The sequence below is a fragment of the Thamnophis sirtalis genome, unplaced genomic scaffold (assembly GCF_051295495.1).
Source record: "Thamnophis sirtalis isolate CommonGarterSnake01/CBP01778 unplaced genomic scaffold, rThaSir2_p1.2 scaffold_3, whole genome shotgun sequence".
Taxonomy (NCBI): domain Eukaryota; kingdom Metazoa; phylum Chordata; class Lepidosauria; order Squamata; family Natricidae; genus Thamnophis; species Thamnophis sirtalis.
Window position 1 is genome coordinate 142,805,141 of NW_028261383.1, and position 144,179 is coordinate 142,949,319.

The 144,179-nt window shown below is 42.1% G+C and overlaps 1 protein-coding gene and 1 long non-coding RNA gene across 3 annotated transcripts; one reads left to right on the forward strand and one right to left on the reverse strand.

Moving 5' to 3' along the window:
- Nucleotides 1–17,645: 17,645 nt before the first annotated feature.
- Nucleotides 17,646–59,572, reverse strand: C1QL4 (complement C1q like 4). Of its 2 annotated transcripts, XR_001313377.2 has the most exons (3): nucleotides 58,721–59,418; nucleotides 20,093–20,327; nucleotides 17,646–19,061 (listed from the first exon to the last, which is right to left on the reverse strand). XR_001313377.2 is itself a non-coding variant. In XM_014063514.2 (2 exons), exons 1-2 carry the CDS (start codon nucleotides 59,282–59,284, stop codon nucleotides 20,148–20,150), a joined length of 744 nt encoding a protein of 247 aa, XP_013918989.1. In that variant the 5' UTR covers nucleotides 59,285–59,572; the 3' UTR covers nucleotides 17,646–20,147. The 2 variants fall into 2 exon arrangements, 1 of the variants encoding a protein (XP_013918989.1); XM_014063514.2 differs by having other exon boundaries at nucleotides 17,646–20,327; nucleotides 58,721–59,572.
- LOC106546606 (uncharacterized) lies at nucleotides 49,268–99,801 on the forward strand. The gene is made up of 4 exons (XR_001313378.2): nucleotides 49,268–49,356; nucleotides 61,355–61,508; nucleotides 75,558–75,661; nucleotides 99,764–99,801. It is a non-coding gene; the product is annotated as an uncharacterized LOC106546606 (long non-coding RNA).
- The last annotated feature ends 44,378 nt before the right edge of the window (nucleotides 99,802–144,179 follow it).

The window sequence follows — 144,179 nt, forward strand, 5'->3', positions numbered from 1 at the left end:
TAAAGGTCAGAAACTGTTAGGTTAGAATGCCCTAGATATAATCCAAGGTAAAGCTTCTAGCTGGTAACATCAATAATAATTTCATCCCTGCCAGAGAAGAAATAAAAATAGTTGACAATTTCAATTTGTTTGGATCAATAATCCGTAATGAAACTACAAGCAGCCCAGAAACCAAACAACTAACTGCCCGTATAAAAACGGCTACTCAGGAACCGAGATAAAACCAGAGTGTAAAGATGTTTCTCTGGGTATAAAGATCTAAGTCATTGAGCCGTGATGTTTTCAGAGAGTTGGACAATGAAGAAACAAGGTTCGTGCAAGAAAATAGGTGCTTTTGAATTATGGCCTCTGGCAAAGGATACTCCAGATACCGTGGTTTGTCCAATGAATAAATCAATCTATACTGGAAGAAATCAAGCCATAGTATTTCTTAGAAGCTCAGGTGACGAGGGCTTTCATATTTTGACACACCATAGGAAGAGAAAGAGAGAGATCTTTGAGGATCATACAACAACCTGTTGCAAGAACAATCAGCTCTGGTTCCAAGCCAAGAGAAAAACACTGGAAATAAAATGGAGACAGGAAGTCTCTCTTTATTTGGTAGCCGGAAACTAGTGACCACAGCAGATTTCTGGGGTGGCTGACAAAATGGGGTTCAGTGTAGATGGGCTTTTATACATTCTTTGGGGCTTTGTGATTGAGATTCCTGTTCCTGTGTAAGAATATGTCCTTTAATATTGTAATGGCTGTTGCCAGATTATGATGGGGTCATGTAGGAGTCATGGCCAGAGGTGGGTTCCTACCAGTTCAGACTGGTTCGGCCGAGTAGGTAGTAACTCGGCCGGCCACGCCCCCAACAGTTCTATCTTGTTTTTTGCTTCTATACATGCACAGAAGCATTTTTTACCTATTGCGCATGTGTGCCCCCCCCCCCCCCCCAAAAGCATGTCCCTGAGAGAACCGGCAGTAGAAGAAGCCAGAACCCATCCCTGGTCATGGCTGGCTCTACAGGCAAGAGAGGAAATAAAAATCCCACGTATTTTGTTTGAGCTAATCTTGTCAGCTTTGGTTCCTTGCCTATTGTGTTGCTTATTTGGAGTTTCTGGTTACTCTTTGCTTATGAACAGATTGGCCCAGTTTCTGAAAGGATTCAAAATCTTCATTCCTAAAGACCAGCCTCTTCAAGATTGGGGTTGCTTTCTGCCTTTGTTAAGATTTTCCCCCCTCTTCTCCTTTGGGAGAAATATTCTATCCTGCCTCTTTTAATATCTTGTAAAATATTTTTATTCTGGGGAGGGGGAGGCCTCCCACAAGCTAACCACAGGGTTGACATTAATTGATGTAGTTTTCTGTCTGATCACTAGATGGCAGTTAACGGTTAATATTTTCTGTATCTTGGTGATATCTAGAGGTTTTTTCTCCCAAGTTAGCAGCTCAAAACTGATAGCTCTATTTTCAGGGCATTCTACTGGTGCATCTGGTATGGAGGCAGAGTACAGATAACCCCCGACCTACGACCATAATTGAGCCCAGTGCTAAGTGGGAAATTTATTAAGTGAGTTGTAGCCCATTTTACATTTTTTCTTGCCACATTTGTTAAGTGAATCCTTGCAGTTGTTAAATTACTAACACGGTTGCTAAGTGAATCTGGCTTCCCCATTGACTTTTCTTGTCAGAAAGTTGCAAAAAATGGTCACATCGACCCTGGGACACTAACTGTCATAAATATGAACCAGTTGTTAAGCATTTGAATGTAAATCACGTGACCATGGGAATGCTGCAAGGGTCATAGTGTGAGAAATGATTATAAGTCACTTTTTTTAGTGCCGTGGTAACTTCAAACGGTCACTAAATGAACTGTTGCAAATTGAGGAATACCTGTAATTGGCACTGCTCTGGATTGGTCAGTCTTCAATATGAGTGATATACAGTTATTTGTATATTGTATAATGTACAACCTACAGCTATAACTAATACCTGTAACTGTAATACTTTGTGTATTGTGCATTTGGTGTTCAACTATTAGGGAAGGGAAGTTAAACGGAGGAAATATGATGCATTTGGATTTTTTTTTTGAGGTGGCATTGTTTTTTTGTAGATTTTTTTTCTTTTTTTGTTCAAATATTGACAGATTAGAAATCCCATTATCCTCAGCAAGATATCATACTCATTGAAACAACCAGCTATAGAGATTGGATTTACACATTACAGATATTTGGCTATGGTTTAGCAGAAGTGATGGCTAGCCTTTTTGTCATCGTGTGCCTATACCCATAATGCAATGCACACGCAATACACAAACTCCACTCCCTGCCCCCCCTTACATGTGCGCGCGACAACTCCTCCTCCCCGTGCCCTGTGTTGGGCCTAGCAGGCCTCCCTGAAACGTCCATGACGAAAAACGTGGAGCAGGGAGCGCTACACCCCCCACGTTTCCCCCAGCCCTTGTGCATTTACACACGACACCCTGCCCCTATGCATGCGCACACGTTTCCCTCAGGCACCCCATCCCCCCATGCATGTGCAGCAGAGACCAGAAAATCAGCTGGCCAGCAGGAGGCACATGCGCATGTGTGGTGGAACTGGCTGGGGCAGTGACGTGCAGTGAGGATTATAGTTGGTGAGGCAAGAGCGCGGCAGCGGCAAGAAGCAATGTCCCCGCCACTGTGTCCGACAGGCCAGGCATCTCGCGTTTATGGCGGACATAAATGTGAGACGCCTGTCGGACACAGTGGCGAGAATGTCCCTGCCGCTGCTGCGATCTGCAGCCTCGCCCCCCCTCACCTCCTCCGACCCCACCACTGTGTCCGACAGACCAGACATCTCACGTTTATGTCTGCCATAAACGTGAGATGCCTGTCGGACACAGCGGTGAGAACCTCCCTGACGCTGCCGCGCTACGCCGCCTCACCCCCCGCCTCCTCCGACCCCACCACTGTGTCTGACAGGCCAGGCGTCTTGCGTTTATGGCGGACATAAATGTGAGATGCCTGTCAGACACAGCGGCGAGAACGTCCCTGCCACTGCCGTGCTCCGCCGCCTCGCCCCCACCTCCTCCGACCCACCGCTGTGTCCGACAGGCCTGGTGTCTCGCATTTATGGCAGACATAAACGTGAGACGCCTGGTCTGTCGGACACAGCAGCGGGGACAGAGGAGGCAGGGGGAGGAGGCAGCAGCCGGCAAAGAAAGGGGAGAGGAGGAGGAGGAAAGGGAGAGGGGAGCAGGACGGGGCTCCCAGTGGGGGGGAGAGGGCTGCCCCTCTCTTCTCAAACAAACTCTCAAATTGAGAGAGAGTTTGTTTGAGTGAAGTGAAGAAAGAAACACACGCAAACGCGCGCGCGCACACACACACACATATTACTCACAATAAAAAATTACAAATTAAATTACAATAATTTTGAATCCCCCCCCTCCCTCCGTCTGATCCACATACTTTTTCCAGCTGTGGATTTCAACTCTCCTCTTGTCCACCCGCCATGATGAAAATGTAAAAAATGTAAAAATAAAAAGGCAACTTAGGCAAGATTTGCTGCTGCCAGATCAGGAGGCAGAGAACCACATGCCTCCTTTGCATAAGGAATTTTTCGCTTTTTAACCCTTGCTTAACTCTGAGCAAGGGTTAAAAGGCGAAAAATTCCTTATGCAAAGGAGGCACGTATTCTCTCATCCCCCCCCTGCAGTTAGCACTAAGCAGACTCAGAGTCATCCACTGTGACTCTGGAGTCTGGCAGCAACTACCTTAGCCTTTTTCCTTTTAATTTTTCTTTTCTTTTCCTCATGACACTGGTGAGGCCCCGCCTCCCCTGCCTTCTCTGACTGCACGTCTCTGGGCTGGGGTGACAGCTTGTGTGCCCGCAGACAGGGCTCCTCGTGCCAAAGGTGGCACGCGTGCCAAAGGTTTGCCATCATGGGGTTAGCCTGTTGGATGAGCTGAGCCATTGAACATTATAAACCACAGTGTATAACTTAACATTATGTTCAAAACTGGCCTGGCCCGTTGAATAAACTAGATGAAGTTAAAATGTAGCTGATAGTCTGTAAGAATGACAAGCAGTGGAATTTTCTCGGTCTAGAACAGTGTTTTTCAAAATTGGCAACTTTGAGAGGTTTTGCTGGCTGGGGAAGTCTGTGAGTCGAGGCCCACACCTCTTAAAGTTCTCAAATTGAAAAATACTGATCTAGAACTAATTGAAATGAAACTTTGTGGATCAGCTTTTAGCCCTGAATTTAAGAATCCCTCTTAGCAAAAGTCTAGGAACCAATGCTGCTTGTGCTTTTTTGCTATTTTAATCTCCTCCAAAGAATGATACAGGTAGTCCTCAACGTATGACCACAACAGAGTCCAAAATTTCCAATGTTCAGCGAGATAGTTGTTAAGTGAATTTTGCCCCATTGTACGACCTTTCCTGCCACATTTGTGAAGAGAATCATTGCAGTTGTTAAGCTAGTACATGGCTGTTAAGTGAATCAGGCTTCTGCATTGACTGTGCTTGTCAGACGGTCGCAAAAGAGGATCGTGTGACCCCGGGGACCCTGCAACCGTCATGAATAGGAGTTGGTTGCCAAGTCTCAGAATTTTGACCATGTGACCATAGGGATGCTGCAACCGTCGTAAGCGTGAAAACAGACATAACTATTTTTTTCAGTGCCATTGTAACTCCATTGTGAAATCACAGGGATCGGACTACTTGAGCTAGATAGTAAGCAACACCTCAAAAGAGTGTTGGGCCCTTTCAAACGTTGCCAGCTGGGAAGGGCAGGAAAGCTGGCAGGCTGGGGGTCTGTCGCTGATCCAGCACTCGGCAACATGAGTGCATTGATTAGCCTTCTATCTACTCCCAAATGCTTATGGTATAGGTCTGTGGTGGTGAACCCATGGCACAAGGGTTAGAGGTAGCACGCAGAGCTCTCTCTGTGGGCACATGCACCATCGCCAACTGCTCTTCTGGTTTCCGGCTGGTCTTTGTGGGTACTGGAGTGCCAGAAAATGCCCCCCAAAACACCCCAAGACAGACCTTTTTTTGGGCCGTTTTCAGTCCGTTTTCGGGCCGTTTCTTGGGCGAAATATGGCCTGAAAACAGCCCGAAAAGCAGCTGAAAAACAGGCATGCGCACACAACCAGCTTGTCTTTGGCTTTTCAGTGCTCCGGTGCATACACACGTGCATACGCTCGCACATGCATGTGTGTTCCAGTTTGGGCACTCGGTGCCGAAAAGGTTCCCCATCACTGGTCTAGGTAGACAATGCACAGCTATAATTCAGGCTAGAATATTAGTTGCAAGTAGTTGTGGTTGTGAGTCGAGTCGCTACATGACCAGATTTTATTTTTATAATAGTTGTTAAGCGAGTCATCCTGGTCATTAAGCAAATTGCATGGTCATAAATCTCAATCCAGTTTTTTATCCCCAATGGGTGATAAAAATACAGGATACAGGATGCTGCCACCAGTTGTAAATACAAGCCAGTTGTCAAGTGCTGGAAATGCAATCATGTGACCATAGACATAGTGCAGCAGTTATAAGTTTGAGATTCAATCATAAATAACTTTTTATTTTTGAGTTTGCTTTAACTCCGATCAGTTGTTAAGCGAGGACCACCTATACATCTTTGAGGCTGCTAGCCTTTCTCAGTAAATATAGTTTACTTCAAACTTTTTTTGTAAAGAAAAGGTTTCTGCTACTTTTTGACATTCCTGTGGTGTTTCTAAATTGCAAAGACAAGAGGAAAAGACACTTTTTTCACTTAATTAGGGGTGATTCTTATCACATGTTCCAGGGCGGAACTTGAGATAGGGTATTAAAAATATCTAATTCTGAGTCTTGGCTGAAATTAAGCTCTGGGTGCTTGATTCATTGCACTAGTCAGTGGTGGGATTCGAAATCTTTTCCTGCCAGTTCTATGAGAGTGCGCTTTGCGCGTGCAGCACTCAAACATCGCCCTCAGTGTCAGCGCTGGTGAGCTGAGCTCAGTTGAGGCGTGGCAATCTGCTCTGCCACACGAATCAGTTGAGCTAAAAAAACAAGGGAATATAGGACAGGGAATGGTGGGGATGGGAGGGCGGGGCCAGCCAGAGATGGTATTTATTGGTTCTCCGAACTACTCAAAATTTCCGCTACTTGTATGCCAAAACTGCTCCGAACTGGCTGAATACGACCTCTGCTTCCAGTGCTCACTGGCCAAGATCGTTGGATATTTTAAGATATGGAATCTGTTCAAGAATGCTTCAGTGGCAAGATGACTTACCACAAGTGAGTTTATCTCAAACTCAATGATTATAACTAAGACCTGGCATTTTTCTTTAGCTCTTTCACTAAATCTACTTGGGGACATTGAATTTTCTTCTTCTGTTGTATTGGTGAGGCCCTCACCATGAGCAATTAAATATATAATATTTATGCTGATTCCTCCAAATATATAAAATTGAACAAACACTGTACCTCCATCGGATGCCCGTGGAATGATTTGGATTACAATGCCTAGCAATCATTCTGATTGGCTGTTCTGAGAGTTGAACTATAATCCCAATGGATGTGGAAGTTTGGAAAAGTAGAACTTTTTGTAGACCAGTCCCACAACAGTCATAATTTCCTACACAATTGCCTAATAAATTTACCTGCATGGCCACTGTAGTGTAGTGTTATAATTAAAATAAAGCTAAAACAGTCCTAAATGTTAATTTCAGTCTGCAATTAAAATTAATGTTAATTTAAGTAATTACATGAAAGAATTAGCAATTGGTTGTGTGAGAGGTCCTTGACTGAAACAACCACTCTGGAGAATTACTCAGACAGTAATCCCTAACTCTGTTTACTTAGAAGTAAGAACTTTTTTTTACTTCAATGGAACTTATTCATATGTAAAAATTAATAGGATTGCAGCTGTAGATATAATTCACCATTGGCCAACCTGGTGCTCTTAAGATAAGTTGAATTTCAAGTTTTTTATTTGCTTTTAAATAGTGTGATGAAGGAGTTGGCTGCAAGCGGGACTTTAAACCTGAGAATTAATTCAAGTAATACAGATTATTTTATTTGATCTATTTATTAATGTATTTAAAAAAAATAGAATTGCTACCTTAACCAGAAGTGCTACACCTAAATGAGCTTATTTTGAATTAGCAAGAGTGCTGCTTTTAATATAACATCTATGTCTCTTGAAGACATTTTTTCATTTTCTTTTCTTTAAACAATCTGTTTATGTAACAATCTTATTTAAAAGTTTAAAACAAAAATGAAGCTATCCTGTATCTTGTTTGAGATTGAATGAAAGATGGAGCACAGCCTCTGGAACTACTCCAACTTTAAAAGTTTGTTTTAATTAATAGAATGTAAATTAGACCCTGAAAATTTGGCAAGAAGGCAAGGGTTGGTTGTACAGCGACAAAGCAAATGTGATGTTTGAAGATAATAATCTGTGTTGAATGGAGAAATACTTTGCAGACATACTTTAGGCTCCTTTATATTCTGATAGGAGACCAACGTGTGTGAAACAAGTGTTGAATATAGATTGGGAATTTGGTAATACAATTACTTTAACTTTCACAGAACAAGCAGGATCAGTGTTAATTAATGTAATTAACGCTAGCCTACAACTGAGTTGCATTTATTTCGATCCTTTTTCTCAGAGTGTTTTCTCACTCTGTGTGTAGACATGAAATGCCTCAAAACTGCTTTACTTGCTCTCTTCTAACTTTGATTCAGTGCCGCTGAATTGAATTAAACTTGATTGTGCAAATTGTTCTTTATAGACCCCATGTCTCAATCCAAGCAAAGAAAACCCTCTAGATCAGGGCTTTCAAACTCACTGTCTGTGGGCCGGATGCGTCGCATGTTGGCCATGCCTGGTTTGTTGTCGAAGTCATGTTTGACCCATTGCGACCCCATGGACAACGTTCCTCCAGGCCTTCCTGTCTTCTACCATCCTCTGGAGTCCATTTTAAGCTCACGCCTACTGCTTCAGTGACTCCATCAAGCTACCTCATTCTCCGTCGGCCCCTTCTTCTTTTGCCCTCAATTGTTCCCAGCCTTAGGCTCTTCTCCAGTGAATCCTTCCTTCTCATTAGGTGGCCAAAGTATTTGAGTTTCATCTTCAGGATCTGGCCTTCTAAAGAGCAGTCAGGGTTGATCTCCTCTAGGACTGATCGATTTGATCGCCTTGCCAATCTAAGGGCCTCGTAGGAGTCTTCTCCAGCACCATAGTTCAAAGGCCTCAATTCTTTCGCTAAACATCTGGTTTAGCAAAGGGGGGGAAAGTTGCAATACGTATTGCAATATGCAATACATGATGCCACTGTGACAATGCAAGTTTGACACCCCTGCTCTAGATAGTGCAGCCCTTAATGGGCAAAAGTTGTTCAATATACCTTAAATGGGTCTCTCCCTCTCCTTCAGGGTTGATCTCTCTAGGACTGACCGGTTTGATCACCTTGCAATCTAAGGGACTCGCAGGAGTCTTCTCCAGCACCATAGTTCATAGTTCTATGTTGCGTGCTTAAACAAATAGGAGTTTCAAAAATAGTGTGTTGCAGAAGACTCCTGTTTACCTCAAGAAGTTTTAAGACTATAATAAAGGTAAAGGTTTTCCCGCACATATGTGCTAGTCGTTTCTGGCTCTAGGAGGCGGTGCTCATCTTTGTTTCAAAGCTGAAGAGCCAGTACTGTCCAAAGACATCTCTGTGGTCATGTGGCTGGTATGACTTAATACTGAAGGTGCACTGAGCGCTGTTACCTTCCCACCAAAGTGGTCCCTATTTTTCTACATGCATTTCAAACTGCTAGGTTGGCAGAAGCTGGGACAAGTAACAGGAGCTCACTCCATTACACGGCACTAGGGATTGAACCGCTGAACTGCTGACCTTTTGATCGACAAGCTCAGCATCTTAGCCACTGAGCCACTGCGTTCCTGGTGTTCTAAGACTACTCACTCTTAAATAAAAAAAGAAGGAGTAGATTTAACATGAAATCTTATCCTTTGATCTGCAAGAGGGGAAGGTAAGTTGTTTTGTGGTGGAAGCAGCTCCAACCAGATGTACTATAATGGAGCTTTGTTATCTGAATCCTATGTCCCATATGCTGAATAGGATCTTATTGGTTCATCATAGCGTATGTAGCCTCAAACCATGCTTCTTGCTTAAAGTTACTATTTACTATACATATCTACCATCTAACTAATGATGAATTTGTGATGTTTCTTCATTGTTGAGCCTGAGTTGTTCATAGTTTACTTTAAATCTCTCTGGCACCAATCATTTTCTCCTTCCTGGAGATGGGATTTAGGTAGATTTCCAAGTGAGCTTTTAATCCTAAATGATACAACCAAAATCATTGGCTGATTTTTCTGGAGAACTCTTTCTCACCAAAACCCGTTTAATGGCAGCTTTTCTGCTGGCCCTGAGAAAGTAGGGCAGAAAATATAGTATTTTCCTGTCAAGTAGTTTTTTTTAAAGTGAACATTACTAGCAAACCTACATTGAGATAACACATCTTATACTGTATGATTTGAAAAGTAAGGCTGCATACGTCTTGATCTTATTTTATTAGCTTGACATAAATTGTTGTAGGCATAGTGTATAGTGTTAATGTTCTGGAAAGCCTTTTCAGCCAACCCAACCTGGTGCTCTCCATCTGTGTGAGCTATAGTTATCTTCATTCTTCATAGTATGAGAATTGTGAATGCAGTAGTTCAAAATAGAGTAAGGGCAGCTGCTTAGGCAAGGCAAATGAGTGAGGGCAGTCATGAATTACTTGTAGTAAAGTTGCTATTATTTTGTCCAAATGGTTGGGATTTAATCCTAGAGTTCTGTTTGGGGAGGGAATAGCATTTGTATACATGGTTTTGTGTGTATGTCTAGGTAAAAAAAGGAATCTAAGCTTGCAATGGAATCCCCATCTGTCTAAATGTGAGTTGTGTATACAACACGTAAAAAGGTAGGACATTGTACAGCCCCACAGTCACCATCTTGACTTTTTTGACTTAGCTGCAGAGGTCCCCCCCCCCCAGGTCTGAAGCAGATAAAACTGGGCTAAAGAGCCCAAAGTATAAATCACGTCCTCTGATAGCATCTTTTCTGAAGGTAGAAAAGTAGTTAGAAGGTAGAAGGTACAAAAATTAAGCATAGCTGAGTGTTGTGACCCAGCAGGATCCGGTTGAGCTGCTGATGGACTCGGATAGCGAGGAACCATATGAGTCTGCCATGGAAGATGTGGAGGACCCGGGGCAGGGTTCAGACTCAGAGCAGGGACTAGAGAGGCTGGTTGGCCACCAGGAGGCGCCTGAGGCATGGAGCAGTGGGGAGGAGCAAAGGCAGTTTGTCCCTGATGCTAGATTGAGATGGGCTGAGAAAGGGAAGCAGCAACTCCATAGGCAGACTCACAGAAGATGATTAAGCACGGGTGGTTGTTGTTTGTCTCCTCCCAAGAGAGATTATAGATGAGGCGTTGGGAGGGGACATTTGTAAGAAACAACCATTCGAATTAGTAGTTAATAAAATCTATCCGTGTATTGTAGCCGTGTCTGTTCGTTTGGACTTTCTGGGTTGCTTCGTTTGGATTATCTAGGTTGCTGCAGAGCTACTGTATTGAACGTGAGTTGCCTGGGCCCTCAGCTAAAGGATTTGTTATCTCAGTAATTGAGCAGTGGCAAAAAGCCAAGCCTGTGTTTTTAGTGTATTCACAGGCCAGGGGGGTGGGCTGTGTACCATGGCAGCTGTACCATGGCAGTGACCATGGCAGCTGTACCAGGGGTGGGTTCCAGCTTCTACTGCTGGTTCACTGTGCATGCACAGAAGCAAAAAATAAGATGGCACTGCCTATGGTACTGCCGATAGAACTGATTGGGGGGCGTGGCCAGCCGAGTTACTACCTACTCGGCCGAACCGATCCAAATGAGTAGGAGCCCACCTCTGGGATGTACTCATTTGTCTTTCAATGTTTGCAAATAGGTTTTTGCATGCTAGGAATACATTTGATGACATTTTCTGATATTTCCAAATAGGGGCATTTACGTTATGAAGGTTGCCTGTTCACAAGCACACTGTGCAGCAATCTTCTGTATCGAGATGTGCAACAGCTGGAAGTTTTGAGGGCCACAGCTGGTATCACTTCAAACTTTGGGGGCTGCAGCAATTCACACATGCATTTATGTGTGTCCCCCGCTCCCTTCTTTCACTCTGATTATCTTTTGGTCTTCTACCCTAGAGGAAACAGTTTGATTTCTTCTAGTAGGAAGAGATTTTTATCACGTGACCCTGGGTATGCTGCAAGAGTTGTGTGTGAAAAACAGTCATAAGTCACTATTTTAAGCACCGTCTTAAGTTTGAATAGATACTAAATGAATGATTGTAAGTTGATAACCACCTGTACTTTAACATAGCTCTCAACTGGAATTATTATTGCAAAGGTTACATATATCAATTTCATCTGAAATGCTACTTCCTGAAAATAAACCTGCCTGATGGAGCCTTCTCTACCAGGAGTAGGTCAAGAATTCAAACAGGTCTGAGAAGCCAAGACCTTTCTCTCCAGCTACCCTGGGACACCGATGAAAAGTCAAACATCATATGTGTTCTGACCTAGTCTTCATCAAATCACATGTTCCTCTCATTCACATCCATCAAAATCTCTGCAAACAGTCTTTCAAGGGTGAATTTACAACCACAGACCTTATCAGGCTTGGAATGCTGCCAGGCCAATATCTTCCAAATGCAATGCTGTACAATAAAATACTTGGCAAGGAGTTTCTGAGAGTCACGAACAAATCTTCACACTAATTAATCGAACTTATTGTCTCCTGCAAACTCCACTCCCCTTTTGCTCCTCTTTATTCCCTATGGGAGGGGCCACTCACCGTCCACTTGTGCCTTTACTCCCAAGTCAACTCTTGTTCTGTAGCTGTTCCCTTCTCCTGGCAGCTCTGCGCATGCGGACATCAGAAACAGGCTCCAACTGTTCTTCTCTCCCACTGATCTCTGACTCCGAAGGCAGGCTGATAACTGTCGAAGCACTCATCAGAACCTTCCCAGGCTCCAAGACTGGCCCATGTTCCCCCCCCCCCCGCCCAACCTCCTCACTGTCTGAGTCTGCCACCAACTCCGCTGGCCGCTAGTGGGCCACTATGCCTAAGGGTGACATTTCCCTAAGAGTGACTCCTTCAATGGAATGTGAGTGAATAAAACAGCGTGGATGATTTGGGAACAGGCTCAAAAAAGAGACAAGGATTTGGCAAGCATCCTTTTGCCTTTCCTAATTTGGCAATTCTAAACAGGTGCTCACAATTACGCATTGGCCGAAGTGATTGGCAATCTGCAAAATCTTCTGCATTTTTTTTCTTCCAGTTTTTTCCTCTTTCTACAATGTCACGCTTGTTTCACTTGCAGAAGATGAAGAGTACCTCCTTTCTGGAAACTTTCATGGCCAAAGGCTGAGCCACCAAAATGCCTCTCCATACACAGTATATAGTTCCATCTACTTACTTATTTTTCTTCCAACCTAGCAGTTCAAAAGCACATAAAAAATGCAAGTAGAAAAATAGGGACCACTTTGATGGGAAGGTAACAGCCGTCTGTGCACCTTCGGTGTTGAGTCATGCTGGCCACATGACCATGGAGATGTCTTCGGACAGCGCTAGCTCTTTGGCTTTGAAACAGGAATGAGCACCACTCCCTAGAGTCGGAAACGATTAGTACGCATGTGCTGGGGAACTTTTGCCTTTAATCTACTTATTTGCACCGCAGCCTTTGGTACACACCACAGCACTTTGCCTTAGAAGAGTCTGTTTTGGTATTTGCTTGCCTGCTCTTTATTGCGCTCATGTGTGGCTGCCTCAGAGGTATGCCCTCTTTTGCTTTCTCATCCTCCTATAACTTGTCCTATTTGCACTTCCAAGATTAGCTCCAGCAGGCACAAATGTTCTTTAAAGCCTTGCTCTCACCTCTGTGCACTCCCCCTTTACAAGCTGTCATCAGAGTAGTGAACTCCCAAGCTTCCATTTGACTTAATGAAGATTCTCGCCATGCCGTGGGAATAGAGGGGTGGGTGGGTGGGTCAGATTCGGAGAGAGCGCTTGACCCATTTCCTCCCAAGCGTTGATTTAATCATCTCAACAGTCCTCAGTCCCCCTTGGCTCTTTCTGAGAGCTGCTCTCTCAGCCTGAGATGTCAGGAAGTTTAAACTCCTGGTTTCCTACCTCAGCCAGGCTGGGGAGCTCATTAAGTACTGGAAAAGTATCTCTCATCCCCCCCCCCCTCTCCCAGCACCCTCACAGGGGCAGGGCACAGCACCAAATTCTACTGTGGTTGCCTCAGACATGAAATATAGCCATAGCTATTCGTTGTGCGTCTGCCTTTTTTATGTGGGAGATTCAGAACATCCTCTCCCTGCAGATGTTGACATGGGTGACATGACTTACTGAACTTATGTATAGCAATAGCGTTTAGACATTAGATTTATATACTGCTTCACAGTGCTTTTACAGCCCTCTCTAAGCAGTTTCTGGAGTCAGCTGATTGCCCCCAACAATTTGGATCCTCATTTTACCCACCTCAGAAGGATGGAAGGCTGAGTCAACCTTGAGCTTGGTGGGATTCGATCTGCCAAAGTCCTGGCAGCCAGCAGTCAGCAGAAGTAGCCTGCAGTACTGCGTTCTAAACACTGTGCCACTATTAGGTGATCAGCCCCCCCTCCCCTCCCTTCCTCCCTCCCTCCCTCTCTCTCTCTCTCTCTCTCTCTCCCACTGCCCAGCTTGCCTCACAAGGTTGTTGTGGGGAAAATGAGGAAAAGGAAGGAATGTTAGGTATGTTCACCAATTTGGCTTGTTCACAAAAATACAGGTAGTCCTCGACTTACGACTGTTAAAAGTTACAACATCACTGAAAAAAGTGATTTATGACCATTTTTCACACTTATGACTGTTGCAACATCTCCAGGGTGATATGATCAAAAGTCATATTTATGACCTTTGCGGTGTCCTGGGATTGTGGGATCCACCTTTTTGCGATTTGACAAGCAAAGTCAACAGGGAAGCCAGATTCATTTAACAACCAGGCTCCTAGCAGTGACTTGCTTAACAACCATGGTTGTAAAATGGGACAAAGCTCCCTTAACAAACATCTCACTTAGCAACATAAATGTTGGGCTCAACTGTGGCTCGTAAGTTGAGGACTACCTGTAATAAAGGCTGGATATAAATAAATGAAAAATGTGGGAGGGGGATGTTTCCCTCTGGGAAACTCAGCATCTATGGGGCGGGGGGGGGTACATTTTCTTCCACCTGCAGCAGTTCTTCAGCAGACGTCTCCTGCATCCTTAAGGTGTTGCCTATGTGAGCTTACGCACAAGGGTTAATATTTCTACAAGTGTATGCAAAACTCCTGCACGGCTGCACCCTCCTGAGGCTGCCCACGGGAGTCGATGTGCATTAGCGCAGGGGCTTGTTGGACAAGGCGCACGTTGGGAGTGCGACGTCTGAGGTGATGAGGCTCTCGTGATGAATTCAGGGTGACGTGTTTCCATCCTTGTGACTTTCTAGTCTGAGCGAATTGGATGGGGAGGCGTGACAGCCGTCCCGCAAAGCCATGGCTGTGAAGCCCTTTTACCAACACTGACAGCTCCGGAGCTGAGGAGAGGAGAGTAACTGTGAATGGCAGGAAAAGGAAGGAAATGTTCAGAGAAGATGCTGCCTGCCTCTCCGCCTGCCCTGTAGAGACAATTGTGGTATTGGATCCTAGCTGAGTTGGTTAAATGGAGGTGATGGGGGAAGGGCTAATATGAGCCAAAATAAAATTCAGATACGCTCTGCCTACAAACTATACACATCACAGCCCACTTCTGTATGGGTAGTCCACATTTTGCAAGTGCCTCGGACAGGGGCCACTGATGAAAAAATATGTTTAGGACCAATCCGTGCCTTTACAACCTTTGCCTGCCTGCAAAGCAAAGGAAAACTGAATTAAGATTATAAGCACAGATGCAGTTTCACTTAGCAACCACGTCGCTTAACAACCACATTGCCGATCCCAACTATGGTTGCTAAATGAAGACTGTATGTATATTCTCCTTGGGTATGGCTATTTATTGCAAACCACCCAGTCATTATGTGACATGGGTGGATAGATGGATGGATGGATAGATTAGATGAGAGAGAGAGAGAGAGGGGGGGGAGAGGGAGAGAGACAGATGATATAGAGATTGATGGATTGATGGATAGATGGATGGATGGATAAGATGGATATAGATAGATAGATGATAGATAGATGATAGATAGATAGATAGATAGATAGATAGATAGATGATAGATGATAGATAGATAGATATAGATATAGATATAGATATAGATAGATAGATAGATAGATAGATAGATAGAGATAGAGATAGAGATAGATATAGATAGATATAGATAGATAGATACATAGATAGATAGATACATAGATAGATATAGATAGATAGATAGATAGATAGATAGATAGATAGATATAGATAGATAGATAGAGACAGACAGACATACAGACAGACAAGCAAGCTTAGCTAGTCTCTCCCATGATGAATGTTGTCCTTGTAGAGCCGATACTGAGATCTGGTTGATTATAGCAACCCCCTGACTGCTCCTATCAACCCTGAGTTCCATTTTTTCTTTCTTCTTGTCACCTCAAACTACTCAACCAGGGTCTGCTTCTGCCAGGTTGTTGTTAGGATGGAATCATGCACAACACCCAGATTATAGGTCACTATAGGCTTATACTCGCCATTTAAAAACCAGTCTGTTTGGAGGCTAGTTCTATTGCAGCTTCTTTTTTCTTTAAAAATAGTATCCTCCACTTACAGTATTAATCCTGCCATTTTGTTTCCCCTGTGTGTGTGTGTGTGTTTGTGTGTGTACATTGAATGTATATTCTGTTGAGGAATATGAAAGGAAGTATAGGAACATATACAAAGACACATTTATACATAAATAAATACGCAATACTCTCTCCCTCCCTGTGTGTGTGTGTATTACTTGATATGGCTTTCTTAAAAAGAAAGCACATTTTTCAAAAAGAGACAGCAGAGATTATCAAGAAGTAAAATTCTTTTTCTGAGCTTAGTTTGGCCTACAAGGTAGAGGAAAGTGTTCCGATGGTGCTGAAAAGTGATCTGGAGATGTTTCTTTAAAATTATTATTCAGAGGGGAGTGGGACAAACAAATGTGTATCTTTCACATGTGTTTTCAAACGTTTGTGTTTTCAGGGGCCTAGTTTGTATAAGGTGCAGCCCTATAAAATAGGTATAAGTTTCTGGGATCATCCATCCCCATGCAAATGAACTTGCTAAAGACAAGACATGAGTCAAAAACCAGGTATCTTTATTAACTGATAAAACACAGATTCTGATAATTCAGTGACATAGAGCTTATTGGGCCCAAGAGGATTTACAGTATATTCTTGGCTGCAAAGCTGGGCTGATGCTGAGGTTATACTGTGCCCTGGAGACCCTCTGCCAAGTTCCTTCTTCCCAGGCAGTGTTTCTCATTCTTGGCCCCTTAAAGCTGTAGTGCCATCAACTCCCAGAATTCCCCAGCCATCGTGGGTGGTTGAGAAACACTATCCTAGAGCATGTACTGAGCTCCATCCAAATTCTCCCTAGCTAGGTCTGGAAAGAAAGAGCAGACATGCAGGGCAGGCCTTGCCCTATGACAGGGCGGCAATGAGAACAGGACTGTCTGCAGCCCTTGGAGGCAAAGAGCTCTTTCTCTCCCCACTCCTCAAAGAGGAGGAATGAGAAAGCTCAGAGACGGAAGCAGAAGGTAGCTGAGAGGAAATTGATATGGCGGTCTTTAATCTCCAAGACATGCCTATGCTGAATAATAATAATATGTGTGCTCACAGGTGTGTATTAGAATACGTGTGGATGGACGTGCCTTCTTTATGCAACAATGATATGGCCGTGCCTCTCACAATTGTGGACCTTTTGCCACCCACACCTTTGGATGTGCAGTCTGGGTGTGCAGATGCATGAATTCCCTTTCATGGATTCCTTCCTGGTCTTCCAACCTACTGTAGGCCATGTTTGTCTTCAAATAAACATCCATAAATACATGAAAGTGACGGAAGTCCTGTAGATACAGTGGAAAGATGCCCGCATTTGTAAGCACTACCACAAGTAGGCACAAGTACATATATTCATTGGGCTCTATACATCTCAAAGCAGCATGAGAACTCTTAAGATCTTTCCCCACTTTTGGTACTTGAAAATGTAACAGTGCTTCATGAGTCAGTTCGGCTAATTCTGATTTTTTTGGCTCTGAGGCTACTGAACTTCTCTCCCCCCCCCTTTCAAATTTTGCATAAATAGCCCTGTACATAAACATAAATATACAGTACATTTACAGTTTCGTTTGTATTGGCACATGCATGAACAGCTATGCTATTTATGGGGTCAAGCGTCTCATCTGAACAAGTTTTTTGACAACGTGGAGATGGCGAGATCTACAAACGTGTAAATATACAAGTGCAAGTGCACACGTTTTCATATTTCAGTGCAGATAATGACACCTAGAAAGTGTTGTTGGTCTTGCTGTCCACCATGTAGAGGCATGTGGAACAAAGAACGCTTTTTGTTTGTTGCGAGAAGAAGAGGAGGAGGAGGAGGAGGAGGAGGAGGAGGAGGAGGAGGAGGAGGAGGAGGAGGAGGAGGAGGAGGAGGAGGAGATGGAGCCTGGGGTAAAGCCAACTTACAACATTGACCATCTTGTCTCCTTGCTTTGATCAAAGTTCTAGACGCCAAAGCAATGTAAAGGCAACATGCACTTGGTTGCAGAAGCTCGGGAATTATTATAGTCATGCCACGGACTGGGGGAGAAATAGTCTGAAATGATTGCATGGTTTTGGCTTAATGTGAATGCTGTTTTAATTGATAAGCCCCTGTTGGACAGGTCAGGATAGCAATGTCAGGCTAAGAGATGTTCCGTCTGAAGAACAGCCAACAAGATGTGTCCTCCACCAGTTCAACACTTCATTCAGTTCTCTTGCTTTCTTCCATCTCAACCCCTCACGGTGCTACTTGAAGCCGGTTGCTTCATTGCTTCAATCTGTTCCCGTCCTTATTGAAGCGCATGGGTGCAGCATGACTTTGTTTGCATCCGGGAGTTCTTCTGATACATATGGACATGTGTTGGGGATGCAGCTGGAATAAGATTGCCGTAGCTCTGCAAATGAAGGAGTCACATGCTAGAATGAATGTGCAGATGCTGCTATGGATGTCTTGCTGGCAAATATACATACCTGAAGTATGAATATGAGTGATGCAGTCTTTGGTGGATAGGTCAAGGAGAAAGTGAGGTCAGAGTGAGACATCTCAAGCTTCTATTGATGCCTGTTGGGCTGGCTGTGCTGTTTTTGAGGAACATGACAAAGTCCATCCATCAGCCCTTTGGCTGATTCCAGGGTGGCAGCCAAAAAGAACATTTGCTGCTCTTCTTGTTCAGTAGTAGAGTCATCTTTTGATCTGAGGATCTGTGATTCAGGATAGTATAAGTCTCATTTCTGAGTTCAAAAGGACTATGTGGAAAGTGGAATAGACACCACTGGCTTGATGTCTAAAGTCTGTTTTCATATTATTTATATATCTTCATGCAGGTGAACAAAAGATTGTCCTCTGGAACAGCTGCACTCAGAATCTGTGAATAAGTGTACAAAGCTTGATAGGAATTGAGGTTGAACTGTCTAATGTCTGTTGAAAAGCAAGGTAGGAGGCATAAATAAAAAAGGAGATCTCCCCCATTGCTTTCAATAGAACAATCTCATATTGGAAAACTTCGGCCTCATATGCACAGTTTTATCTGAATGTTTTCTCATGCTGATATATTTCAGATTCTACGGAGGCCAACACAAATTTCTGTGGACAATAGGACTGCGGAAAGTAAAGCTTGTTTGAAGTACTCCATCCCACAAATAACTTCACATTGGCTATTCTGCTTGGAAAAACATAGTCTATTTTTGTTAGCCATCAGTTGAGATCTTTAATGAGGATTATGCATCTCTTCACCAGCAATTGAACAGGTAGGTTCGATGGGTGAAAAGGAGTGTGTGTGTCTGTGTGTGTGTGAGAGAGAGATAGAGGGGGGAGAGAGGGAGAGAGAGAGAGAGAGAGAGAGTGGTGGTCAGGCAAAAATTATTATTGGGATGTTGGATGAAGAGAGGTGGATGGTCCCACACATTTTCAGCTTTAGCCCCACCCATCATGTCTTCAGCCCTGCCCACCGTTGACATTCAATGCAACTCTGCAACAGATTGTTCTTGTAGAAATGTAACCCTTTCAGCAAAAAAAGGAGCTCACTCTATAATCAACACAGTTTCAAAGATGGCAGGAGGACTGAAAATATATGTAGCAACCAGAGCCAGCATAGCTCCATGAAATGATACTACTACTCTCAGTTAAGTCACCGAAATTAAATTCCCATTTAGCCATAAGGCTGATTGGGAGATCTTAAACTGGCCGTTCTGAAACAGAAATATCTCATAGGATACTTATAAGATAATAAGTTCTCCTGAGTTTCTTCGAGGAAAGAGGGGGGTATCAATGTAATAACTTCTATTTGGCGAAAGATGAAACAGAGTGCTTGCAACCGCCCCTTCTTTTATTTAGGGAAGGGAATATATATGTAAAGAAAATGAGTTTTGTAGAATTTTCCAGGGATTTGACTCCATTCTTAATTAGGGTTTCCCCGCCTCAAAGTACCCAAGTTCCAAAATTAGAGTGTCTCTCTTAGGGGCACTCCTTTTATTGACCAAGGAATAATAATAATAATAATAATAATAATAATAATAATAATAATAATAATAATAGGCTAAAAATGCCAAAGCCAAACATCTGGCTGACTGGGCCACCAACCATAATATAATAATAGTTTACCCTGTTTCTACCCCCTCCCAGATTTTCCACATGCAGAGAAAGTCTCACATCATCCGCCCCCCCTTCCATAGGAGGGACTGGATGGGGAGGGTAGAATTGCCGTACGTCTCTCAAGTTTTTCTGATTCATCCTCGATTGACCAGAGTTTACAAACGGAGCCTCTGGGAATCCACAGAGATGGTAAAGCCAAGAAGAATAAAAGCTGACTCACGGGGAAAGGATTTGGGGAGGCAAAACAGGGAAGGAAAAACTGGAGCCGGGAAAGCTCAGTCTGGGTAGATGATGAATCCAGAGAACGTGCTGTACTTGTTGGTGTTCCCACCATGAACCTTCCCGCCATCCAGCTTGATGAAGACTTCATCACCTACATCCAGGTGCAGGATCACGCTGTTGCTGGCATAGTCGTAGTTCTGGTCAGCATCTTGTGCAATTGCGCTGGCACGGACCTGGTTAAAGAAACAACAATGGAGGTTCTGTCTCGTCTGCTTTCAGAAACAATGAGAACCCAACAGTTAGGTAGAACCTCTAGTCTCACCTCCCCAGATGAGGTGGGTTGAATGACAAAAGGCAAAAGGGACAAAGTCCAGCCCACGACCCAGGACCACAACTGAGCTCAAAATTTCCGCTGCTAAACCAGATAGCTGTGAAGGGAGTTTTGCTCCATTTTACAACCTTTCTTACCACCGTTGTTAAGTGAATCACTGCAACGGTTAAGTTAGTTACACGGTGGTTAAGGGACTCTGACCTTCCTCATTGACTTTGCCAGTCAGAAGGTCACCCAAGGTGATCGGATGACACTGCAACCATCTTAAATATATGTCAGTTGCCAGGTGCCCAAATTTTGATCACATGACCATGGGAATGCTGCAAAGGTCGCAATTATGAAAAAGGGTCGCTGCTGCTTGGCCACCGCCATTTTGGATTTTAGTGATTGCGCATGTGTGGTTAACTGTAAATTGTTCTGCACATGCTCACAGAACAATTTACACTGAACAGTGCACATTGCACATGGGTTGCAAACCAGCAGTAACACCGGCAGCAACCCACCCTTGGTGGTAACCTCTGTCCCCCCTCCCCCCAAAACACCTCAATATAGCAAATCCTGTCTATGTTGCCACCAAATTGTAATTTAATATATATATCAGGGGTGGGTTCCTGCCAGTTCTAATCTCTTCTATAGAAGAGGTTCCACAAATCTACCATGCCGTTTAGAACCAGTTCCAACTCCCTCCCCCCGCCCATCCGCACCATGCTTGCCCTGCCCGCTGCTCACTGATTGGCTGGCTCACCAAACACCCCGCCCGCCTCTAAGAGTCCTATCTAAACCTTAAAGTCTTAAAGCTGTCAAGTTTGAACACCCCTGGGTTTTTTTTCTAAAGGGTTAGGGGTGCAAGGGTCTTGTAACTTGACAGCTTTAAGACTTGCGTGCTTCAAATGCCAGAGTTTCTGAGCCAACATTTTGGTTGCTAAGCAAGAGAGTTGTTAAGTGAGTTTCACCACATTTTACAAATTGGCCATGCCCACCCAGTCACATGACTGCCAAGCCACTCCCACAAAACAGAAGAGGTTCTAAAAAAATTTGAAACCCACCACTGATATATATATATATATATTCCAGTGCAGTCCGGAGGTCTTTGCCTAAGCTGCTTCTAAATGTTATCTAGTTTCTGCAGTTGGTGCAGCTTCACTTGAGCCTTCCCCCCAAAAGGATGGCTCTCAGCCCAAAACAAGTAGTCCACAGTATCCCATATGGACACTGTTCCAAACAGGTTGGAATCACAATTCCCAGAATTCCCTAGTGGCACAGCAGGGGTGAAATTCAGCAGGTTCTGACAGGTTCTGCAGAACAGTAGTGGAAATTTTGAGTAGTTCGGAGAAGCAGCAAATGCCACCTCTGGCTGGCCCCAGAGTAGGGTGGGGATGGAGATTTTGCAGTATCCTTCCCCTGCCATGCCCACCAAGCCACACCATGCCCATCAAGCCACGCCCACAGAACCGTTAGTAAAAAAAAAATGAATTTCACCACTGCAGCACAGCCAATATTTTTGACACTTCTGGCAGCTGAAATTCCCATCCCATCTGGAGACATCAACTTTGAGAAGACTGCTCTAAAGAAAGAGGGTCACCTATACAAAATATGGGATTCCGTTCTCTATAGGAGCTGTAAACTCAGGAAGATGTAAACTCAAGGACTACCTGGGTACAGCTGCAACTTATAACCATTTGTTTAGAGATCACTATTTGCAGTAACCTTCCCCTGGAGTGGACAGGGAATGGAGATTTTACAGTATCCTTCCCCTGCCATGCCCACCATGCTATACCATGCCCACAGAGCTGGTAGTAAAAATTTTTTTGAATCCCACCACTGATGACCAGCTTCAAAGTCAATGAGGAAACCCAGATTCACTTAACAGCCATGTGATTCACTTAACAATTGCAGTGATTCACTTAGCAATTGTGGCAAAAAAGGGGGGGAGGCACAACTCACTTCACAACTACCTCTCTTAACAAGGGAACATTTGGGCTCAATTGTGCTTGGAACTTGAGGACTACCTGTACTCTGAATCCTGAAAACTGAATTAATTATGAAAAGAGAGTAAACTTGCTATATTTCTTGTCACTTCAAAGAGAGCATCCAGAGACCCGAGAAAAATTTCATTCACTGTGCAGTCAGCCACTTTTTTTGCCTTCTGAGATGTCGTGAAAACCTATGCCCACGCTCTTGCAATGTATTTTCCTGGCATTAAGGGCTACGGTACTTCAGGGAACAAACAAGGCATTAACACTTGCATGCTCAGGAAGATTAAGTTCAAGTATCAAATTCTGTACATGTGCCATGTGATCATAGAGCCAGGTAACAAATGTGGTTCAGAGCATACCAAACAGTGATTAATCTTTGAGGAGCACTCAATAATGGTAGATCGACAATGGACGGCGGCTGCAGCTCACAAAGGACATCTGAGGCCCGAATGGCTCCTATACATACTAACTGGGCATTAACTCAGCACTTTTTCTCATCCAATCAAACTTTTAGGCGATGCAGTATAATTTTTGGAGCTTCCTTTGTGTGCTAAGGCATCTTTTTATTATTATTTATTTATATTCCACCTTTATTACTTTTATAAGCAACTCAAGCCAGTGAATATATCTAATGGTCCTTCTTTCTCTTATTTTCCTCACAACAACCACCCTGTGAGATGAGGTGAGCTGAGAGAGAAAGACTGGTCCAAGGTTACCCAGCTGGCTTTCATAGCTAAGGCGGGAAAAAGCCGAGGTGGCGCAGTGGTTAGGGTGCAGTACTGCAGGCCACTTCAGCTGACTGTTATCTGCAGTTCAGCTGTTCAAATCTCACCGGCTCAAAGGTTGACTCAGCCTTCCATCCTTCCGAGGTGGGTAAAATGAGGACCTGGATTGTTGGGGCGATATGCTGACTCTGTAAACCGCTTAGAGAGGGCTGAAAGCCCTATGAAGCGGTATATAAGTCTAACTGCTATTGTTAAAACTCAACAGCTCCCAGTTTTTAACCTGGTGCTTTAACTACTGGACCAAACTAGCTCTTTCATTCCAGACAGCTTCATTTTTGGAACATCTGCCTATTAACTGATTTGCACATGGACTAGTCTAATGCGAATAGATCCCTCAGCCTGTGCATTTAAAAATAAATTCAATTGATTTATGAGCATTATCTTGTCTGGCTGTTTAGATAATTCTTTTGGTCGTGATAAAAAAAACTTTATCCTGTTGCTAAGTGAAAATAGCTTTCTGGCATTTATTCTGATTGCACACAAGGCATATTTGATAAAGATGTTGAATACCTGAGGCTGGTTTACACTTTCTCCCTCTTTTCATGTAACATTTTATGATGTCTTGATTGTTATATCTTGTTTGGGCCAGAAAAACAAAAACAAATACACAGGTATTGTACAGGTAGTACCTGGGTCAATAGTATTATGAGAGAGATCTTGGAGTCCTAGTGCAGTGTTTCCCAACCTTGGCTACTTGAAGATGTTTGGACTTCAACTCCCAGAATTCCCCAGCCAGCATTCGCTGGCTGGGGAATTCTGGGAGTTGAAGTCCAAACATCTTCAAGTAGCCAAGGTTGGGAAACACTGTCCTAGTGGACAATCACTTAAATACGAGCCAACAGTGTGCTGCAGCTGCCAAAAAGCCAATGCAGTTCTAGGCTGCATTAATCAAGATCACATGACGTGCTGATACCACTTTATAACGTCTTGGGAAGACTACACTTGGAATACTGCATCCAGTTTTGGTCGCCACAATGTAAAAAAAGATTTGAGACTCTAGAAAGAGTGCAGAGAAGTGCAATAAAGATTATTAGGAACTGAAAATTAAAACATGAAGCATGATAGTAGGAATTGGGTATGGCTAGTGTAATGAAAAGAAGGACTAGGGGTGACATGATAGCAGTGTTCAAATATCTAAGGGGTTGCCACAAAGAAGAGGAGGTCAACCTATTCTCCAAAGCAGGCAGGACAAGAATGGATGGATCAAGGAGAGAAGCAATCTAGAAATAAGGAGAAACTGCCTGATGGAACAATTAATCAGTGGTACAACTTGCCTCCAGAAGTTGTGAATACTCCAACACTGGAAGTTTTTAAGAGATTGGACAACCATTTGTCTGAAATGGAACAGGGTTTCCTGCCTAAGCAGGGGATTGTACTAGAGTAGAAGATCTCCAAGCTCCCCTCCAACTCTGTTATTCCAGTGTTACAAGTCCATCCAAGTGAGAGCAACTAGTTCACTGTAGGTGCTCCTGAAAAGTACTGTATATACTCAAGTATAAGCCTAGTTTTTCAGCCCACTTTTGGGCTGAAAAAAGCCGCCTCGGCTTATACTCGAGTCAGTGAAAAATTTGCCCGAAATGGAGGAGAAAAGGGGGCAGGGCCATGCCGCTGGGTGACGCTCGTGAATGGCCCAGCGCCCCTGTGAGTTTCCCCTCCCTCTGTGTCAGTTTGCCGCGCAGCGTGCACCGCACCATCCCCCCTCCTCACGTTCTAATGTAATGCAGGGCTATCTTACGATTCCCCTTCCTCCCTCTCCTGCCGCTCTGCAACGATGTCCCACCTCCTCCTTGTTATGGCAAGCAGCCACATAGCGATGTCCCACCTCCTCTGGTACAGTGATCCAATGATAGGAATCACTGTGCCATGTGTCATAGGAGGCGGGAAATCATCATCACAGTGGGACATCAGCATCATGAGGTGAGTGAAGTATTTCATTGAATACACCGGTATTGTGTGATAATAATTTGTTATGCAGAGCAAATTTTTACAATGGCTACTGTATGTTTAATGGGCACAGGCAGGCTGTATATGTTATTCAATGGGCAATGGCATTATTGGTATCTATTTTTATTTTTGAAATTTATCGGTAGCTGCTGCATTTCCCACCCTAGGCTTATACTCGAGTCAATAACTTTCCAGTTTTTTGTGGTAAAATTAGGTGCCTCGGCTTATATTCGGGTCGGCCTATACTCGAGTATATACGGTAACTTCTGTTTTGTTGTTATCAAAACCATCTGGACATGGCTTTGTAGTCGCCAGGAACTGAGCCTAACCTGAAGGTGTCTCTACTTTTATTGAGTAGCTCCAAAGGTGGCTGCTGCCTCCCTAAATGCAGATTTCCTTCAGGAGAAGAGGTGTATGAGCCAAGTGGCTTCACTCTGTGAATCAGCTCGCTAAATTGTGAGAGTTATAGACAAAATACAGATTATAGATGCAGATGACCATGCCCAAAGAAAGAAAACATAAACCATAACATTTGCCACAGCAGGGAAGTTTTCCTTTGCATGAAAATTGGATTGTTTAGGGGTCCACAAAGTAAGAGAGACAAAAGGATTAGGCCACAACAATAATTCTGTCTTTTACTGAATTACCCACGAGAGATCAGATATCTGGCAGTTTTGTGAAATAGCTCCCGTCGAATCCCTGACTTCAAATGACAAGGCTGGTTTTACAGATTATGCTGTCACGATTTTGTTAAACTTGGTTTCTTGAATAAAGCGTGATTGATTGGGTTGGCACAACATGCAGAATTGAAACCGAAGAAACTGCATTATGGCTGAGCACGTACAGAATTGTGAACCCTCTCTAGGAGGTTTTTTTTAGTGTTGTGATGTTGTTCTCCATCACAGCCCTGGACTGGATTAAGAGGATATGAGTCAGTCGGTAAATAAGATGGTAGAGGGCTGCCAACTCAGATAATATTCTTCGGTCTTTTGCCTCAAGTAAGACTTTGGCATTTGTGCTCCTGCCTGGTGTGTGTGTGGGGTGGGGAATGGAAGTCTTATTTACGCACTTTAACAGAAGGGAGTTGGGGCAATGTGTGAATTTGTGTTTGTGGTTTGAATCTGGAAGATATTAATTGCCAGTTAATCCTATTGGATGCCTGGATGCTTCTGGATAAATAACCTCTAGTGTTATCATTCAAAAGACGATGACACATTACTGTTTTCCCAACCCCTGTTAGCACAAACTCCATGAAGGAAAAAAAAAAGGAAGAAATAGAGGAAAGCACAAAGGGGGTGTGCAATCTGACTTCTCCCTCCTTCCCTTTTATAAATCCCATGAATGAAGCATGTTACTATACAATATAAAAGCCTGTTTTGCAAGCAATTCTGGAATTGTCTCCAGGGAGCCCACAACACCTATTTCTGGATGTGCAGTTTAGTGGCAGGGAGTGGCGGCGTAGCTAAGAGAGCTGAATAATGAACAACCCAATAACTATTAAGATGTTTTCCTACCCCAGAATAGGCTGCACTTGAAAGGCACTGAGGTAGCCAGAGCTGATCATCACAGGAGTTTTCTAGGAATATGCCTATATTGTTGCAGTTGACTTGCTTTTTCTGAAGCCTCATTTCTAATATTGTGCTTGCCTTATAACCAAGTATATAAATAGATGGATCGCAAGGTTTGCTTGAGTGAAAAGAGCTCAGGTTAGGATAACATGTTTGGAAAACTGACAGAAATCTACAAATGCTGGGGTGGCCTCATCTTCAGATTTCTCTTTTGTTGCTCATAGATAAATATAGTTTCCTCTGTTTTATATGCAAGGAATTAGAGTCATCTGACTCTAGACATATCACTTTCAGCTTCTGCTAGGAAGAAATAGTTGCTTTGAGTGATGCTATCTAAGGAACCCTTCTGAACCGCTGTTTTAAATGCACAGGAGAAGCTTTGCAGGGGTAGGCGTCAAAGGTTCCAGCAACGGGTTTGCTACTCTGTTGCTGGGTGGGTGTGGCCTTGTAGCCCTCCTGCACCATGGCGGGGGGGGGGTCTTTTTCACCCTCCCCAGGCTCAGGAGGCTTTCCTCAAGCCTCTGGGAGGGTGAAAACTGCTTCCCCTGGGCTCCAGAGCCCCTCTGGAGGGCAGAAACAGGTCCGTTTCTGGACTTCTGGAACCTGCAGTAGGCCAATTTTTCACCCTCTGTGAGCCTCTGCACGGCCCCTGCACTTACCTGGCATGATAAGGGCTGCGTGGAGATTCCTGGGAGGGGCAGGTGGGCGGAGAGGGGAGGGGTGGGGTGAGCCAGCCAGGGGTGGCATCTGGGGGTTCACTGAACTAGACAGAATCCCAGCTAGAGGATTGACCGAACCTGTGCGAACCCCCACTACCCCGACAGCTTTTTATCAATCTGTGACTGACTGCACCACAAATGAATAGTACTCTTCAAAGTCAGGTTGTATACATGTTCAAATAATAACAGCAATAGCAATAGCAATAATAATAATAACAACAACAACAAAAATAACAAAAATAACAATAACAAAAACAATAATAATATAATTGCTGTGGACTCTCCCTCAGCACATCCTTCCTCCCAAAGTTGCTGCTCTGCGGGGAAAAATGGGAGTTCTTTGGAGTTCTTGAGTTACAACCATAATTGAGCCTGCAATTACAGTCATAAATTGTGACAATCATAAAGTGGGTCACCACATGACAGGACTGGATTTTATGATTTTTTTCCCTTTTTTTGGTGGTGGCAGTTTAAGCGAACCCATTGTTCACTCTGTTCCCAGAAATGGGAAGTAAAGATCAGTTTCCTGCAAATATATCGTAAATTGTGGTTACATGATTGTGGGGCACACACTGCAAATGGCTGCAAATGTGGGGCTGTTGCTGAGCACCCAAAATTCAATCACAGGACTGCAGAGTGGGAAGCAGCAAAAATTGGCGCTTAGAAACTGGGTTTTAAGTAGCTTTTTTGGGAGGGGGGGGGTCTGTCATAAGTTTGAATGGTCACGAAGTGACGAGGCCTAAGTTGAGGATAACTTGTATTTCACCTTGAGCTCTTGCAGGAAAAGTAGATTATAAATTTAATAAGTAAACTTTTTTTAATTACAAAACATCTCTTTAATGGAAAAGAAAAACAAAGAAGTCGCATTATTGTGAAATGAGCCGCAGATCAGCTCCTTCTAGTGAGGAATGCTTTTTTAAAAATTGGCATAATTGACAGTTGGATTCCCATTTTTTACATAATATCATCTTTTCAGTGGAGAGTTGGATTTTTACCATTTATATTGTTTTTCTTGTTTGTTTCTTTTAATCTGAATGACACAGATAACATTGGTCGCTGCTCAATCGGCTTCAATTGGAATGACTCATGTGCCTTGTCAAACAAATGGAGCAAAATGACATTTCCCTGTTGGCTCACTCAAAACAATAATAAGTGGATGGGGTGGTGTATGGGGAGGAATCAAAGCTGGGATCTGGAAGGCAGGAGGGTAGCTTCAGTGAAAGGCTGGCTCTGTGCTCCAGCATTTTTGCTGCAAAACTCTCCTCTTGTAGGGATTCTTCTGGTGTCACAATAGGGCAAGCTACAAGCTCCACTATCTATAGAATAGATGTGTCAAACTCAAGGCCTGTAGCTCATATGTGGCCCACGGGGTGCTTAGATCTGGCCCATTGGGCCGCCTTGGAAATAGCAAAGGATTGGCCTATGATGCCTCTGCCAGTGAAAACAGAGGGGCAACGGGTGGCAGGAGGCCAAAAACAGAGCTCCATTTTCGCTGGCAGAGGGTTGCAGGAGGCCGTTGCAGCAGAAAACAGAGCATGGGAGCTCATTTTCACTGGCAGCTCTTGACATGAGTGATGACAAACTGGCCATGCCCACCCTTGTTATGACCACCTCAGCCCCCCCTCCGCCGAGGTCAAACATAATCCTGATGAAATTGATCTTGATACCCCTCCTATAGAGCTGTGATGGCGAACCTATGGCACGCATACCACAAGTGGCACACAGAGCCATTTGCCAGGGCACGCAAGACGTTGCCCTGTCAGGTGGCCAGCGCACGTGTGTGCTGGCCAGCTGGCTTTGGCCTTATTTTGAGGCCATTTTTCACCCTCTGGGGGCTTCAGGAAGCCTCTGGAGCACAAAAAACCACCCCTACGGGCAAACTGGAAGTTTGGGAACAGACTTCCAGTTGTCTCGTAGGGCTGGTTTTAGTCCTCCGGAGCCTTCAGGAGGCTTTCCTGAAGGCTCCAGAGGGCTAAAATCGGCCTTAAGAGCAACCCAGAAGTCTGTTCTGAACTTCCAGTTTGCCTGTAGGGCCGGTTTTTCGCACTCCGGAGGCTTCAGGGAAGCTCCTGAAGCCTCTGGAGGGCCTCTGTGGGGGCTGTTTTCACCCTCCCCAGGCTCCTATAAAGCCTCTGGAGCCTGGGGAAAGTGGAAAAAGCACACCAAAAATGGGGGGAGCGTTGGTTGTGGCACACCTGCGCACGACCCCCCTGCACTCCCCGCGCTTTTGGCATGCGAGCCAAAAAAGGTTCGCCATCGCGATACTGAACCAATCCAGAAACAGCACATCTGTCACCTGCAGAAGGGTCCAAAATCTACCAAATCAAATCATTTAACCTTAAGCTGCCTACCGTGGACCTCACACCATTACTAAGAGGTCAGTAAAGGGAGCGTGCATAAGCACACCAGCATGTCTACCGTCCCTGTCCTACCATCCCCATTTATTTGTGCTCATTTCTCATGTATATACTTATATCTGCTTATACGTTTATATGTTATATTCATACTTATATGATGGGCTGGCTGCTACAGCAAAGTCATGGCACACACTTGAAAGTAAATCAGGAAGACTATAATTGTGGGGGTCTGTTTGGCAAGAACAAAGAATGCTTATCAACAGGAAATATGCATATGTAAAGCTTGTAGCAATTATGGGTAGTTAGACAACTTGCAGACCTCAGCTAAAAGTTAAGAATGGCCTACAGCAAATGAAATGTGCATTAGATAACTCCTGAGGCATTTATTAGCCAAGGCTTAGGAATAGGGACAGTTAGAGACCAATAGAACAAATTGTAGAATTATTACTACAATGTTTATTAGATGATATTTCTTGTTATCTCACCTTGTCCCGCCTTCTCCTTTAGTGAAAATGTATAAAGCTTTCTTAATCCTTTGTTCTTGGCCTTTTGACCAGGAACCCTTTTTTTTTTCTTGGAGTGCTCCAATAAAAAGGAATCAGAAAACTTGCACCTTGGGTCTGGCGTCTATCATTGACTTCGGCACCAGGCTCAGACCCGAATTAGGGACAACATATACTTGTTTTCTCATATGTGGTGACAAACAGAACCAAAAACGCTCCTTGAGCCATCAGGCTGCTGATATTGGGTGCTGATGGTGACTTAATGAATTGTCCATGTAGTTACCAGTGTCAACAGTGACTTGAATGAAGTCTGCAAATTCATATTTCTACTTCCATTCTCTGCATCTGTTGTGTTGTTATGTTAAAATAGTCAAGGCACCTGTGTGAAATTGTGGGCCTGGAGTGTGGAGAGCTGAAAATCAAAGCTGAGAAACAGACTGGAAGCTAATCAGATAAACTCTCCCCATATGTCTCAAGCCAGAGAGACATTGCCCAGGTAGGCTTCTCTCGAGCCCATCTTGAAAAGGGTTTTCCAGGGCACCGGTCTGAACTGATAACAGAAGATGGGCCATTTTAGTGAGCTAGTATGTAATCCTATCAATAAGTTTGTACTGGCAGTTTCTCATCCCATCCCAACTCCAAGTTGTTTTGCCGAAGGCTCCAAAGATTCTTAATGTACATCTATCCAAGTATGACACCAAGATTTCAAAATCTTCCCCTTTGATGCTGAGAATGTCACTTGATTCTCCAAGCGTAATGTTTCTATTAGTGTTTCGAGAATTGTATTATACAGGGTGCACATATCAGCTTCTGCAAAAAATATCATAGATGGGACAGATCTGACAGCAGAAAGGGCACTGTCTGGAAACCAATATATAAAAATTACCCCCTAGATATTCTTTCCAGATTTCCAATTGGCTACTCTTGAACAAAAGAATTTTCCAATAGAGGATAGGGTTGTCTTCATTTTCTTATATTACCTTGTCTCTTTCTACAGATAGTATGGAATTGGGAGAAAAAAAGTAGAGAGAAATCCTATGAAGACCTATGAAAGGTGTAAAATGAATAAATGATAAACAAACAACCTACATATACGACATTGGAGAAACCCAGTCTTCAGTAGCTGGGAAACTGCTACGCAGGCTGATCAGTCATCTTTCTCCCTTCCCCTTCTTTGTTATTACATTATATGAAATGTAATTAGTGCATGTTATGTTAATTCTGTTCAATTAAATTAATTTGCATTGTTAATTTCAGCACTAGAACATATGCTACTTTCAATTTTTCCACACCTCTTTTAGTAACACAACTGAAAGTGTCATCTAGAAGAGAATTGAATTGCTGTGCGAAGGGAAGAAGGCAGGTCTTGTTATCTTTTGTATCGGTGTCGGAATCCTTGCTGTTCTATAGAAATAAATAACCTATATAATTGTGTGTGTGTGTGCATGTGTGCCTGCGCCTTTGAGTCACTCTTGACTCACTAGACAAATACTTGAAGTTTTCTTGGCAAGATTTCTGAAGTGGTCTGCTATTGCCTTCTTCATGGGGCTGAGTGACTGCCTAAGGCCACCCAGCTGGCCTAACACAGGACTAGAACTCACAGCCTCCCGGTTTCTAGCCTACACCAAACCATCTCTTTATAATCAAGGATAGAATAGGTTAATTTTAATCAAACATTTTATTCCCCCCCCCCCAAAAAATAGGTCATTAAGACCCATTTAAATAAATGTTAGGGATGCAGTGGCTCAGTGGCTAAGACACTGAGCTTGTCGATCAGAAAAGTCAGCAGTTCAGCGGTTCAAATCCTTAGTGCCGGGTAATGGAATGAGCTCCCATTACTTGTACTAGCTTCTGCCAAAGTAGCAGTTCGAAAGCATGGAAAAAATGCAAATAGAAAAATAGGTGCCACCTTTGGTGTGAAGGTAACAGCGTTCTGTGCGCTTTCGGCATTTAGTCATGCTGGCCACATAACCACGGAGACGTCTTCGGATAGTGCTGGCTCTTCGGCTTTGAAACAAAGATGAGCACCGCCCCCTAGAGTCAGGAACGACTAGCACTTATGTGAGAGGGGATCCTTTACCTTTAAATAAATGTTATGTTTACATCATTCCACTTAATTATTTAATTTAATAATTGAACATTGGAGTAGTTTAAATTAAACCATGTAAAATAATCAGTAGTTCCCTATTTTGAACTTTTGAACAAAGATGAATCTTCCTTGGTAGCTGCTGCAATAAAAGTACATTGGATTGCAATTAAATAGAAAGGGAGTGTACCAATTCAAAACATTTAGGCAATAATTGAGTAACTCTTTGCATTCTGCTATTATCTGACTAGAAATACAGATGGTAATGAACTTTGCCTAGGTTTTCTAGGTAATTGTGCAAGGATATTAATGCAGGCTCTTTTCTCAGTATTTAAATATGCAATATCTTCCTGACTAAATAATTTAACTGGAACAAGAACTTAATTCAGCCCAGTTTGAAGGTTTTCTACTCCCACTGATTTTTATGGGAAATTAAATGTCAACCAAACACCCTAACGTTGAAGTTAACATCCTGGTTTACACATCATGCTTTAATTGTCTTGAGTTACTATCTTATCACCAATTGCTGGATTTCTATTATATACTGTACTTAGGAGTAACCAAACCAAATACGTTGTTAAATAGTGCAAACATAGGCAACATGTTTGTGTGCATGGGCCATAGTTTTAGAAATTTTTAGCTTACAATTAATGCCGGGCACATCTGAAATTGTGTGTGTGTGTGTGTGTGTGTGTGTGTGTGTGTGTGTGCATTTAGTTCTAGCCTTAAAAAAAAACTATTTTACCTGGCCCAGGATCAGATGGTTACCATCCAATTTAAGCCGCAGCTTAGTGCATTTGTGAAGCCAGTCAGTGAGAAATAGCATTGTTCAATTTACAAAATGATACAATGCAGATTTATTCAAGCATGCTATTTCTTAAACAAGAGTAGCTCTTTACACTTATGAATATATTCAGATTGACACTTAATTATGCCTTGACTGGTTGTCCAACTTAGTCAATGTTCACAAATGCTAATAATTGCCACAATAATTTTACAAGACTTTATCTCAAGAGACACTTTTTAAACATTCAAATAGATGCTTGTGTTTCATACCCATTAAGTATTTAGTTGTTCGTATAGATTTATATTTACATGCATACATATTCATTATGTTATTACCTTTGCGAGATTATGCAAAATGCAGAAAAGGACCTTCAACTTGTAATTCTAAGGCATACTGGTCATTTCAGAGGTGATATTCAGCAGGTTCTGACCAGTTCTGGAGAACCGGTAGCAGAAATTTTGAGTAGTTTGGAGAGCTGGTAAATACCACCTCTGACTGGCCCCGTCCCATCTATTCTCTGCCTCCTGAGTCCCAGCTGATGGGAGGAAATGGGGATTTTGCAGTAACCTTCCCCTGCCACACCTATCAAGTCTCAGTAAGCCATGCCACGCCCACCAAGCCATGCCTGCAGAACTGGTAGTAAAAAATTTTGAATCCCACCACTGGGTCATTCCATATCTTCCTCTCCTTCCAAACCAATGATGCTTCAACCATACTGAATGCACCACTTTGTACATTGACTTCTTTGCTTTAACTTCTCTCTTTTCTCATCAACTCCATACTTATTGACTCATCCACTCTATCTCTAGTCACTCATTTTTGTCCAGGTAGTCCTCGATTTACAACACTTCTTTTAGTGACTGTTCAGAGTTACAAAAGCACTAAAAATGTGACTTATGACTGTTTTATATAGTTAGGACCTTTTGCAATATCCCCATGATCATATGATCAAAATTCAGATGCTTGGCAATTAGTTCAGATTTATGATCATTGCTATTACCAATAGCAAAATTGACAAAAGTATGCAAATATACACAGGCATTTTGTTTATTTTGACAAATTTGATTGTTGTTTTGCAAATGACCTTATGTACCTTTCTATACATCTTATATTTATAACATCTTACATTTGATTCATCTCTTAATGTTTTATTAGACATTCTACTAAGCTATACAAAGCTGTTTACTTGCACTAACTTTTCATCATCTATGTATAGTGTGCAGTTTAAAATTTGGTTTTCTCTGTCAAATGCAACTGTTTTGCTTTTTGATAAGAAATTGTTGTTGCATCTACTGTATAGTATATCTAATATTCACTGCAAACCATTTTCATTCCACAACACAGAGCTGTCTCACACAAATACATGCACATATTCAACACACTTCTAGCCTCACCACAATCAACAACTTCTACCTCACCACAATCAACAACTTCTAGCCTCACCACAAACATTCTCTATGCAGTTACCTATAAATACACTAAACATGAAATTCATTTGCATATAGTTTTACCACTGATGTTTTAATTACTGCTTAGTTTTTATTGTGCTAATCATTGAAAATATTGGAAATTATGGCAATATATAAATATAATTAATAATTCAAGCCTCTTCATTTTATTACACACTTTCCCTAACTCTATAACGATCAAATACATTTTCCTTGTCACATACATAGATTTCTCAGTAACTGACTGAAGAATAAAAATATAGCCTGTATACTCACTGCCCAATATAAAGCTAGACTTCACTTCTATTGCTTAGCTGAACGAACACACACACACACATATACACGGTATCTGAGCATGTTCTAGTATTTTTTATCAATTGTTAGAAGTAACACGAATACGACATGCAAATTTGATGGTATTTGGGATGCATTTAAGACATAAATTGGTGGTTTTATTACTGAATATGCTTTACATAGAAGAAAAATGAGATTATTTGGAAAATAAAATTCAAGAGCTTCTGAATATAGATATTAGACAACCTCTGCTAGAATCATACAAAGCTTATTATCACCTTCTGTACTCTTTTAATGAGAATTCTGCCAAATAACTTTTAAGGCACAAGCTATTACTCCAAAGTTTTGGAATTCATTCTATCCTTCCCATTGGTAGAAAGCAGAGGTGGTATTCAGTAGGTTCTAGTGGAAATTTTGAGTAGTTCGGAGAAAACTGATAAATACCACTTCTGACTGGCCCCGCCCCATCTATTCTCTGCCTCCCAAGTCCCAGCTGATTGGGAGGGAATGGAGATTTTACAATATCTTTCTCCCGGAATAGGGTGGGAATGGGGATTTTGCAATATCCTTCCCCTGGAGTGAGGTGGGAATGGATATTTTACAGTATCCCTCCCCTGCCATGTGGCCCACTAAGCCACGCCCACCAAGCCATGCCCACAGAACCTGTAGTAAATTTTTTTGAATTTTTAGTAGAAAGAAATAAAGACCTTCTTCTGATTCAGTATTTTTAATATATGAACTCATATCAGATTTCATTTTTATTCATTGGTCTTTTTAGCCAAAAGACATTGTATAATTGATTGCTTAAAAACCGGTTTTAAAATAAACATGCAGTTTTACTTTTTAATAATTGATTTTCATCTGTTGCAGCAAGAAAAAAATGTTTTTGCTTCCTAGGGCAAAAGATACACCAGAGCTTCTTTAAATTAACTATCTCTGGGTCAACTCCCACCTATATAGGAACTTGAATTGCTTTGGACAACAAGATGGGAGGTGTGTATGTGTGTGTGTGTGTGTGTGTGTGTGTTTGTGTGTGTGTAGATAGATAGATGATAGATAGATAGATAGATAGATAGATAGATAGATAGATAGATAGATAGATAGATCTGTCTAGATAATGTTTTACCCCTGGGTTAGTCCATTACTGAACTCAATGTTATCAATGTAGGAACAGAGATATTGCTTCAATACAATGAAAGACAATCTATTTACAATACATCAACCAATCCAAACTGTTACCAAAGTGTCGAACAGGGACAATGGGCTCTTAATCTGTTTCCCTATGTGTGGCCCTTTAAGTCAGTGTCGACTCCTGCTGCTGTCTGGACTTCGTTGTTCAGTCACTAAGTTGTGTCTGACTCTTTGTGACCCCATGGACCACAGTACACCTGTCCCCCTCTGTTTCCTGCAATTTGTTCAAATTCATGTTCATTGGATCAATGGCACAATCTAACCATTTCCTCCTCCTCCTTCTCCTCCATCCCCTTCTCCTTTTGCCTTCAATCTTTCCCCAAATCATGGTCTTTTCCACCGAGTCCTCTTTTCTCATTTGGTTGTGAAAATATGTGAGCTTCAGCTTCAGTATCTATCTTTCCAAAGAAGATTCATGGTTGATTTCTTTTAAGATTGACTGATTTGATTTCCTTGCAGTCAAAGGGAATCTCAAGACTCTTCTCCAACACCCCAATTCAAAAGCATCAATTCTTCAATGCTCAGCCTTTCTTATGGTTCAACTCACAGCCCTACGTTATTACTGAGAAAACCACAGCTTTGACTGTATGGACTTTTGTCGGCAAGGTGATATCTCTACTTTTTAGTATGCTGTTTAACTATTTAGACTAGTCCCTGCAAATTTCTTGGCAAGATTTTCAGAAGGGATTTTTGCCTTTGCTTCTTCTTGAGGTTGAGAAAAAGAGACTGGCTCAAGGTTACCCATTTGGTTTTGTGTCCAGCACAGGACTAAAACTCACAGTCTGCTGGCTTCCAGTGCCTTAACCACCTCACAAACTGGCTCTCTTTCAACCCATTCTTTTTTGTATAATTCAGCCTCCATCCTTATTTGTTTATTTATTTATTTAGTTTGTCACTCATGTATAAGATAACAGGAAGAAGAATAAACACGAATAAGAACACAGAAAATGGGTACAAATAAATGAGGATAGTAGGACAGGGATGTTAGGCACGCTGGTGCGCCTATGCACGCCCCTACTGACCTCTTAGGAATGGGCTGAGGTCAACAGTAGACAGTTTAAAGTTAAAGTTATGGGGGTTTGGGGATGAAACCACTGAGTCAGTGCATTCCAGGTATTGAAAACTCTGTTGCCGAAGTCATATTTTCTGCAATCAAGTTTGGACAGGTTTACCTTGAGTTTGTATCTACCGTGTGCTTGTGTGTTATTGCAATTGAAGCTGAAGTAGTCTTGCGGTTGAAGCTGAAGTAGTGGAGCAGTAGTGAAGAAGTGAGGGGTTCCTCTGTATCTCAACTACTGGGTAAACCTGTTAAGTCCCCATCTTAGTTTTCCCCCATCCCTTTTTTCTCTTTAACTCACTGTATTGTATTTAAACTCCTATAATAGTGATGTGCATGAGATGAAGTGAAATGCCATTCACAAACGTCTTAATACAGTTGGTTATTCTCAAAAGTGCTTTCAGATTTGTGTCGCTCCTGTGTTGCTCTGTGCTTAATACTCACAACACCCAAGGTTATTTGGAAAAAAAAAATCAGAAAAAGATTCTTTTATCTTCAAGGGACCACTAAAGTGAATCAGAAGCAAAGTAGCTGTGGTCAGAGATCAGAAATTCTAGTTTTTCAGCTGAGACCCAAAGTGCAGAAAATAATTTGAAGTGGCTCTAAAAGGGCCTTTTTCTTGATGTAGGATTGCTTGCTTCCTGCTACCAACCAAACAATGTACACAATGCATGCCAAGCTGTCCTTGTTACCTTATCTATGTACTGCTCTCCACAAAGAATAATCTCAACATTTGGAGGGAATGTACGTAGTTCGAGATCACTCAGGGATCTCCGTTTTTACCTTCTCCAAATGTTGTTACATCCTCAAACCCCCAAAACTTCAACCTTAAACTGTCTACCGTGGACCTCACCCCAGTCCTAAGAGGTCCCTAAGGGGTGTGCATAAGCACACCAGCGTGCCTACCGTCCCTGTAATACTGTTCCCATTTATTTGTACTCATTTCTTATATATATATGTATACCTACTTATATGTTTATATGTTATATTCATACTTACACTTGTTTTTTCATACATGCTTGAAAAACCAAAATAAAAATACCATATTTTTCAGAGTATAAGACGCACATTTCCCCCCCCATAAAAGAGCATGGAAATGTTGGTGTCCCTTATACACCAAATACAGCCATTTTTGCCTCCTGAAGCCCCGCCCCTGCAAAACGGGTCATTTTTCACAAAAATGGAGGCTTTTTTGCCTTATCCCAGCCCTGCTGAAGCCTGCAGAGTGCTGCTGGAGGCTGAGGCAAGGCAAAAACTTTCTTTTCTTACTTACTTCTTCGAAATCTTGGTGCGTTTTATAGTCTGAAAAATACGGTAAATAAATAAATAAAATGTGGTAGAATTGGAAAATATATACTTTGGAGAGGCAATATTGGACTGTGTGGTGTGACCAGTGTTCCTGCATAATTTTTTGCCCATGAAGAGAATGTGTGCATGGTCCTGATTCTAAAACTCCCAAAGGCCAGTTATCCTAAACTAGCTGACTCACAGCAGGAACGCAAATGTTCATGCGCTAACTTCCCTAAAGTAACCCTTGGACTGCTTCTGAGCCCTGCAAATGTGTTGAAACGTGGCAAGACCGCATTTAAAGTTGGTTATATCCCTCTGCCTTTGGAGAAACAGGGTTTCACTTTTTTTTTTTTTTGCTCTACCACCGATGTCCAGATTCACCTTGGGCAATTTAATCCAACAGCGTGCTCAGTGCTCCAGAGAAACCAAGAGATGTACCCACGTACCCCAGCTTTGGTGCATAGGTCTAAGGACAGGTATATCAATGATGTGAAAAGCTCAGATGCTCTAGTGACAGTGTCCAGGTAATAAATCTCTTGGATAGACAGATCAAAAGAGGCCAGCATCAGGCTTTGCCAAACAAATCTCTGACAATACAGTGAGCTCTTACATGGATCAAGCTGTCACCAGGGGAGATGAAAGCCTGCCTGTATCAGCAAAGGAGGGATAAACTTGCCATATGGAGCTTATGTCTGAGCCATTGACATAGGGCAACTGCCATGGGGCCGGACACAGGATTTAATGGGGAATCGGCCATATCAGGGGTTGCTGGTTCAAACTAGGCTCAAGATATTTGCTTTCTCTCTGCTTTGTAAGCAAGTCCATGAAAAGGATGCCATCAAAGATGTATTTTGTTTATTTCTTCCTAATTCTAAAAATCACTGGTACGCTGTTCTCAGTAAAATAGGGCTTGATTTAAAAACAGTCAGAATAAGCCTGAAAGGTGTTAAAGCTGTTGTAAAACAGTTGACATTATTTATTGTAAGGTATAGCACATGCCTTAGAAATAATACGATACTTTTTGGAAAGGGATTTCTGCATTGAATCGTACAACTTATTTCTTCTGGATCAAATGCAGATGAGTGGAATTCAAACCCAATTCTGTTGTGGCTTGGAAATATATTGCACACAATGCCCACATTCTGGGAACAGCAACATGTTATTCCCGAAATATGCGTGAAAATGCATAGAATTAACTCAGGTAGGCAAAAGATCACGTGTGTTTAATTCATGAGACTGAACTCTCAGTTTCAAATAAGACCAAGCACAGTTAATTGAAACAGTAACAGTAACTATTAATTGTTGAATTAACTCCGGAAGATAGGCTTAAGTTACAGAAGGATCTTGACAGATTTGAACATTAGGTGCTATCTAATAAAATGAAATTCAATAGTGAAAAAAGTAAGGTTCTACATTTAGGCAAGAAAAACAAAATGCACAGATACAGTATATGTGGTACCTTGCTCAGTAGTGGTGATTGTGAGAGGGATCTTGGAGTCCTAGTGGACAACCATTTAAATATGAGCCAGCAGTGTGCAGCAGCTGCCAAGAAGGCAACACAGTTCTAGGCTGCATAAACAGGGGGATAGAATCAAGATCATGTGAAGTGTTAATACCATTTTATAATGCCTCAGTAAGGCCACACTTGGAATACTGCATCTAGTTTTGGTCACCAGGATGTAAAAAAGATGTGGAGACTCTAGAAAGAGTGCAGAGAAGAGCAACAAAGATGATTAGGGGACTAGAGGTTAAAATATATGAAGAACGGTTGCAGGAACTGGGTATGTTTAGTTTAATGAAAAGAAGAACTAGGGGAGACATGATAGCAGTGTTCCAATATCTCAGAGGCTGCCACAAAGAAGAGGGAGTCAAACTATTCTCCAAAGCACCTGAGGGCAGGACAAGAAGCAATGTGTGGAAACTAATCAAGGAGAGAAGCAACCTAGAACTAAGGAGAAATTTCCTGACAGAACAATTAATCAGTGAAACAACTTGCCTCCAGAAGTTGTAAATGCTCCAACACTGGAAGTTTTTAAGAAGAGATTAGATAACCATTTGTCTGAAGTGGTGTAGGATTTCCTGCTTTAGCAGGGGGTTGGATTAGAAGACCTCCAAGGTCCCTTCCAACTCTGTTATTCTACTCTATTCCAATAACTGATTAATTATCTTTGCTGTTTTCATTCATTTAACAGAATAACAGCATTCAGATATCCTCAACTTACAACAGTTTGTTTGGTGACCATTCGAGGTTACAACAGCACTGAAAAAAGTGACCTGACCCTTTTTTCACGCTTACAACTGTTGTAGCATCCCCATGGTCACGTAATCAAAATTCAGATGCTTGGCAACTAACTCATATTTCTGACAGTTGCAGTGTCCTGGGGATTATGTGATCTCATTTTAAGACCTTCTGACTTGCAAAGTCAATGGTGATACCTGATACACTTAACAATCCTGTTACTAACTTAACAACTACAGTGATTCAGTTAATAACTGTGGAAAGAAAGGTGGTAAAATGGGGCAAAATTACTTAACAAATATCTTACTTAGCAACAGAAATTTTGGGCTCAATTGTCATAAGTTGAGGACTACTTGTAACAGAGTTAGCAATAGCAATAGCAGTTAGACTTATATACCGCTTCATAGGGCTCTCAGCCCTTTCTAAGCGGTTTACAGAGTCAGCATATTGCCCCCAACAACAATCCGGGTCCTCATTTTACCCACCTCGGAAGGATGGAAGGCTGAGTCAACCCTGAGCCGGTGAGATTTGAACAGCCGAACTGCAGAACTGCAGTCAGCTGAAGTAGCCTGCAGTGCTGCATTTAACCACTGCGCCACCTCGGCTCTTGGAAGGAACTTTGGAGGTCTTCTAGTCCAATCCCTTGCACAAGCAGGAAACCCTATAACATTCTGGACAAATGGCTGTCTCTTCTTAAAAACTTAAAAACCCACAACATCTGAAGGCAAGAAATTCCAGAGGTGGGTTCTTACCGGTCTGCCCCGGTTCAACTGAGTAGGTAGTAACTCGGCCTGCCATGCTCCCGAACTGGCCATAGGCGCCACCATCTTCTGCATGCACAGAAGCAATTTTTTTAGTACTGCGCATGCACATGTAGTGCACATCAAGTGCGTGCATCCCTGAGCGAACTGGCAGTAGCAGCGGCCAGAACCCACCCCTGAGTCATTCCACTGGTTAACTGTTCTCACTGTCAGGAAATTTCTCCTTAATTCTAGGTTGCTTCTCTCTTTGATTAGTTTCCATCCATTCCTTCTTGTCCTACCTTCTGGTGTTTTGGAAAAAAAGTTGACCCCCTCTTCTTTATGGTAGCTCCTCAAATATTGGACATTGCTATTATGTCACCCCTGGTCCTTCTTTTCACTAGACTTGGTGTTTTATTGTTTCTAATTTTAGAATTATAAGATGATGTGTTTCACTTGATTGAGTTGGGAAGCAATAAGAATAAAATGAATGAATGAATGAAAAAATATTGTTCTCTTGCTTATTCTTTCTCCATTTCCCTTCCGTTCTACAGCTGTCTCTCTTGCTTTTCTCACCTTTTTTTTAAGTTAAGTACCATGCACATGGATGGTGCCAAATAAATAAATTGCTAATTGCAGTAATTCACCCTATGAGCTAATTCGTTAATTAACAACTGTGGTAAAATGTTACACAGAAGAGGTAGAGAGACAAAAGCTGCTCTAAGAAAACCATTCCAGACCACCGACTGCCTCCTAGGCAGTGTTTCAGCCAACCCAGAGGAAATTACAAAAGGTCTTAAACAGAATAATAAATGGATTTCTTGCTTAATTAGTCTTTCAGAGCCAATGGAGAAACTGAGTGAATGGACAGGAGGCAAATGAAAAATAGATATTTATCTATGTTTTCCTAAAGCAGGTTTGAGTCTCCTGTTGACTCAGCTACTTTTTTTTGCTGACATAATACTGTATTAGAGAACCAGCTTGGTGTAGTGGTGAAATCAATAGGCTAGAACAGTGGTCTCCAACCTTGGCAACTTTAAGACCTGTGGACTTCAACTCCCAGAGTTCCTCAGAGTTGAAGTCCACAAGCCTTAAAGTTGCCAAGGTTGGGGACCACTGGGCTAGAAGATGTGAGATTGTTAGTTCTACTGTGTTTCCCTGAAAATAAGACAGGGTCTTATTTTCTTTTGACCCCTGAAATAAGCACTTGGCCTTTTTTTCAGGGAGGTCTTATTATCTTTGAGATGCAGGTGGCCCCTTAAGCTTGGCCCACAGATCAGCTGATCCAGAGAGGACCGGTCTCTGTTTCTGGCACACTCTTGCGTCGCTGGGCCTGCCGCTCTTTTTGCAGCTCCCACTAAGAGAAGGGGCGCGGTAGCTAGGGTTTGTGGGAGCGGCCTCCGTGAGGCCATTCCGCGTGGATGGCAGGTGCATATGGGGCGCATGGGGCACGTTCCTCCCTTTCTGCCACCAGGAAATTGTGAGGACCGACTGCACATGCGTTTAAATACTTCCAGGGGAGGGCTTAATTTAGCGCATGCGCTCAAAAGCCTGATTATTATCCGGGGAGGTCTTATTTCCAGGGAAACAGGGTAGTTCTGCTTCCAGCACAAAACCAGCTGGTGGGTGAGCTTGGGTCAGTCATTTTCCTTCAGACCTAGGAAGAAGGCCAGGGCAAACCATTTCTGAAATATCTTGCCGATAAAACTGCAGGGACTTGTGTCCAAAGAGTCTTCAAGAATCAGACCTAATTGAATAGAAGAAAAAAAAAACCTGTATATTTTTTCCCTTGAAAAATACAACCTTGCTTTCCTCACAATTATCACTCTTTCAGCAGAAAAGGTGGCTTCCACTAAGAATGAAGAAGTCAAGTTTAACAAGGGATGCAAATCAAAGCTACAATCAAAGGTTGCACTCTATCCCTTACCTACAAATGAATTTCTTTTCCAAGTAATAACCACCACCAGCCAGTCAGCCAGGCATATCCCTTATCCTAGACAGCCATTCCATCCTCTGTCTTCCAGATATTAGATTTTTCTTTTCCCCAAATCCTCAACATTGTGTGGCACTGAGCGCACTCACTTTTAGAGAATGCCTTGGTTTTAGTTTCTCAGGGGCTCCGTTGTGGATTTCATTCCCATCAGCAGTCAGAACCCGTGTTGGATGTTAGAGGGAATGACTGCAGATGGCCATTATGATTGCCCTACAGCAGTGGTTCCCAAACATGGTAACTTTAAGACTTGTGGACTTCAACTCCCAGAATTCTCCAGCCAGCTCTGCTGGCTGGAGAATTCTGGGAGTTGAAGTCCACAAGTCTTAAAGTTGCCAAGTTTGGGAACCACTGCCCTACAGGGCTGCAAAAAGTGAGAGATTTCATAGAAGAGCCAGTTCAGTCTTGCCTGAACGCCTAGCTACAATTGTTGGAAGCCGTAGTGCACACATTGCTTTACTTTGCTATAAAGCAGTGCTTTTCCACCTTGGCAACTTTAAGATGAGTGGACTTCAATTCCCAGAATTCATGCTGGCTGGGGAATTCTAATAGCCGAAGTCCACACGCATCTTAAAGTTGCCAAAGTTGAAAAACACGGCTGTAGAGGGAGAGGTGGAAAAGCTCTGGGCTGGCATTGCACACGAATGAGCATCCAGGGACAACAGGAGAAGAGGGATCAGAGGAGGGAGAGGCAGAATGAGACTGAAAATGGTAGGTTTGAAGTGGCAGGAAGGTTGATAGGAGGGCCCGCTTTGAGGCCTGTTAAAAGGTGGTGGTGGGGGTTATAAAGGAGGCAGGGGGGAATCCACATTCTCTGGCCTAGGAAACATGAGGATGGCAAATCTGTGCAGTGAATCGGTAAAATTAATGTGGCCTGGGAGGAAAGACTGTCATGTAATTGAAGGCTCCTGAATTAGAGCAAAAGAAGAAGAAAATAGCTTAAAGTCTCAATAAGGGTCAAAAGGAACTCCTATTCAACTCTATTCATTTATTTTTTATCCTGCCTTTATTACTTTATTAGTAATGTAAGGTGGAGAACCTTCTTATTACTCCGTGCTCCTCCTGTTTTCCTTACAACAACCCTATGAGGTCAGTTGGGATGACAGAGAACGATTGGCCCCAAATCACTCAGCTGACCTTTATCTGTATCTCAGGATTAGAACTCGCCCTCTCCTGGTTTCCAGGTCAGCGCCTTAACCACTATACCAAACTCTAGGTAGTCCTCAACATACAACCATTTGTTTAGTGAGCATTCGAAGTTACAACATCATTGAAAAAAGTGATTTATGACCATTTTTCACACTTAACAATCATTGCAATGTCCCCATGGTCATGTGATCAAAATTAGGGCACTTGGCAACTGGCTCATATTTATGACAGTTGCAGTGTCTGGGGTCATGTAATCACCTTTTGAGACCTTCTGACAAGCAAAGTCAAAGGGGAAGCCAGATTGAGTTAGCATCCGTGTGACTAACTTAACAACTGCAGTGATTCACTTAACAACTATGGTAAGAAAGGTCGTAAAAAGGGGCAAAACTCACTTAACAACCATCTTGTTTAGCAACAGAAATTGTGGGCTTAATTGTGGTTGTCACTCAAGGATATCTGAAATATTTTCCACAGGGGGTAGGAAACTGTACACCAAAAAATGGCTTTTTTAAGAAAAGCAAATCTGGATATGGAGAGATGTGAAGAAGTATTGATCTAAGCCCGTGATGGCGAACCTTTTTGTTGTTGCGTGCTGATGTTATAATCCTTAATGCAATTTGTGCGTGACACCCCCTGCCCCACCCCCTGCCCATGCGCGCTCCCCCTGCGCTCCTCCCACCTCTCTCATGCTCACCATTTTGGGCCTAGCAGGCCTCCCTGCAGCTTCCTGGGACCAAAAAAGGCAGTGCCCCCCCCACATGCGCATGCATCTCCCACATGTGCCCCACACATGCGCAGCAGAGATCTGAAAATCAGCTGACCAGCTGGAGGCGCATGTGCATGTGCGGTGGAGTTGAACTGGGTGACGGTTTGTGTGCCCGCAGAGAGGGCTCTCTGTGCCACCTGTGGAACGTGTGCCATAGGTTTGACATCACGGATCTAGGCTTTCATGGCTGGTATCAATGAAGCAGTGATGAGTCTTCGGGCTGAATGGCTGTGTTCTAGTTTTATTTGGTCTGAGGCCACAAAGCAGCTCACCCTATTTCTGGATATGCCAACCACCAGTTGCTGGTGAAATGTTAGGCTGGGATAAAACTAGACCAGGGCTATTCAGTCTGAAAGCTCATCACTGCTTCATGGAAAAGTACAAACTTCCCTGGCTCTCATATGAAGGGGAATGGGACAACTATGGCTAGCTCCCCATGGCCAACTCGCCGCAGCCAACCTATCATGGCCAACACATTGCGGGCCAACTTGTCCCGGCCAACTTGCCATGGGACAACTTGCTGTGGGACAGTGTAACAATTCGATTTAATTATTTAAAATAAATAAAACCTATTTTAATTTTTGCCATTCACAGTTTATTCTGTCCCTCCATTTGCATCCTTTCTTCAATAATTTTATTCCACCATTTCTTTGATATTAGTGTAACTCTTGTCCCGCAGCAAGTTGGCTGTGGCAAGATGGCTGTGGCGAATTGTCATAGATCCTACATGAAGCAGTATTGTTGGATCTCAGCCCTGGGCCCACTGCTAAGGAGAGCCTTCTGCCTCCGTGGCTGCTTTTCATGCAGAGAAATTCTCCAGTGAATGACTGGAGTGATCATGAGGAGCAGTTACCATTGCCAGTTCTTTCACATGCTACTTTCTGGGCTGCAGTGGTGACTGGACTTGGAGATGGAGGGATTTGGAAATGATTGGTGAGATGAAGAGGGACCTTCTTATGTAACTTGAGAAAGTAATTGAGCTATGTTGCTACATTTTACTTGATATGAGGGTGACCGAAAAGTCTGGGCTTTGATGAGCAGTCATTGCTGCCTGATCCAGCAACACCTGAACCTTCAAAACAGCCCTTATGATATGACACATTTATTGACTATGCCCCGTGTTGGATAGAGATGATAAATGGAGGCAATAGAAATTCTTCTGCTATATATTGGTGACCATAATGATCTCTGCCGTTGTCACCTTTGTTTGTTAGTTTATTTATTTTACAGTCCTTGTATTGTGCCCCAGTTTCAAGGGTCTCTGGGTTGCATACAACATCCCCCACCCCAAAAATGGAGAAAAAACCACTAGATTCATGACATGATGTGTTTTTCTCTGCACAGGCATGTGGCATATATGTTGTGTCTGTGTCTGTGTGTGTTTCTACTCCTCCCTTGCATATTTGTGTGCATGTGGTTTAGAAGCACGGGTTAAGGTAAAGATAAGGGTTCCCCTCGCACATATGTGCTAGTCGTTCCCGACTCTAGGGGGTAGTGCTCATCTCCATTTCAAAGCTGAAGAGCCAACCCTATCTGAAGACGTCTCTGGCCATGTGGCCGGAATGACTAAACGCCAAAGGAGCACGGAACGCTGTTACCTTCCCATCAAAGGTGGTCCCTATTTTTCTACTTGCATTTTTTACGTGCTTTTGAACTGCTAGGTTGGCAGAAGCTGGGACAAGTAACAGGAGCTCACTGTGTTACGCGGCACTAGGGATTCGAACGGTTTAACTGCCGACCTTTCTGATGGACAAGTTCAATGTCTTAGCCACTGAGCCACTGTGTCCCTCTTAGAAGCACAGGGGTCATGTGGCCACGAGGTACAAAAGCTTGCAGTGGAGAATGCGGCACTATTCCATGTCCTTCCTCAATTCCTGTCCCATAGAGATGCATTGGGAAAGATTTTTAATTTATTTTTCTCTGAACTCCTGTCCCGAATCTGCCCATTTTTCAATTCAATCTTTCATTTGTTAGCTTCTCTCACCCCACGGTAGACCTATTGTGTTCTGGTTTTGGAGAGCTGAAAGACAGCTAGAGAGAAAGTCAGAATCTTTCCACAATTTCCTTCTAATCTTCCAGTCACTGGAAAGACTAAAAAAAGACAAAGGAGAACTGAGCTACAGAACGTTGACTGGAAAAAGGAAGAAAACGGAGCAAGGGAGAGTACAATGGAATGGCCTCTGGTACTGCCCTCCTATGGGAAGATGCGAATATATCACATTTTGCTGCAGGTCTCACTTCTTGGGTATGCTTTTTGCACAAGGTGATTTACTATGCCAATGAGATTTTGTAGGAGTGCACAGTGTAGAGGTCAGTTGTAACAAATTAATGTTGTTTAAAAAAAAAGTGAAAATGGCCATGTCTGCTCACTTTTGAGAGTTGGGTATGTCGGGGGAAAAAGCAAAGGTAGTATATAGTAAAGTGGGTGTGGTGAAACAAGGAAGAGAGAGGTTGGAGAATGTCTACGTGCTGAAAGGATGTGGGCTGAATAACAAAATAGCCAATTCAAAAGAAAGGTGTTGAGGTCATAGGGAGAGCAAATATGGATTAAATTGCAAAACAAATCTAGGAAGGAAAAGTAGATGGATCAGGAGGAGGGGAAGGTTGGGTTTAGAGAGAGGCACGAGATCCTCAAAGAGAAAGAAGTTTAAAGAAGAAAAAACATTATCTGAAGAGAAGATTGGCAAGGAAAGAAAGACACGGTGGGATACGGTGAATGCTACTCCTGTAATTAGGTTTGCTTTATTTTCCTCTCGGCTCTTTCCTTTAATATCTTTTGCCAACTAATCTTCCTCTTTTCGTGTCTAGTGCTTAGAACTGCACTCTCAGAGAGAATAGTGGGTGGGTTATATGAATGGACATATCTCTGCCTATTTTAGTCGGCCTCCCAGGTAGTCCTCGACTTATGACCACAACTGAACCCCAAATTTCTGTTGCTAAGTGAAACATTTGTTAAGGGAATTATATCCCATTTAATGACTTTTCTTGCCTCAGCTGTTAAGCGGGTCACTGCAGTTACTAAATTAGTAACCCAGTTGTTAAGTGAATCTGGCTTCCCCATTGACTTTGCTTGTCAGCAGGTCGCAAAAGATGATCACATGACCTTGGGACACTGCAACCATTATAAATATGAGTCAGTTCCCAAGCATCTTGAATTCTGATTATGTGAACATGGGGATGCTGCAACGGTTCTAAGAATGAAAAACGGTCGTGTCACTTTTTAAAATCTGTGCTGTTGTAACTTTAAAATGGTCACTAAACCAACCATTATAAGCTGAAAACTACTTGTAGATGAAAGGCCAAGGGCTTGGGCCGTATCTCCAGTTCCAACATTCAAACTGAACCTAGTGGGGGATTAGGGGTGGGTTTCAAAAATTTTAGCAAGGGGCTCTCTGCCCAGTTGCTGGGTGGGCGTGGCCATGGTAGGTGTGGCCTAGTTGGCCTCCTGCACCATGGTGGGGTGGGTGGGGGGAGGGCTTTTTGCCCCCCAAGGTTCTGGAGGCTTCCTTGAGCTGCCAGGAGGGCGAAAACAGCCTCCCCAGGCTCCGGAGCTTCTGGTAGGCCCATTTTTCACCCTCCTTGAGCCTCCGCATGGACCCTGCACTTAACTGCATCCAAAACGGGCAATGTGGGGACTCCTGGGAGGGGCGGGATGAGATGGGCGGGGCCAGCCAGGAGTCGGATTTTGGGGGTTGTCTTAGCTAGAGGTTCTCCTGAACCCCCAGCAGTCCACCCCTGTGGGGGATCCCTTGTACTGGATGGCTTCTCTGCCCACTGGAGCATCTGAATCTGTAATGTGAGAAACAATCTAATGTTTTTCAAACAGGGCAAAGATATTACAGCAGAAGACACTCTCTGTCTGCATAGGTATCATTCCTGCCCAGGGAGGTCAAAGAATTAGGCCTGACTTAGAGGAGAGTAATGCCATCTTTTGATCTGCTAGAGTTTTCCTGAGTGGCCACCTGTCCAAGAAGTGGAGCTGCTAAGCTGGGATAAACTGACAAGATCACAGACGGAGTTGGCAGGACTGCGTTCGATAAGGGTATTTATGACAATGTATCTGAGAATAATGCAGCCCTGGGAATGTATATGTGCTTTAAAAATGACTCTGGAGGGAAGTTGGAGGGAATCGCTGTCTGTCGATGAACTGACCATAATTCCTCCAGTGTTTCCTCAGGCAGGCTGAGTGAAGGCTGAAGGTATGAGTGTGCTCCTGAGGGCCAGTTTCAATTAGAATTTAGACATTTTGGGATGTGAAGGAGAAGGTAGAGAATAGAATAGGAAGAGGCTTGTCAACCTGCATTTGTTGATGGACAGCGGGGCTTAATGCTTGATTATGTATATGGCTGTGGATTCTACCCGATTCCAGCATTTGCATTAAAGGTCAATTCAGACTGAGGAGAGAAACTGGTGTGAATAAATCCAGTATTTTCCTTCTGGCTTGTAAATTAGAAGTCAGCAGTTAAAATCCCGGGAACCCCCCCCTCCCAATGATGAGAATTACATCATGTTGTTAAGCGAGACACTTGTTAAGTGAATTTTGCCCCATTTTACTACCTTTCTTGCCACAGGTGTTAAGTGAATCACTGCAACTTGCCTTCAGAAGTTCTAGATCAGTGGTTCTCAACCTTCCCAATACCTCGGTTCCTAAGACCATCGAAAATATGTGTTTTCCGATGGTCTTAGGCGACCCCTGTGAAAGGGTCGTTCGACCCCCAAAGGGGTCCCGACCCACAGGTTGAGAACCACTGTTCTAGATGCTCCAACACTAGAGTTTTTAAAGAAGAGATTGTACAGCTATTTGTCCAGAATGGCTAAACTTTTTGCTGTTGTGTGCCAACATTATACCCCTTAATGCAATGCCCCGTGCCCTGCCCCCTGTTCATGCACATTCTCCCTTGCACCCCCCCACGCAGGTACATGTGACCCCTGTCACTGTGCACCGTTTTGGGCCTAGTAGGCCTCCCTGCAGCCTCCTGTGTCCAAAAATAGGCAGTGCCCCCCATGCATGCATATACTCCCACACCCCCACGCATGCACATATCTCCCACATGTGCCCCATGCATGCGCGGCAGAGACCTGAAAATCAGCTGACTGGTGGGAGGCATCTGTGCATGCACAGTGGATCTGAGCTGGGCGACGGCTCGCATGCCCGCAGAGAGGGCTCTGTGTACCACCTGTGGCACGGTTTCCTGCTTGTGCAGGGTGTTGGACTACAAGGCCTCCAAGGCCCCTCCCAACTCTGTTACAGGTAGTCCTCAACTTACAACCACAACTGAGCCCCAAATTTCTGTTGCTAAGTAAGACATTCGTTAAGTAGGTTTTGCCCCGTTTTACTACCTTTCTTGCCACAATTATTAAGTGAATCACTGCAGTTAAGTTAGTAACACAGTTGTTAAGTGAATCTGGCTTTCACATTGACTTTGCTTGTCAGAAAGTCTCAAAAGGCGATCACATGATCCCGGGGACACTGCAACTGTCAGAAATATGAACCAGTTGCCAAGCATCTGAGTTTTGATCATGTAATCATGGGGATGCTGAAAAGGCCATAACTGTGAAAAACAGTCATAAATGACTTTTTTCAGTGCCATTGTAATGTTGAAAGTTCACTAAACAAAGTGTTGTAAATTGAAGAGTATCTATAAATTTAGCTCTTGAAAAAAATAGAACCGAAGCCTACACGTCAATTTCTGCTTAAACTAAGATATGATGGGCAACAAAGATGTCATGATAAACTATGTTTAAACTATGTTGCAAAGATGTGATGATAGTAAAGTAAAAAGGAATGGTTATGGAAAGCCAGGAATTGAAGAATATTTTTTTCCTTGCCTTTCAAGAGAACTATTGACTTGACAACTATTGGCTCCAATGACTTGAACCAGTGCTCTTGCGGTATCACAGTTTCTATTCTTAATTTTATTTTATTGGCCCATGAAGCAAATGTAAGATCTGATTGAAATAGGTGCCATTATGAAAATAAATCCCTTTGCATTGATAATTTGAAAGCATTTACTGTACCAACAATGATCAGAAGTGCTAGATACTTCAAAACAAAGAGTCACAGAATTCATACTTTACATATTATTCAATAACAAGGTGCCATTCAATATTAATTTTTGCATAATGCAGACAATAATTTGTTGTGTTGCATTTCTATTCAAGCCATGGTTTATGAATTTCTTCTTCCTCCCCTCAAGTTCCATTACTTTATTTCTAGAAAATAAAGCTGTTTTAACTATTTTCCTATACAGTCTCCTAGCAAGTAAATTTCTGAAGGGATTCAGACGAGCTTAATTTTTCATGCTGGAACCGAAGTCTACGTCCTCTGCATTTCACAGATGGACACTCCTAATAAGAGATTACAGTTGGGATAATAAATTGCAAAGTTTATCCTTGCAATGCTTGGAGGAAGATGATGTTTTGTAACAGACTGAGTGCTGGATCTGGATCATAAATAGAGCAGGTTTCAAATCTCGGCACAGCAATAAAAGTCAATGGTTAATAGATCTCATTATATATTTTGCCTGGGAATTATGGGGAGAAATGTGGTAGATATTCCCTACGCTGTACTGCCATGATGACAAACCTATGCCACGTGTGCCACAGGTGGCACGTAGAGCCCTCTCTGCGGTATGCGAGCTATCATCCCAGCTCAGCTCCACTGCGCATGCATGTGCGCCTGGCCGGCCAGCTGATTTTCAGGTCTTTGCTGAGCATGTGTGGGACACATGCAGGAGACTCATGCATGAGGTTGGGAGTGGTGCCCCCATGGCCCATTTTTGGTCCCGGGAGGTCTACTAGGCCCAAAACGGAAGCGCAAGGTGTGTGTCATGCTCATGCGCTGGGGGGCAGGGCATGGGGGTGTCACACACGCATTGTATTATAGGGTTATAACACCAGCACGTGACGACAAAAAGGTTATCCATCACTACTGTCCAAAACCATCCTGAGTTTTGGATCAAATATGGTGACAATAGAGAACGATGGGGCTGTCAGCTTGCCCATACTTGCAACTTTTCTATTTTTCTGGCAGTGCTTTTGTGCTCTAATATCTGCACAACAGGAATCAAAAGCAATGGTATTTTTCCTGACAGAGACATGTCAAAACGTTTCAGTGGTGAGTTCTCCGGTTGAACTAGTTTCCCTAGATCTGAAAAGCAAAGAAACTCTATCTCTCTCTCTCTCTTTAAGAAGGTGGAGGCCATGAATATTTCCCTTTTCCAACTGGACACGTAATGTTTTTAAGGCTACCTCTTTTGCTTCCTTGTGCAATGTTCTTTGTAGCTTTGTAGAAATCCTTCCTACAAAATGATGCTTGAATGACAGCTGATTCATGTTTATTCAAACAGTGGACACAACTTTGCCAGCCAGTCAGTGACTTCCATGATCCTGACCAGGGAACCCACCACAAAAGTCTAAGTCGGCCTGTCTAATCCTCATCTTCCCTCTGCTACAGATGTCAGTTAGTTTAGATACTTGCTCAGTGAAATGGAATGTATGTGTCTGTGTGAATCCCATCGGAGGGTCTTCAGACCCTGCCAGTCATGGAGCCATGCTGCTTCTCTGGAAATGAATAGTTCCCTGAATCCTGATCCATAAAATCTGGTTTGTGGGTGTAGGAAATTCCTGCACTGGCGATAAAATTGGGGTGAGAGAGATATTAAGTTGAGCCAGGATGACGCACCATTAATTATTTGCTTGTTAGATCTGTATCTCCCTTTTTATACATAGTCCCCCTCCTCCAAATCTTTCCAAGTAACAACAACCCTATGAGGTAGCTTGGCTTAGAAAGAGTAGCTGTTCCAGTGTCACCCAGTGTGCCAGCTGAGTGTGAACTAAAACACCAATCTCTCTTACACCAGTCCAATTCGTTAACCATGATACTTCACTAGCTGTCTAGTTTGTCCTTTGAGGTAAACCCAAGGAAAAAGCTCACGTGCAAAAGGCTCAGATTTGGCCTTTCCATGTTTCCTTAATTAGGAAGAAGACTTTGTCGACTGGAGGTGATAATTTCCAGGCCGATCTGAACCATAAGACTCCAGTGAGGAGCTGGATTGAAGCCATACCTGGGGTGGGCCCTGTTACTAGTGAAGTCTCCTACTTGAGCCATTGTAGAATCAATTTTTGAATTATACTTGAGGCTGGGAATAAAAGGAAAATTAAACTAAACTCAACCTCTTCAAAGCCCAGGGACAGGAGCCAGGAATATGTCAACTTCCTCGTGAGATTTGAGACTGACAAATGACGAATATTGAAAGAGATTGGCCAAAGGGGGCACAAGACAGTCTGATCTACTTGGGAATGCTCCAGGTTCTCAGACGCTGTCCGTCTGCCAATGAGCTGAACCGTGCCAAGACGGAATAGCTGTACAGAAACTGAGATTTGGGGTTGAGAGGGAGCCATTATGTGGGTTTGGACTCCTACCAAAGGACTTGGTATTTTCAATCCACTCCCCCAAATGCTTCCAAGTATCCTGTTGATCTTCTTCCTGTGCATCTGCTTTACAAACTTGGCTATTAACGGCAGAGGAAGCTGTTAAAGGTGAAGAAAAATTAAAACAGGCCCGGCGAGATGTATGGAGGGCAGGAATAAGTTGTTTCAATTCTGATTTTCGGTATTTCCTGAAGCCTCATCCCGAATCAACCCTTATTAGCCTTGGATCCCTTCTGTCTAGGTGGCTTTTCAGATCTTGCCAGAGGTGTCAAGTAAGGCATACATGTCCATCTCTCCATTGAGCTTATGGCCCTTTCAAGACACCTCTGCTTTTGAGAATTGAGAAATGCCTTCTGAATTTAATTTGCCCTTCTTAATTCCAGAGTTTAAGATTTGGCAATTTACACTGGGGATTTGGTAGTGATGTCTAGGTTTAAAATCACAATTCAGGGGAAATTGTTATATTCCCCCAACCTCTGGTGCTCTGTCCTGAGGATCCTATTTATGCCTTGATTTATGTCTTGATTAATTGTGCATTAAGAATGGGATAGAGTGCTATTAAAACTCAGAGACTTACAAAGATTAAGTGCTAAAGATTTTGTTTGTTTGTTGTAGGATCCTGCTGTCTATGTATGGGTAAGCTTTTAAACGTCCTCCTTATTTGTGTATAGGGTTATTGTTGGGTTTATAGGCTACATATAGATTTTATTTTGATCCTTTGTTATAAAAAAGGTATAGAACATACAGTAAAGAGAACAGGGGGAGTTGTGTGGAAAAGGGGAGGAAAGCACGAACATGGCTACTGCTCCCTCCCCGATCTCAATTGACAGGAGGTATTTTGATCTTAAAACTTTTATTTTTTTCTAAAATGCCCCTTCCTGACAAATTGACTGCAAACAGGTCTCAGGAGGCGAATTGACTGAACCAATATTACCAGGTGTCCTGTCAGTTTTTATCCTTCCCGCTATTTATTATTTAATAAGCAGGCAATTGTTCCTCTCCACCAGGCACAAATTGTGAAGGTGTTGAAATTTAAACATCTCTCTGAGGGAAGGGGAAAATTAACCCTCTCATTGCTGCTTTCAGTTGTCTGTTGTGATCTGTGCTGCTGTTGGAGAAAGGATAAGGGGGAGAAATTTTTATTTCAAGTTAGGAGTGGGGGCTGGGAGGAAAAAGCGGAAAAAGAACAGAAAACCTCACGAAGCATCAATCACTTGGGGGAGAGGACAAGGCAGCGAGTGATCCGGCCTGACATAAATTCTGATCAATAGAGCCAAGTGCCATTTTACTACCTGGGAGGGAGAGGCTTCCAACTTAGGACTGGCAGCCTTTTTGATGTCTAAATATTGCTGATAATTAATTGACTTTTTTTTTTTTTACGAATAAGAGATAACTGTGATGTTAACAATAACATTGGGCATAAAGTATGAAATTGATTGTGTTATCTCTCTTTTTCAAAAAATTGAACTGGAATTAAAAGAATCAAGCCAAGGGCATGTTTGGATTGTCCCCAATTTATTTATGCGGCAAGGAAAGTAAGTGGCAGATTGCTACGCTGTAGCATACAAACACGCCTGGGTAGGCATTCATTTTGGGGACCAAAGTGAGGAACCAGACATAACCTGTTTTAATTTATGTGACTATCAAGAAGACTTGTATTTTGGGAGTGTCTTCCAAAGCCAGGCCGTAATTGTTGTCTTAGTTCTACCGAGTTCCCTTTTTGCTTGCTACAAGTGATGTCCCTGGGTCTTTATTTCGCACATTGTGGGTTGGGATGTTGCAATAAGGATGGATGTGTCACATGTTCACTGTCAAGATGGAAGTGACTCCACCTGTAGCACCTGAGGGTTTTGGTTTTTTTTTTTTTTTTGCTGCTCTTAATCCTCATTTTATTCAGAGGGCATAAACAAACACCATTCAGTGTGACGTTAGCTGCTCATTCACTTTCCAATCTTAATTAATTATATTTTTACAAGGAAAGGAAAAAGGAAAAAGAAAAGGATGCAGGACAATAGAAACAGATACCAATTGAACAGAAGAATTCTATCCGGCTATTAAAAGATTTTTGTTGTTTGTGCCTTTTCACAAAATAAGAAATTATTTTTACATGGTATGTCTCCCAAACCCTTTTGCTGAAACTGCCTGTTAGCACATGTAAATATGTTTATTGATTTGGTGAAGAGAGATGACAGATTCCTTCTCTTGAGATGTTGCTTTCATTAGTTCAGGTGGCTTGGTGAGGGATAAAGGAATGAATTTTTAAATTTCAGATCGATTTCTTCTTTCTATTTAATAAATGGAAAGAGTTGGAAATGAGACTCTCTAATTTAACCTAATCAATGTAATAATTTGGTGCCCTAGGTAGATTTAAAAAAAACTTTAAACATTTCACTCACAGTTAACTCTCTTAATCTTATGGTACCAAGTTTGGGGACTTATGAAAAGCCATTCAATAAAAAAAGAATTATCTTGAAAAATAAATACCTTTTTAAAAGCCCAAGTTACTTGTAAAGTTTCTATCCACCTGAAGCTTCAGGCAGGCAGTTAATAAATACAGAGAAGAGGGAGAGGTCATATAAACTAGTTTATTGAAAGCTGGTTAAAAGAAGGGTAAAAAGGAGCAATGGATTTTGATGGATGGAAAAATTGCTTGGCTAGAGAGAAACAAAGTAATAAAACATGCAAGAAGATATTGAAGTGATATTGCTCTGCATTTGGCATTCACTTGGCTAAAAATATTCCAGCCCCTACTTTTCTTTTCAGATTCATAACCCTATGGTGTAGCAATATTTTAGGTTCAATCTCAACAATTTATTCTGATAATTGTCAGATTTTATATCACCATTGTCTCAAGCTGGGAATGAAATTATTAGTAAGTTTTATTGTTGAAATATATTAATACTGATTTTTTATACAACTGGGTGTACATATAAATGTATATGCTATTGACCTGGAAAGTATGCAAATAATAATTATATAAACTTACTAATCTTTACATACCTGTATGGATTGCTACCAAAACCTGAGGTAAATCTAGATTGTGCAACATAGTTCAATACACACAAATTATTTTATTTTTCTCTGCAATTCAGCACAACTATTTCTTAACTATTTGCATACACCATATACAATATATATGTATGATAATTCTTAGCATTTAAATTTTATTTGTTTTGAAGTATTTAGTACAATGCTGACTGATAGTTTTTCTTCAATAATTAAACAATGGAATAGTGAAGAATACATATTACACACTGTGCTAAAGTGAATAGCTTTTTCATGTAGGTGAAGACCTCTTAACGTTCTTTTTTTAAACATGAAGATGAATGGAGGCAATTTGTATAAATGATTAATTCATATGCATGCTACATTATATATGTATAATTTGTCAAACGTACATTTGGTGACTACAGGCACAACTGTTTTAAGAAATACCTCATTCTTGTGTGCAGGGCATATCTAATAACCATTTTATTAAAATAAACTTAATTCTTCTGTAATGGAACAAAACAATTATCTTACCAATTTAATTGTTTAACGAACTGCTTTCTAAAATCCATTCATTTTTTTTTTTGAAAAACAAATATCTGTTTCCTCTCCTTTCAGTTGTACACTGTATTCATTAATGAGAGATACCTATTTTGGGATAATGCTCATCAGTGTGTGGCCCTAACAGCTGGTTGCATCGTTATGCAAAGTTTTGATTTCAGATTTACTACTGTATCAGGAAGCAGAAGGTGTTTCTTTAATTATGGCATGGTGAGCTGAAGTTTCACTGTAGATTAACATAGACAACATTTCAAAAAGAAAATAGACCCCCTTTCCAAGCTATCTAGAGATGTGTAAACAGAACAAACACAGTATAAATTGTGAATCTTTTTTCAGCTGCTTTAGATCCAAATGGTCTGAGAATCACAGCATATTTTTTTTTTCTCAATAGCATATTGCCCTACATTTTGCTTTATTTTGAAGTATATAATTCTTTAAAAAGAAACAAAAGAGCCATTCAGGATGGCGAAAAGGAGAGAAAAGTTGAATTCAAGGGTAATTTCCAATTCAAGAATTTTTAGTCAATTGACAGTAACACTGAATTACAAATTTAGAAATTTTCTTAATGGGAGAACCTATGTTAAGTGATAAATACCAGAAATATGTTTTATTTGTTAAGCCATATTCTTCTTCTTTTTCCTATGAAAATTTGTAAGAAGAGAACTAATGACCATTTATAGAGACAAGCTTATTTTAAACACTGTATATAGCATGTCTTGTGATTCTTGTAGAGCTTTTAACATTGTTTTATTTTAGATCACTCATTACAAATGTGTAAAAATGAATGAGAAATGAATAAGCAATTACAATTTTAACCAAAGTTAGAGGAATTAATCCCTTCTTCTAACTCTTTGTGAGAGTCCTTATGACTAATAAAATCATTCGTTTGAGCTCCAAACTTCTACAGCACAATACTACATACATACGTAGCACAATCCTGAGCGGTGAGACAGATTGCGCTCCAAGTAATTATTTGTGAAGTTTCTGCACTTAAAGCACATTCAGGTTTAGACTAAGTTTTTAGAACAGGTGCAAGGTGTTTATGATTAAGAAATAAGGCAAAGGTGAATGTTAGCTTAGGAGGAGTTAGGGTTTAAAAGAGGAGGAGCTAGTAATGGTCACTGTGGTTAATTGTTGGAGTGGGAGGGGTCCTAAATGTGAACAGGTAGAATGAAGAACAGGTAGTTATAAGAGGCTACACCAATCAGTAAAATAAGACTGGGGAGTAGAGGGAATTAATTGAGAAGAGGCAGAGGCAACAGAAAAGAAACACAGAGTTGTATACAAAAAAAGAGAGAAAGGTAAAACAGGAGAAGATGACCGTGGAAAGGAAAGACTTTGAGGATAAGAGAGAGAGAGAGAGAGAGAGAGAGAGAGAGAGAGAGAGAGAGAGAGAGAGAGAGAGAGAGAGAGCATTGCTTTACCTGCCCGTTCTTCATCAGATCTGCCCACATGCTGGTACCATCACCACCACGCATGAGCACATGGTAGGTGAAGAAGTAGATGCCAGGGAGAGGGCAGGTAAACTTGCCACTTGATGGTTCATAGTAGTTTCCCACATTAGTCACCACATCATCAAAACGAAGGATCTCATACCCTTCGTGTGGTTTTCGCAATCCTGCGTAAAAGGCAATTTTAGGGCTGTAGAAAGATGGGATGTAACCTCCAGGACCCGGACCTGGTGGGCCCGGGGGACCTGGTCTCCCCGGCTCTCCAGCTGGACCTCGGGGCCCAGGTGGCCCTGGAGGTCCTGGCGGCCCACGGATTCCAGATTTGGCCTTTCTCCCCGGGTCTCCTTTCCCTCCAGACACATAAGGTGGCGGCGAGATGAGAGCCAGTTCTTGGCTTGCCTCCGCTGAAGCTGCCCCGTGGGTCTGGGGAGTGTACGGATCACAGACCATGCGACAGCTGCCCAACATCTCATAGTGGGAGGTAGTTTTGGAGCTGTGCACCAGCAAAGGGATGGCCACCAAGAGTACCAGCACCATGGCCACCCCGATGGCGGCCCCAATGACCCTTTTTTTGCGGCTCAGCCTGGAGGCGGCCAGGGTTAAAAAATCGTCTTCGCTTTTGGAGGTAATGATGGAAGTTTCTCTGGAGTCAAAAACCACGCGGATGGAGGTGTCTCCTGAAGGGTCCCTGGAGTAATGCTCTCCTCCGATGTCCTGTCCTTGGCAACAGAGCGCTGGTTTCCTGACAAGGCAAACTCCGTCCCAAGTTGTGCAGCTCTGCTCCTTGGTCTGCCTTTCCTCCACTAGAGAACTGCTCTCTTTCGCAGGAATCACTTTGTCTCGCTCCTACTTGCCGGAGAGCAGCAGCAACAGCAGCAGCAGCAGCAGCAGCAGCAGCAGCAGATGTGTTAGGGGGTGGAGGGATGGAAAGAGAAAGAATGTGTGTGCCAGTGTGTGTGTCTGTGTGTCTGTGTGTTAGAGAGCGCGGATATGTAAGACTATGCCTTCCTTTCTCTTCTCCAGTGGAGAACTCAGCTGGTGGCCACGGAGCAGCTCCAGGCTTCTTGTGCCATATCATATGGCCATCAACAGAGAGCCAGAGGGAGAGAGCAGGATTTCCTAACAAACAGGTCATCCAGCACCCCTCCCTACCACATGCAAGAAGACTCTTTCCATAAACTCAAAAGGAGAAGATCAGACTGAGCTGCCCAAGATGCAAAAAGTGGCTTTAAGCCAACCAGAGCGACCTCTGGTGCTTCACAGAGGAGGCTTAGTGGCTCAGCTGTGGAGACAGGTCTGCCTGAAGCCTGGAAGGGTCTCCTGCCATCCATGGCAGCTGGGCTTTCTGCTTGCTTTCCCTGAGCCTGGGGCAGGTGCTCAGGCAGAGGGGAGCAGGAGGCCTCTGTCCTCTGACGGTAGCAATCCAGTTGGGCAAGCATCCCCCCTGTCCCGTCTTGGAAGGAAGAAGGACTCTTAAGGGATGATGAAGTCTCTCTTCCTGGCTGGCTTGGCCATTTGCATCGCTGAGGGAGGGAGAGCTCCTGTAGTTAGTACCCCCTCTCCTCCATCTCTCCTGGACTCAGCTCCCTCTGTCTACATCCCAGCCAACCCCCAGCCCCGCTGGCATCCAGAGTCATGTTTAAGGATGTGTTTTATATGCTGGGGTTGTATCGTTTCCCCCCCCTGCAATTAAGTGCTCTACCTTTGTGCCTCCTTTGCCTCTCTCAATGGAGATTGATTAACAGCTGACAGATCCAGCAGGAATCTCCTAGAGGGGCTGCAAGCCATCCCATTCATTAATTAATCAATTATTCCCCCCTCCCCAAACACCCAACTCTCTCTCTCTCTCTCTCTCTCTCTCTCTTACACACACACACACAAGCACACTGCACAAAGAGAGGTGCCTTAACGCTCTGATTCAGTTTGCTGAGATGCTATACAAAGCGGAGTGGGAGGAGGCAGACTTAAAACTTCAGAGGCAGCAGCTACACATCGAGACGGCTGAGGAAATGGAACAGAACACATGCATGAGAATGAGTACATTCCCCATGTACTCAGGTTTTTTGCCCCTGCTGACATGGAGACCATTCATAAACATGCATGGGGAAAAAAAAGATCCAGGCGTAAATAGGGGTACACGTTTGAAAGAAATAATATAGGATCTGTTAGGTAGGCAAATAATATACAGTGATCTTTGTGTGTGTGTGTCTATGTGTGTGTGTGTGTGTGTGTGTTTACTGAAGTTTGCATTTGGTTTATAGAAGTGTGTGATGGATGAATATCCAGGAATATGTGCATGATAAATATATTTTAACTGGCAGAGGAGCAACTTTACCTGTATGTACATTATAGTACACACCTGGAAAATGTTCAGAGGCAGGTTGAATTGTTTGATTGATTGTTATGAAACAAATTTGGATCAGAGAAAGGCGATATTTTATTAAAAGCAGGTACTACGAAAAAGGCCAATCCATTTCACCTTTCACTATATGGAGTCCTTCTGCCAGTGTGCTGTTATGCTTTTATTATCCACTGCGCATTTTCTCTTTATTATAAGCATTAAGAACATTGTATGCCCATTGCCTTGTCTTTTCTCTGTCCCTTCAGATTCGAATCCACAGGCATACCAATGCAAGGCTTGGTTTTTGTTACATGTCGTGGAGGCAGAATTCATCAAGTGAACAGAAAAACAAAAACAAAAAAGCAAAACAGACTTTTCCGCACGAGATCTGTGTGTTCAGGAGTCATCAGAAGCATGCAGGTATATGTGACCGGCATTAGATCTGTCCAATTAGAAAGAACTCTTCGTTGCATTTATTTCTAAATCCATTGCTACACTAATATATGTAGTTCTAGAGGAATACTTACTTTTGTATACACGCATTCATGAATGCACTTATATTGGAATGTGCAGAAATATATTTGTCTAATGATCAAAAAAATGTGCAAATATACTAAACACATACCACACACACACACACACACACTGTTGTTGCTTTTATAAACTGCTTAGAATCCCCTGAAGCAGTCTAGTAGTTTCATAATCATTCAATCAATCAATCTCCCTGATGGTAACACATATATTTTACACACACACACACACACAGACAGACAGACAGACAGACAGACAGACAGACAGACAGACACAGCCTTCCTCAATTCATTGGCATCTTCCTTCTATTGTATCACAACAGCATATCAGCGACAGCATAACCCAAAACAATAGTACATTGAGTAAAACCAAAATATTTATATTATATAGACAGGCAGAATAGTTCAGCCTTTCCTACAGAGGGAGTCCTTGTTTAGCGACTGCCTCAGACAGTGAATGTTTGCTCTGTGTGTGTGTGTGTGTGTGTGTGTGTGTGTGTAAAATATATATGTTACCATCAAGGAGATTGATTGATTCATTGACACTCATACACATGTAGATATTACACACACAGATATTATATATTGCTATAAGCTTAATTAGGTAAACAGAATGAGTTTTAAATGGAAATGTTGCAGTTCCTTTTCTAGAAGAGACACTTTATGACCTTTCTTGTTATGTTAGTAACAGGCTTGTTAAGTGGATCTGGCTTCCCCACTGACCTTCCTTGTCAGTAAGTCATAAAGGTGATCACATGATCCCCCAGGACACGGCAATAGTCATAAATGCATGCCAGCGGCCAAGCTTTTGATCCCCTGACCATAATAACGGTTTTTAGTGTGAAAAAATGGTCACAAGTCATTTTTCCCCCCTGCTGTTGTAACTTCAAATGGTCACTAAATGAAAGGTGGAAGGCGAGGACTGTGTTCCCTCTGGAGGGTTCCTTCTTTGGAACAATTCAACTGCCTCCCCATCTGCCATCACCCCAAGGCAGGGATGACTTCCATTTTCATAGCTGCTAGGAAACCTGCAAAGATTGTCTCTTGTGGAAAGTCCTTGGAAACAGATAAGGTAAAGGTAAAAGTTCACCTCACACATATGTGCTAGTCATTCCCGACTCTAATGGGGTGGTGTTCATCTCTGTTTCAAAGCCGAAGAGCCAGTGCTGTCCAAAGACGTATCTGTAGTCATGTGGCCGGCATGACTAGATGCCGAAGGGGCACGGAACGCTGTTACCTTCCCACCAAAGGTGGTCCCTATTTTTCTACTTGCATTTTTACATGCTTTCAAACTGCTAGGTTGGCAGAAGCTGGGACAAGTAACGGGAGCTCACTCCGTTATGTGGTGCTAGGGATTCGAACATCCAAACTGCTGACCTTTTTGATTGACAAGCTCAGCGTCTTAGCCACTGAGCTACCATGTCCTTTGGAACCAGATATTTAATGACTAATAATATAATATAAATATTTTGATTTTTTACTCGATGTACAGTACTATTGCTTTGGGTTATGCTCTCTTACTTTTATAAACTTGCTTAGAATCCCCTGAAGCAGACTAGTAGTTTCATAATTCAATCAATCACTCAATAACCCCACCCCCCCGATGGTAACACATATATTTTCTTTCCACAGGAAGAACTCTACTGGAAACTTTTTCTGGGTCGTCTAGGGCAGGGGTCTCCAACCTTGGCAAATTTAAGACTTATGGACTTCAACTCAGCTTTTCTGGCTGAGGAATTCTGGGAGTTGAAGTCCACAAGCCTTAAAGTCGCCAAGGTTGGAGACCCCTGTTCTATGGGAATGTTGATGAAGAAGTGGAACTGTGTGGCTAGCAAATCCCAAAGATAGGTGGTGCAAATGTTTTCCCCCTCTCCCCCCAAACCTGGGGTCTTCCAAGCAGGTTTAACAGAGGCTTCCATCAGCCCCACCCAAAGTAGCTCTTGGATGTGTTAGGTTGAATCCAACACATCTGAAAACTGTCAGCCTGGGAAAGATTGCCTTATACTGAGTACATACAGGTACCCTTTGTTTAACAGCCACAATTGGGACTGGCAACTCGGTTGTTAAGCAAAACAGTCATTAAGCAAAACAATCTTGCTTCAGCTTTCCTTTGCTTTGCCGACCTGCAAAGGTCGGCAAATGTCACTGGTTGCAAAGTTACATTTTCATCACTGTCGTAACTGCAAACATTCATTGTCTGAGGCAGTTGTTAAACAAGGACGCCCTCTGTAAAGTAGGAATGACTGAACTATTCTGCCTGTCTCAGTTCTGTCTGGGAGACTGATGTCATCCTTGCACAGATTATATTAGTTGTTTGGGCTGGGGGAACTCACTTCTATGTATTTGTGTGTGCGGGCATAAATATGTGTTTTAATATGCAGCATTTAAATCTTTACACTTAGCACCTTGTTGCTGCTGCCTTGGGTTGTACACCATACAGTGTAAGCTAAGCAGATGCTAACCTCATTTTAGAACAGGGGTTGGCAACCTTAAACACTCAAAGAGCAACAAAGATCCTAACCGGAAGCCCCCCATTCAATTCTGGAGCCGACCGGAAGTCCAGTTTCTCCACCATAGAGTCTTCTCCTAGCACGGCGTCCTTTTTCCTATACCTGTCCTAACTGAAAGCCCTATCAATTGTGGAGCTGACTGGAAAACCTGCCCCTTGTCATAGTGTCTCCTCCTGGCACGCCCTGCCCCCCCCAACTGGAAGCTCTTCTCAAAATTGTGGTGCTGACTGGCGACAGGGAGCCACAGCAGAAGGATGAAAGAGCCACATGTGGCTCTGGAGCCGTGGGTTGCTGACCCATCTTAGAATTTCTGCTCACTTGCATTCTCATACACTTTCTGCATTCATTCCTATCCTCCCTCTCCCTTATTTAATATCTCATGTTTCTCTCCACACAACTTTTAACATTGATTTGTTCCCTGGCATGTGACAAAACGGAGCTGTATCAGAGGACTCCTTTGCGGTGTTTTCACCCAGAAGGCAACAACGCAGAGACTCCAATATATCTCAATCGCAACATGCCTCTGCCCCTAGCAGCTGTCATTCACTCACCCATCTCTCCCCAAACAGAAGAAGCCGACTGATTTATGAGTTGCTCTTTTACCATCTTTCTTGAATTTTTTAGCGTCTTTGCTGAATACCGCTTCTTTATGCAAAATTTAGCTTTTGCCCTCAGAATTCCCAGGAGGCTAGATTTCCTTCAGGAGGGATTAGAGTCTGCATTTTTCTAGGCAATTAAAAGGGAAGAAGGGGGAAAAAGACTTGAAAAACACAAGGTTTTATTGTTGTGCATCATGGGCGGGGCCAGGTGACAGAGAGATAATTTCTCTGTGTTCATGAAAGCAGTTGCCCACTTGATTTTTTCCCCTGAAATGAGGGGTGGTCCTGCATCTCACATCTCCTCCCCCTGCTCTTTCTAGGCTGGGCCACCATTGTTGTTCTAGTTTCTGTCTGTATAGGAAAGAAAAGTGTTTTTTTTTTCTCCCGTCACTAAGGGCTTTGCCAGTATTAGCCAGTGTATGCCAAGCATGCACACTTGCATCCTGTTGTTATTCTCTATTTTACTCTCTGCTGTCCTTGTGAAATCCTACTTTGTCTCAAATTGTGTATAGGTAAACCATGCACATGGTTGAGCAGCGTTTAATTTCTTACATCTCTGCAGCCTGTGATTCCATTTTTGTGCTTCCTGTAAGAATGAAACTTTTTTTTCTGGGGAAGGTTTGGGTCAGTGGTGAAATTAACTTTTTTTACTACTGGTTCTGTGGGCGTGGCTTGGTGGGCGTGGCAGGGGAAGGATACTGCAAAATCTGCATTCCCACCCTACTCTGGGGCCAGACAGAGGTGGTATTTGGCAGTTCTCCGAACTACTCAAAATTTCCACTACCGGTTCTCCAGGACCTGTCAGAAACTGCTGGATTTCACCCCTGGTTTGGGTGAATTATTTTGTGCAATTGCTTACTTATTGTACAATGTATGAACATTTGTCTTTCTTTCACCTAATCATTGTTTGCTTCATCTCTCTGTGGGGTGTGTGTGTGTGTGTGTGTGTGTGTGTGTGTGTGTGTGTGTTGGCATCTCCTTCCTGTGCTTTACATATGAGATTTTGTTACGCCTCAACTGATCATCCTTTGTTTGTTTTTGCCTGCCGTTGGTTTGCTGTGTGGTTACCACACTGATTCTTTACATGATTTGGGGCGTCGGGCAGTTCCCACTCGGAGACCCTGCGCTTCATGTTTCTGCTACTGACCCACTTGCAGCAGAACCCACTTCCTCCCGTTTCTGCAAGAGTACATGTAATTTATTAGTAAGTATCATTTTAAAACCTGCAGTTCTGGACATAGTCTTTTCAAAGGGCAATAATCAATCAACTTAGGATATTAGATGGATTTATGGAGGCTTTATATACTAGGATCAATGCGATTCTTAAAAGGAAAAACAAAACAAAAAAAACCCCAGCCGGCAATGTTTGCACAGCAAATTACGCTTGCCTCCCGCCTTTATCCTCAGCGCAATGGTTGAGCAGAATATATTTGAGGGGATTGTCATAGGATCGATGCTCTGATCTTCAGCTCCACCTTGGCTAAAGACAATTGCTTTCCCCTCCTCCCCTCTACTCGGTTTGCTTGATAGGGGGGGAGGGGCAGAAGGAGGCTCTACCCAGCCAGCCAGTCAAGCTGTTTCCCTTGTAGCCCAGAGGCCACTAGGAAGGCTGTATTGGAAGTCTTCTGCAGGCTGATCCTAATGAGCAGCACAAGTGAATTAATTAGAAGGAAGCCGAACAGTGGGGAGAGGAGAGGCCTCTGGAAGTGGAACCCCTGCTAATTAGCAGGACGCCTGGGTGGGGGCATCCAGGCGATGTGGCAGATAGCCAGAGACCTCAAGGAAAAGGCTCAAGTTAGCTCAAGCGCCAAGGGAATCTCTGATCAGAGAGTGGGGTGGGTTGGCTTTCCTTAGAACTGCTTTTGTTTCATGCAACAGAAAGACCAGGATATTATGTAGGTTGTGCTTGCCAGCATCTTTCTGTATGTGTCCAAGACTTGGAATGTGCCTTTATGTGCAGCAGATCCACCGATCAATTTGGTGGACTGCAACGCAAAAGAGATCCAGTGTGATTAAAGTAGCAGATCATGGACCAAGACTGTGAAAGAGCAAGTCCAAGTCCATTCTCAACCATATAAGCCCCAGTCCCTGCCTTTCAGCCAAAGATACCTACCTCACAGGGATGTTGTTGTGAGAATCAAATGCAAAACGAACGTCCTGTGCGAGTCACCTTGATTTCCTGGAGAAGAGGTTGGGTACAGCATGAAATAGCTAAGCTAAGCAACAGGCAGGATTATTGCCCACAATACTGTCTGCAACAAATTGCAATCTAGATAGGCGGTGTACAGGGATCAGTGTGTAGGGAGACAGTTGTGCAATAAGATGCAGCTTGCATGGATTACAGTTCTGTATGGCCACTAATATATTCATCTTTCTCTCTTGGGTTTCCTAACCCATAACGATTGCATAGGTGGCTGTACGTTTGCAATGTTCAAGTTTGAATTTCTGCAAGCTGGCTGGGGAATTTTGGGAGTTGAAGTCCTCCAGGCTTAAAGTTGCCAAGGTTGGAGACCCCTGATCAGGGGGTGGGATAGAAAAATGTTAGCAAATGGTTCTCGAGCCTCTGGGAGGGTGAAAACGGCCTCCCACGGGCTGCGGAGGCCCTCCAGCGGTCGGAAACAGTCCCATTTCCAGACTTCCAGAACTTCCAGGAAGCCCATTTTTTGCCCTCCCTGGGCTTTGGAGGCTTTCTTTGAGCCTCCGGGGGGTGGGGGGTGAAAACGTCCTCCCACAGGCTCTGGAGGCCCTCTGGAGGTCGGAAACAGGCCCATTTCCATACTTCCAGGAGGCCTGTTTTTCGCCCTCCCAGAGCCTCAGCAAGGGCCCTGCACTTACCTGGCATGATGAACAGGTAAATGGAGATTCCTGAGTGAGGCAGAGTGGGGTGGGCAGGCCAGTCCTTGCAACTACTGGTTCAGTGAACCCGTTGTAAAATTAACATTCGATTCACCTGAACCAGTCCAAATCGGCTGAATCCCACCACTGCCCCTGATCTAGATCATGTTATCCCAACGATGTTTTTCCAAAAGGCAACTGGACTTCCTTGGTTTTTTTTCCTTGAAAAAGCTTCACTTCTCAACCAAGAAGCTTCTTTAGCTCTAACTGAATGGTGGGGAATCAAAGGATTTATATTCCTTCAAAGAATACCCAAAGAATATCAATCCTTCCATTCCTCACCATTCTGTTAGAATTGAAGAAACTTCTTGGGTGAGAAGTGAAATGTTTTCAAGGAAAAAAACCCTAAGAAAGTCCAACTGCCTTTTGGAAAAGCATCTTTGCGATCAAAGATCCTAAATGGTTAAATCCTAAGCTTATGTCTTTTTATTTGTCTTACTGAATTATTCTTAAAAAAACAATGGGGACCCACAGTATCTAAGACTTTGCATGAGAAGCAGAACTATTGATACATAATCTGATATTAATGACCTTTTATACTTCACGTACACAAAGAAATGTACAAATAGAACCTCTCCTCTAGAAAATATTCTTGAGATTGTATTCATGAATGCCATGAAGGCAGTAAGAGAGAGAGGGAAACATCTGGGGTGGGGTGGGGTAGAGTGGAGTGGAATGACGTCTGTCCAGCAAGATCAATGAAATCAATTTTATCCTGCATCTGGAGTGGGGCTTGATCTCTATTTAATAAAGATATAGATTGAAAAGAAGAAATATCCTTGGTTTTATTAGAATGAAATGAACTATTAGTTAGGAGGGACTTGGAACAGAAGGAAGGGACTATAACAAATACAAATGAAGGCATGTTTCAGGATCATACATGTCTCAGGATTATGTGGAAGGATCCAATCTGGATTGGTCACTGAGACTGTAGAGTCTTTGAGTTTTCAGATTCATGCTGGAGACCATCCTCAGGGAACTTCTCTCAAATGGAATGTGTGCTTTGGGCTATTCTATGTGTAGTATTTATATGGTGCCTGGTTTTGTGTGTCTTTCATTTGTTGATTGGGGTGTTGATGGGCAGCTATGAAGTGATTGGCTGTTTTTGTTTTTTGCTGCCGAGTCCTCGGCTCCTAAATACCTAATAAGCCAGTGGTAAACAACACTCCTATTGGATGACAAGGGGCCTGTTTCTCAGGCTTTAATCATTTCTCTGGATACATTTGTACCTGCTCAGCCAACAATCTTAATAGCTGCGAAACTGAATGTACCGTATTTTTCAGAGGATAAGAAGCACCCTTTCCCCCGCTAAAAGAGTGTGGAAATGTTGGTGTGTCTTATACACCGATTACAGCCATTTTTGGCCTCCCCAAACCCCACCCCCACATCCAATTTTTGTGAAAAATGGGCAAAAACCAGGCCATTTTTTGCAAAAACAGGGGTATTTTTGCCTCCCCCCCAAAAACACTCTGCAGGCTTCAGCAGGGCTGGGGGAAGGGGAAAATGCCATTTCGGTGAAAAGCGGGGGCATTTTTGCCTTATCCCAGCCCTGCTGAAGCCTGCAGAGTGCTCCTGGGGGCTGGGGAGGACAAAAACTTTTTTTCTTACTTACCTCATCGAAATTCTGGTGTGTCTTATACACTGGTGCGTCTTATAGTCTGAAAAATACAGTATATCCCTTATTCATTGCAGTGTGGGGCTACCCGATAAGTTTGGGTCTCCTTGTCTGACTGCTCACTTATGTTCTTGCAATCTGGTGGTTAGCTTCCTCCCTGTCGGTCCCTAGTCACAGGGGCAATCCATGCAGGGGATCCAGTAGATTGCATTAGAAGTACTGTATCTCCCACTTCCAAGCAATCCTTACAATGCATGATTTATGGTAGCCTCTGGGCGGTATGTGACGCCCACTTGTAGATCTCGGAAGCTGCGTTCTACTGTTTCCAATGTATGGCAGGATGTGCCATATAGTTGGTCTTGTACCTTATTTCTTCCTCTCACTCCTTGCGTTGCACAGGCATCTTGTAATAAATGCTCGCGTGTACACATTTTGCCTGAATTGTTCACATAGGTACCTGCTCCCCAGTTGTTTAGCTTGCTAGGTACTATAGTGGGGTCTCACCCTTCCATATCCTATTCTGACACAGCTCTTTTCGTGTGACAGTGGATGGTTCCTGTTGAAACTAAGAATGTGCGGAGCACTGGTGATATTGCAATAAACCATGATTTTTAGGCTTCCATCTTCCTGCCCGTTGACAAGCACATCTAACAATGGTCATTTTCTACCTGTTTCTTCTTCTATTGTGAATTGCATGTCTGGAAAAACGGAGTTCAGTAGGTATGAAAGTCTTTCAGTGCATTTCTTTTGATGATGACAGATGTGTCACCCACATAGAGGCACCAAAATTTAGATATGTAGTATTGAAATGCATGGTGTTCTAGTCTGTGCAGGACAGTTTATGCAATGACTCCCGATATTGGGCATCCCATGGGCGTCCCTTTTATTTTCTCATACATTTCCCTTTTGAATGTGAAGAAGATAGGTTGACAGCACTGGAATTGCTTCATGATTTGTGTCTTGGTTAAGTTGTTCTGATCTGTGTTGGAGTCTTCTTCTAGTTTTCTATCTATTACTTCATATGCTAAATATCCCTCCCACCCCACTTAGCATACATTCTGCACTATAATTGTTGTCACTCATATAAAGCACAGGCCAGAAGATAGAAAGCCCAGGCTCAATGACCTCGGATTGGTAGGATATCTCACCAATTAAAATAGATTGATTGAGGTTCTCCAGAGTTCTCAAACAGCCCTTACTGATAAGAACCAAGCTCAAGTAGTGTCACCAGGTAGCTGGCTCTACATGGACACCTTGGTGACGTTTTCCTGCATGATGTAGAAGTGGAGTTCTTCCAGGAGGGTTTTCCTTTTCAGACTCTTGGAATAGTTGAAGAACAATGACTGATCCAGAAAGCAGTCTCTGAAACCTATTAGATCCTGCTCTCAAAATCTGTGGGATCTAACATTTTATTTGTGCATGTTTAATACTGCCTCACTGGAATGAGGAACAAATTGTGCTTCCCCAGTGCAGCAAGAGAAATCCAGGGCTGCTTTAACCTTTATAAAAACAATTACAAAATGCCCATCTTTATGATGGATGAGTGTGTGTGTGTGCGTGTGCGTGTGCGCACGCATGTACGTGCCTGCATGCATGTTCATGGGAAGAAGGAGAGAGAGACACAGGGAAGTATTTGCACCAGTCTGTATGCACAGATAGTTTTTCCTTCTGCAACACTGAGAGTGAGGAATGGCAAGGTGCTCTTGCACCCATCCTACAGAGATGCCCCTATGCACAGTGCTTCATAGAACCAAAGGGGATCACCAGTCAGGTATCTGCTTCTTCTTTGAGAAGTCTTCTCTTAAAAATATGGCTGTATCCCTTCATCTCTGGGGCCTCATCCTAAGATTCAAAGCATTAGGATTTGGTTTTCATGCTGATTTATTGGTTTATTTGTAGACTGTTCTTCAATTCCCTAGGCAAATTATAACAATCCATTTTTAAAAAGGCAATCTGAAAACAATCCATTTTGAATATATACATGTGAATTTACAACTATGTTTAAGTTCAGGGAAACAACAAAACAGTGAAAACTAAGCACAATGTGTTAGCACAGCACAGCATAACAACATACCATAACAACACAATATAAATTTCCCCAAGCTGTAAAAAATAGCTTATATAGCACACAGTCTATTCCTGTCAGGCATGAAAGATCAGGTCCACATATCTTCCAATTAAACTGAGTTATTGCTATTCATACCTATGCACAGGTATGAACCATTCTCAACTAATGGTTAGCACCTGCTTGGACTTAGATAAGGGTCCGCAGAACTCAAGGGAGGTTGAGTTTAGTTTGCTTGTGGCTGTGTAGAGATTCTTGGCTGATCCCTCCTTTAATTCCACCTCCAGATTCTGCCACTCCTCCTTCAATTCCATCTGTAAAAATTATATAGAACTGGGATGAGTAGAAGATAGATCTAAAGCTACCATTAGATTTCTGAGGGATTTGTAGGCTACTACAGATTTCAAATCCTAATTGTTTAATTAACACTAGAGAAAAATTACCCTGCTTGTCATCAAATTGTATTGCTAGAACAACAAAAAGAAACTTAGCTTAAACAGGTGTCAATTTTTGCAAGGAATAAATGCCAGGCTCACAGGCTGAATTAATCTCTTGTTTTTAAACCATGATTTGTTGAATAAGACAAGCTGGCTTAGTTCATGCATCACACTAAGGCCATCAGTTAACTGGAACAGCTGAGATTACAAAAGTAATTAAGTTAAAACAAAATGCATTCTGGCATTACACATCTTACTAGTTCCTACTCAAGCAATCTCCCATCTGTGCAATATCAACCACATTTCGGTGTTTAACATACTAACATTTGAAATTTGCATGCTGGTCAAGTGGATGGATTGTGATATCAAGCTAGAAAATCTAGCTCTTTTGAGGTGGAGATACCTGCTAGGTATGGACTGCAAAAAGCTGGATGACTACTAGAACAGTGGTCACCAACTGGTGGTCCATGGATCACTGGTGGTCCCTGAGAAAATTTTGGTGGTCCTTAGAAACATTATTTGCATTTTTTAATGTTGCACTAATACTATTTATCTTTTTTAAAAAATCATATTAGTGGTCTGTGGGATATAAAATTATGAATTAAGTGGTCCCTGAGGTCTGAAAGGTTGGTGACCCCTGTACTAGAAGGCCCCAAAGAGATAAAGAAGACTCTTTCTCTTTGTTGCTATCTACGTGTCATCTGCATTTTTGCAGCCCAGCTCTGGTAATATTTCAGTAACACATTCTCTAATCAGTGATTAGTACTTTGTGCAACCTCAGATGTCAACTTCTCAGCCATATTTTGAATTCCTGTGTCTTACAGAGATGTTGGAGTTCATTTCCCATAATCTCCCCATTAGTACAGCCATGTTGACAAGAAATTCTGAGTTGAAAAGCAGTAATCCAGGAGACACTAGGCTAAAGAAGTCTGGATAAATTGTAGCTACAAAAACTTTTGAAAACATGTTAGTGGAGGAACTACAATGCTGCTTTTGTTACATTTCCTTTGCACAAGTCAACGTGGGGCCCTTCAGTTACATTCTAGAGCACAGGTGTCAAACTCACAGTGTCACGTTGTTGTCATGCAATGTTTCGTGGCATTTTTCCCCTTTGCGGAGCTGGGGTGGGCATGGCCTGCGTGTGAAGCAACTGGCCACCAGTTTGACCTCTGTTCTAAAGGTACTGAAACATAGAAGTCAATGTATAAATGTTGAACCCTTGGATTGGAATTATGTTCTTACCACCAATGCTATAGCAGCCAGAAATCCCTTTTATGTAGTGTGGAAGTTAAACAAATGGAAATTAAATAATACCCGCAAATGAATTCTCTACTGGGGAGGCAACCTTGACTGAATAAGAGTCTTAATCTTCCTATTTTCCTTGGCCTCATGGTGCTCATTCTTCTGGGCCCTGTTTAAATCTGAATTCTCATCACCACAGAGACTGAGGATCCCAGGTTATTCTTTAATTCATGACTTGCTGATTTGTAATTCATGACTTCATTATTTTGATATTTAAGCCACAAGGATTTCAGAGAAATGGCCCATTTTGCAAGGCTGCTCATTAAGTGTCCCAAATTGCAAAACAATCAAAGGTCTGCTTGTCAATCACAAATGGTGACCCCCATCCTCAAATCCCATAGAGACTTCAGTTGTAATGGTATGCCTAGCATTAGTAGACAAGATAAATTGGTCTCCTGCTAGGATGCCTATCACATATTCCAAAGTGGGGCAAATAGTTTTGCCCTATATGGCTCTCTGGGGCAGAAGTGTTTTGATCCACCCCATCTTATTTTCACAATATGCCTGATCCACTTGATTAATAAAGGTTTTCAACATTGGCACTTTTTTCACCACCTATATTTTGCTCTTTGATTTTAATGCCTTCCCTCCTTTCCTTCTTTTATTTCTATCTCCCTCCCGCCTTTTTTTTTTTTTTTACCAACGCTCAACAAATACCACTATGTCACAATACAAAGTGGTGACATGTGTTTCTCTGATGGCAGAATATTCTGTGCCAACCTCTAGCACTACAGGATAACTGCTGTATGGCTCTCTCTCATCTATCATCTGTCGATATCTATATCTATCATCTCTCTCTCTCATCTATCTATCATATATACTTTGTGTGTGTGCGCGTGTGCCTGCGTGTGCGTATGTGTGTGTGTGTGTGTGTGTGTGTGTGTGTGTATATATATATATATATATATATATATATATATATATATATATATATATATATATATATATATATATATATATATGTTGCATTTGTGCTGATAAATAAATATATATATTCTACCATCTACCTATCTCTATCATCTATCAGCTTCCTATTTTCAGCAGCGGGTTGATTTAGAAGATCTCTAAGATGCCTTCCAGTTCTCTGATTCTATCTATCTCTATTTCTCTTATCTCTCCATCTCTCTTTCTCTTTCTCTCCCTCCATATTATCCCCTCCCCCTCTCCCCCCATCTCTTATTAACTATAATTTATCAGTCTCGATCTAAATTAAATACTGCCCATCTCACTCTCAGAATGTTATGCACAAATGCCTACTGGAGACTGCCTTAAGCAGTGAGCTGAAACAAAAGAATCATTTAATAGTGCTAGAGTCCAGAAGTAGTGTATTGTTTTGTTTAAAAGTGAGAATTGCATCAGAAGTGTGCATTCCTGTGCGTTTGTTTCCAGGAGCAAAAATGGCAGAGCTGCCTTTTCATGATTTTACCTCTGTCAGAGGATATGCATGGACCTGACATCCCTTCTCACTTTGCTTCGGTATGAAGCACTCTTGAAAAGCCAGGCTGCTTTCTGGAGGTGTTTAAATGAGGAAATGATCATGCTTTGCATACTTGCCAAATGCTGCTTTTCAGGCCGGGAGTGCTTCTTAGAAGCAGAGTCAGCAGAAAAGAGAATGTGCAAAACTGCCTTTAATTCAAAACCAAAAGATTATAAAGTCAGGGAAACGTCTTTATTTCTTCTAACAAAAGATTGAAAGGGGAACATCCACTTATCTGATTTTTTTTTAAAAAAACTTTGATAATCATTTAAGATATGACTTACATTTCTTTAAGAAGATCAAGTTAAACTTTACCCATTAGAAGATTTCTGAGTAGTATACAAAAAGTTCAAACTGAGAATAATTCCCACTGCTGTTAAAACCACCGGTAAATAAGCTCTGATTTCTGATTGCATTTTTTTTTCACTGAAAAACATCCTGAAATTATTGAATTCCACTATACAGAATTGGAAAACTGAAGGTTTCCATCTGAAGCCAACGAAAAAGGGCAATAATTCATAATGTTAGCAAGGACAGGAATCTGGAGGCATGTGGGAGATGGTTGTCCCCAGTCCTGGGTTCTCTCTAAGGTACATGATTAGGCAAAAATGGAAGAAAGAATGGAGAACAAGGTGAAATCACAAGTGGAGCAGCACATTAGATAGAGATGATATGTTTTCAGTGGATGAGTAGAATGCAGGGAGTGGGAGATTAGTCCAGGACAGCTGGGGGATAGAGTATAACCATGGTGCATGTCCATTAGCTGCTTTCTGAGCAGGAGTTTCCAATAATCTTTAATTTTCTTTAGCAATGGGATTTTCCAATACTTTGGTCCACCAAGAAATTTGACTAAAAAAACTTTCACTGGCATTTTCCTTAGAGAATCTCTGAGAATCTGTCCCTGACATCAGCTTTTAGCCGAGACTCCAAAGAGAACTAACCCTACTTTAATTTTCATTAGCCACAAAATTTCTCCATGTGTTTTACAATGGTCCACAAAGTAGTGCAAACAAATAGTTTTCTCATTCTTTTTCCTCAGAGAACCACCAAGAATCTGCCCTTGACATCAGTTTTTGGCTCTGACAACACTTTGGGTGTTCACTGTTGTGGAAGGAACAGCAAAGCACACTTCTTCATACTCAGGTTTGTAGATTGTCAACCAGTCATTTGTTTTGGTTATTCCCTCTTTCTAAGGGAGCAACAGATCAGGGAGACTGGCCACTGGCTATTGGGATCTTTCTGCCAAGCACCTTATGAACAAAAGCACTAATAATTTATTGGAGGAGTTAGAGGCTGATTGAGCTGAAGCTATGACAGGGCTGATACCTTCCAAAGACACCCGGGATTTATATGAACCTATGTTCTCTGAGCAATTGGCAGGGTTCACTGTAAAATATGCCCTGCCCCTGTGAGCCTGATCTTTTCCTTCATTGATTTTGGTTGCCAGGAAGGAGATGAGATGCTGAGTTTGGGTAGCAGAAATAATTCTGTGAGGGAGGGGTGATCCTGAAGATTTCCCTTAAACCAGCCCACATCATCAATTGCAGGCTTATCTCCAATCTTCCCATTTTAGCATAGCTTGTTGAGAAGAAGGTGAGACAGCAGCTCTAGTTGTCCTGGATGAAGCAGGTTTTCTGGATGCATTCCAGATGGTGTTGAGGCTGAGAATGGTATGGAAGCTATACCAGGGGTGAGTTCAAATTTTTTTACTACCATTTCGGTGGGTGTGGCTAGATGGGGGGCATGTGACTGGGTGGCCATGGCCAACTTGACATCACTCACGCACTCAAGTCACATGACCCCCTCACCAAACCATGCCCACTGAAACGATGGCGAATAGTTTTGACAGGGGGGCCATTCCTGCCTCGCCGAAGCTAAGGGAGCGCCTGCAAACTATCCAGTAGGGGAAAAAAGTTTTTGTATACCCGACCCCCAGGAACACTCTGCAGGCTTCAGCAGGGCTGGGGGAAGGCAAAAACGCTGCCATTTTTGTGAAAAATGGGCAGAAAACACAGGGATTTTTCCTTTCCCCCCAGCCTGCTGAAGCCTGCAGAGTGCTTCTGGAGGCTGAGGGAAGGCAAAAACACCTGTTTTTGAAAAAAATGGCCCATCTCTGGGATCTTTCTGGGACTGGCATGCGTACACCATTAAAAAAGGAAAAAAATTACAAAAAGCCCAGCGTAGAACCGGTATGGTCACAAGTTACTACCTATTCGGTTGAACTGGGCTGAACTGGTAAGAGCCCTCCTTTGAGCTATACCCATTGGTCTTGTAGATTAGTGAGTCTCAACTGGAAACTACTGTATATGCCTTCCTGGAGAGCCTGGGATATTTTATGGGAGCCACACTGAAAATCATGGCCTGGAATTTGATGTGGCAGCGGCGGCAGCAGCTGGGGGCTTCCATTTTCACAACCCCCACTGCCCTCTCTGCTGCCGCATTGAGCTCCAGACCATGATTTTCACCTGTGGCCCCCTAAAATATCATAACCTCTGTTGCTCCGTGCTTTGCCACGTACTCACTCGTCTGCCTACCCAACTCTCCCTCCAGCTACCCACGGCTAGTTGTCCCTGTGGTGAATTGACCTTGTTGAGTCATCCTGCAATGAATTGGTGGTGGCGAGTTGGTAGAGGTGAATTGCAGAGGTAGGATTCAGCAGGTTCTGACCAGTTCTGGGGAACCGGTAGCGGAAATTTTTGAGTAAATACCACCTCTTACTGGCCCCGCCCCCATCTATTGTCTGCCTCCCGAGTCCCAGCTGATTGGGAGGAAATGGGGATTTTGCAGTATCCTTCCCCTGCCACTCCCACCAAGCCACGCCCACCAAGCCACACCCACAGAACCAGTAGTAAAATTTTTGAATCCCACCACTGGTGAATTGGCAGTGACAAGCTGGTGACAATGAATTGGCTTGTTCAAGACCCGAAAATTGTACCTACTGAAGTTTGGAGGTTGCCCACGAACAAGGGCACTGAGCAGCAGTTCCCCCATTCTGGAAGAGCATGCCCTGAGGTGACAATGAGTCCTTTCTTGTTAACATTTTGGAAGACAGTGCAAACCGTTATCTTCTTGTGAACCTTAATTGAAGAGTGTGACTATCTGTCTGGACGGAGGGTGCAGCATGCAGAGCGGCATGATATATGAGTTGTGATGTTTTATGGTATTACCAATATAATATAATCCACCTAGAATTTGTGGAGTAGGAGAGTCATATAAATGTACAAACTTGGAGGCCGTTATTCATCTTTATGTTGAAGCAACATCAGTGCTGCAAAGAGCACCATTGGTTGATTACGCTCATCCTCTAGTCATCAAGTGTGGTCACTGAAGCATTGTTTGATGGTTCCCCCCATTGTCAGCTCAATTTGTAAAGTTTTCAGTTTCTGCAAAGCGCCTGAAATACGTTGGGAAGATTCCAGTCTAAATGAGCATAATACAAAGAAGGGTGAGTCAGGGACCAATGTGCATTTGAGAGTTGCTGAAAAAGAGGAATCAACTCTTATGTGAGTTCCCAAGAGTAACTAGGGCGCCTGTGGTTTCCCTGCTTCTTGTGGAGATCAGAAAAAAGACGCCTTGAAAAGATGATCGTTCACTCCCACCTAAAGCCAAATAATTGTTGTCCATCTTGATCAGGAAACCTATATACCACCTTCCATTGCTATGCAATTTCTGGCACACCTATAAGTATCTTCCACCCTTTCCAGTCTAGTATTTGTCTCACAATATATGACACCAAGGATGTGCAAGTGCTTTGAGCTAATGAGTCTCCCCACAGAAATCAATAAAGGAAATTGTGCCTTATTGATCATATTAGATCTTACCATGGCCTTTGGTTCTATTGGCTGTGCAATGTTGCCATGATAACCGCAAGGACAAGTATGTGTTATATTTGCTAATTTCTTACAAGGAAATCCCAGAGTGGGGTGATAAATTATTCCTGTTGAACTCCCAATATATATATATATATATTCTTACATTGAATGGCAGTGTGCATGACCTTTTGGCCATGTGTGGATTTTGAGTGATGTGACAGGAACCATGGTCTAAAATTGGATGAGGCTGGAATAGAAATGTGATTTGATATCAGTTCAATTAGCCATAGAACAATTAGCATGGTTGTTGCCACCTACCTATTAATTTTCTTTTTCTTTCACATTAAATTTGATAATCAACTTGGATTTGATATTTTTTACCATATTGGTGTTTTTAGTGTGGCAACAATCTCTCTCGGATGGCAGCCTTCTCTGCTTGCAGAGTAAACAAAAGCAATATTCTCCCCCCTCCGCCAGAAGTGAGTTTGAACTACTAATGTTAATTTAATATTTTCCTTTATCCTGGGAAGGAAGGAAGATTTGGTTAAAATGTGTATTGTATGAAATAGGAATCTTGAGTAAGCATTTGGTAAATTCATATTCCACGCAGAGCTGGTTTGAGTAGGCAGCAGGCCATGAATAAATTCATAAATACTCTCCTCCCTCTCACCATCCTCCCCACCATTTCTCTGAACCTCCCCATGATAGGCCCATCTTTTGACCAGCAATTCCCAAATCTATGCCACATGGATGGAGGTGAAGGTGGGGGACTCCTCTTTTAGCGGCTAAGATGGAGGGCTGGGGGTTGGGGAATTGAGATGAGGGGAGCACGCAAGAAGGCAGTGACTGAGTGATGCAACCTTTTGCACTGATGTTTCTGATCCATCCATCACGGACCCCCCAGAGGCAGCTGGCTGGCAATTAGACATTCACTGCCTGAAACAGCCCCACACCCCTGAGAAAGGCTGATGAGGCAAAGACCTTGAATCAAATGTGTATTTATGATATGAGTCCCACCCCTCCTTACCAGACCAGGTCCTTCCTGGCCTGTCAATGGCCTTAGCCTGAATGAAGCCATCTTCCCTTCCTATCCTGCTCACCCATCCACCCCTGCTTCATCATTTGGGGCTTACAATTGTTAAAAACCGCTGACAGCTGAATACTTAGAGACACTTGTTCTTCAGCAACCTTTGGTAGTTAGCTTTGGCCATAAAGCAAAAAAGTGCATTATTCCCATTTCAGGACTTGAAGGAAAGAGTTAAGAAAGAGTAAGGAGGAGGAGGAGGAGGAGGAGGAGAAGGAGGAGGAGGAGGAGGAGGAAGAGGAATGCTAATCCTTTGAAAAACATTCCTTGTCTTCCTAAGGAAAAGGAGCTTTCGCAAAAATCTGAAGAACAAATACCTCCATCCCACCCCTAAGAACTCCAGCACTGCAGGTTACTTGTTCCTTACATAAGTGCATTGATACTTCTTTCTATTGGAAAGCAATAATTTATTAGAAAGGGGGACTTTCAATCTTCAAACAAGTAGTCAAGTCATTGGTATGATTGCATTTATGGCCACTGCAGGGTGAATGGAAGTGGGATTGTGTAAGTTTTATGCTTTGGGCTTTTTTTTACTTTTGTAAATCAGCCAGAGACACCCTGTGTAAGTTGGGAGGCCATATAAATTTTCTCAATAAACAAACAAACAAACAAACAAACAAACAAACAAATAGGAAAATGATGATCTCATGTGTAATGACTCCATATACCACCCCCAGCAGCAGTGTTATTGAAGGTAGTCCTTGACTTACACACCTTCATTTATCAACCCTTCAAAGTCACAAAGGCATTGAAAAGAAAAGTCAACTTACAACTGGTTCTCATACTTACTACAATCACTGCAGCATCTGCACAGTTACATGATCAAAACTGAGCACTTGGCATGTATTTATAATGGTTCCAGTGTGCCAGGGTCATTGGCAACCTTTCCAGCTGGCTGGAATGTTGACTTAATGACTGCATGATTTACTTAACAACTGCAATGATTTGCTCAACAACCATGGATAAAATGGTTGTAAAATTGGACACGACTCACTTAACAATTAAGCAGCACCCTTGTTTAAAAACAGAAATCCTGGTCCCAATTGTGGTTGTAAGTCACCTGTTTTTGGATATTTATAAGTGTTTAAGACATTCGGGATGTGTGATATGGAAAAATAGAAGCTACAGGTAGCCCTTGACCACAACTGAGCTCAAATTTTTCATTGTTGCTCTCCATTAGAGCATTATAATGTTTAAATGTTTAATATACTATAATATTTAGTTTAGTGAAATAATGTTATATGAATGTGAATGAGATAGAAAATGGCAAATGATGTTGCACAGAGATGTTTGTAACCAGATGACACACTGAGGATGGACAGATGGAATGTTTATGTTTGTAAAATAAAAATAAAAAACTTTTTATAAATAAATAAAATTTCTGTTGTTAAGCAAGACATTTGTTAAGTAAGTTTTGCCCCATGTTACGACCTTTGTTGTCACAGTTGTTAAGTGAATCATTAGAAGGTCACAAAAGGTGATCACGTGACTTAGGACACAGCAACGGTCCTAAATATGAACCAGTTGCTAAGCATCTAAATTTTGACCACATGATCATGGGGATGCTTCAAAGATCTTAAGTGTGAAAAACAGTCATAAGTCACTTTTTCTGTGCCATTGTAGCTTTGAATGGACACTAAATTAACTGTTGTAAGTCGAAGACAACCTGTATATTCTGCTGCATCCAAAGGAAAAGAGAAAAATCTGTTCAAAAATCTGTTGCATTTTAATCATTGTGCTTCTCTTGAAGTTTTAAAGATTTCACCAACGTAGGGCTTACATGTGGATTAAGACTCGTCTTTCTGTATGTTAAGTGGGAATTCTGTGGGTTGGAGATCCAGAACACCTAGAGGTGAAGACTAGAGGAACACCACTTATTTCTGAGTCACAATCATTTTTAGACTTCTTTTTAAAGTAACACTCAGAGTAAAAATTCCAAAATTAATTGTATGACACAGATAAATATGTAGAGTAAAATATAGTATTAAGGGAACTGGAACTGAGTTCACATCTTCATGTGGCCAAGAATTGCTGTGAGTCATAGCTGTCTCTTATCCTTACTGCTTCATCTATAAAATGGGAATATTAATTCATTATCCCAGGTTGTCATAAAGATGTCTAGGAAGAGCACTGTAAAACATTAGCATCTTGAAAGTGCCATAGAAATGATTAATAGCGATAATGTGTATGCAAATGTGGCAATTTGCATAATGTACTCCCAAAATGGCAAATTAGCATAATTTTATTTGCTCGACGGGGAATGTTTAATGCTTTCACTAAAAACACGGAGTCATCATTTTAACTAAGGTCATCAAAGGCATGGGAATTACCTCTCTTTTTCCAGCCTTTTCTCCCCCCAAAATAAAAACCAGTGTTACATACGTAGGGTTTACTGCATTTTCCTCACGACAACCCTATCAGGTCGATTACCAGACCAAGGACAGAGATTGACTTGAAATTGCATAGCATGTCTCGTGACTAAACCAGAATTTAGCCTTTGTCTTTGATCCAGTCTCATGCTTCCTAGGTAAGAGAAACAAAGCTGACTCTACAACAGTAGCTAAACTAATATGCCTAAAAAGCTACTTTTTCCAAACAATTATATTTATTTACAATTATTTCCCCCCCAAAAAGCTTCATTGTATATTGGTTGCACTTATTGCATATAAAATCGGTGTCTCCGTTCTATGTTCAGCTATAGATCATGTTCCTTAACTTTATATGACAGTATTGTGTTGAAATCTATTATTGGAGGGAGAACAGGGAATGGCCTTGAAGCACAGGAGGAAGAGTTGCTATCAAGGCAATAGTCAGATAAGAGACACTTGAGCCTGGGACAAGAAAATAACTTGAGAAAGCATCTCAGACAAGCCCTTTTCTAGTTCACACAAAGATAAAGAGAGAGGTAAACAGTCAAACTTGCAATACTTTGTCACTATAACTGTTTCAACAAAAGTAATCTTGACCTATATTGCATCAGTTTCTTTGTCTGGCCTATCTTGTTGTGCTGACAAATATACTTCAAGGCCTCTTATGTCCACGAACCATAATTATATTTCTTACTTTTTTTACTAGGCAAAGATATTTGTTCACACCCTTTGTTCACGCAGCTTTCTCTAGCCTTGTATCCCCATTAGAAAAATTCCCATGAACCTTAACCAAGCTTGTGGAAGCTAAAATCCTGAAGAGAAGCAACAGAAGTGGGTTAAAATTAGAAACTGACTGGAAAACATAACAGGGAATCACATAGATTGGAAACCGGAACATTTCTATTAGGTCTAACCACAACAAAGTACAGTAAAGAAATGCTACACCTAATTTTACATATTATCACAGCGGCCAGAATATCATACGCACAAAAATGGAAAAATAACACAGTACCGAACGAAGACGAGGTAATAAGGAAGATCTTAGAATGTACAGAGATGGACAGATTGACTAAGGAAAGGAGGAATGAGAATACTATTTAGTTTGGGAAAAATGGTACAAATGATTAAATGATAGAAATAAGAAATCGGGGAATCGTAAAGTGTATTGTAGAAGAATTAGGATATAGCGATAAGAGGGTAGGGAAAATAATTTAAGATATACAACTGTAAGAAAAAGATACACAATATAACAAAGGGAATATGATAGTCGGATAAAATGACTAAACACAAACAACTAAGCAAGTTATGTGCATGTTTTTATTGATGTGTTTAAGTGTTTAAAATTAAAAATTAAAAAATAAATAAATAAAAATTTCCCATGAACCTTAACCAAGCTTGTGGAAGCTAAAATCCTGAATAGAAGTAGCAGAGATGGTATTCAGCAGGTTCTGACCAGTTCTGGAGAACCGCTAGTGGAAATTTTGAGTAGTTCAGAGAACCAGTAAATACCACCTCTGACTCTGCCCTGCCCCCATCTAATGTCTGCTTCCCAAGTCCCAGCTGATCAGGAGGAAATGGGGATTTTGCAGTAACCTTCCCCTGGAGTGGGGAGGGAATGGAGATTTTACATTATTCTTCCCCTGCCATGCCCACCAAGCCACGCCCACAGAACTGGTAGTAAAAAAAAAAGAATCCTACCACTGAGTAGTAGCTTGGGGAAGTTAATTCTGGTATCTTTCTCTTCCCACACTTAGTTTATTCATCAGCAGCTTATCCATCTCTAACTGTATTTTACCCTCCAAAGTTCAGGGACCCAGCCGTCACATTATTTTACAAAAGCAGCATAGGGACCAAGAAAGCCAAGTAATTTTGTGTAATAATGAATGTGGAGGATTCATTGTGTTGCAAATGCAAAAAAATTAGAACAAAATGGATGGGTGGGGGACATTGAGAAAGTAGGTCTTTACATCCAAAAATGTAAAGCCACTACCAGATGGATTTGTAACTGGCTGACCAATCGCACTCAATGTGTAGTCCTCAATGGAACTGCATCTTCATGGAGGGAAATATGCAGTGGAGTACCCCAAGACTCTGTTTTGGGCCCAGTACACTTCAACATCTTCATCAGTGATTTGGATGAGGGAATAAATGAGGAACTCATCAAATTTGCAGATGACACCAAGCTGGCAGGAATAGCCAACACTCCAGAAGATAGGCTAAAGCTACAGAAGGATCTTGACAAACTTGAACATTGGGCACTATCTAATAAAATGAAATTCAATGGTGAAAAGAGTAAGGTTCTATATTTAGGCAACAAAAACGAAATGCACAGGTACAGTATAGGTAAGGTGACCAGATTTTCAGATTGGTAAAGAGGGACACCTTTGACAGGGGGGGGGGGGACTTGATTAAAAATTTTATACGGAGCAACAAAAATGTTCATACAACGCAAAAATAGTATTGTAATTTTTTTTTATTTCAACATAACTACAATTTACAAATATAAATTGTAACTGTTGCCAAACATCAAAGTTTTAATCACGTGACCATGAGGATGCTGCAACGCAATGTTCGCTAAGTGTGAAAATGGTCGCTAAGTGTGAAAAATGGTCATCAGTGACTTTTTTCAATGCCATTGTAACTTTGGTCACTACCAAAGTGATCAAAATTTTGATGTTTGGCAACAGATTCATATTTATGATGGTTTCAGTGTCCTGGGGTCATGTAACTGCCTCTTTTGTGACCTTTTGACAAAGTCAAATGGGGAAACCAGATTCACTTATGTTACTAACTTATCATCTGCAGTTATTCACTTAAGAACTGTGGCAAGAAAAGTGGTAATGGGGCAAAATTCACCTAACTTCAGTGACGTGTGGTGAGGATTACGGTTGGTGAGGCAAGAGCGCAGCAGCGGCGAGAAGCAATGTCCCCACCACTGTGTCTGATAGGCATCTCCCGTTTATGGAGGACATAAATGCGTGACGGCTGTGACACAGCAGCGGAGATTGCATCTCTCTCTCTCGCCGCTGGCTCTGCCGCACCCCCCCCGGCTCCTCCATCCCCACCGCGAGGCACCTGCTGTGACACAGCGGGTGCCGGGGATTCTGCACAGCGGCGGAGATTGCATCGCTCTCTTGCCGCTGGCTCTGCCGCACCCCCATGGCTTCTCCGTCCCTGCCGCGAGGTGCCTGCTGTGAGACAGCAGGTGGCGGGGATTGCTTCTGCACAGCGGCAGAGATTGCATTGCTCTCTCACCGCTGGCTCTGCCGCACCCCGCCGGCTTCTCCATCCCTGCTGTGAGGCACCTGCTGTGAGACAGTGGGCGGCGGGGATTGCTTCTGCACAGGGGCGGAGATTGCATCACTCTCTTACCGCTGGCTCTGCCGCACCCCCCCCCCTTTGCACAATAAATAAAATAATATTTTAAAATACATTAAAAAAATAAAAGAAAAAAACCCGGCTCACTTACCAGCAGGCAGGAAGAGTCAGCAGAACTTCGATGCGATAGATCCTCGCAGCGATGGATGGAAGCACAGAGCAGGCAGGCAGCAGGAATAGGTAAGACACTGACTGGACTGGACTGTGAAGGGATTAAAAAAAGGCTAGGGGTGTGGAGAGGAGGCGGGGCGGAGGGGGTAAAGCTAGACCGCGGCGGCTACTGCCAGTGAAATGGAGACTCGAGTCAGCAGCATGCTTAAACTTTTCCATCCCCAGCCCGCTCACTGATTGGCTGGAGTCCAGGCCCAATCAGTGAGTGGCAGGCTGGGCTGGCTTAGACTTAGTGTGGATGGGCGGGGGAGTGAGCGAGCAAACGAAGGCACCAAAATTAAAAATTAAAAATTGGGATTTTTTGAAAACGACACAGGACGCGGGACAAATTGTGGAAAAGCGTGCCTGTCCCGCCAAAAGCGGGACGTCTGGTCACCTTAAGTATAGGTGGTATCTTGCTCAACAGTAGTAACTGTGAAACGGATCTTGGAGTTCTAATGGACAACCATTTAAATATGAGCCAGCAATGTGCAGCAGCTGCCAAAAAAGCCAACACAGTTCTAGGCTGCATAAAAAGAGGGATAGAATCAAGATCACGTGAAGTGTTAATACCACTTTATAATGTCTCGGTAAGGCCACACTTGGAATACTGCATTCAGTTTTGGTCACCATGATGTAGAAAAGATGTGGAGACTCTAGAAAGAGTGCAGAGAAGAGCAACAAAGATGATTAGGGGACTGGAGACGAAAACATATGAAGAATGGTTGCAGGAAATGGGTCTGTCTAGTTTAATGAAAAGAAGGACTAGGGTTAGACATGATAGCAGTATTCCAATATCTCAGGGGTTGCCATATAGAAGAGGGAGTCAAGCTATTTTCCAAGGCACTTGAGGGTAAAACAAGAGGCAATGGAAGGAAACTAATCAAGGAAAGAAGCAACAATTAGAACAATTAATCAGTGGAACAGCTTGTCTCCAGAAGTTGTGAATGCCCCAACGCTGGAAGTCTTTAAGAAGATGTTGGATAGCCATTTATCTGAAACGGTATAGGGTTTCCTGCCTAGGCAGGGGGGTGGACTAGAAGACCTCCAAGGTCCCTTCCAACTCTGGTATTGTATTGTATTGTATTGTATTGTATTGTATTGTATTGTATTGTATTGTATTGTATTGTATGTATCTTCAGGTTAAATCCAGGGCAGGGCAGGGCAGGGCAGGGCAGGGCAGGGCAGGGCAGGGCAGGGCAGGGCAGGGCAGGGCAGGGCAGGGCAGGGCAAGGGCAAGGGCAAGGGCAAAGGCAAGGGCAAGGGCAAGGCAAGAACAAACATTCCCTATTAGAATATGTATACATATTTATATACAGTCAGTCCTGCTTACATATAATTTAGAGTTTACTGGAAAATAAATTGGCTAGTTGGAACTTTCAAACTTGAGCATTCCAACTGAGAGGTGAGGACACACCCCAGGATTTTATTGCATTTTGTTACTGCAAAATAATAAGTACCCCTCCCTGTCTCATCCAACTAGCACATTTGTTTCAGTTAATTGTGGTCTCTGGAAGGTGATAATCTATCACTCCCAAATTAATATACTATATTTTTCGAACTATAAGATGCACCTAAATTTGCAGGAGGAAAACAAGAAAAAAATAGTTTTTGGCCACCATGCGTCACGTTTTTGCCCTCCCAGGCACCCAGAAGCACTCTGCAGTGCCCTGCATGGCCCGTTTTTCCCAGAAATGGGCCCATTTTCACCAAAAACACTCCCGTTTTTGGCCTGCAGTGTGCTTCTGGGGGCCTGGGAGGGTGAAAACGTGATGCATGGAGGGCTTGGAATGGACCGGTTTTTAGCAAAAATGGGCCTGTTTTTGGTGAACATGAGCTGTGTGGAGCACTGCAGAGTCCTTCTGGAGGCCTGGGAGGGTGAAAACATGATGCATGGAGGGTTTGGGAGCCCCAAAATACCCATATTTGGTCTATAAGATGCACTTAAATTTTCACCCACTTTTAAGGGGGGGAAGGTGCGTCTTATACTCTGAAATATACGGTAATACGTTGTAAGATTTTTGTTTGTTTCAAGCAAACCCAGACGAGAACTTTGTTATCTACCTTGAACCCCAAATGGGAATGTTTTTATTGTATTTTACACAGGGACTTTGGGTGATGTAAAATTAAATGTTCAAAACCTAAAAACTGAATATAAAAATGTAAAATAGAGACAAGGATAGTAAAATTCAACATGAAAAGTTAACTGAATGGTGGGAGGAGGACTTTCAGCACTATCCAGCCCCACAGTTGCATGCTCCACAGTTGTAAGCTCCAAGTGATGTTCATCTAGCCCAGGAGTGTTGAATTCAAGGCCAACAGGCTGGATCTGGCCCATGGGATGTATAGATCTGGCCCGTAGGGCCACCCTGGAAACAGCAAAGGCCTGGCCCATGGTGCCTCTGCCAGCTAAAATGGTGCCCAGAGGGAAAACGAGCTCTGTTTTCACTTGCAGAGGGGCAGCAAAACAAACTAAAAACAAAACAAAAGGAAGAATGTTTCCCCTTTTGCATTTGAGCATGCAAGAAGGGGCAGAAAAGGAGAAAGAGAAAGAGGAAAGACAAAGAAAAAGAAGGCAAGATGGGAAGAGCAAGGAAGAAAAAAATAAGGAAAGAGGGGAAGAAAGAGGAAAGGAGAATGAAGACGGAAGGAAAGAGAAGAGAAGAGAAGGGAGGGAAGGAAGGGAGGTAGGAAGCAAGGAAGATTATAATGTGAGGAAGGGTCTGAGAAAAGTCCTGCCTTAGCACTTGGCCACCACAGGCGCCGGTGACACGAAATCAAACACAACCCTGATGTGGCCTATCACTTTAACAGGGTCAACAGAAATACAAAGTATAAAATTCAGACGATCTTTCTTTACAGGAGCGTTTTGCCACTGCTGTTGTTGAGGCCACTTGGGGATTTATCTGTATCCTCAGAGTCACCTGAATCAGCATGCAAATGGGTGTGGGACCTCCTTGAGACTGCTGAAAGACTGTGTTGTAGACAGGAGATAGGCGGTGTTGTATCTTTTCCCCCTCTGTGGAGAGAGGGCTCTTTAGTTTTAATGTTACTGAACTGAAGAAGCTTCTTGGACAACCAAGCTCCTTTGGGGCAACCATGATCTGGATGATTGGGAATCGCCATAGACATTTACAGGCATATGGTATGGTCAGCTGAATCCAACGGCAAGGCACTTTCCAACGTAAATTTGGAGATGGGATATGATTCTTCTCCTCTTGGGCTTGGAAAAGCAAATGATTTCAACTCTTAGAATAGCCTTTCCCTATCTCTAATCGGGGAATGCAATCCCCAAAATTTCTAAAACTGGGAATTTTGGTTGAGCACCAAGATAAGAAAGGATGGAGAAAAAGAATAAAGTGAAGTCAGTGAGGGAGATTTCCAAGTATCTCAGCTCCTGCACATGTATTTTTCTATTATGGATTTAGGAGGATTAAGTCTACTGGATCCAATATTTGTTAAGAAATAGGGAGAAGAAAGTGTTTTCTTTTGAGATAGCACAACCAATTGGAATGAGATTAATGGCTAGTGCTGGATTTGGCAGAGTTTCCAGGAAATAATCTGTTGTGGTTCAGCAAACCATAATTATGAAATTTGGAGAAGGCATTGTGGAAGAAATGTGAGTAACGTAAGTAGCCTAACACTTTTAAATATGTCTTTATGAAGCCAGATTTAATACTAACAGACAAATCAAATCAATACAAGAACATATCCGTATTAGGAAAGCCTTGATATGCTAAAGCTAGCTATTAAGAGACAATAGAGATCAATCCAGAATCTAGAATTGTACAATCTATATAAAAAAGGACGTAGAATTATTCTGAAGGGAATTTTCAGATGTATTACATGATAAACCTTGTCAAAATATTTTTTTCTAATTAAGCATATTGTCTGCATTTACCACTTTATGTTTATTGAAGACATTTTTATTCTGCTTAAAATACCCCTAGAATGATTTGTTTACAATACAGACAACAAAACTATCTTCCTTGCCCAGGTCTATACAGGCAGAGGCACAAAAGGAAAGCACGATGGAGAGGGAAAAGGGGGAAAAAAGAGCCTAAGTATCCATTCTTAAGCTGTAATATTTTTTATTACCATCTGGAATGCTTTAGGGAGAGGAAGAGACAACTGATGTTGTTCTAACAGTACAGCAGTGGTGGGTTCCGGATCCCGTTGCAACTAGTATGGTGCAAGGGGGCCCGGTATCCACGACATGAATGCACGCATGTGTACTTACCGCCTGCGATGCTCCACGACGCTTCTGCAACACTCCAGCTGCTCGGCGGAGCGTTGCACAGTCCGCTCCGTGCATATGCAGGGAAGCCCCAAACAGCTCAAATACTGGTAAGGAGCGCAGGCAGGCAGGCGGGCCCACCAGAGCACTGTACTGCTGCAATGGTATCCAGTGCTCCCGGCAGGCACTGGCCACGCCCATACTGGAGCGTACCAGTTATACCCATCACTGCAGTACAGATAGTCATGAGATATGACCACAACTGAGCCCAAAATTTCTGTTGCTAAGTCAGACCTTTGTTAAGTGAGTTTTGCCCTGTTTTGCTGTCTTTCTTGCCACAGTTGTTCAGTGAATCACTGCAGTTGTTAAATTAGTAGCATGGTTAAGTTAATCTGGCTTCCCCATTGACCTTGCTTGTCAGAAGATTGCAAAAAGGGATCACATGACCCAGGGACATGGCAACAGTGGTGACATTCAAAATTTTTACTACCAATTCTGTGGTCATGGCTTGGTGGCCGTGGTGTGGCTTGGTGAGCATGGCTTGGTGGGCGTGGCAGGGGAAGGATACTGCAAAATCTCCATTCCCACCCTACTTTGGGGGCAGTCAGAGATGGCATTTGCTGGTTCTCCGAACTACTCAAAAATTCCACTACCAGTTCTCCAGAACCTGTCAGAACCTGCTGGATTCATCATAAATATGAACCAATTGTCAAGCATCCAAATGTAAATCACATGACCATGGGGATGCTGCAATGGACATAAGTGACTTCTTTCCATGGTGTTGTAATTTTGAACAGTCACTAAATGAACTAAATCGAGGGCTACCCGTGTCTCTTTTTATGTAGCTGTGCCAGCAGAAGGTCATAAAAGGAGATCACAAGAGCCTGGGACAGTGCAACTGTCATAAATATGAGTCAGTTGCCAAGCATCTGAATTTTGATCTCACAACGAGGATGCTGCAATGGTTGTGTGAAAAACAGTCACAATTCACTTTTTCAATGCTGTTTTAACTTCAAACAGTCACTAAATGAACTGTTGTAAGTTGAGGACTACCTGTATAACAAATTTTGTTTGGAAGCAACATACCAAACCAAAACTAGCATGCATCTTCAGAATATAATATAGGTGTATTTCATGTCAGAACCAGGGATTGGCTCTAATTTCAAGACATTTGTGAGAAGAAAAATCCTCTCTAATATAGGGTATTACTAGTTACAATATTTGTTTTTAACTTTTGTTTGCTTGCAGGACAGGGTGGTAAGATTAATGAGGAGCAAATCCCACAATGCACCACATAATAGATTACATCTAAATTCTAATGAGGTTTTAAAAAATGTAATGCTAACTTACTGAAGCGGAAACATGAGGAGGGATCCCTGAACAAATGCATGAAATCTCTTGGTTTACCAAGGGACAGATCCATGTCCCACATGCTGCTTAAGCTAAGGTGTGAACTTCCCACTCCCTACCCAGTTTCTTGGGCTTTTATGATCGTCTGCGGCTGCATTGTGACATTGTCTAAATGAGGGGTCAGGTGAATTTCTGGACTATTTTGGCCTCTAGTGTGCTGGTGCCTGAGGCTCCATTTCTGCAGTCACTGACTTTCTTTTCTTTCCCTCAGAATAATAATAGTGGCAAAATGTAGGAAGAAGTTTCTTTGCAAGTAGAAAGAGGTAGCTCATCTTGGGAGCAGAAATGTGTTGGAATGAGACACTCTGGTACATTGAGTGCCTCCTGATCTTCTTTAAATCAATCTAGTAGGGAATTCCACACAATCGTCTTGAATGCTTTCCAGGAGAAAGAATAGCTAAAGACAAAAACTGAGTGCACGTATCAAACTAATGTGTCTTTTTTGTTGTGGCTTAGTGTCACGTGTGAATTCAGGTGTGATTTGTCCAATAAACTGTAGTTAAAACAATATGGTTAAAACAAACAATGGCTTATTATGCTTTGTGACTCCAGCTATCTTAATACTACATTTTTATGTTTTTGTTCTTGGTTGTTGAAGGAGTCTGGGCTTTGATGAGAAATAACAATAAGAGGTTTTGTTTACTTGTTTGCAGTTAGATAACAGAAATAGAACATCTGTTTTCCCCACACCATTGTCTTCTAAAGGTTTTGGACAATGACTTCCAAGTTCCCTGTACTAATGGTGGGACAAGATTGCAAAGGGAACATCAGGCAATTGATCCATCTACTGCAAAGATGGGAAAATCTCTGCCTGCTTACATTACAATGATTGGAGATAAGAATTGTAATCCAGATACATTTGAAGGATTACACCTTGCCAAATCCTGATTCTTGTCTTGCTGCCGTAGTCAAGTCAACCCTGCTATGACTGGGAGTAGTTCTCCAGTGTCTTGGAGTATTTTCATTTTATGAAATCATTTAAATGGAGAAGCTGGAGTTCAAATGTAGGTGCCTCTGTTGCAAAATACATTTTTCTTCCTGAGCCTGCAGTCTTTCCAATTCGCACTTTATTGTTTTTGTTTTGAACACTTAGATCTCATTTTCTGAATAAGCAAGTGGTATATAGTTACCACCTTAGCCAAGCATTCCTTTTTCTAAGCTCGATGTAGGGCAAAGGAGGAATGTCCCTTAGCCTCACCTAGTTGTTTGGTTAGACTTGCTGCTGGACAGTTCCCTTGTGCACAGTGGCTGATGGAAGAAGGAAGCCTCAAATCGGGATTATAACGTAGTCTTTTACACTCCCCCCCCCAAAGGAATCATTTCCAAACAACCCAAGTTACCAAATTCTGGCAGGTAAACACAGGAAAAACCTCTGAGCTTCTCCAAGTATCAGAGTGGCTAACCTCTGCAGGCAGAAAGCTGTCCTAGAACAAGCAAAACAATTGGGCTTATATTTCTTGAAAAAAGAGACCCCCCCCAAAAAAAGGGCAGTTCTAGAGAGTTGTGCTCTAAAGTTGCCTGTAGATGGGTGTCACTCTGAAGTTGCCTGTAGATAGGTGTCACTCTGAAGTTGCCTGTAGATGGGTGTCACTCTGAAGTTGCCTGTAGATGGGTGTCACTCTGAAGTTGCCTGTAGATAGGTGTCACTCTGAAGTTGCCTGTAGATGGGTGTCACTCTGAAGTTGCCTGTAGATGGGTGTCACTCTGAAGTTGCCTGTAGATAGGTGTCACTCTGAAGTTGCCTGTAGATGGGTGTCACTCTGAAGTTGCCTGTAGATGGGTGGAGGAACACCCAAGTGAGTACAGTTCAGGATCTAGGAGGCTTGAAGGGATTAAAAGCATTGGGGAAGAGGTCACAATCTTTGCACTGTATGAACCAAAACTTTCACCAAATTGCCTAATGTGGATCCATTCTTTTGTATGTGTAAATGGGAAATGGAGAATTCCAAGTTCCAACAAATCCCGAGGGTGACAATTGTTATAACCTTGGACACCTCTCTCCCTCTAGGGATGAGAAATCCCCCTCCTGTTAATTAGATCAGTTGTAGTGGTCCCCTCCAACAGTGTTTTGAAGTCTGCCATTAAAACAGCAGAAAATTCTAAGTGGATTACTGTACCATTATAACACTCATATTAGTACGGTTAGGGGAAAAAAAGAATGACATGTAATTTTCATGGCCTTAGGCTTCCTTTTGACTTTGAGAGTGAAAAATGTAATTTGCAGCAAAATGTTTTGATTAACCCTGAGATAGGGTCTTGGAACTTTCCCATGGGAACCTCTTTTTTAATTCTCCTACTTATTCATAATACTTTTCCATGTGATGATTAAATAAGTTGTAGGAACTCTCCTGTAACAGGTTATTTTAAATAATGACTACCAATTTGTTTGGAAACTAAAACTTTCTGAAGCTGGTCATACAGCATCTGCAGACGTGGTACCCAACATGCTCTCCGCCTCACTTACTTTTTGTTTATTTTCCTTTAATGAAAGGGGGGGGAAGGAAGTCACCATGCTACAAAGAATTTACAGGAATGTCTGTTTCTCACATGTAACTTTGAAAAAGAACAACTGCAGGGTGTGGCTGCAGTCGTTCACATTTTGTGTAGAAAAAACCCCCAAACATAATCTGAAGAGACAAAGAGCATCTTCTTAGCAGAGAAATGAGTGAGGAACAAAAGAGTGAAACTTCATAAAATTGCCTTCTTGGAAATGCATAGTTTTCCAAGGCAGCCCTTTGATGAAAGTGCCATCTTTTCAAAATCCCTAAATGTGCTTTATTAGTCCAAATCAGGGATGTCAAACTCGTGGCCCATGGGCCAGATGCATCACATGCTGGTCAGGCCCACACCTGGTTTATCGAAGGGGGGAAAAGTCGTGAAATGTCATGTGATGCTGCCGTGACAATGCGAGTTTGACACCCCTCGTCCAAAAGGTTGCTACTCTTACAGGGTAAAAAATAATGAGGACTTTACTGCTCCAGCAGTGATATTGTTGTCCTATGTGCATTTCACACTAAAAACCAAACTAATGTGAGGATTTGGATTACTGATATCCTAGCTCTGTGAACAACCTAAATGCTATTGTGTGTCACCCTTCCCTGATCTGGCTCCCTCCTGCTAAATTTGGGTTGCAACTTCCAAAGTAATTACAATTCCCAGAGGGAAGCTGGGATCAGCATACAGTCAAAGGAAGCCATGGACTGCTCTACAGCTAAATACACTGCATAGATCCTACTCCCCTTCCTTAAGCTGAGAACTGGTGGAATTTTCTCTTCTACTTTCCCTTTTCCCTTTCACTCAGAGCCCAGCCTCTTCTAGAAATAAAGAGAAATACAGGATTCTTCCAGCTTCCCGAGTGGAGAAAGGCTAGTTATTTTCCCTTCTCCTGTCTTCTTTGTTGCTGCAAGTCAGTCAGGGATGAGAGATCAAGTCCTTGCTTTGCATCTTTCTCCCCTGTGCTAGGAGAAGAGAGTGAGAATACAGATAGGCTAAGGAAGCTCCTGGATATTATTAATAAAGCCTCCAGCCTGCTTTGCAATTGCTGGATTCTGATTTCTGATTGCATCCTCACCCCTCAAGAGATGGATGGTTTAAAAAAAAATTGAGGCCAGGAATCTAATCTATCAAAATGAAGCAAAACTACCTTGTCCCTTTTGTCAAAATATTTCAGTTCTGCCTTCAGGATTGCACAATGTCAATCATGTCTATCTGAAGGGATCTAGTGATTAGTGTGGAATTTAGAGCTTTTAACTCTTGTGGTTGGGGGAGAGGGATGTTTACTAATGGAAAGTGGGTGTCTTATTTGTCTCTCATTAACCAGCAAATTAAATTACGTATTGCTGTATCTATCAATAAAATCGATTATTTGAAAATGAAAACTAACTAAAGTTCCCTGCTTCTTATTGGCAAGGTTATGGATTAACCTATTTAATTTATGATGCCTCTCGCATACTATGTACCCACAGAACAGAGTACTAAAACAATCAGCAAGATGATAGGAATGTTTTCCAGTTATGAAATATAAGGATCTATCTTGTGAGCTATTGTTTATTTTTTTTAAACTCCTGCAGATGAAGAATTCTGTAGGAAATGAAAGATTACTTTAGACATTTTGACCTTTAGCAGCTATAATAAAGGCACAGTGTCTTCTGCAGACAAATCCTTCTCCGTGAAGTGATATTGTCTTAGACATCACGGCTTGGATCAAGAATTGCAAATGGATTGTTAACGACATTTACACTGAAGCCCTCTAACAGGGATGGTGGGAGCAGCGCTTATTATAAAAAAGTACACATTTTACATGTGTTAATTATTAATGAGCAAATAAATAAATGTTTTATGCAGCAGCATTAATGTGCACAAACCTTTACAAAGTTTAGATAAGCAAAAACGACAGGTCCTTGACTTCCAAGGAACACACTATTGAAAACTGACAATTGGAAACACCACAAAAGCTGGAAGGGAGGCACAAAACATGAGAAATGGTGGGGTGGGGGGAGATATGTGTGAATCTAAAACTAGAAAAGATGAACTGGAAAATAATGAATTTTTCAAAAGGAATTAGAAGTAAGGGGGGGGAGGACCCTCAGCATTCATCGGAAAGAACCATCCAGAGCAAGGCTGGGCAACTTTATGACCTATGGACTTCAACTCCCAGAATTCCTGAGCCAGCATGGCTGATTGGAGTTGACGTTCACAGGTTATAAAGGGCCCATAGTTGCCCATCCCTGACCTAGAGGGAGAAGAAAGAATGGAGTCTCAGCTTTTTTCAAGAGGATCTTCTAAAGATGTATTGGAACTACAGCTCCCAAAATGCTTTGCAATCCATGGAATAAGTAGACCTTTAGATGCACTTGCTCTGTCATATCTTAAACCACAGGAGAGTTTTGGACTGTGATTGCAATCTCCACCCCCCTCTTTCTTCCTCAACCAAGTCCTTTCTTGCACACGGTAACCTGTTGCCCCTCTAGGCTTTGGGGCAATATTCCATTCAAAGTTCTGCATTTAACTTTTAAAACCTTTGGGTCTTTTACCCATTGCTGAGTTGAAGAATTACAGAACAATCCTTGATAAACGGGCCAGCATGACGTGTGCTATCCCCCCTCCCCAACTGCTGAGCTCTATTCTACTTCTATTGTCTGTTCTGAGTCATTGCTGAATTATGCTGTCCTGATTATGCATGTGCAGCACATCATAACAAAAGTGATTACTTTATTTCTCTAGCTCTGCAGCCCTTCACTTGCCCTCAGTCAATAGTGGCACTGCAGTAAGAAAGTGCTGAGTCTGGCTACAGGACCCTTATTTCTAGGATTCTTCCTGTGCCTCTCCTCCTATACCCACTCTACAATAATCAAAGTTGGATAAGTTAAAAAAAAAGACTGAAAGGAACTGTGTCAAAACTAGCATTTTTATTTAGGATTTCTCCTCCTTTCCTTTCCTCTCCTCTCCTCTCCTCTCTTTTCCTCTCCTTCCCTTCATTTCCCTTTCCTTAATACGACAGCAGATACTGATTTTCATGTTCTTCAATTTCACGTTCTTGTTTACTTATTTATATATCTACCATGGATCCTCACAGACTCTAAAGCTATTTGAAAGACATGAACCAAGATATGTTGCTCTTCATACACCCAATTTTATGACCTTTTTTTGCTACCGTTGTTAAGCAAATAATGGGGTCATTAAGTGAATCCATCTTCCCTTTGTTTACTTTCTTTGAAGTCCTCTGGGAAGATCATAAAATGGTGATCACGTGGCCCTGGGACACAGCAAGTGTTGTAAATACATACCAGTTCCCAAGGGTCCAAATTTGGATCAAATGACTAAAGAACGCTGCAATGGTTGTAAATGCGAGGACCAGTTATAAGTCACTTTTTTCAGTGACATCATAACTTCTAGCAGTTATTAATCAAATGGTTATAAGCTCGGTGTGAAAAAGGGTTTCTCTTTGTATTCATTTTGTTGAATGCTAACATTATTATGTAAAATCTTCCACCAGATGTTGCATGAAATGAAGAAGGTGGGTGATACAGGGAGAAGATGAGCCTTTTTAGTGGCAATGCCCTGTTTCTGGCAAGTTCTCACAAAAGAGGATCATATGCTGCCTCTGTGCTTTTCAGCTTCAAATAATGACCTTTCTATTTTCTACAGCCTATGAGTAACTGAATTTTTATGCTTTTCATTCTTCGGGACAAGAAGTGTAAAAAAGTTTTTACACTTTTTATACTGTTCTTTTTATTATTGTGTGTGTTTTTTTAATAGTTTTCATTAATTTGTATATTGTCCAAGGATTTTTGGTAGTCTCAGTGCAGGAAGCTCACATCAACCACGATCCCGCTATAGCAGGTCAGTCAGAGCAATGGTCTTTAAAGGACACGATGCAGATACATCTGTGGACACTCCCACCTCTGTGGATTCCCATAGCATAAGCTGTAATTCAAAACTTACCTGATTTATTTTGCTCAGCTATCCCAAAAACTAGTCTTTGGTGTTTTAGCAGGGGTGGACTGCTACAGGTTCGGCCAGGTTCGGTAGAACCTGTAGTTAACGTTATGGCCGAGTTTGGAGAACCTCCAAATCAAACCCCTGACTGGCGCCTCCCACCCCACCCCACCCCACCCCTCTCCTCCAAGGAGTCTCCATGTTTCCTGTTTTGGATGCGAGGTAAGTGCAAGACCCGCATGGGGGCTCAGGGAGGGGGAAAAACGGGTCTCCCGTAAGTTCCCGAAGGCCGGAAACGGGCCCATTTCTGGCCTCTAGAAGGCCTCTAGAGCAGTTTTCGCTCTCCCAGAGGTTCAAGGAAAGCCTCAGGAAGCCGTGGTGCAGGAGGCCGACTAGGCCACGCCCACCATGGACATGCTCACCCAGCAACCGGACAGAGAACCTGTTGCTGAAATTTTTGAAGCCCACTCTTGGTTTGTACACCCCTGGGAGTATCTCTCCCATTTGTAGAATCTCAGGAACCATTAGCGATTTTAATATGACTGTACTGAATATGGTATGGATAGGTAAGTGTGTATACAAGCAAATTTATTTTATGGGTGAGGGGATGTTTGTTACTATAAAGGCTGCAGAAACTTAGAACAGAGCACTGTTCCTAATTCTTGGTGTTTAGGGTTGGAAGACTGGAAGATCATCTTTAAATAGTTTTGCAGGTATGTGAAACAGTAGTGGTAGTCATTGGGAAATGCTATGAGTCTGGCTATCGGAACAAAGAGCAAACCTTATTAATGGGTAATATTTGGAATAAATAATCCATTGGGTGTATCAAAATCAGTTTCCCTGAGTAACATCTCCAATTGTACAATGCAAGGACATTTGCGAGGACATTCCAGAAACAGGACATTGCCACTAAAAAGGTCCTTCGCCCTGTATCACCTACAGAGGTGGGTTGCTCCCGGTTTGGCCCAAATCGTGCGAACCAGTGGTGGCGGCAGTGGGAGGCTCCGCCCACCCACCCGGATGCTTCTATGCATCTGCAGAAGCTGCGAGCACAAACAAACTGGTAGCGCTGGGATTTACAATCCACCTCTGATCACCTAACTTCCACATTTTGTGCGACATCTGATGGGGGATTTTCGTGACCCGTCAAAACCGCACTCGACTTAACTGCGCCCGATTAAACCGCGTCGCTGACATAATCAACAGGGTGACAACAGCCAGCGCGGAGAAAGAAGAGCGCTTTAAATAGCGCTTTGAAAGCAAGCCGATTCAACTTAAGGTAAGGGTTAGGTTTAGGGTTAGGTTTAGAGTTAGGTTTAGGGTTAGGTTAAGGGTTAGGGTTAGGTTTAGGTTTAGGGTTAGGGTTAGGTTAAGGGTTAGGATTAGGGTTAGGGTTAGGTTAAGGGTTAGGTTAAGGGTTAGGTTTAGGATTAGGATTAGGTTTAGGGCGGTTAGGTTTAGGTTTAGGTGTTAATTTTAGGTTTAGGGTTTACAGTGTGCTTCTGTCTCCGCGCTGTTGCCGCCATGTTGATGACGTCAGCGACGTGGTTTAGTCGAGGAGCGCGCTTTTGTGGTGGAACCGGGATTTTAGATAATAATGTTAGAACTCAACAAAATGAATACTAAGGGATACACTTTTTCAAGTCCAGGTAGTCCATGACTTATAACCGCTAGGAGTCATGATGTCACTGAAAAAAGTGACTTATAACTGCTCTTCACATTTGCAACCATTGCACCGTTCCCTAGTCATGTGATCCAAATTGGACCCTTGGCAACTGCTATGTATTTATGACAGAGGCTGAATCCCAGGGTCACATGATCCTTGTTTTATGATTTTCCCAGGGATTTTCAAAGAAACAAAGTAAATGCAGGAAGACGGCTTCACATTGGCCGTGTGATTTGCTTAACCACCGCAGTAAATATTATATACATTTTAGTTTTATACAACTATCTCATTGCTGTAGGTAAAGTGAATGCGAGCCGATTGAAATGTAAGCTGTTACAAATTGACGCTATTGGCTTGTGCTTCTCCCAGTGCCCCGAGGCGACCGAAAGATGCTAATCGTCATGCCTCAGAGAAAGAGTGTGACTTGTTGGCATTGCTTTAGGGCAATACATACAGCTCTCTAGGAGACCCCTTTCAATTTTCTTATGTTGAGGAGACTTTTGGCATTTGATTTTATAAATGAGATTTCTGAATATTGGATTTGAGACTACTGTATGATCCAAACAGAATATATACTTCCTTAGTTATGATAAATGTATTTGCTGGTTACTTGGGCTAAAGACATGTTGCATAGAACTTGCATTTATTATCCAGGTGTTGCATGGAATTTGTTAACATTTTGTGCATTCATATGTTTGCAGCATACTGGATGAGCATTGTGCTCCTTTTCCTTGGCGAGATCGGAGTTCCCAAAGTTAATTTTAAATGTGATTGGTAGGTTTCTGTTTTATTTCTCGATCCGATTTGCACCGTGTATTTTTGATGCTTCGTTTCTATATTGTGGGGTGCGAGGAAAGCATAATGGTGCAAGACTGCCCAGTTCGTATGAATGTTTTTGAAACTCTTAGAGGGACTGGATTTCTCACACCTTCCTAGTTGTCAGAACAAATATTTTCAACGTATCCATCTCGTGGCTAGTCTGTTTATAGCTTTGCCCTTTGCAGCTAATGGAATAGACTAAAGGGAGATTGGGAGGTTATCGGGATTTGGGGCTAGATTGACACTTCACCCCACTCTTTATTAGAAAAGCCGACAAGAGATCAAACAAAGGTTTTAGAGAGGATCCTTCCAGTTGCTTAGGAATTATATCTAGAGGAATGGGTGCCCATTGTCCTTGGGGCTGAAAGAAAATACTTGCTTCCCTTGCTGTAGAACAGAGAAAAGCAAAGAGGTCAGAAGAGTTTTCAAGCAAAGAAAGGGAAAAGCATCTTTAACTATTGGCGTGGAACCGTTATGGAGGCAAAGGTCAAGCAGAAAAAAAATGGAAATGTCCAGTCTTCCAGGCTTTATCTTGTATGTGTTGTATATACAGCAATGGCCTTGTATGTTTATTTACTGTTTGGTTTCAGTGGGCACAATTTCGAGTCTGTTCAGCAAGGGAAGGAATTAGGGCAAGCCTTCCCTAAAAGTCACTCCTAAAACATTGACGTACAGTTGGTCCTCAATTTTCAACCATAATTGAGTTCAACATTTCTTTTGCTAAGTGAGACATTTGTTAAGTGAGTTTTGCCCCATTTTACGACTTTTCTTGACACCGTTGTTAAATGGATCACTGCAGTTGTTAAGCTAGTAACATGGTTGTTAAGTGAATCTGGCTTCTCCATTGACTTTGCTTGTCAGAAGGTCACAAAAGGGGATCCCATGACCCCAGGACACCGCAACAGGCATAAATATGAGTCAGTTGTCAAACGGCTGAATTTTGATCATGCGACCATGGGGATGTTGCAACTGTTGTAAATGTGAAAAACAGAAACTTTTTTCAGTGCCATTGTAACTTTGAATGGTCACTAAACAAACTGTTGTAAGTTGAGGACTACCTGTAGTAGTCCTACCTGTAGTGTATTTGTGATAGTCCTGATTCCCAGTAGGAAGGGGTACATTTCAGAGGAACAAGCGACAACTTAGTTCAGATAACCTGTGTGAGAGAAACAGGATTCCATAACAGTTCTCAGAGTATATGCTTTACATGGTGATAGCATGCTTTAGTTTGGCAAGATTCTGGCTGTAGGTGAAGAACAATAAAGAAATCTGCTTGGAAGAATCATGTGTCTTTCTTAGTTTTTTTTAAAAATCTGACAGGATTCTAGATCCATCGCTTGCTGAGGAAAGTCCAATGGTTGAAACAATTCAAGAAGATTCTGGAGAAGTTGTAACCAGCTTCAAGGTCTCTATTCTGGCATGACATTTCTTACAGTATTTGCAATATTTAAACATGGGTAATGGGCAGAGATGGGTTGCCAATTTTTTTACTACCAGTTTGGATGTGTTCGTGCACAATGTTTCTGCGCAGAAGCATCTGAGTAGGTGGGCGGAGCCTCCTGCCGCCACTACTACCGGTTTGGCCGATCCGGGCCAAACCGGCAGCAATCCACCTCTGGTAATGAGGCAATTATGGGGTTGAATTGGGACCTGAGAAGTCCAGATACAAGTTTATTCTTAATCACAAAGCTCAGTGGATAACTTTAGTTTTTCTCTCTCTCAGTCTCCTTACAAGCACGATGATGGGAACCTAAAATGAAAAGATGTTGCTATGGAGAATTCTTTGAGAATAAATATGTACAAATAATAAAAAAAAACTAATTAGGCTGATGTTTTTTTGTGTGGCTGAAAGTTCCAAGGAAATAAATGTATGCTGAGGCATCTTATCCCAAAGATACCCAGCTTTTGAGCTACCATAAAGAATATGTTATATAAATGCCGCTGTATGTGCGGATTGTGAATATAATGCAGACTATTAAGAGGCAGAAGGCAAGGAATCAAGGAAGGAGTAAGAGCTATGTTTTCATCAAGCTTGGCAATGCAATGTTAGCTTTATTCTGTTTCCTGTTGGAGATGTGAGTAACAATACGCTGGTCTGCAAGATATTTTCCAAATTAGAAATCCTATCCCGCATAGCACTGACTGACCTCACTTGGAGCAAAATGGGCCTTTAGCTATCCTTGTGGTGTATCACTCCTGAAATGCCATAACTGCTCACGATTGCCAGCCAATGCACAATTAAAGTTCAGTTCATAACTAATCTGTACCTCCATTATCTTACTAAAAGCATTGTGTGAATGCTTCAGTTGAATAAAGCCATATTGAGCAAATAGGGTCAATATGAATAGGGCCAGAGGTGGTATTCAGCTGGTTCTCTCCGATTCGGTCGAACTGGTAGTGGCGGCTACGGGAGGCTCCACCCCACCCCCACCCCAATGTAATGCGCACACTCACATTTGCGAACCGGTAGGGAAGGTAAGTGAATCCCACCACTGAATAGGGCCTGTGAAACATAGATGGGACCCGGAGTGTAAGAGGAGTCATTGATAAAAATATGAATTAATGAATGAAATTAAAGGGAGACAAATACACACGTTAGGTGTCTGTAGGAGAAAAATGGAAAGATGTAAGAGAAAGAGGTCAATCTTGTAGGGTGAGGGTGATGACTACAGACAGGGAAATAGTCTAGGTTTAAATTATAAATTATGAATTGTGATAATATGTATGTCAGAAGGTATGAATAGATGTTATTTATGTCACTGGAGTGTACAAAAAACTAAGAATCTATAGACTGCTGATATTTGTATGTTATCCTTCAGTGAATGGTGATGATGGAGGGATCAGAGATGAAACTTGGGGTGGGGGATACACAATATTTTGAATGAATGCAATGCAAAGAAAAAAAAGGTTTTGGTTAGCTGACATGAATGGATGATTGCAACAAGTCAAGAGAGTATAGCAAACCTGATTGGGTCAATTAGACCAAAAATGAATAAGAATAGTGGCTGATTTAGTAAGCATCCATTTAGTAACATGTTGATTTCTTTCAGATATCTTGTTTAAACATGTCTATGACAAAGGAATTAATGTAAGTCTAAAAGCATGATTGATTTAATTGTTCATGTTGAAAGACTGAGAGAATTAATGAGGAATAAAAGGAAGTTGAGAGGTTCTGAATGTGTGTCAGACCATTTTTCTAGTTGTGGATCTTGGAGAAAAATGGAGATGTCTGAAAATGAAACAAACAAAACAGAGGGGAAAATTAATAGAACATATGAGGTCTTTATGAAAAAGCATTAGAATATAGATTAATCACAACAGAATAAAAGTGAATGCAAGGAAAGAGGATGTAGAAGCTGTTTGGAACAAAATAAAAAGAACGATGTCACAGACAGCCAAAAAAGTTGGTGGAGTAAGGATAAATAACAATGTCTGTTTCCTACTATGGCTGAAAATAAAACACGTAGAAGAAAATCATAGCTGCAAAATAAGGTACATATGTGAAGAGAAAGGTAATTGCATAGAATGCTGCCAAAGGCATGATTGAGATTAAAAGAGGAAGAGAAAATGCACGGCAATGTTAATCGAAATCAAGTGTTTTGGAAGTAAAGTGGACTAAACAAGGATTAGCAGCAAAATAATTGGAATTAAAAAAATAAACATGATAACATGAGTTGGCATGAAACTGAAATGAGGGAATTCTGGGAGGAATGTTTTAAAGATTTATATAGAAACCATAGTAACTTCAATCTAAAAAGAACAGGGAAAACATTTGATAGAGAATAATTTTAACTCAATAATTTCTCTGTAAAACTGTATCAACAGTTCCTGGGGCAGTCTGAACTTCCTGTGTTGAAGCACAAAGAACATTCTATAGAATGTTCTATAGAGAATATTCTTCCTGCTTCAATTCAGAAAGCTCAGACTGCCACAAGAGCTGTTGTTACAATTTCACAGAGGAATTGTTGAGTCTGTCATTTGTACCTCTATAATTGTCTGGTTTGGTACAGCAACGAAACAGGTCAGGTACAGGCTCCAATGGACAGTTAAGACTGCAGAAAGAACAATTGCAACCAGTCTGCCTTCCATAGAAGATCTGTATATTACATGGATCAGAAGGAGGGCTGAGAAGGTATCTTTAGACCCCTCACTTCCTGGACATAAACTGTTTCAACTCCTTCCTTCAAGACAGCGCTATAGGGCATTGTAGGCCAAAACAACAAGACACAGGGACAGATTTCTCCCCTGGCCATCACTCTGCTGAACACCTAATTCTCACAGTGCTGTCTAATGTCTATGTGTATTTATCCATGTAGTATGTCCGTAATATTATTGTTTATTCTTATTATCTTCTTTATCCCCACCTCTTATTGGTATCATCATCATCATCATCATGCTGTTGTTTTGCATGTACACTGAAAACGTCTGCACCAGAGAGAAATTCCTTGTGTGTTTCTTGCGTGACCCGACAAAAGCGCGAACGTCATAAGCGCGCCGACAACACCGCGGCGCTAAAACCGTGATGTCAAAAGCACACCAACAACAGCGCGCCGACAGAAACGCGATTTAATTTAAGGTAAGATTTACATTTAGGTTTAGGGTTAGGTTTAGGGTTAGGTTTAGGGTTACGTTACAGCACGCTTCTGTCGGCGCGCTTTTGTCAGTGCGCTTTAGGGCTAGTTAGTCGCTCATTCGTCGCGCGGTTTTGTCACCGCGCTTTAGACACCGCGGTTTAGTCAGGCGTGCTTTTGTTGTGCGCGCATTTGTGGTGGAACCGTTTCTTGCACACTTGGCAAATAATATTCAGTTCATTTCAATATAGAATTGCAACATATGTTGCAAGTATCCAAGAAAAAAAAACTTATGAAAAGAAAGACATAATGTGAGAATGTTGCAAAATAAGGCTGCAGGTTTAAGTCTTTTCACTTGCAAAATATTCAGATGTGGATGTGATTTCCTTATGCAGTGTCTGGGCAACTTGTCTAACAGCTTTAAAGACTGTATCTATACCTGACATTGTATTCTTATATCAAGGGAAATATGGCAAAAATGAATTTGAAAGCTACAGAAAAAGTAAGCCAACAAATGTATTTTAGAAACGATTTAGCATAATTCTGGATAAAATGGTACAAGAAGTGGCAATGAACAAAGCGTGGAAAATGCTGTGTGACTTTAAACCAGCAGGGTATGTAGAAAAATCTTTGCTCTTCAGCAACAGAACTGTATGTAGATGAGAAAGAAAGTGTGTTGGACATCCACTGATTTAAGAGAAAGCATATGATAAAATGATTAGACATGAATTATGGACTCTTTTGCATTAAATATGGAGTTGAAGGTTGGTTGCTGAATGAAGTAAGGGCAGTGAGTAATGGAAAGGAAGCATGTGTCAGAATAAATGGAATGCTTAGATAATAGGTCACCACTGAGCAGAGAGCAAGACAAGGATGGCCCCTTGGTTGTTCAAAATACTTATGGATAAATCTGTAAGAAATTATTGGGTTACAATTGGAATGTGTTGGTTGCATACAAATATGCTGTGTTATTAGTTGAGAACCAGAATGATTTGCAGTGAATATTATCTAAATTTTATGATGCATCAAGAAACATAAGGTGCTGTGTTAATTATGATTGACAATGGAAAGCAAAGTGAATAATTCAAGTTATAGGGGAAAAAAGTATATGAATTTTTGTCCCTTGAATGTTCAAGAAATGGAAAGATTTTATGAGGTGCAAATATTGGTAGGAATTCAATGGGAATATGTAGTAAGTTGCAAGACATGAATATTTGTTGAAAGAAACAAACTGTTAGTTAAAGAAGTGTGCTTCTGCTCAATTTGTTATATGAAAATGAGATTTGGGTATATCAGGAGAAGTATAAAGGTAAGTTAAATGCAGGGAGAATGGTGCCTTTAGGAAGTCTGGAAAACAAGAAAACACATAAAAAAGAATGTGGATGTGAGTAAAGTGGCTTAATCATTCAGAGAGAATTAATAAAAATCAAATTGCAAAACAAATGTATAGGAAGAGTGTTTCAAAACGAATGGGAAGAGTGTAAAAGCAGTGACTAGCTGGTTTTGAGATCCTTAGAGAGGTGAGAAGTTCAAAGAACAAGCAAAATGTGTTCTACAGATGTAGGATGGCTTGCAAAGTAGGAGTGTAAGTGAATATTGTTGGCGTAAGCCAGTGGTTCCCAAACTTGGCAACTTTAAGACTTGTGGACTTCAATTCCCAGAATTCTCCAGCCAGCTCTGCTGGCATAAGCTAATATTGGGTTTATCTCCTTTTCCCCACAATATGGCTTTTTTGCTTATTATTTCTTGCTGTTTTCTCTGTTTTGCACAATGCTGATGACTCCAGAAGAAAATAGTTCCTTGATGTAGGATGTGTGCCCCAATAGAGCTGGTAAAGAGTACCCCAACATACTCAGCAAAGGCATCTTAGAGCTGAGCTAGCTATGCTTTGCAAGTGATATTCACATAATGTCCACTTATGTCAATGTCAGATCCATTCTCATCCCAAAAAACTCACAGCATGTTTCAAGACAAGCACTCACTGGCAATTCAAGCTACCTCACAAGGCTGTTCTGTGGATCAGAGAAATCACCATAGAAACTGCCTTGAAGTACAAAGGAATAATTGTGTAATAAAATATTAAACTAAATAAAGACCAGCAGATTACAAGGATAAAGATGGCTGTGCTTTACAGTGAACAAGGCAGAGATAATAATATACAGTATTTGACTGCTTCTTGTGTGCATCCATGTACAGCTCAGCTCTCAAGCTCCCCTTCCTTTTCTGTTTCCTGGCAAGAGCTCCATCTTTTTAACATTTTAATGTGGTATGTGTGCGTCTACATGTATTTGCATTTATCCTTCAGCTTACTAAAAAATAAATATTAATCTGCATAAACAGTTTTAGAACAGTCCTGAAGATTAGGGAGGAAGGGGGAGGCAATACACTAGTAAAATGGGGTATAAGCCATAATACATTCCCACTCTTTCCCCATCTCTCCGAAACGCAAATACTCCCTCTGAGGGCATTCAATACTTACCAATTGAGCATTTCTCCAGTTTTTAAATGTTCTGCTTGGCTGCACTCCTCACCTGCTCCCTCAACTTTAAAAGGATGGGGAGCATCTGGGCCTGCCTGAGAGAGCCGAAAGCTGCCGGTACGTTTTCCAGCAATCCTACCTAGAATGGCCAATGGAAAGGGGTGCTGGGAATTATATTTTGGAATGGGACAACTCACCGCAGCCAACTCGCTGTGGGACAATTCAATTTAATTATTTAAAAATTAAAATTAATTTTAAAAAATAAAACATTATTTTAATTTTTGTCATTCACATTTCATTTTGTCCCTCCTTTGGCATCTTTTCTTTAATGGATTCTACTCCACTATTTCTTTGATATTAGTGTAACTCTTGTCCCAAGGCAAGTTGACCATGGCCAGTTGGCAGGGGTGAGCTTTTCATAGACCCATTGTATTTCAGGCCTGTCTCTTAATAAAGAAGGAGAGCCAGTTTGGGGTAGCGATTAAAAGCTCCAGGTTAAAAACTAGGTGGTTTGACTTTTAAAACCAGCTGAATGCCCTTGGGCCAGTCACTTTCTCTCAGCCCCAGAAAAGAGGCAAGGGCAAACCAATTTTGAAATACGTCCCAAGAAAACTGCAGGGACTAGTCAATACCGACTTTAAGGCGGACACAGACGTTAAGCAAAGGTGAAAGATCTTCGCTGCCCAACCTTGGCCGGCTGCAAACATTCTTTGCTTGCAAGCTGGCGCCCTCTGGAGCGGCTGAGGCCTCCCGAGGTTGGCAGCTCCCTTTCCCCCCAGCAGGTTGGGCGGGAAAGCGAAGTGGCGGAACTTTCCAATTGCGAGGGCTAAACTGTGCTTCTTTCCTCTCAATTATTCTGTTGTGACGGGACCAGGAGACAAATTGGCATGTCAGAGGCAGCTGGAGTGGGTTTGGGAAGCGAATTGTGCAAATGAATACAGATGGGCTTCGGGCGGCTGGGCCTGCTCGCCGTTTAATCCAGGGCGTGCTTGCAATCAAACAAGCGCTTCCACGCCGGGGGGGCTAAATTGGATGAAAATTGCCCTTGGACGGCGATAGAAACCCAGAAAGGAAACGGGGTGTGTTTTTTGTGTCCAAGCACCGGATTAAAACAACAGCCGATTTTGGGGGAGGTATTTGGATGGACGGGGTGGATGTGTGTGTGAAATGAGGTCCATTTGTGTTAAAGGAAAGGGGTAGGTGGGAACACGCGTCGTCGTCCCCCCCCCGGGGGGGGGGGCGATCGGAAGCATCTGTTTCCTCGGTAAATGTAAGCAAGGCAAAAGAGCGGCCCCGGCAGGGCTTTATTGAAACAAAAATTGACTTGATTGTTGGGGATTACGGAGCGTGGCACGGAACGGCGCGGAGGATAATAGATTTGTTAGCATAATAGAGCCCGTCGCCGGGAGCTGTTAGCGTCACGCCTGGGTGGAGACCACGTTTCGCGGACGGCTCGTACATCACGAAATTGAGCCCCCGGAGGGTCCCCCATCAACCCGGCGACAGGAGCTCTTCCAGGCTTCATATACATACGCAACACACATGCTTGCCAAAGGCCAGCAAGGAGTGAGTGGGGATCTAGGAATCCGAATGAGGAGAATGCCAGCCCGCAGGTATTGCGAGGAGCCGGCGGGGTGTGTGTGTGTGTAAGGGAATCGCTGTCAAATGTTTACTGGCTGCTCTTCTGCAAAGTTTTCTCTGTGGTCATCAAAAGCCCGGAGGCTGAATGAAATGTGAAGGTTGCACTTCGAAACGGCCTTTCCTCGGCAGCGGTGGCCGGCGCGCAGGGCGGAAAAAAAGCACCCGGGTAGCGACCAATGTCGCGGGAATTCAAGGAGCGACGCGTGCGGAGTTAGGCGCTGGGATGCAGCCAGGAGGCTCACGGACACAATTGCAAATAGGGGCCCCGGTGTGAAAGACTACTACCTGCTTTGGCATAATGCACATTTTTATTTTACCTTTTTTCTGAGCCCGGCATCCTACACGAGGAAATTCCCCCCCCCCCCCTGAGAAGTAGGATGGGCTGAGGCAAAGAGTGACTGGCTCAGAGACATTCAGTGTTATAAATGGGGCCTGGAATCCGACTCTCCCAACATCTGAGACGCAGTTTCTAGTTACTGTACCAAATAGGATGGGTTGCAAAGCGATTTGGGTTTCTTCATCACTACTTAAAAGCCACAGGTCTTTTTTAAACCGTGGTTAAGTAAGCTGCAATGGCTGTGTTCACACTATCAGATAAATGAGGAATTTTACTACACCAAAGTAAACACACACACACACACACACACACACACACACACACACATACCCTACTACACTGTACAATTGCCTCTGTAAGGAAATACAGCCAGTGTTTTGCAAATACACATTTACCCTGACCAGATTTTCTCAGCCTTCCATGGCTCTACTCACAGAAGCCTTTTCGAATATAATGAAGGAAGTGTGTTGACTTGAGGGACTCTCCTCTCCTCGCCTTTTTCAGCGTTCTGCAAGAATGGATCTTATTCACCCAAATCTTGAGACTCTCGGGAGGTTTCTTCTGGTTGTTTTGAATCTTACTGGCTCTGTTTTGTTCTGATATCTACTTGAGATTATAATTTACCCAGGATCAATTTAAATAGGGGCATTTGGTCTTTAAACAGGTCTTTTAATTATTGATACCTAGTAGGGAGGAATGGGATACAGCTCAGATACATAAAATTGTGTGAGTCATTTCTGAAATGCACTGGAGTACATATGTATCTAGGACTGGAAGGATGAAGAGTTGCTCCGCTTCCTTTCATGCCACTGCTGTTCTGTCCCCTACACACAGATCCTCATCATCACTTTATGCTGTGTAATGCAGTATCAATTAAGGCATTTGGCCTTAATTGGTGATAATGAGCCTGTCCTCCTTGGGGATGCCTAAGGTAATTAGTGCTCTCAGCCCCACCTCTCCCAGCCCATTTCCAAGGCTAGCCGGTGGCAGGCTGGCTCTCTGCCCAGCGGCTGCGTGGGGAGGCTGCTCTTTATTAAGGGCTCCCAAGGTGCAGGCAGGTCCCCGAGCTGTCAGCCTGGCCTGCTTTGCAGTCTCGTCACGCTGCTTAAATTGGGCTCAGCAGAAAGCAATTTAAAGAGTGTCAGGGCAGGCGGCTGACTCTGGTGGCAAAGGGCCCTCACGCCAGCGGCTTGATAAACGAGATACAGCCTGCCACGGTGAGGTCGATAACCAGCAGCTGAGCATGCCATGGCAGAAAAGGGGAATGACACCCTTCCACCATGCAGGTGTGCACACACCAAACCTCTCAGACCTGGCAATCTTGTACGATTCCCCTCTGTGACCCTACTAGGAATGAAATATAGAATAAATTGGAAAAGTATTTCGGGCAATCAGGCCCATTAGGGTTGGCTGCGCCCACTCTAATCCCCGATTTGTTTAACTAAACAACTCACTGAAATGTAAAGTAACCTTTTGATTACGTATAGCACACAGAACTACAAACTAGGTAATTGCATTTGGATTTAGCCTGTTGTACATGGGAACCCCTGGCATAGACTTTGTACAATCCAGACCAATCTTCTCTGATGCGCTTGCAATTTGCTAAATTGTGGTTCTCATAATCTTCAATCAGAATGGCTATTCCCTATTGAGGATGATGACAGTTTTAGCAATGCTTACTAGCAAAGGCTCGTCCAAGAGGTAAGACAGCAGTGGGGAGAAAGCCAATTGTATCATATCATGGAATGATGTCCTCAGCACCCCTAAACCAGGAAGGATGTCTTCAGGAACTTAACAGTTTTACTATATTGTTAAACACCCCCTTTGGTTCCTTTTTCAAGACCACACAGTCATCCTCCACTTCCCTTAAAAAGGGATTCACATGTCCAAGAGACTTTTGTGACATCATAATAAAACTTTGTTAGGAACCTGAACACATTCTTCTAGTGTTCTATCTGTGCCATCTCCTTCCCATTCTCCCGTATCATGATTATGTAGCACAAGGATGATAAAAATAGGCAGACCTAATCCTAACCTCAGCCCTCCAGTATTTCCAAAATCAGCAGTTCCTCTAATTCAGAGAAACTGCAATGAGTGCAAAAAAACTCTTAAGTGATAAAACAACATTCCCAAGGATTAGAATCAGAACAGTCCTAGATACATATGTACTCCAGTGCATTTCAGAAATGACTCTCACAATTTTATGTATCTGAGCTGAATCCCATTCCTCCCAGGATTTATCAAATAAATCCTTTATCCAGATGTACTGATAGATTCAATCAATTATGCAAAGAGGGCTGACCTCTCATGCCCATTGGCCTGACTCATCTTTCAGAGGTATACAAACACCCTTTTTTTTTGACTGATTCTAATCCTATTTTTTTATTAGATTCTAATCTGGAGAAAGAAAACATGAAGAAATGGTGCAAATATATGGGAAAATACCACAAAACATTCCTAAAGTTAAGGATACCTTTTAAGGTTTGATAACAGAACTCAGACCAGATAATTCAGTGAGCCCATAAAATACTATTTTTTTTATATATAAATATTTTATTTATTTTCACATTCCATTTTACAGTCACTTATATACTGGATATTTGCTATAAAAAAAGAAATAAAATAAAATAAAAAAGAAAACACAACTCATCATCATTCACAACCCCACCTGACACTTCCATCCTCCATACACCCCATCTTCCCCCTCCAACTTTCCTTTCCTCCCTCTAACACTCCCCTCCTACTTCCCTTTCCCCTCAAACCTTCCTTTCTCCCCTTCCTCCTAGCATTCCCCTTACGCCCTCCTTACATTCCCCTTACTCCTTCCTTACTCCTCCCTCTTCTTTCCCTCTACCTCTCCCCTTGGTGTGTTCCTTTATTCAACTATTATTTATTAATATAATATGATAAAAAAAATAAACCAAGGAAGAAAATTATAAAGAAAGAAAAGAAAAAAAAGAAAGAACAACCGTATACAAGTGCATTCTTCTTCTTATTGAAACTATATTAACACCCACCCACCCACCCCCCATAAATCCCCATCCCTAATCCCCCCCGACTTCCCAGGGGCCACACCTGGCACTGCCCTCTGTCAAACCCCTTCTAAAGTATCTTATGATTGTATGAATTAAAAATAAAAATAATATATAAAAAAAAATAGATAGAAAGAAAATACAAATTATAAAAAGGAAAAGAAAAGAAAAAAAAAGAGAAAAAAGGAGAAAAAAAACTCTTTGTATTAAGCTCAGCCCCCCATCTTTATTTATGTTTAAATAGTGTAAGTCATCCTATATGTATTTTATTCTCGTCTCTTGCTTCTTTGTTATTTACCCCAACCTCCTGTAGATTCTCCAGTTCCTCTTCCTTAACCTTATATTCAGATAAACATCTATACAAATTTGTGTAGACATCAATATACAATCTAGCTCAAAATAATCTCCCAAACTTTCCCTTCTAGTAAAATTTAAGCAGCATGGATCATTCCCCATATTCAAATATTACTTTACAGAAGAATAGTCTCATCAAACTTTCCCTTCTAATAGGATTTAAACAGCGTAAATCATTCCGCGTGCATTTTACCCTCGTCCCTTACTTCTCTAATATTTACCACTATTTCCCATAGTCCCTCCAAATAATCTTTCTTAACCTTATTTTCAAACAGTAATTCACACAAGAGTCAAAATTTATACAAATTTGTGCAGACATCAATTTACAATCTAGCTCAAGATAATCTCACCGAACTTTCCCTTCTAGTAAAATTTAAGCAGCGTGGATCAAATATTACTTTACACAAAAATCAGTTTGCATTCTATCTTAAAATGATCCCATCCAGCTTTCCCTTCTAATAGGATTTAAACAACGTAAATCATTCCGCATGCATTTTACCCTCATCCCTTGCTTCTCTGATATTTACCAAATTTATGCAGACATTAGTTTACAATCTAGCTCAAAATAATTTCACCAAGCTTTCCCTTCTAATAAAAATTAAATAGCATGGATCATTCCACATATTCAAATAATGCTTTCAACAAGAATCAGTTTACCTTCTATTTTAAAATAATCTCATCAAACTTTCCCTTCTAACAGGATTTAAACAGCGTAAATCATTCTGCATGCATTTTACAAATATACATTCAGCATCACCCCACCAATATCCGATTCCGCTTTTTCTACCGGAGAGAGGTCGCAAACCCCCATTCAATCCACAACTTTGACGAATATTTTAAAATGTCTAAATCCTCGATCTCCACTTTTCTGCTTCTCCGAGGGAGGGAGAGCTACCCCCTCCATCTTGCAGCCATGTGGTCTGCTGCTTGCCTTCTCCTTCGGCTTGTCTTTCCTCTTTTCCAAGTGAATCAGGAAGTCCCGCCTTCAAAGTCTTGTAATAGAAATCTCGAGCCTCCGAAACAGAATTGAGACGAAGTCTTTGATTCTCAAATGTGACCGTAATGACGGCTGGGGCCTCCCATTTATATTGAATCTGATGATTTCTAAGCTCTTTAGTTAAGAAAGTATAGTCTCTTCTTGCTTTTAACATCTGGGATGGGATTTCTTTGAAGACAATCAAATCCTGGCCATCGACTCGCAAGCTGTTATTGTAAAACTTTTGCATAATCGCATTTCTGGATTCTTTTGTGGAGAAATATATAATTATGTCCCTCGGGAGCTGTCGCTGTTCCGCTACCAACGAATTCTGGCGATAGATTTTCCGAATCTGCCAATCAAAATTAAGTCCCGGGCTTCCCACCGCATGGCTGAAGGCTTCAACAAAGGTCTGTTTCAGATTCTCTCGCTCCTTTTCGCGGAATCCTCTGACTCTTATTGCAAATGCCTTCTTGTTAAAGTTTATCATAACGAGCTGTTCTTGAGTATCTCTAATTTTTTGTTGTAATGTTTGGATATTAGTAGTCAAATTAGAATTAGCCTCCTCCAAGCTTTCCAATTTATTCTCCATTTCAGCGGTATAATCTGACAGGGCAGACACGGCTACAAACGTATTCGCCTTCATTTGGGCAATTTTAGACTTTAAATTACCATATAGCTCCAATACAAATTCTTTAATTTCTTGTTTAAAATCATTAAACATTTGAAAGAAAAATTCCTGTGTTAAGAATTCTCCAGTAGAGGGCGTAGGAGACAAGGGCTGCGATTCCATAGTAGATTCTTTAAATTCATTCTTAGATTCTTTAAGCACATTCGTAGAGAGACGCTTCGATTTTGACCTGGGTGCCATTATAAATAAACAAATAAACAGCGCTCTCGCTCCCCTCTGTTTCCAAAAAAAAAATTATTTTGTTAAGGAGCGGTCTGCAGGAAGGTAAAGCCGGCTAAGTACATCCCCTATCAGTCACCAACGGAGAGAGATCGCCATTTTGAAGTCCGTTTAAACAAAGAAGCCTCTAGGACAAATGAGGCTGGTGTTTAAGATAGTAATAAAAGCATAAATCTCACAGGGGTGGGACCCGCCCGTATTAATCCTAGCTTCAAACAACTTTGCTTTGTCCTGGGGGGGGGGTCGCCTGTCTAGGGCTGCAAAAAAAAGCAGCTGAGAAGAACTGGCTGGAGATAAAGGCTCTGCTTACGCTGGATCTAATCTCTGTCCACAGCCAAAAAAAAGAAAAAGGCTGTGAATTACGAATAGACCCTAGCCACAGAGCTACTCCCTGCCCCTTTCTAGCCAAAAAGGGGTGATATCTATGATCTTATTTAGATATACAGACCAGATCTCTGAGAGGAGCTCCGTTGAGCCCTCTTCGGCGACAGGCTCCGCCCCCAGGAAGTCTCAGCCCATAAAATACTATTAACAACAAAGCTGTAGGAGCAGATGAAATGTCAGCAGAATATTTCTCAAGAATATTTTAGTAAGTTTCTTAAAGTGACATTTATGATTTGTAAATGTGTGGCAAATACAGCAGTGGCCAAGGGACTGGAAAAGTTCAATTTACATTCCAGTACCAAAAAAGGATTAGTGATCAAGAATGCACAATCAAATAGTTGCAGATACCTTGCTAGCATGTAAGATAAAGCTTAAAATTTTATAATCCAAACTTCAGTATATGAAGCGAGAATTCCCAAATGTACAGAAATTCAGAAGAGGTAGATACACCTGAGACGATTGGGCTAGCGTGATGCATATAGAAAAAGCAATGGAATTCCAAAAACACATCAAGTTTTCATTGTATTGATTATATTGCGATTTTTGACTGTAAACCTCAACACATTGTGGATAGGCCTTAGAAACGTGAGTGTGTATCATGTCTTATTTGTTGACCAGGAAGCAGCAGCTGGAATGGATTATTGAAGAATTAAATGGTTCAATATTTGGAAAGGAGCTCACCAAAATTATAGATGGTCAGATTATTTAACTTCTACACAAAATGTACGTTGAGAGAAATGCTGTTCTATAGGAACTAAAGATGAAAATTAAAATTGCTTGGAAAAGCATTATTCTCAGATATCTGAAGGTACCGCTTAAATGGTTAAATGTAAGGAAGATTTAAGGAATCTGTTACTGAAAATGAAAAAAAGAAAATGTCAAAGACAGTACAGATAGTCCTCAACTTATGACCACAATTGAACCTCAAATTGCTGAAGCTATGTGAGATACGTATTTGTTAAGTGAGTTTTGCCCTACTTTATGACTGTTGTTGCCACAGCTGTTAGGTGAATCACTGAAGTTATTAAGTTAGTTAAAGTGAATCTGGCTTCCGAATGACTTTGCTCACCACAAATTCACCAAAGGTGATTACATGACCTCAGGACACTGCAACCACAATAAACAAAATGCACCTGCAATGGTTGTGGGGAAAAGTCATAACTCACTTGTTTTCAGTGCCGTTATAGCTTCGGATGGTCACTAAATAAACTCTTGTAAACCAAGGATTACCACTTTGTTGTTCAGGATTTGTTTAAAAAAACAGTGCCAATCTACATTCCTAGGCTCAATTCTTTTCAGGAATAGAGAGTGTGCTCATGAAATAAAGAGACAGGCATCTGCTACTTGGGAGAAAAATTATGGTAGGAAAAATATTAAAGTGCAGAGACATCATACTGCCAAACAAAGGTACATATTGTTAAGGCCATGGTTTCCCCAGCTATAACAAATTACTGAAAGTTAGAACATCAGAAGGGATGAGCAATGAGAAATGGATACTTCTGCATTGTGCTGGTAGAGAAATTCACTGAAAATATCTTGGATTGGAAGAAAAAAAAATACGATCCAGTACTAGATGAAGTAAAAGAATACACACTGAAAGCACTAATAATGGAGCTAAAGTTTAAATATTTTGAATACAAATAATACAAAGAAAAAATTATCAGAAAAATATCCAAGTACTTGGAAAAAAAATCAAAGGTGCTATAATTAAAAAAAAATGCAATCAGGCAAACTGGGTAGATATTTTCATTGATATCACAAGCATGAAAGCAGTTGTGTACAGACAATTCTGTCAATGGGTCACAAGGTGTCAAATAACTACATAGGTTAGGCTTATTATAACTGGCCTGCAAAAATCCATGCAAACATTAGATGGCAGCAAAGAGATGCAAGAATTCCGAGTCTCTGTTGCTATCTAGTGGTTGCTTAGATACAGCAGCTCAATGACTGCAATCAAACCTTCTTTAGATGACCCAATTTAATTGTATACTGCAGAGGAATCTCACTAGGAATGTGTTCTAAAAACCTCTGGCATTTGCTGAGCTATAACCGTATCTGAAAGGCAGTTTGATGTAGCTGTTCAGATACTATCAGAAACTGGGAGTCTTGAGTTCTAGTTTGTTTATTGGTTTATTTATTAAATGTATATGCCATCCATCTCTCTCTAAAAAAAATGACTGCCAATTTTGCCAGCACAAAGCCAGTTGGATGACCTTGGGCCAGTCACTGTCTCTCAGCCCTAGGAAGCAGGCAAGGGCAAACCACCCACAAAAATCTTGTCAAAAAAACTGCAGGAAACAGTGGCCAGGAGTCAACACTGACTGAAAGGTGCATGTACACACACATACTCGCACTCACAAAACCTGTATACTAGCAATTTTAAACTGGTTTGCTGGATTTATTCATTATTTATTTTAAATGTATTGGCTGCCCGATTCTAGTTGGTTCTGAGCAGCATACAAATAGAAGGGACCATGTAGTACTAAGCCATAATGAGTTGATGGGTATGTTATTGTAAACAATAAGTAAGCCACAATGTTTTATTTGTATTGTACATGAACCAAGTGATGATTTTAGTAAACCTGATACAAGAGTCCTTCAGCAGAGGGCAGAGAAAGCTGACACTTTGTGCTTAGATACCAATGGGCTAATCGCTAAAACCATTCTATTCTATCAATTGCTTTTTAAGAGCTCCTTTGTTTGGCCAACTTAGTACTACCCATCAGTCCTTCAGCCAGCAGAATAAAATCATTGGTGTAAAATTTGCTGCCTCAACTGTCGATCCCAATCCTTCCACAAGTAGAATGCTATTCTTATTCACAGTGTACATTAAACACAGGTATTGGATTCCACCCACCCACCCCAGCTACATTTCCCTCCCACTAGACATCACCAGGCAGTTGGGAAATATCCACTATCTTCGCGGGGCATAGAACCAGAGAGAAGACAAGTTTTGATCAATGTGTAGATATTAACTGTCTATCAAAACTCATTCTGGATTTGCAGAAGTGTTATGTGCAGGTACATTCAAAGGGAACCTACCTTATTTTTCAGAGTATAAGACACATCTTTTTCCCTCAAAAAAGAGGGTGAAATCTGGGTGTGTCTTATACACTGAATACAGCATTTTTGGCCAACCAAAACCTTGCCCCCTTTGCAAAAATGGATGTGCAGAGGGTTAGGGAGGCTTTCAAAGTGCTCCTAAGGGCTGGGGAGGGAAAAAGCAAGCCTGTTTTTGCCCCCAGGAGCACCCTACAAGCCTACCAAAGCTCTGCATGCCCCCCTTTTTTTGCAAAAAAAAAAAAGAGGCATGCAGAGGGCAAAAACTTTTTTTTAAAATTTACCTCTTCAAAATCATGGTGCGTCTTATAGTCCGAAAAATATGGTACCTCTCACCTTGATATCTCCTTTACTTCACTTTGCACCATCCATCTCCCCCACTGTTGAATCACTTCCTGGTCAGGCAGATCCAGATCTCCAAGCTGGGATTGGTTGGAGACCTGAAAAATAAGGGGAAGAGACCTGTCTTAGAAGTCCCAGTTGAACAACTGGAGGGAAATAGCCATGGATGCACCACTCTAAAGGAGCCAATAGGCCTTGTGCTGAGCCTACCTCTAGCGTTCACTGGATTGCATCATTGATGGGATGGGAGAAAGTTGTCCTTGAACATGAGTATTGCTGAAGAGGCCTTAAGGCTGTCTCACTATGAGGAGCAGATCGGATGAAAGGAACATGAGGAGGCAGTAGATCAAAGATGTTGCTGGGTATATATGTACCGCAGTTAAAGGCATGTGAGAAAAAGCTGTTTAAATTATACAGGAATAGGAGCTCTGTGCTTATCACTTATATACAGTAGGTGTGGAAATGAACTTTATTTGGAACTTCCTATACTTCTGGCTCTGTCTTTACAGCGTGTTTATTGGCATATTGCACACACTAACAAACTGAGGGTGGAAACCGCCTCTACTAACTTACTCCTTGGATTTATGACATGCATAAGATTGAAGCATGAAACTGCACCGAGGAAGGGAGCATGGAGGGTCAAGAAACCAATGTGCATTGCAGTGTTGTGTGATGCAAAACTATATCACTTACATTCTTGCCTACAACACTGGAGTGCAGCATTGAAAGACTTGGTTTGGGCTTCTATGCTGCTCCAGCCTGAATGCTGTGAGCGCATGACTTCCATTTTGCCATTTTGCAGCACTGTGATTTTTACCAAAGCAAGGTTGATGGGAGAAGAGATAATTCAAGCACAACCCGACTGGTTTCAATGATGCTAGGCTAAAGTGACATCTATAAACTCATGTATATCAAATACTGGAATTTAAGGTGGTTGGTAATCAAGACCAACTTTTCAGGATTCATAGAGACAAGTCTCCAGGCCGAGGGAGCAGCTGTTTATTGAATGCCACACGCTGACCTCCTGTTTCCCGACATGAGTGTGTACTGAAGATCTAAAGGAGTTGGTAATGTCACCTGTCACTCAGCAGTGCATATGCAGTTGACTTCTGGCAGGTGGAATTGTAGAACATGTGACACTGGGGTCTGTTTTTTCCCCCAGGAGAACATATTTACACCACCTCAGGACATTCCATAATTGCAAGAACCTGAAGACTTTAGATAGTTGTGGACTTCAACTCCAAGGGCACTTGAAGGACTCAAGTGAAATGTATCACAATGCATTGAATTAGATATGTTTAAAGATGTAGAGGCAATTTCAGTAGATACAGGTCAATAGCTGAATCTCCCATTAAGTCTTTGGGAAAGATTAATATTAATAAAAATGAATATAACTTAATGTATGTTCTATGAGAAGTTTAATCCTACTAGATATTTTATACGGATATACATACCACTTACAGAAAATGTTTATGACGAGCTAAAATCCCTCAAATATCTTTGGCCAAAGTGAGCCATTATAATGGCTTTCAATGTTCCAGATTTTCTACTATCATATGGTCTATCAAACGGATATAGTCTCTAGACCAACGGTGAACCGTTGTGCAGAAATTTCGTCCGCACATGTGCTCGTTGGGGCTGCGCTCTGGAAAAGCTGGAATTCCGGGTTCTAGCGTGCATGCGTGCCTGATTATCAGCTGGCCGGTATGCATGAACAGGCTGCTTTTTGGGACTGCCATGCGCGCAAAGGGATTGCGTTCTAGAAAAGCCGAACTTCTATGTTCTGGCATGCATCCACACCCGACAATTAGCTGGCAGGCACGCATGCACACACAGGATTTCAGCACTGCTGCGCACACGAAGGACAGCTGATTGTTGCGTACGCATGTGCACCAGAAACCCAAAAGACAAACAGGCAAGGCCATGTGTGGTAGGTGACATGTCTTTGCATGCTGCTTTGGCCACACGTGCCATAGGTTCACCATCACGGCTCTATAGTCTAAATTTAATGATAAGCCTAAATATTGCATTAATTTTGTATCATCTGTAATTATTATAGAAACCCTATTAAATAGGTTTATTCTTTCTTTTGTCATGTTTATTTTAATCCCTAGAATATATCCTGTCTTTTGTTTCTTTATTGTATAACTTTTTCTGTTGATGGGGTACAGTTTTTTTTTTTTTGCCTTTCACCATTATTCAACAAATAAATGCTTTTAAAATTCAAAGGGTCTAGTGTGGCAGAAGAGGGATTCCCCCCCACCATTAGGGAATAATTGGCTGCTTTGAGGACTTGAAGTACTTGGAGGATCAGAGTGAATATCTGAACATCCCTGCAAAACTTTGCACACCTGTTTTCTCTGTGAAAATGTCCTCCCAATCCTGCTTATGCCCTAGCTGGGGTTTCTGTAACTCTGCAGGGTGGTTCTCTTCATTATGGGATATATGCAGGGGTGGGTTCCTGCCAGCACTACTACCGGTTCGGTGCCCACGCTTGCTTCGCTCAATCAACAGACTCAATAATTCCTCTGTAGAACAGAATCAACAGCTCCTTGGGCAGTTTGAACTTTCTGATTTGGTGCAGAAAGAACATTATTTGTTGTGCTTTTTTGATGACATTTTGGGTATTAGGTGTCCATTTTAGGTCTTCAGATATGATAGAACTTAGAAACTTGAAGGTCTCTACTGTTGATACTGTGTGATAGTATAGGAGGGTTTCTCCTAAAATCTACCACCATTTCTACCATTTTGAGGGTATTTAGTTCAAGATTGTTCTGGTTGCACCACAAGGCTAGTTGTTCAACCTCCCATCTGTATGCAGATTCATTGTTGTCTCGAATGAGATCAATCACTGTTGTATCATCTGCAAACCAGTATTTTAACAGAGGGATCTTTTGAGATGCAGGCATTAGTATATAGAGTGAAGTAGAGAGAGCACACAAATGAATGATTATGTAAGTCGTAGACTACCTGTATACTTCTTCTCCCCCAAACTTTATTTACATCCATAGGATGAAGGATGACAAATGAAACTGCAGTCCTTTCCTTCTTGGGAATAAAGATATATAGAAATGTCATTATGTAAGTAATCGTTTGCTTCCCTTTTATAGCAAAAAATAAGCTCCTGGGGCCAGCCGTTCTGCCAGAGGGTCAGGGCTTGTCCTGCAAAGAATGCCTGCCATGTTAAACTCTTGATTTGCAAGAAATCCAAATTGAGCCAGCTGCTTGAAATCTAATTGATATTGATTAGCAATTAAAAAGCAAGCATTAATTATTCTAAAAGCAGCAATAATACTCCATTTTCCAAGAGATGTTCTCATTGTCATTCAGCCTAAGACTGGATAATTAAACCAGTCTAACTTTCTATAAATGACTTAAGCCCTTTCCAAAAATTGATTTTCAAGGAAAATAAGAAAAGCTAGGCGTTTCACAAGCCATTACAATTTTGGAAAGAGGAACCCAAGGAGGCTTTTAAAAATAGGCATTCTTCAGATTTATTGTAATAAGGCATAGCCAGATCTTAGTTTCTGTAATATTATATTCCTCTTTCCAGAAGCTGTACTCTTTAGCTTCTGGTCAGCAAGGACTTTTATTGGAGAGCCATTTTTGATAAAAGAGCCAAGGAGTCAAGGGCAATAAAGGCTTTAGGCAAAACTTAATTATTCTACCTTCCCCGCCTTCCACCCGCAGGCATCTCTCTGCCTGCTGGACAGTATAACATTAGCATCTCAAGTGCAGGAAAGGGCAATCCAAATCATCAAAAGGCAAGAAAGCTTATGAAAGAAGGGGGAAATATTGGAAGCTTTTCCTTGATAATAAAGGCATCTAAAGGGGGACATGATAAAGGGGTTGATAACACGATATACAGGGTGGGTAAAGCAAACAGCACTTCCCTCTTTATTTCATCACTGGGATAACCGGTGAAATTGATTGGCAGTATATTCAGAACAGAGAGACCCAAATGTTTCTTTTCGTAATGCATCATTGGCTTGAGCATTTTGCTCCCAGGCTAGGTTGCACTAACCATTGGGTTTAAAGATGAATAGGATTTGTTAAGGGGGGCGGGGAAGGGTATACCCAAATTCCTGGGGGATAAATCTTTCAGGAAGCATTGGCTATAATGGAGCTAAATGAAGCCTGCAGGTTCAGAGGCTGCATGGTCCTGAACACCAGTAGAGGAAACAACGAAGTATAAAGCAGAATTAACAGAATAATAAGAATTGGAAGGTCTTCTAGTCCAGCCTCCTGCTCAAGCAGCTACGGTGCTTATCTCATACTTGGCTGGCCTCTATGGGGAACAGTCTTCTTGTCAAGCGGTTCAGCCTTGCAGAGTTTTTAATCTTCCCATGTTTTATGGTACATGTTTTATATTTATTTGAAGTGTCAATAATTAATAACTACAGGTAGTCCTTGACTTATGATCGGTCACTTAGCGACCATTCAGAGTTGTGATGGAACCTGAAAAAAGGACTTTTACAACCCAGGTCCAAAGTTCTAACATCCCCCTTGCCCCCCCCCCCCGCCCCCAGATCCTGTTACTACATTTTTGGCGCTCGGCAACCAGTCCATCTTTAAGGCCATCAGCCACGTTCCATGGTCATGATTTATGACATTTTTCTGGATATTGGGGTTTATGTCTGGTTTCTAGCAAAAAAAAAAAAAAATCCCCATGGTGAACAGTGGCTTCATTAATTTGGTGCCTGCTTAATGAGTGCCACAAAAATGATTATAAAATTGTGTGTGGTCATATGCTGGCCTGCTTTACAACTGTCATGACTTAGGACCAAAATTATAGCTAAATTATGGTTTAAATCAAGGATTATCTGTTTGGTCTGCCGGATGTTGTTGAAGAAAATTTCCAGCCAGCACTGTTGAGAATTAGAATGATATCAGTGGTAGTTTAGTGCTGGCTGGGGAATTCTGGGAGTCCACATATCTTCAAGTTGCTGTAAGGTTCAGAAACACTGAGCTAGACTATGGGGCACAACCATAGCAAAGCAATTCTTAACGTGTATCTATAGAATTTAAATCTAAAGGTAAAGGTTCCCCTGCACATATATGCTAGTTGTTCCCGTCTCTAGGGGGCAGTACTCATCTCCATTTCTAAGCTGAGGAGCCAGTGCTCTCCGAAGACATCTCCGTGGTCATGTGGCCAGCATGACTAAATGCCGAAGGTGCACGGAACACTGTTGCCTTCCCACCAAAGCTGGTTCCTATTTTTCTATTTGCATTTTTTTACGTGCTTTTGGACTGCTCGGTTGGCAGAAGCTGGGACGAGTACCGGGAACTCACTCCATTACGCGGCACTAGGGATTCGAATCGCTGAACTGCCGACCTTCTGCTCAACAAGCTCAGTGTCTTAGCCACTGAGCCACTGCGTCCCTATAGAAGTTAAATCTACCTTGTTTTAATTTCTTGAATACGGGGGCATTTGTAATGCACACACACACAGAGAAATTCTTTGGAGGAAAAGTGCCACCAACCCCCACAGGTGATTCACTTGTCTTGTTTCCTATGTTCCTGAAAATCTTGCCTGCTTTATCCAAACACCATGTACTATTTTTTTCCCTGTCAAAAGCTGGAAAAGAGGAAAGGTGAAAGAGCATGTGCTGGTATCTGGGATGCTTGTTCTGTGATTAGTATTTTGTGGATTACTGTCATATTTCCCTTGGGTTTGGGGTGTGTGCATCTTATGTGTGAGAAGCATTACCTAACATTTGCAGTGCTTGTACTCTTCTGTTTTTCTACTATACCGTACTTACTTTTATACTTGGTCTGCTATTACAATAGATTCCAGAAATGGTGTAGAAAAGCATTTAATAAAATGAAAATTGAAGGTAAAAATGAGGAATAGTAAAGAAAGATTTCTTCCTGTATGGCTCCATGCTTACTCTTGGGGAGGCCTCATGGTGTATTCCAGGTACGTTCTAAAGAATGGTGGCTTGTTAAATGATTCTCTTCTTGTCCAAAGCTCTGGAATAGATGTTTTAGTAAACAGAAACAGAATAACAGAGTTGGAAGGGACCATGGAGGTCCTTTAGTCCAACTCCCTGATCAAACAGGAGATACTGTATACCATTTCAGACACATGGTTGTCCATTCTCTTCTTAAAAACCTCCATTGATAGAGCACTCTCAACTTCTGGAGGCAAGTTGTTCCGCTGATTAATTGTTATAACTGTCAGGAAATTTCTCCCTAAGTTGCTTCTCTTCTTGGTTAGTTGCCATCCATTGCTTCTTGTTCTGCCTTCAGGTGCTTTTGAGAATAGGTTGTCTCCCTCTTCTTTGTGGCAACCCCTTACATATTGGAAGACTGCCTGGGACACACAGACCCAAGCAAATACAAATCTATTTGCCTGGCACTGAAAAATAGCCATCTTTCCAGTTACCAGATGAAGGCATTTTCATTCTCCCAGGACTTTTCATATTTGAATTTGTTAATATTCCAATACTTTAACATCTCTGCTATGAGGGAGTCTTCCGATCCATTTTCTTTCTGCTGTTGTGCTGCATATAAATTATGCATTTTAGCAGCTAGTTTTAGTTTAATTTTCAGTTTAAATTTTAGACCCAGATGGTGGATTTGCCTCCAAGGCTGACTCGGACCAAGAGAGGCCCGGCTTCAAATCCCCACTCAACCATGGAACTCCTTGGGTGATCTGGGGCCAGTTTCTCCCACATCAGCCCATCCTGTAGAATAGGTCTCTGTGGGAATAGAATGAGGGTGTAAATAAATATTGTATGTAACCTTTTGAATTTGGTTCTTATTTTCATAAGGCTTTCTCTTTAGAAAGAAGCTGGATGAGGTTTGGGGCTTTTTGTAGTATTTGATTTATTTCCACTTTATAGGAATTGTGGTCCAGTCCATTTGAATGGGTCCAAATCTCAGAAGGCCAAGGGACCACCTCTTCCCTAAGGATGGGCAGATTAGAAAACCAGAAATCCACATCTAGGCGCACTTGTTTTTCTATATATCTTCTTTGAAACCTGGCTTCTCCACTTCCAGAGGTTGGGGACACACTGATGCTTATTGTTGGGGAAGTGGGAGGAGGGAGAGTAGAGCCCGTGAAAAAGGCCATTTTTCTCTCTCCTCTCCCTGCCCAATTCAGCTGGGATTTACTGTCCGAGGAGATGCACTGCGCTCCAGACCATATAAAATTAGTCATTTCCTAAATCCACCAGCTCCGTGCTAATAAATGGCAACCAGGCAGTATATCACCTGCATGCCAGTAGACGCCAAGATTGATATCTGCAGGGCGGCCCGAATTAATTCCTCGGACAAGCCGCGTTTATTAAGCATTCTAGGGATGTCAGATGAAGAAATCCATCCTGCCTTCTTTTGGCTATTAGTTGGGCAAAGAAAGATTGGGTGGCTTGCAGCAGCTGCCAGTGGGGTTCAAATCCCAGATCAGAGCCTGTACTGGCCGCAAGGACTCTAGGCATGCAGGGTCCTTCACCGACACCCGTCCTTGGGCTGCACCGAATCTGCATTAAATGCAGCATTATTATTAGAGGGGGGGGGCGCAGCAGGAGACAGAATTCCCAAATCCAGATTGAATTTCAGTGACAGTTTCAAAGGCCTCAGGAGATCATCTCCCCAATGGGAATAAAGAAAGATTCACATCCGGGGTATACTTTGCTGTCATTGTGGAGTGCTCAAAGTTGGCGCACAAGCCCAGGAATAGGATTTTGAGTGAAATGGGTGATCTCCATAACTTAATTTGCAATGTGGATTTTGCCCAAGCATGCTTTCCATGTGTACCCACAGCGAGTTTTAAATGTAAAAAATGCCAAAACAAAGTTTTGTTTGCACGTTTGATATGTCTGTCACACCAGCGAGAAAGGACAAGTTACCCCACAAGAGATGCTGTTGCCAGGTTCCTGTTATGTTCTCAGGCTAACATTTTCAGCATGAAAAGATAAAGGAAATGTCCTTTCAAAGCTCCATTGTTAACCTTTTGCACTTGGTGGTGTTGGCTTTGATATTTCCTTCTTGTAAATAATAGTCATCCTATAACCAGGCATAAGAGAAAGATGACTACAGGACATAAATCGTGTAAATAAAATAATTTCCTGCACCTTCAAATTTATCTGTTGATACCCACATATATGGGGGTTATTAACAGAGTGTTCTGATGGTACAGGAAGTGCCCATAAGTTCATTTAAATATATACAATCTTGTACTGTATTTTTTTAATGGAAGGGCCAGGCTTTCGCCATTTTTATCCCCCTTAGCGCTTCTTAACTTTACAGAGAACCAAAGGCATTTCTAGAAATTTAGGGGGACTAATTAAAAGTCCCACAGAGAACAGGGAGAGAAAGCAAGGGAGAATTCCCTTTTTTTCTTCTCTGAACATTTGGATGGTGATTCTGAATAAGAAGGAGAATTATAGAATTAAAAGTGCTATAAAGCTTCCTGTCAGGCCTGCAAGCCATCTTTTCTTTTGGACCTCAGGCCTGCCACACTTTCTATTATTCTACTATGCATTTTTTATTGTGGGAAAATGGGAGGGGGGGTATACAGAATTGTGTGATATGTAGCCATAACAAAATTCTTTCTGGAAATCCAAGGTCATCTTTTGTCTCTGCACCTCTGTACCTGACCGGAACTGGATGGGTAGAAGCTGCCAGCATTGCAGTGGAAGATTGGACCACGTGATGGACTTGTAGTTGTGGGGGGCAAGAGCTTGAACTTTCAGCTGGGTGGGGAAACTGGGAAGCCTTCAGAATCGGGTTTTCCCAAATATGTCAACATGACTTTCTTAATAAATTGGAACTTTGAGGAATCCTTTGCCTCGGACTCTGATTTACTTTTGGCTGCTATTTGGAACCCTGACATTTCCTTGGAGAGCCAGTGTGAGGTAGTGATTAAGACAATGTGCTAGAAACTAGGAAACCCTGAGTTCTAAGTCTGTCTTAGGCTCAAAGCCAGCTAAGTGATCTTGAGCCAGTCACCCTCTCTCAGCTCTAGGAAACAGTTAAGGGCTTCTAAAAAACCTTTGCCCACAAAACTGTAGGGACTACTCCAGACATTTGCCAGGAGTCATTGTTGACTGAAAGGCGCATACATACACACAAAGTTGCCTTTGAAGCAGCAGAAAGTATACCAGCATAAAATCTCTTTTACAGCCTCTTTGCTCCACTATCCCAATAAGCAATCCTGAAATTTTGAGAGAGTAACATGAGCTCTGTACTAAAATTGCTGCCATTGGAATGGGAATAGGATGTCTGTTATTAAAACTGCTGCCATGATTAGCATGGCTCATCATGAAACACCCATTTCACAGAAAGGAAAATGGAACAAGAAATGCGCAGTACATTAAATGTTTCCTCAGCCTTTCCCTACACATACCTGAGATGGCCTTAAGTTGCAGTATTTTTCCTTTCACACCAGCAAAGGTTTTGCTGTGCACAACATCTGATGGACCTCACTGACCAATCAGCAGGATAGTGATGCATCCTGCCAACTGGATGGATGGATGGATGGATGGATGGATGGATGGATGGATGGATGGATAGATAGATAGATAGATAGATAGATAGATAGATAGATAGATAGATAGATAGATAGATAGATAGATAGGCAGGCAGGCAGGCAGGCAGGCAGGCAGGCAGGCAGACAGACAGACAGACAGACCAATGGGCGGACAGACGGATGGATGGATGGATTAGATAGATAGATAGATAGATAGATAGATAGATAGATAGATAGATAGATAGATAGATAGATAGATAGATAGATAGACAGACAGACAGACAGACGGAAGGAAGGATAGATGGATGATATAGATGGATGGATGGATGGATGTGTGGGTGGGTAGACGGATGGATGGATGATATATGGATGGATGGATGGATGGATGGATGGATGAGAGATAGATAGATAGATAGATAGATAGATAGATAGATAGATAGATAGATAGATGGATGGATGGATGGAAGGCTAGATGGATGATATATAGATGGATGGATGGGTGGACGGATGGATGAATGATATATAGATGGATGGATGGATGGACTATACATACATACATACATACGTACGTACGTACATACATACATGCATACATACATACGGCTGGGTTAGGTAGGTGGATGGATGGATAGATGGATGAATGGTGCGGTGGCCTAGAGATGGAGCTCTTGCCTCACAATCAGGAGACTGTGAGTTCGATCCTAGATAGAGGCAGATATTTCTCTCTCTCTGGGCACAATGGGAATATATCTGGTGTGAACTCCGCATTGGTGACAGGAAGGCATCCAGCCAGTAAACACTCAGCTCCACTCAGTTGCCCCGACTCCACTCTGATGCAAGGGATTACGGGGTCTTTAAAAGACATAACAACAACAACAACAATAAGATAGATAGATAGATAGATAGATAGATAGATAGATAGATAGATAGATAGATAGATAGAGATCTATCTTTCTTTCTGAGAAGAAGGACCACAGTGGATCCTAGCCACTTGTTTTCCTGGCCCTCTGATCTAAATCAGAATAGCCAAGTTTATATAATCAACCCAGCCAGCCCATATGTGCATGTCTCTATGAACCTGGCCCTTGGAAATAACTTAAATCACAGAAAACATAGAAATAACAATGCCAAAATTAACATTAAATTAAAAACACTCCCTTCTCAAATTTAATATTTAGAAGAAAAATTCTCTTCTGCAAATTGTGCCCTCATAAGGGATTTCACTTCGGGGGGGGGGGGGGAACAGGACGGGATGACTGAATGTCTGTCATGTGGCTCAAGGATGGCTGGCGAGCACTTTAATTCAACCCTAAGGAGGACCCCATGTTGGCAAATACTGTTGGCCTTGTGGTGTATAGTATTGAGCATGTTAAGAACAAGGATGGATTGATATCTCCAGCTTTGTTTCTCTGTTAAAATCAGGCATTACCATCCAGCAGGAATGTTTATGACATCACTATCTTGCCTTAAAGTCCTCTGGCGAGGAGGAGTTTTGACAGATGTCCAGACAGTTGATTTTAGCCACTTATTAAATTCAAGTGTTTTGCCAGAGTGCCTTCATAGGGAGCCTAGCCATAAGCTGATGACAGCCCGAATCTTTTTGGACATGGGTTTAAGAACTGTTTGAAAAGAGCATCAAATTTGCATTTAGAAACAGCTGAGCACAGGTCTCTGGCTACACCTATGTTCAAAACAAGCCAAACAACTGTTTTCCTCAATTCCAAAAGATTGCTCAGCCTGTCTTTAGAAAAAATCTGAAAAGCAGCTGACAAGCGGAGGGAAGATTTGAAAATGAAGCAGCAGAGCAGGAAGTGATTCTGTTGTTCCTGCTTCTATTTCCCAAGGCTACCATGAATGGCTACAGGAGGAGAGTCCAGTATGAAAGGAACAACTTTCCTGCTCTTGAGAGCAGAATGGTACAAGCAATCCCCAATTTATAACTATTCGTTTAGTGACTGTTCGAAGTTACAACAGGACTGAAAAAAGTGATGTATGACTCTTTTTCACACTTATGACTGTTGCAGCCTCCCCAATGGTCACACAATAAAAAAATCAAGTGTTTGGCATCTGGTTCCTATTTATCCCAGGGTCATGTGATCAGCTTTTGCTACCTTCTGATCAGCAGAGTCAATGGGGAATTCAATTTATAACTGTGATACTAACTTCAATAATTGCAGTGATTTACAACTGCAGTAAGAAAGGTTATAAAATGGGACAAAATAAAATTGTGACTTTGCCTGCTAGAACACCTGCCAGCAAAAGCTAGTGGGGTTGACCACAAACACTCCCTAGGTTGATCACAGATATCTCCTATTTAGATTAGTTAATAGGTTGTGGCTTTGCCCCCGACTAAAAAGACCTTGCAAATGAATCAGTTACTGGAATTAAGGTAGGTGACTGTGATGTTTAGTTTAAGGTTAGGGGCATCTGGACAAGGGTCCGGAGGCGAGCAAAATTTATCATTAATAACATAGTAGAAAACACACCCTGAGGTAATCAACTTATATAATAATGAAGTAGAATTAAATAAATAATTGACAGTAGGACCTCTGGTTGCAACCATAATTCATTCCATAACTTTGGTTGCAACCCGATTTGGTTGTGACCTGAACCTAATTTTGGAAATTTGGAGCTTACAAAAAAAAATGGTGAAGAAGGGGAAATTGGCTGTAAAAAAAACTGTGAATTTTTTGGTCGGAACCCAATTTGGTTGTGGTCAGAAGTAATCATGACCAGAGGTTCTACTGTATTATGGAATGGCTTTGCTTTGTGTGCCATGTGGGACCGACAGGTAAACATGGAACCAATCAGTCATTCTCTTATTATTATTTTTTCCTGTGGAAAGTTACATGAAAATAACTGTGCCTGATTTCTGGAGTGCTGCTCCTTGGGTGTGAAAGCCAGAGTTAAAACCCTTTTCTACCTCTATACAGAAATAAAAGAGTTTTGTCTTTTCATCGATCCTGGGTGGACATTGGCTTCTTCACACTAGGTATTCCTTGTTCGTGGCCAGCCTTCTAGCCAGCAAAAGTCAGTTGGTGATGTTTTTGCTCTGAAATGGCCTCTCTTTGGAGATCAAAATCACCCTCTTCCCGCTGGCTTTGAGAAAATGGCCAAAAACCAAACTATTTTTGACATTTTCTCGTTTTAAAGCATGGTAACATTTTTTTATTATTTTATTTGTTTTACTGTCATTTATATATTGGTGTTTTATGGTGGATGTTTCGTTATGAGTTGTATACTTTATAAGCCATCTAAAGTCTGTGGATTGCGGTGCAGTATAAGTTCAATCAGTCACTTAATCGATCAATTTTATTATTACACCCATGGTATTTTCTTGGAATTTCAAAATTTCCCACTGGCTTGACAAAATGGGAGGTCTCTTTATTTAGCTAATCCAATATGAAGCAATGCCAGTTCACAGCATTGTCCTGAATGTGAAGAATATTGTCGCCTGAATAATGTGAGACTATTGAATGTTTTGATTTAGGGATGAAGGACATGTTTGCAGTGTGTGCATTTTGCCACTTTTTGAATGCCCCCCAAATAGGAGCATTTTTTGCAAGATAAGACCCACAAATTAGTGAAATTCTCTCCCTCCCCCTACTTCCAAAGCAAGCTCAAATCTGCTTGATGGTAATTTGGGCAATATTAGCCAATAATATTTGGGAATACTGTGTAGGGTCTAATGCTGTCATCATCATTTCTTGAACTATCTACACCAGCCTTTTCCCACCTCCCAAATGTCTTGAACCAAAGGTGTAAGTCTTTTTTCAGCCATAGGGTGTGAGTTTGAGTGAGAGACATTTGAAGGACTTGTTGGAGGCTGATGTAATCCAGAGACAAGTACAGTATTTGAATCATTTTGAGTTTCTAGCTAGGCTTTGCTGCAGATTGCTTTACAAAAAAGGATTTTGAGATTCACATTGCCTAGACGACCTCCTTCCCTCCCATCTTTAGGAGTGGAGTGCACTCTGCACATGTTCAGAAGCAATAATAAAGGATAATATTTGTAGCTCAGGGTTGATACAAGATAGCACTGATGATGTTACCTAGTTTGGGTAATGAAACGTCTGCCAGAAAACAAGCAAGCTCAGAGAGCACCACTAAGGACCACACTTGTGTTCTTCCATCAGAAAGAAAACATATTCCAAGCCATAATGCTCCGGTCAGTGCTCTGTGGCAAAAATACTGACTCAAATGATACCTTTCATCAGCTAAGGCCAACCTTGCCTTGCCACAGTACTTTCTTTCTGGTCTTTTCCCTGATGTTTCCCTGAGCCAAGGTGGCGCAGTGGTTAAATGCAGCACTGCAGGCTACTGCTAGATCAGCAGGTCAGCGGTTCAAATCTCACCGGCTCAGGGTTGACTCATCCTTCCGAGGTGGGTAAAATGAGGACCCAGATTGTTGTTGGGGGCAATATGCTGACCCTCTGTAAACCGCTTAGAGAGGCCTGAAAGGCCTATGAAGCGGTATATAAGTCTACTGCTATTGCTATTACTGCTATATGTTAACCAGAGCAGACAAACAAAGAGCCTTTCCGATGCAGCCGAGCTAGGGAAGCAGTAGTTGATCGGTTGCTTCAGCTCCATAGAGTCAGATGAGGCCTGCTAAACGTTGCTCGATTCCAACTCCCCTTAGGCCCCAGGCGGTTGCGGAATATGGGTGTTGTAATCGGACGCTGGAGCCGGAGAGGAAACCGAGCCAATCTTTCCCTCCAGAATACCTGGAAACGTTTTCTCCCCCTCTCCCTCAAAGCTTCCTGCCGGCCTCCTGATTGCCTTGGCTCCTTCCCCCTCCCCGCCTCTCCCCCCAGCTTCTCCATCGGCCTCCCCCCGCGCCGAGACAAGCCGAGCAGAAACGCAAACATTTTGGGCCGCGCGTCTCTGCCATCGATCATCCCCGCGTCCCGGCTCGGTTGAGAGCCGCCCCCCCCCCGCCCGTCCCGAGACAGGTTCCGTGCTTCATTCCCGATTCGGCTCATGCCCACCTGAGCCGCGCGCTGACAAATAGACATTTAAATCAGACAATTAGCTGGCCTCCACCGCTGACATTTTTAATGTATTAATGTGCATCAACAGCTAATACATAGAAAATTCCCCAAATAACAGGGCTTGGGTAAAAGAGGTTGCTTTGCCGCGCGGGAGCTGGCAGTGATATACGACTCCGGTGGGGCGCCGGACCTGCAGTTCGCATTAATTACCAGCCGACTGACAGGCCGACGTGACAGCGCGGAGTAGGCAGGAGCCCCGCTATATTATCTTTAGCCCCCGGGGTGGGCGAGCTGCGCGGGCGAAAGGAAGCCGTTTTACATTGTGCATCTGTTTAACGCCAAATCCTCCTCGCCCGGGCTCGCCTGCCTAGGCCGGGTGTGGGAATAGTTGGCAGTCCCTAAACCTTGGACCCTCGGTCCTGGGGGGTTGAAAAGAATTAACATTTGGTCCGAGGGTCAAATGCCACGAGGTATTTCTGAGTGGGCCTGTCAGAATGGCAACTGTGGAATCAGTTGTATAAATAATGTGCCTATGTGCACCAGCGTGCCTAACGTCCCTGTCCTAATGTCCCCATTTATTTGCACCCATTTCCTGTATTCTTATTCATGTTTATTCTTATTCCTGTTATATTTTACATGAGTGGCAAACTAACTAAATAAATAAAAACAAAAACTCAGAGAGAGCCAGCCGACGCAAAGGTGTGTAAAATTTGTGCCCAGGAAACATACAAAGCAACCCATCTCCTCTGCAAAAGTGAGAGAGGAATAAGCTTAGGTATCTGATGCATGTTATAGTCAACGAAAGGAACATGGACTGAAGATATAGGATGTATGTGCAAAGATATGCTGGGTATGGGCATAACTGTAAGAATGAAATATATTAAAACATTATATTTCCCCTCCCAAGACAGTTTCTCTGCTCAAAGACCCAAAATGCAAAAACAAGGAAATAAAAACAAGCAAAAATGGATCGTTAAATCACACTGAATAGCGCTGTGGTGAAGAAAAGTATCAGGTGTGTACAGAATATATACTTGAAACTCAAGCATGGATTTTGCATACAAAAGAGGCTAGATGTACATGCACTTAACTGATTTCCGCACTATTATAAATACCTGTTGAAGAAATCTTCAGCATTGAATTGGAATATGTGATACTTCCATCTACATATGTGAATTTGTGGGCTTGGGAGCAGAGAAGCTGTAAGTACCTGTGATATCATGAGTGTACTTCAGGCCATACATTCCAAAATAAAATGAATAAATTAAATGATAATTTCATTCATATAATAAAAGCGGAAGTAAATGAGACTACATTTACTAGATGAGCCTTATCATTCTGGTTAATGTTTGCAAAAGCAAAACTAACAGCTAGAATTAATCTAGGAATAGTTTGCAGAGTAAAATGTATTTAGAAATTGAAAGGAATTTATTCTGGAATCTTTCTTAGAAAAGAAATAATACTGTGATCTTTCTGGAAAAAAGACTGGCGGGTGAGAGTACAAGGTGGGCACACCTTATAAAGATCGTTGTGTGCATATTAAAAAAAAATGGTCCATTTCTGAGGCTGCTGCTAGTTGCTTCGATTGTTATGTGTGTGAGCCTGGAACCATTTTCAATCCTCCTCTGCCTTGAAAAATTGTCCTTTCCGTTGGTTTTTGTCTCTCCCAATTTCAGTCTTCCAGGTTTTTTTTTATCAGTCATGGAAGATGTTTCTCTCTCAACACTACACAACTCAATATTGGAAAGTAGTTTGTTTGGCTAACTGATGTATGCTGTGGGTTGGCAAACATGGATTGCTTCACTCCTGTGATATATTGCACGTTTAGCTGAGGTTTAATAATTGCAGTACTTTGGGGTTTTCTTCTTTTATCCTATAGATGTCACCAATTGCTCCAAACTGCTGGATGAATGCATGGCTCTGCTCCTGTCTCTTCCCCAGAGGAAATGAATGTCAAGAACAGCTCAGAATTGCTACTCTCGGAAACAGAAAAGTATTGAATTTCCTTCTATCCCCTCCGATGTGTTTCTTAGTTCCCAGCAGCAGCAGCAGCCACTGATCTGAAAGAGAGCTTGTACATGTGTGAAACAACAGCTCAATAGTATTTAAGCATGGGGACCCAAGGCTGCTGTTTTCACTGAAGCTTTGAAGCACTGTTGTTGTAAGAAATGAAGATTCAATCACAAACCATGCCTTACCAACTCATAAATATATGACTTGCAAATGGCAACTTTTCATTTGTGCTCATTTGCTGAAATATTGTATGCTGCGGTAGACACTGTCACTTGTGTATCAGCTCTCCCGCATATCTATCATGTAACCCCCTTCTTCTACATTTACTACTAAGATGTGATTTATGTAACCATAATAACTGAGTACGGAACAATTAACTCGAGTTTTTGCATCATGCTAAAACAGTGAACCATGGTTAACACATCCCAGTGATTCAGCTCATGGTATGCAAATTGCATTAGGACCAAATGCAATATAGTTCATGGTGAACTGTGGGGGATCATGCCAGGGTTAAGATCTGCGTTCAAATCTGTAATGGGACATGAAAATTACTTACTGGTGACCTTGGATTAGACTCACAGAGAAGGAACATGCATGTCATTGTGAGCTCCCTGGAGGAAGGCTGGGAGACCCACGTAATAAATTAACATTGCCCATAGTAGCTGTTCTACCACTGTTGTAAATTTTCTAGCAGTCGAGTTGGACAGCTTTGATGCTGACCTCCCAGCACTGCAGGGAAAAGATATCCATCACAGCCTAGGCTGGAGGAAATGTTGAGGGAGTGCAGTGGCTTTCTGTGACACTGAGAAATCCAAGTAATTGTTATCTCCACAGAGCTGAGTTTAATTTGGCTGAGATCCTGCTTCATAATATTATTAGCACAATGATTAATTCAGCTCAGAGATTTTGGTTGACATACCAAAGGTCCTGCTTTCAAAGAGCCAGACGCCACTAAGTTGCAGAAATGAAGAAAGACTTTTCTATACCTATTGGTTATCATTTAGTGGTCCTTTGAATTTTCACAGCCTGGATCGGATAAGAAGTTAGATTATCTACGTTTTAAAAGAAATAAATGTTTCTGTATCTCTTTGCTGCCGGGTAATGGTCATCCTGAGTGGTGTAGTCCAGTTCTGCTACCACTTTTAAAAGTAATCTTAACAGAAAAATCCCAAACTATTTTTTTCTTTTGAAATTTTTTATGAATTTTCAGTAAAAGATAACATACAAAAATGCAAAATAACATGGGCTAGGAAAAATAAGGATTAAATAAAAAGCAAAATCAGGAATGCAAGGAGAAAGAAATAGAACTGAATTAAAGACTGTTTAGGATACCAGTTAATTATTCACATTTTTAGCCAGTTTTTAGGTCATGTATCTTACTAACACACTACAGCTAGTCCGTGACTTGCAACAGTTCATTTAGTGACTGTTTAAAGTTTCGATGGCAGTGAAAAAAGTGACTTATGACCATTTTTCACAGTTACGACCTTTGCAGCATCCCCATGATCATGTGGTCAAAGTTTGGATGCTTAGCAACTGGCTCATATTTATGATCATTGGTCATGTGATCACCTTTTGCGGCCTTCTATCAAGCAAAGTCAAAGGGGAAACAAGATTCACTTAACAACCAGGTTACTAACTTATCAACTGCATTGATTCACTTAACAATTGTGACAAGAAAGGTCATAAAATGGGGCAAAGCTCACTTAACAAATGTCTCACTTAACAACAGACATTTTGGGCTCCATTGTGGTGGTAAGTCGAAGATTACCTGTACTTCCTTGAGAAACTGAAATTCACCCCTGTGGACTTAAAGTTAAAAGAGTTAGAGGAGCAGGAGAACATTGGGATATGGTCAGAACTGGCTCTGTCGGAAAGTGTAGAAAATGGTTGTTTTCGTGGGCTGATTTTAGTTCAAGGCAGGAAAAGCTTTTATATGTTTTTGCATATCAGATGCTTAAGTTAAAAATATTCTAATCAGTTTTGGTTCCTTGGCATTTTGACTTGGAACAGTGATGGTAGGCAGTTGTTCTGTGATATTTTTCAGGAATCAAATTTCCTTTGGAAGCCCCTGTTTCAAAAAGAGGTGCTTTTTTCTTTTTCTCTCCCTTTCACCTCTTTATTGACAATGCCTGCTATGACCAGACATAGAAAAGTGAAATCCAGCCTATTTCAAATATGTTTAGAATGACCATGTTGACAGACAGTTCATTCTGGAGGAATAACAGGAACACAAGTGGAATAATAACAGGTAATAAATACCTCCATAAAGTAGCTGTGTCCCAGCATAATCAAATTAAAGAGAACAGGTGATCCGGATATTGGAACATTTTCCCAATAATTATAAAGAAGCTGACTTTGCTTATGAAACTGTCCAGATTGAAAGACAGATATTCTCTCTCTCTCTCTCTCTCTCTCTCTCTCTCTCTCTCTCTCTCTCTCTCTCTCTCTCTCCCTCCCTCCCTCCCTCCCTCCCTCCCTCCCTCCCTCCCTCCCTTCTGCCTGCCTGCCTGCCTGCCTGCCTGCCTTCCCCATTGCCACCCAGCTCACCACTGTGACTCTGAGCAGCTAACAGCCCATAAAAATAAACAATCTGAGATCCATAACATAAGTTCATCCCACAAAAATGACCAGCCCTTATGAATGTTTTTGCTATCAGTTGCTCAGTCATAATATGTCTATTTTAGTAATTTAACAGCTATTTCTCAGGCTTCTTCATCTGAGCACTTAGGAGCTTTTATAGTTTGCTTTAGGAAACAGAACTTGATTCATCTGCAGTTTGGGGATATTATTGGGCTTAATTCTGAGTTTTAGGCAGGAAGAGAAGCATCCTGTCAGAGGTGGCATTCAGCAGGTTCTGACCAGTTCTGGAGAACCAGTAGCGGAAATTTTGAGTAGTTTGGAGAACTGGTAAATACCACCTCTGACTGGCCCTGCCCCCATCTATCCTCTGCCTCCCAAGTCACAGCTGATTGGGAGGGAATGGGGATTTTGCAGTAACCTTCCCCTGCCATGCCTACCAAGCCATGCCATGCTCACCAAGCTACACCCACAGAACCATTAGTAAAAAAATTGGAATTCCACCATTGACCCTGTCCCTCTTAACAATTTTTTTCGTCTTCAGTCGAGGAAAAAGCAAAGGGATTCTTGACTATAATACAATCCAACCAATGAAGTCTCTCCTGTGTCTTCAGCTTTGAAGCGAAACGAAGGTAAAGGATATTCATATGTTGGGAAGGACCAGGTACATTTATGCATTGGATGCCTGTTATAAGGCATAATTGGGGGCATTGATCAGACCTGAGCGTCAATGCTTCAAGGAATCGATTGGCAAAAATTTGCTTACTAATTGAGGCATTTGTCATCTTGTCCAAACTTGAGGGGGGAGGGGAGATGGAAAGTGAGTAGGATAGAAAGGTAGCGTTTCATGATCATATCACAAGTCTTGGGTTCTCTTTCTTGTTGGTTTACTATGTTATCCCCAATTGGTTGCCTTTTACAGTATCTCAGACTATAAGTCCCATTGCCACATCCTGGATAGGCACTGCTCAATCTAGAGAGAATTGTAGATCAAGGTCTCTGATTAGAGAAGGCTCTCCTTCTATTCAACATATCTCCTTTTCCCACCAGCCCCCACCTTTGCATAGTGGAGGCTGGGATTCCTGTGCAGTTGTTTGCTAATCTTCACTCTTGGTTCTTCCAGGCACAGGGTCTCTTTTGGTGGTTCGTCTGGCTGCTAGGATTCATATGGATGTGGACAAATGGTGACTATGGAATAAGAGCCAGGATCTGAGCATGAGAAGCAGTTCTGGCACTCTTCCCTTCCTGTCTTGTTAGCCTTTGCTTAATGGGAGTGTTGACAACTTGAGAGATCAATACAGCTGACCTTTTCCAGGGCTGAGGATCTGATGCATGACAGGTCAGATTTGCCTAGAGGCCTAGAGCTCCGATCCAGAGAAAAGAAAGCTGTAATGGTATGTGGGAATGACCTTGGGAAAATGAGACCAAAAATACTGCCTAGGGAATGGTCAGATAAGAGACAGCATAGCCTGCAGCTGGGTAATGGGAGAGGCAAGAGGTGGGAGATTTGTGCTTTCAGACTTGCAAGATTCTGACAATGTAGTTTTACAATAAAGTAGAATTAGCTCATATTGTCGTGTTTCCTGCCTGGTCAACCTAGTAAGGCTGACATTAATCTTACAAGTACAATTTCTGGTTGTATTTGTAGCTAAGGTCAGGTGGAATAAAAACTCTAGGGGTATAGAAAATTGGCATTTTACATTTACAGTGTCCTACCTATCTCAGACTGCAGCTTCTGAGCATTTGGATAGTTCCCAATCACAAAGCCTAATAAAACAAAAGATTGGGATATAGATAACCTAAGCCCAGACTATACCTGACAATGTGCAAAGCATACAATAGGATAGGATTTCCTTTGTTTGCTTAGAGGTTATTCAAAAACACAAGAAATGGTAGCCTTCCCTTTTTCAATAGACAGGCTAGGACAGGGGTGTCCAACCTTGGTCACTTTAAGACTTGTAGACTTCAACTCCCAACGTTCTTCAGCAAGCAAAGGTTAGAGAACCCTGGTCTAGGATAAGATGAGGCAAAAGGCTGTCACAATAAGATAAATTAGTCCAGTATTTTCATCTGCAGGCACTCAACATTCCTCAGGCTTTGCAAACCTGCAGGGTTAACTCTCTGAAATATTGGATTATTTTTTTTGATGTACCAATCTGTATTTCTTTTTATACTTTGGGAAGCCAAAGATTCACTCCCTAATATTTAAGTAAACATTAGTGTATTTTTCAGTACCTGGTTTTCATTTCCAAGTTAGCTTGGAGTTATCTAAGCTGACTCCATCAAAGGTGGGTTTTGAATTCTCTCAGTACTTCCTTCTTTCAGGTTGGTCCATTCCATCTTCCCCACTGTACCCACTAGCTGAATTATGATATGCTCATTGAACTTCACAAGATACCTTAAGATACTTCAGTTATATTTTCCCTGAAAGATAGTTGGTATTGCCACAAATCATGAACCTAGTATGAGATTGATTGAATGAAAGGAAAAGCTTTGCTTATTTGAGTACAGGCATTTTGCAGTAGGGTTGTAAAAGTCCTCAGAATAGGCATTTAGCACACTAGGTTCTAGCCGGGACTAGAAATTGTGGGTGACCAACTTAGGTAAACATTCCTTCAAACAAATCCCCTTTTGCCTTCTTTAGGTAACACTATAACTTCTCAAGGATTAAAAAAATTTCAGTTCTACTCTTCCCCTCGCATGCTTGTATATTCTTCATCTGAAGTCTAAAAAGTTGAAGGCGTACGTTCCAGGTGTCTTTGACACACCTTTCATTCATCCTAGTGTCCTTTATGATATTCTAAATAATTTGGTTTCCTCAGAATATAAAGATGGATAGTGATAGGAAGAGAACCTTAAAGAAATGGAGTGACCCAGTGGTTGGAAGAAGCAGACATTTGAAGCAACTTGAATCCAAAAGAACGAAGAATTCACAAACTCAGCAGAGATATAGACAGGCTGAACAAATCCAGAATATTCAAGGTTGGCAGCAGATGAAATCAGCGTTTTAGAGAATTGAGAATGCTACACTGATGTGTTATTGAACTCACTCAGATTTTATGTATAAGAAATTCAGGCTATGAAACAAAACTCCCTGATTCAGCTCATTTGCTAAACATCCAGAGTTATGGACTAACTACAGGCTGAGCCTTTAAAATTTTAACAAATTGCTCTTTTGTGTTTTAGCCTCACACCGGTATCCTTTCAACACCCTAAATAATCAAGAGTGTGTAGCTGAAAAACTCTGGTCCCTCTCCTCTACAAATAAAGTGCTGTGCCAGCATCTGTTAAATGATAAAGTAAGAAATAATTTATTCAAAATATAATGGCTTTGAAAAGTACTTACTTGTGCAAACAAAAGCAACTTGGAGTCTCCCGTCTGTGTGGGATACTTTGTGATACCGATGAATGGATGGTGCAGTAAGAAGCCAGCACACAGGCTAAGACAGTGATGGGCAACCTTTTTGGCGTGGTGTGTCAAAAATCGGCAAAAAATCGAGCATAATTTGCGTTGTGTGTCACTTCGACAAAAACATAATTTTGCGCAATTTATAGTTGCTGCTAATGGCGCTCACAGTTCCCGCTGTTCCCTGCTGTGGTGCGGTCGTAACCGACAGTCCCAGGAGTAGACTCTCTGTGCCGGCCTGACTGGAGAGAGGCGCGCACTGTTCCCGCGCTCCTCTCCTGTGGGTCCTCCCTCGCTGCGCTGATGACGTGTGTGCGCACGGCACGCACGCCTTACCAGCAGCCCCTGCGCTCAGAAAGGGGCGGCGGCCATACAGTAAGTGAGTGTGGGCGGGGGAGATCACACGTCCCGCCCCCCCGTTCCTCCAGCACAGATTCTTTCATCCTCGGCGGCCGTGCAGGAGCCGAGGATGAATCACATGAAATCCTGTGCGTGTCACCCCAAATGGCTACGCGTGTCAGTGCTGACACGCGTGTCATAGGTTCGCCATCACTGGGCTAAGAGTTCATTAAGTGAAATGCTACATGGGGCACTGCAAAGGTGATGTTTTTATGTATTCTGTCTCTTGTATAAATTAACCTCAACAAGCTAAATTCTTAATCATAGTAATGAAAAATAAGCTGTCATGCAAAGTGAGAATAAACAGTAGCTTAGGTCAAAAGTCTGAAAACTATAGTATGTGAGAAGTGATTCTTTAGTTGCTTAAATCAAAGAAAGGAAGCATGGGGCTCAGCAAATGTTTTTGGAGGTGGATGGCAGAAATAAAAGGAATTCTTTTTGTTCCTAGCCTCCAAATGATTGATGTGCACCATTGTTTTGACGCCAAGTCCTTAATCAGTAGACTGTGTTGATCTTTATTAAATTGCAGTCGAGTAAGATTTCATTCCTATAATTCTACATTATGTGCTTAGAGTTATAGTGATCCTGTAACCAAATTCCAAGCATTTTTTTTCTCTGTAGTAAATAATATTTTCCTGGCCATTTCTATAGAGCTAAAAACTAAGAGGTCTAAACCTGTTCCTGGTTAATGTATATATTCCTCCCCACGAATGCTTCGTGAGATTCATTGGATACATTTTTATTGGGACTGAGCTCATAGATCCAAATTTGCCTTGATTTTAGCCAGAGACCTCAATGCAGGCAGTCCTGATGATTTTTAGTCCTATAAGATAGATCAGATCTGCTTCCACAAGAAGACTAGAATTATATTTTCCCACCTCTTTTGGGCTCACACACATGCTCTGCATCTGGTATTATCTTAACACTTTCTGGATGGTTTCTCCAAGGTCATCTCCATGGTTCCATGCAGTGATGAATCCTTTCCTTTCCCACTTTAATACATTTTTTTTTTACTCAGACAAGCTATTTCAATCTGGCCCTCAGCATTCTAAAGACAAATGCATCATTTCAGGAGGCTGCAGGTTAATTCTTTTGTCTATTAAACATGGCTTACAAATTTTAAAGGGCTTAGCCCAGTGATGGCAAACTTTTTCGCACCAAGTGCCCAGACTGGAATGTGTGTGCAGGCATGCGCACGGGCCAGAGTGCCAGCCAGCTGGTCTTTGTGTGCGCTGGAGCACCAGAAACCTGAAGACCAGGTCTGCAGATGCATGCATGTGCACCAGCCAGCTGGTCTTCGGGTTTCCGGCGCTCCGGTGCACACAAAAATGAGATGGCAGGCGCGCATGTATGCCAGAAATCAGAAGAGCAGCGGGCGACGGTGCACGTGCCCACAAAGAGGGCTCTGCATATGTGTATGGTTTGCCAATTGCACAATGGCAGATAGGACCACACTCCGGAGGGTTGACGTCATTGCCCAGAGGATCATTGGTTGCTCTCTCCTTTCTTTGGAAGAGCTTTATAGCTCTCGCTGCCTTAAGAAAGTTCAAAACATTCTCAAAGGTCCATCTCATCCTGAGCACTTTTTTTTTTGAACTATTACCATCTGGCAGACGGTACAGGACAATAAAATCAAGGACAAACAGGCTGAAAAACAGCTTCTACCCCAGGGAAATAACCATATTGAATTCTATGATATAGTGCTATAGGGTTTTCAATTTCAATTATACAGAACGTAAAGGATGCATGTTTGTCTTTTTGTTTTTATAATTGTAACGTACACTGAAGACGGCATTTTATTTCGTGGTACCATGTGCAATGACAATAAAGTAAACTAACTGTGTGCCACCTCTGGCCCACGTGTCATAGGTTCGCCCTCACGGGCTTAGCCTCTCAAGATTGGAAGGAGAATGCACCTTCTGAGGACAAAGGGCCTTCCTATCTTTGATTATATAATTGATACCTAACACACTTCTTCTGGCAGTTATGATCTTGAAATAGTTTTCCATTCTGACTGCGATCTCTTTCTACCATCTGGGGGCCTTTGATCTTGCAATGATTTGATTCAGAAAATGTTCTCAGCTTAAGACCACAATTGAGTCCAGAATTTTCATTTCTAAGCAAGACAGTTTTTAAGTGAATTTTGCCCCATTTCACATTTCTTGCAACAGTTGTTAAGTGAATCGCTGCAGTTGCTAAGATAGTAACATGGTTGCTAAGTGAATCTGGCTTCCCCATTGACTTTGCTTGTCAGAAATTGCAAAAGGTGATCACATAACACTGCAACCATCATAAATACATGCCAGTTGCCAAGTGCCCAAATTTTAGTTATGTGACCATGGGGTGGGGGTGGGGGGATGCTACAATGATGCCGTTGTAACTTCGAACATCACTAAACAAATGGTTGTAAGTCGAACATTACCTGTACCTAATTCCCAAGTCAAGTAGTCAAATTGCTGTAGTAGTCTCTCAGTTTCTAATCTTATCTGAGTCCTATTACTTAATTTACTTAAGCCCATCAAGCTGCTAAAATGAATTCATAAAGCATTAAATGCCTCTCACCAATTGCAGAAGGATGTGCAAGATCAAGCTACTGCCATCCACGTTTGGCTAAAGAAATTGCAATGACCCCTGCAGTATTTATTAATTTACTAACTTATTTATTAATTCATATTTCTATGTGTCAGATTACTCTCTAACACAGCCAACAGGATAGAAACAGAAATTGGCATGTCTTCTACTACAACAGTAGTAACTTCTAATAAAAATCTGTAAATCCCTCCCAGAGTGGCCCACATTCTACCTTAGATTAAATCTGGTTGTAAAAGGAGGTCATATTTAAAGGATAGCAGCATTAGGGCCATTTGTATCTGAAGGAGCCTCTAGATCCGTGATGGTGAACCTATTGCTCGTGTGCTACAGGAGGCACGCAGAGCCATCTCGGCAGGCACGCGAGCCATCGCCCAGGTCAGTTCCACTGCATATGCGCGTGTACCTCCTGCCAGCCAGCTGATTTTTGGATCTCTACTGGGAGGCCTGCTAGCACCAAAATGGGCCACAAAGACATGAGTGGGGGAGCACGAGAAGGGTCGCGCATGCATGCACGGGACGGGGGAGCGCAGCAAGTTGTACGTGCATGCGCAGGACCTGCGGGGGGCATTGGATTATGTGTGTCAGCACATGCATGTCCTATCGTATGTGCGCGCAGGTTTTTGGCACCGCAGGAAAAAAAGGTTCACAGTCACTGCTCTAGATCATCCTCACTAATTTGTTGGCAGCTTTTGGGTTGATCCTTCATAGGTGATTCTGGCAGAAATTACCTGAAATTAGGTTCTGTCAGTTATC

Coding starts and splice junctions, on each gene's coding strand:
- C1QL4 (XM_014063514.2), bottom strand. CDS start 59,284: ATGGTGCTGGTACTCTTGGTGGCCATCCCTTTGCTGGTGCACAGCTCC. Junction 20,328..58,720: donor ATCTGATGAAGAACGGGCAG/GTAAAGCAATGC, acceptor TTCTTTAACCAG/GTCCGTGCCAGCGCAATTGC.